At 47.0% G+C, this 144,179-nt stretch overlaps 5 protein-coding genes and 1 pseudogene across 6 annotated transcripts; 4 read left to right on the forward strand and 2 right to left on the reverse strand.

The window, feature by feature from the left end:
* The first annotated feature begins 13,213 nt into the window (after positions 1-13,213).
* On the forward strand, positions 13,214-37,417 carry LOC144170051 (cathepsin B-like). The gene is made up of 8 exons (XM_077699569.1): positions 13,214-13,362; positions 14,044-14,177; positions 16,356-16,565; positions 19,465-19,580; positions 32,861-33,090; positions 34,274-34,390; positions 35,741-35,869; positions 37,170-37,417. Exons 2-8 carry the CDS (start codon positions 14,046-14,048, stop codon positions 37,244-37,246), a joined length of 1,011 nt encoding a protein of 336 aa, XP_077555695.1. The 5' UTR covers positions 13,214-13,362; positions 14,044-14,045; the 3' UTR covers positions 37,247-37,417.
* Positions 37,418-41,134: 3,717 nt separating this feature from the next.
* Positions 41,135-56,156, forward strand: LOC144168538 (cathepsin B-like). The gene is made up of 6 exons (XM_077697500.1): positions 41,135-41,143; positions 42,505-42,662; positions 50,379-50,608; positions 51,100-51,216; positions 52,392-52,520; positions 54,004-56,156. The coding sequence occupies exons 1-6, from the start codon at positions 41,135-41,137 to the stop codon at positions 54,078-54,080; spliced, it is 720 nt and encodes a 239-aa protein (XP_077553626.1). The 3' UTR covers positions 54,081-56,156.
* Positions 56,157-61,210: 5,054 nt separating this feature from the next.
* On the forward strand, positions 61,211-74,636 carry LOC144170052 (cathepsin B-like). Of its 2 annotated transcripts, none has more exons than XM_077699570.1 (8): positions 61,211-61,292; positions 63,729-63,862; positions 66,134-66,343; positions 67,262-67,377; positions 70,502-70,731; positions 71,608-71,724; positions 73,255-73,383; positions 74,391-74,636. In XM_077699570.1, the coding sequence occupies exons 1-8, from the start codon at positions 61,226-61,228 to the stop codon at positions 74,465-74,467; spliced, it is 1,080 nt and encodes a 359-aa protein (XP_077555696.1). In that variant the 5' UTR covers positions 61,211-61,225; the 3' UTR covers positions 74,468-74,636. The 2 variants fall into 2 exon arrangements, with proteins under 2 accessions (XP_077555696.1, XP_077555697.1); XM_077699571.1 differs by lacking the exon at positions 61,211-61,292 and adding an exon at positions 62,904-63,044.
* Positions 74,637-85,915: 11,279 nt separating this feature from the next.
* On the forward strand, positions 85,916-90,312 carry LOC144168540 (cathepsin B-like cysteine proteinase 4; annotated as a pseudogene).
* Positions 90,313-91,631: 1,319 nt separating this feature from the next.
* On the reverse strand, positions 91,632-99,035 carry LOC144170055 (neo-calmodulin-like). The gene is made up of 2 exons (XM_077699574.1): positions 98,309-99,035; positions 91,632-93,297 (listed from the first exon to the last, which is right to left on the reverse strand). The coding sequence occupies exons 1-2, from the start codon at positions 98,861-98,863 to the stop codon at positions 93,103-93,105; spliced, it is 750 nt and encodes a 249-aa protein (XP_077555700.1). The 5' UTR covers positions 98,864-99,035; the 3' UTR covers positions 91,632-93,102.
* An 8,000-nt stretch (positions 99,036-107,035) lies between these two features.
* LOC144168541 (uncharacterized) lies at positions 107,036-142,135 on the reverse strand. The gene is made up of 5 exons (XM_077697501.1): positions 141,133-142,135; positions 139,112-140,636; positions 137,278-137,512; positions 107,165-107,295; positions 107,036-107,054 (listed from the first exon to the last, which is right to left on the reverse strand). Exons 1-5 carry the CDS (start codon positions 142,133-142,135, stop codon positions 107,036-107,038), a joined length of 2,913 nt encoding a protein of 970 aa, XP_077553627.1.
* Positions 142,136-144,179: the final 2,044 nt, after the last annotated feature.

Below are 144,179 nucleotides of genomic sequence, written 5' to 3' on the forward strand. Positions count from 1 at the left end.
TTACGTGTTTGTACACCATTCTAGTAACACGTTCCTGTCCACAGTTATGTCACTCTAAGGCCTAAACTAACATTGTCATGTGTTTGCTACAACGCAGGTTTTGCTGTTTCCTAAAATCACCTGTCAAGTGCGCTTACTATTTCTGTAATTGCTTCTTGTAATACATGTATTGCATTTTCGCAGCCTCGCCGAACGCACTGTTTTTCAATTATTGCACCAATGCTGTCTATTCACGTGGTGTGTCTGAGCGCTATCAAAAATGTTATATGCCCTTTCCATTGCTGTGTCGTTATTTGAACCTTCGATTCCCGCTTGTGTAAAGTACTTCTGAGTGCCTTTTTCTGAATTATTGTAATAATGCAGCATTTTTACGTGGCATGTCTTCGGCTATTTGAAATGTATGCGTTCTTATATCACTCGCTTTCTTGCTTGCTGATAAGTACTTCTTGTGAGTGCCCTTTTGTGCACACCCCCCCTACTGTAATGCCGCAAAGCGCTGTGGGTACTAAATAAATAATAAAATAATAACAAAAAATACTACCGTGTTCATTACTGGGAGGCACAAACCAGGGGTTAATTAATGCGTATTGATCGCAACTGGTCTTGTTTCTTAACTTTTCTCAATTTTATATATTACCGCGAAGACACCTGCCGGAAGGAATGATGGCATGGAGGAAAGACGATGGAGAGAATCCACCACAGAATCCACCCTGCCGTTATGATGCACTGTGGACAGACAGCTAAGGCCCCCGGGCGGCCTGTTTGCATACGACGCCGCTGCACGCTTCCTCATGCCGTCACCAGATGGCGAAGGCTTACCTATTGTTAGGAGCATTAGGAGTTTTCGACCAGCGTAAAATGCGGCCGCCTCAGTCACGCGGTCGCTTAATGCGGAAAGGCGATGGTGGCGCGTAATCCATCTTCTAGAATTAGTGGTAAAATCAAATTCGTGTCCCGATGTTGGGTCAGGATCACTAAAAGTATTTTGGTACCCTTAATTAGTGGCGTATGCAGAATTTCATTCAACTTGGGGGGAAAGGTGGCCTTCGCTTAAAATGGAAAGGGTGAACATGATGAGAGTAAAACAGAAAATAAGTAAAAAAATGAAGCAAGTATCAAAATGCCCGAACAGAAAATTACCTCGCTTCACATTAAGACAATTTCAAAACTAACCCCAGTTTGGCCTAGTGTGAAATCTGTCGAAACAGTAAAGCTGTGGTTCTATTGTGCGTGCTCAACAACAAACTGGCGCTCTCACAATAACGGCAGCGCCATCGTCGCGCAAGTTCTGCATTTGCAGTTTGAAGACGGGCGCTAAACGTCCGCGGCGAGACGTTTCCAGACCAACCGATAGAGGCTGCCGGCGTCAAATTATAAACTCCCGCAGGAACAAGTCCGTTGCTGCAAACCGGGTACCCCCCCCCCCCCCCCCCCCCCCAAACGCTACAGCGCCTGCCGTCCCCGCACGCGAAATACCGCCTCCTCGCTTTCCACCAAACCACTTTATAACTGTCATCCGACCGCATGACTGCCTCCGCGTCGGAGACTGGCCTGCTCGTGACCTGGTATATAGCCTCGTCGCGGCAGGCGAGATTCTCGGCCCCCTCTTCCATGTGACTCTCACATTGCAAGTACAGCCAGCCCAAAACCTCCTCGTAGCTGCCACCCCTGACCCAGATATCGCTGATCGACTCTCCCAACTCTCCGCATTAACCCTCCGAAGCACTACCTATGCAGTATCTGCCTATATGAAGCCCCCTAAGGGCACTGCTCGTGGAGAGATTCACGGCATTCCCGAGGGCATCACACAGGACCAACTCATTGAGCTCACCGCCGGTAACCGACCGTACTTGATCCACGCCCGCCTCATGGTTCGTACGAGATCAGCTCTACTTACCTTCAACGGACACCGCATCCCGTACTACATTAAACTAGACTGTGAAATGGTGCGCTGCCGTCCATACCGCCGCTCCGCCCAGACTTGCCAATGTTGTGGTGAGATAGCGCACCGTCAAGACGTGTGCCCGCACCCCGACAAACCACGCTTCCCGGCCTGTGGTATCGCCAACTCGTCACCCGACCACTCCTGTGCCCCTCGGTGTAAACTGTGTGATGGACCCCATGCCACTGCCAACAAAGAATGCCCCAAACGCTTTCTACCGGTTCCCCAAACACGGAGGTTCCGCCATCCGGCCCAGCCCCCATACCAACCAATAGACCAGACCCCGCTGGCCTACCACGACCAGAACTTTCCAGCTCTAGAAATCCAATCATCGACTGGCAACCCTGAACACCGGAACGCCATCCAACCGCAGGTGAGCTGGTCAGATGCGCTCCTAATCCCACTGCTTTAACTTCCCCCTCCCTCCACCCTCCACACCCCCCCCCCCCCCCAAACCCCAACCACCAATCCACCCTTACTACTTCGCTGCTATAGCTGAACTTAATAAACAGCAGCAGCAACGTTTCCAGGCACAACTCGCCTTTCTAACTGCCAAAATTGGCACCCTATTAGCCTCCCTCCTCCCAGCCCCGCCGCCCCCAGCAGCACTCCTTCCTGAACAGATCCATGCACTCATTGACACTAAAATAGTGGAAGCCATAAAAAACTGTTAGAATCCCAAACCGAGAATCTGGCCTCCATATGCAGTGGCATCCTGGCTATAACGGAACGGCAAAACAAATTAGAGCAGACCATCCAAGGCATACAGAACACACTGGCTTCGACTCACCAACCCAAGAAACTCAAACATCACCCTTATCATGACTAATCCCCCGGATACCGACCTCGTCGTACTCCAGTGGAACTGCCATTCCCTCAAAAACAAGCGACACCAGCTAGCCTTGTTTGCCAAACAAGATTCTCTGGATGTCATTGCCCTGCAAGAAACCACTACTCCTACCCCTGCCTACCGGATTATACCGCCTTCACGCAAGACCCCCAGCATCGCACCGCTACTTTCGTACATAACTCCCATCCGGTCGAACGACATCGTCTTAATCAAACCGTACCTCATACCTTCGTAGACCTCATTTCCACAAGGCCGACTGGCCCCAGCATTTTCATCCTGAATATCGACAGTCCCCCATCTGATAACCTCCACAACATTGAAGCACTGATTTACGAAGCGGCATCCCTGTCCAAGGACGCCCCTTTACTTCTCCTCATAGATTTCAACGCCCACATCTTTCATGGGGCTACCGCTTTGCCTCCAAAAAAGGCACGGCCCTCCTACGCGTCACGCAAAACCACCAGTAGATCCTCCGAAACGACCTCACCCTTCCAACCCGCACCGGCAACAGTGTCAGCAGAGACACCACATCTGATTTATCATTCACTAAAAACATACCCAGGATTCAATGGTCCCGTCTGGACGAAACACTGGGCAGTGACCATCCTATCTCTTCGCTTCCCAACCAAACAGAAAATGACCAGGACGGACACCGCACGCCTGACTAACTGGTCCGCCTTCCGTGAAGATCCAACCCCTTTTCCTGCAATAAGCGAAAATTTAAGTGACTGGACCCAGGCCCTCGAACACCGGGTTAAAAAGCACGCCCAAGAAATCGCGCTCACTGACAGCACTCCGGCAGTCGACCCCCACCTTATGCCCTTTTGGTCGCGCGTCGTAGTCTTACTAAACGCTGGAAACGGCAGAAGCATAATCGTAAACTTAAAAAGCGCATAGCCCTCCTTACCCAACAGGCGGAAGCATATGCCGCCGATCTCCAGCGAAAAAATTGGCACACCTTCTGCAATCAGCTCCAAAACACTCTCCACACAAAGAAAACGTGGCATCTTCTCCGTTCCCTTCTCGACAACACCAATACTAAGATATACACAAACCATAGAATACATCAACTAATCCGCAAGAGCGCTCTCCCCTCTGAAGAACTTCTCAAGTCGGTCCGTGACCATCTTTTCGGCGACCCTACTGCCTACCCACCCATCCCCAACACATGCTATACAGGCCTAGCTAAAAAAGCACTAGACGCCCCCTTCTCTTTCAGTGAACTTCAGGCTGTCCTGGCCCGCCTCACACGCAACACCACCCCTGGAAAGGACCATATTCCCTGCCGCACTCTCCACAATCTCGACGAGGACACACTCCAAGACCTCCTCGAACTTTACAATTATTATTAGAAGGGGGACTCTACCGGAGCAGTGGCGACACTCGGACATCATACTGATCCCAAAACCCAACAAGCCACTGACGCCGACTACTCTTCATGCCATCTCCCTGACCTCATGCATCGGTAAACTCTTCGAACACCTAGTACATCAGCGCCTCACTGCATACCTGGAAAACCCCAACCTCTACCCTCTGACAATTTTTGGTTTTCGGCAACACCTATCTACTCAAGACGTCTTCCTGCAGCTCACGTAACAGGTGATCGACCACCTGAGCCGCACCTCCCCCAAAACAATCTTAACACTCGACGTCAAGGGTGCATTCGACAACATCAACCACGAAGCCATACTGGAAAACCTCAGTGCCACGAACTGTGGCGTAAATACCTTTCGCTTTGTAAAAGCCTTCCTTGAGAAAATAATAGCTACACTCCCACTCGGCCCTCTACTCTTGCCTACTTTCCACACCCAGGCAAAGGGACGCCACAAGAATCGGTTATCTCGCTTCGTCTTTTTAATATAGCTCTGGTTCACCTCCCTGAGAAACTGCTAGCCATTCCCGGCCTCCGCCACGCATTCTACGCTGATGATCTGACTCTCTGGATCACCCAGGGCTCTAGCGGTGAACAACAGGACATCCTTCAACAAGCAGTTGACACTACTACTGCTTACCTTCAGCCGAGGGGACTGACCTGCGAACCATCTAAATTTGCCCTACTGGTTCTCCGCGCCCGCACAAGAGGCCGCCCGGATGCACCCACCCCTGACCCACAGGTCACCAGAAGTGGCTCTTTTATCCTTCAAGTTACCACGCTCAGGATATAGGCGTTCCCTTCCACTGGGATGGTTCAGGCTCTGCCCTACTCCCTAAACTGCACCGAACAGTCTCCCAGCTCATCTACCTCGTACGCCGAATCCAGGGATCTGCATACGATCTAAAGGGCCAGACACTTGCCATCTAGTCCAAGCCCTTATGCTCAGCCGTCTCTCCTACGGAACCCCATCCGTGAATCTTAAACCCCAAGAAACCAGCAAACTGGACACCCTAATCCGCAAAACTTACAAAGATGCCTTGGGCCTCCCTACATTTACCTCCAATGACCGTGTGATTCAATTTGGGATGCATAATACCCTCAGCGAAATTCTGGAAGCCCAACGAACCTCACAGCTACAACGGTTGGTCCTTACTCCTACTGGCAGGAACGTGCTTCGCACCATCGGCTGGACCACAGCGTCTGCAACTCCCGAACTTCAACGCATCCCTCTTCATATTCGCCAGCGGTTTAGGGTCGCCCTAATCCCAAAACACATACATCCAACGTTCAATAGGGGAAGGCGAGAAGCTCGTGTCAGAGCGCTCACAAGACGATATGGAACCGACGCCCAAACGCGCTACACGGATATCGCCCATACTCCCAACGGTTCACACAACACCCTCGTCACCCTGGACTCTACCGGCCATCTCGCCACTGCAGCCACCTACAAGTAGCCACCAGTTCCCACAGCAGAGGCACTCGCCGTCGCTCAAGCGACCACCACCCACCAAAAACATCCCTACCTGACCATCATCACCGATTATTAGCAAGCATGCCGGTGGTATCAAGCTGGCCTGGCACCCCCGCAAGCTTTTCCTATTTTTCACTGTCTCCCGAAGAAATAAACATAACAATAGTTTGGACCCCTGGCCACTCTGGTCTTGCTGGGAATGAAGCGGCCCATGCCGCAGCCCGCGCTCTCCACAACCGGGCACTCTTCTCTGCAAGGCTAGACACCACAGGACGTCCAGATTCCGCAAGCGCCACCTTAACACTGCTCGACTCTACCTATAGCTCCATCCTTTCCCAATACACAAACAATAGAAGAAGGTACCCTCCTCCCCACATATCGCTTGCCCCACATGAAGCCTATGTCTATCGCCGCCTTCACACAGAAACTTTCTATAATCACACGATTATCTCACACATCTCCCCATCCCTCTTCCCCCAAAACTGCCAAGCTTGTGACCGTCCTTTTACCACCTACCACCTAGTCTTCTTCTGCCCGCATCACCCAAGCCCCCTTCACTCCCCCACCCTTGAGCAGTGGGAGTCCGCTCTGACCAGCTCGGCACCGGAGCAGCAACTCGCCCTGGTGAAGCGAGCTCTGGAATCGGCGCGGGTTAGCGGCCTCCCGGACATGGGAGGCTGACCACTTCCCCTTCCTTTTCCCCTCTAGCTCAAATAAATGTTTTTACCACCACCACCACCGGCGTGCGTCGTCTGCGCCGTTTGACCCCTATTCTCAACGGTAGTGTCAGCAGACATGTTATTAATCGTTTAGCCGAGTTTAGCTTTGGGGTATTTGGTAGCGCTAATTCAACGAACAAAAACCCAAGAAAGCCGCAGGTAGAAGCACTAGTACTTGTGTCTGTCGCCTCCCTGTTTTTTGTTCGTTTTTCGCGCTACACCAAGTCATGGATTATTAATCCCACTCACGTTGGAGTCGAGGCATTAATTTGCGTTCGGTGGGGTAGAGTATAGAACTCCAACGCACATTATGGGCATAGCACGAACCGTCATCCTGAGGAGCCCCACGTAACCAGTGACGGCGAACTTACATGGTTGCCTGCATGGCTGCCTCGCCAGTGAATACGACCTATAGGGAGCCTATGTGTGCCACGCCAAACGACGAAGGCGTGGCACATGTAGGCTCCCTATGGGAACCTGCTCTTACCCTAGCCTGACGCATGATCTACAGTAGACGGACAAAAAGGTTCGACTTAAACCAGCTGCGCTGTTAAAGGGGTCCTGAAATACCTTCCGCCGATGCGTGGATGTACATGTAACCAAATAAAGCAATGTATTTGCAATCTCCTCCCGCAAGAATTTTGTTGAAGCGATGAGTATTAGCTGAGAAATCGTAAATCAAAAACCGCGCATTATCGTCGCGCCGCATTTCCTCCTCCTTTCAACTTACTCTCCGCTGTTGACGGCGAGCGAGCCTTCCCTCCCATGATGCTGCGCTACTCGGCGGTGACGTACTTCCGCTATTGCGCTGCTCACACAGCCGTCTGCTACGGGCAAGCTTTGTTGACACCATGAATCCCGCACACCGCTCAAGGCTGGAAAAGCGAACGAAAAATCTGGCCCCATGTGTGCGGCGGCCTGGCCTTGCCCCTTCGCGGTGTACGTTGCTGAAGTTCATATCGGCGGCGCGTGACTTTTTATCGGCGGCGAACTCGCAGCCGCACGGGGAGGATCCTGCGCTCGCTCCCTTGGATGCACAGCGCACTGTTTATCCAAAAAGCGCCGTATCAGATGTGGCCCCGCTGGTGCCGGGTCTTATTTTGTGGCGGTGGTAATTCCTGCCGGCGGCATGTGAAAAAGACATTTTAAACCAATACAGAACCCGAGCACAAAACGCCAGTTCAGCTTGGGGCGGCGCGTGGTGGAGAGCGGCAACGTTGGCAAAACATGCTCCGCCACGGCTCTGAGCTTCCTCGCGCTGGAGCGAGCACCATTTCTTTCACAATATCAAACATCGGCTGTCCTGGAAACAAGGCACAAACCGCTCTAGAAGTCAGTTACGGTTGCGTGATCCCGGTTCAGCTTGGGGCCCCACCTCGCGGCATATGGGCACTGCAGGCATACTACTCACTCCCATTTGGAAGTGCGAGATGCGTTTGGCATTACAGGAGGCGATGGTGTGTGTGTTGTGGACGCCTTTGTTTCGCGATGAAATGCGACGTTGTGCTTCTGCGGGTGGATAGTGCTTCCCATGGTCTGGATTATCTTTCTCAAGCGGCGTACGACTCAACCTCGCATGGGGTATGTGCAGTGTGCGTGGCTAAAAGCCATCTCGGCTTGTGCGCCAGAGTTAAGTGACTTGCTGTTCGTCCCCGCAAACCGCGCGCGAGGTGAGTGCCGAATTTACGAGGGGCAGGAGGAGGAAACCCATCGTCTGTCAATCGCGGTTCGGACTTGCAACGCATGTTGTGACGTTGTTCGTTCGAAACGCATCTCTGGATTGTTTGGAAGGTGAATAAAATGTATGCGTCAAACCCGGGCATTCGGCTCAGGGCGTTCTCTGCGATTGCAAGAAAGAAGTGCCACGGGGCTTCAACGCTTTCTTTATGGAACGTACTCAAGTAAGAGAATATTCATGTCGTGTTATGGCCCTTTTGCATTCAATACAACCGGTTAAGCGTTTGTTTACACTTGTTTCGTTTGTCGTAAAATGTCCAAGCACTCCGGCACTCCGCTGGCACATCAGCCGGCGAGCCGACGCTGAGCAGACGACTCATCTCTTTGCCGGAAGTGCGTGAAAAAGCCGCCCAATAGCAGGATGTCTAGCTCATGACGAACATCTGGGAATCGATGATGTAGACATGTGAAGATGGCGGCGTCCAAAAACACGAAGAAAAGGGTGAGAAAAAAGCGACAAACTTTGCAACAAAACTGTGAGCTTTCCGCTGCGCGTAAAAGAGTAATACTTGGCACAGATGATGTTGACGACCCAATCTAACGATTGCGCTAGTCAATTTAGTGTGCTCAAAATGCCTTTCAGGGCCCCTTTAAATTGGGCCCATGCGTTTTACAAATAGTTAACCAGATAAGCTGTACGTGCGGTCTGTGTTTTTCGCTTCCTCTGATGCACCGTTCCTACTTGCCAGTGTCGGTAGATGCGGGAGTGTAGCTGCGTTATCTATACACCCTCAAATATCTCTCCCGTTGTAATTCGTCCCCGACATGTTTTTTTTGTGCGCATGCGCATGATGTCTGCGGAGGAATTTGTATGCGCATGGGGTTGCTCCGTATGGGGTTTTCTGCGTCCTGCTTGCTGATCCATTCGCCTATCCATAAAGAGCTTTTTTTAGAATATAGTCCCGTGGCGTATCCTAAATGACCTTCTGAGTTCTCGCTGTGGGGTCAATTTAGTTTTCCTTCAGTCGCATTGAAAAATGGCGATTTCGTCGTGTGAGATCAATCATTGAAGCAGCGTAAACTTGGTGAATCCATGAGCCAAAAAAAAAATATCGATAGTAGTTATTCGATAATAAGCAGTGTTAGTGGCCCGGTTTACTTCTCCTTGACCCGCGAATTTTGGGAAAGGGGCCGAAGTGGCCCCTCCGACATTCCTCACGCCACGTATGCCAGTGTCCTGAACCTTGAAAAAATTGGGTTTGTTGCGCGTATATCAAAGTCACTGACGACTGCCCAAGTAATGCTTCCAGTTTTGTTGTTGTCAGGAACCAGTACCCTCTCGAACCAAAAACCAGTGACTGCTGTCCAGTATAGCTCCCCTCCCCACGCCCACCTTTTCCACGATGCTGCCGTTGACCGGCGAAACCTCCAGTTCAGCACAGCGGATATCTCTGCGTGATACCGTCTGAATGGGAGGGAGTAGGCCGTCGCAGTGACTTTTTCCGAGATATGAGGTCAGCTTTATTGATTACTCGACGACGCAATAAGCGTTACCCTTCTAGAGGTACGTGCGCCCCCAATCAACTTTTTTTTATCATAAAGGCGTTTTTTTTTCTAACCGCAAGAACGAGACATAATAGTATCTCTTCGATCACGAGGGAGCTTGATAAGAAACATCGTCCGTCAGGAAGACCACGTGCAAGAGACAATAAGCCCTCCTAAATAATTGTTTCGAGTGGTGTCTTCGCTGATGGCGTGGTTTAGAAGAATGCGTGCGATAAGGTGACAGCTTTCGCCAGCACCTTCTGTTTTTGAGAGACTAGTGAAATCGCACGAAAGAGAGCAGCATGCGTTTATTCAGATCACGGGTCTTTAGAGACCAAAAAGTGTGATTAGTGAAACTACCGTAAAGAAGCAATACCGAAATTCGCACTTGCGGCTCGGTTTCGGTGGAGGTAAAAGTTAAGCGTTTAGTGCATGAATTCGTTTTCGACACGAGGCGGAAAGACAAGGCTAGAGTACCCTCCCGACGCCTTCCGCGCGTGAAAGAGTGTAGTAGACAACATATGCGTTTATTTTAAATTGATGTTTCCGTGTGACGTTGCCCACATTTTGAAGCTTCCTGTGGCTGCGTCGGCGCGTCGTCTGCAACAGCAGATGGTCGTCGCTTTCCGTCTGTATGCCTGACTTCATCTTCTCGCGTTAAATTGGAAAGTCCCATCCATGGAGGTATCTCGCACGAATCAATTGTCGTTTTGCTTGTGCTTGCGTAAGTTTATTTGTGTTCATTACTGAGGAGGGTAGGAACGTACAGTGCAAAGAACGCCGTGGAGAACACTGCGGTTTAGCCTGGGTATTTTTACAAACGGTATCGTTCTGAATTAAAGCAGACATTACTACTGTAGAAAAATTCATCGTGACAGTAAATCTGTTCACGAACATTGCGGAAGCATTATGGCCTCCACCTGGCGATACGTAACAGCGTAGCCGTATTCACTTAAAGTCTTAAAACATGGCCGAACGTTAGGATTAGGGTAATCTCAAGGGGGTGTTTAACGTTACATGAACGAAAACTGAAAACCGGAAAATAACTATAATAAAGAAAAACAACAGAAACCCAGAGGCTATTCTATTTTGTAGCCCGGTTCATTATTCGTAAGCTTTAGGGTGGTAGCCAGCGCCACTCTGACTACACGGGCAGAAGGGGACCTTCTTCTCAACCCCTGGGGCGCGACTAGAACGTCTACATAGGCGGGCAACCACCCTAAAGCATAAGATAGAGTTATAGCAAATATAAATACCCCAGAAGGTGAACGATAACGCAGTACCCCACATACCCGAATTGGTAAAGCATTCGAGATCCAATCGAAATGCGTGCATTGGGTCGCCACTCTAGGCGCGTGTTTTTCTTTCTTTCTTTCCTTGCTACGCAAATTTAAAAAAATGGTGACTTTACAAACCGCAGTAAAAAAAAAGCCTAATCATTCCGTTATGCCTCCTTAGGTGTTGAAGACTGCCGAACTATCTTTCTGTATTTCCTGAACGAGCCCCTCATTTCCTAACCATATTATTCTGCGAAAGCCTAGCGAGGGGCCTCGCTTCTGGCAGCCTTGATGCCAAGGTAGAATAAGAGGGTTTCCGCCAGTTGCCCGCTCATGACAGGCTGTAGACGTTCGAGTCACGCCCCGGGGGTTGAAAAGAAGGTCCCCTTCTCCCCGTGTAGTAAGAGGGACGCGGGCTACCACCCTCAAGCGTAAGATACCGTTGTAGTAAATATAACTACCCCAGTAAGTGAAGGATAACACAGTCGCCCAGATAGCCGAATTGTTAAGGCATTCGAGATCAAATCGAAAGGCGCGGGTTTGGTCCCAACACTGGGCACGTGTTTTTTTTCTTTCTTTCCTTGTCCTGTAAATTTAAAAAATGGTAATTTCACTAACCGTAGTAAAAAAAAGCCGAATCATTCCCCTATGCCTCCTTTCGCGTTAAAGACTGCTGACCTATCCTTTTCTCTCTCTCTCTCTCTCTCTCTCTCTCTATATATATATATATATATATATATATATATATATATATATATATATATATATATATATATATATATATATATATATAGATATATATATCTGTGTTTGTGTGTGTGTGTGTGTGTGTGTGTGTGTGTGTGTGTGTGTGTGTGTGTGTGCGCGCGTTCCCACCACCAACCCCCACGAGGAGTGCGAGACACCCCCTGCATCACGGATAAGCTCATCCCCGTCAAGAGGGCATCCACCGTCAAGAGGGCACATGGATTCCCGTGGATAGGAAGCCATTTCCACATTAACTTCCAATGGGTGCTCCCAACAAAGTTGTCTTCTCTCTTCCAAAAATTACGTTTTGATCACGGGGACAGGAAAACAGTACGAGAACAAGAAAGGCGACGTATGCCGCACTCACTTCCAAATCAATGTTTTAATATCGCGGAAAACCTTATATACATAAAAACACTACACACAAACAACAAAAGATAAAACGCTCTTAACCATCATCCGTCGACGGCCGTAGTAGTATCATGGCAAAAAGATGAACATGGCAGAACAGCAACATCGCCAAATTTAAAGCAAATTGTACTTGTTTGGCCAGATAATAAGACAAAACTACACTGAGGCATGAAGTTTGGGATTTAAAAGACACTGTTGAGGCGTTTTTCAAGGAGACAACGACAAGGCTGCATAAGACTGAGTGAAAACGAGTGTTAGGTTCACTGAACGTTGCTACGATGCTCTAAATTATCGCAAGAAGACAGAGCTTCTGAGGAACACCAGCGTATTGCAGCTCTGGGAAGAAAGGCGCGATGGCTGCCAACACCTATATGCTTTGGCACAAGTAGCTCTTGGCATACCTGCCACACGCGTCAGCGTAGCGTTCTCAGCCCTAACATTTGTCTTATCAGACTGAATGTGTCAATATCGCCGAGACCTCTCGATGGTGTGCTTCTTCGAAGATAATCTTGCACCGAGGTGTCCTTTAGATATGATGCGCATATTATGCGTTATAATTCTAAATCTGCAGTAAGCAAAATACGCCGGTGTTTTCGTTCTGATTAGCAATTAAATCTAGGATATAATGAATTGATATCCCCAAGTGAGTTCTCGCAACTCAAACAGCATTACACTACTCGAGTTACAACAGAACTGGAAAACAAAGCATTTTTATAAAAGTGCCCTGCCTGTGCACTGTGCTTGTGGCTCTGTACGGAACGCATTGTTTTCATTTTCCGAGTTTATCCACATTGTGGTTTGTGGCAATATAGCTCACTCGTTTTGACCTCAATGTGATTCACCAGTAATATTTTTAGTTGGGATGTGTTCACTAAACGAAGGGTTTTTTTTCTTTTGTAAGTGATGTTCAGAGAGCAGAAACTGACCAGGACAAATACCGGGATGAGCGTTTAAAAATGCGTGTAGCACATAAATGATCGCCTTGTGTTTGCAAAAACCTTGAAGTTAAATGGAATTTTTAGTCAACCGAGCGTGAGGCTGAGGACGTCCTACTAGATTTTATACTTCTAGTGTGAGAACTCTTAAGCAGTTCAATTCTTACTGAAAGTATTTTGTGGTCCCTATTTTCACCACCTCAAAGTCACTGCGAGCGCAAAATACCACGTACACTCGTAGAGATTACGTACATGTGACTGGCGTGCACTGATAACCTACCTTCGTTTTCCGAAGTCGAGTCCGGGCACTCGGTCGAACGTCCCCGATAAGGTCGATAGCGTTGTGTCATCCACCCCATAAAAAGCTGCGCTCGGGCGAAGTCCTACGAGAAGTGTGTCTGGCTGAAGCGAAGGTAAGAGCTCTAGGCTTACATACCATACCTGAAAGTCCGAGTGTACATTTTTTAACAAGCTTAGATTTCAGAATTATTCTGCTCTTAGAATCCGCTAAGTTGAGTCGAAAGCTGTCAAAAATTACCAAATGATATCGCGATCACGATATGGTGCGATGATTCTCTGTCGTACTAGAGCCGCATGCAATGGCAGCTAGATTCTCGAGCAAAAAAGTAACCCGTGTGCACGTATCCTGTCAATATTTAGACCCAAAAAAAGGTTTTATCGACAGATTTCACTCGATGATGCATAAGTTTGGGAAGTATTAGGCTTGGGTTACAAAATATAAATCTAATAGCTAAGCAGGAATCGCGAACTTGTCGTTTCCATCATACAATTCTTCAGTGAGGGTGTGTCTTTCTTCTGTGGCAGCGTTTTCTATAGCCTTCTACAAATGTCGTTACATTTTTCCTTACAACCCCGTTATTGTTTTTGTACGTTCTTGCTTAAAAGAATATACCGAAATATTCGAAGTGATGTGTGTAGCCCGCATAGGCGATTTGTACTCCATATCTTCCAACCGGGATGGTTTTTCTTTGGCTAGTGATGGACTTGAAAACATTTTAGTACCGGGAAACAAAGAATTCGTTTATTCGTTTAACCGACTTTACCCACGTTGCGGGATTCTCGTCTCTTCGCAGCCATGTTGAAGCTACTCCTCGTGTGTGCGCTCTTTGGGGCGGTGGCCCAAAGCCGCAAGGTGCATCCGCCCTTTGTGCGGCCGCTTTCCGACCAAATGATCGACTTCATCAACCGGCTGAACACTACATGGAAAGTAAGCACGCTCCTCTTTCTCACTATAAAGAGTCGCTATAAAGAGGCACCGTGACTCCTGCGGTGGAATTCTCAGTTTTGTCCCTTTCCTGCCAGTTCTAAAGTGTGCGCTTCGAAAAAGCCCTGGTCGGTTGAAAGCAGACGACCGGGCTGTGACGCACCACAAGCAAGGCGTGGCGTCGGTTTCTGTGCGTGCCATTGGTCAGACACCTTGCACGGGCATCTACGTCACAATCGAAATGGACGGGAAATGGAGCTTTTTGAAACGGACCCAACTAAGGATTCCGAAGCTGATTTCTTGAGTTCAAATGCGTTTCTTTGACAACTTGCCAGCGTTATAAGCACTCTGGCCCTGAGACACACATGGCTGTCTAGAATAAGCCCTTCCAAATCAGGCACTCCTATTATCATCAAAAGCTATAAATGGTCAACTCCGAATCTATCAGTAAGGACTATTTTTGTGCGAAAAAGCATAGTGATTTCAAGAGGATTTTTTCACAGCTTAGGAGCCATTAATGACCCTAAATCTGAACGTTTCATTGTATAGATTCACACTTAACTGCAAGCATGGCAAACGTGAAGTGATGTGACTATTGCCCGTGTTACCTCTTTACCAGAAGCAGTGCTGGAATTAACAACCAGCCAAGTGCCAGAGCTAACAATCATGGTTTCTCCTTCAGTACTGAAAAGCTTCCACGGAGTCAAATTGTCATCATAAATTGGTATCGGCAATAGCAAGCATTATCTTAAGGATTTGATACGGTTAAGCAGCTCTTGATTGGGCAAGGCGTTTCGGTTTTTCAACCTTTTTAGCTGCACTAGAAATGGGGCATAACAGGAAGGCGTGTGAGGCATTAGTGGAGATATTTGCTTGACAGGTCACCAGTACAGACGGTACCTTAGATTACAAGTACAAAAGTAAGGTTGGAACAAGCATATCCCAACCGACGCGAGGAGGCGCTGTTGTATCCAATCCCGCCGGTGCAGATAAGGTTATGTCTTAAAAATCAGAAATAGGGCACAGAAATAGTTGTCTTTGCAGCTAAACTTAGCAAATATCGGAAGCAGTACTAGCACATTGCGAGAACACGAGGGCGTCGGGTCATATAAATTAATCAAACTATTGGACACGAAAAAACAGAAAATACAAAGGGGCGTGTGTAAGTTATTGATACTTTTTTTATTGTTGAAGTTATTCAGGAACAAAGCGTTCATGCTAAATATGAGTAATTATTTAAAGAAAATGTCTTCTCATGCTTTTTTAGCCATGATCAATCACACAGTAGTGTCGGCAAGCTACGGTTGAGCTAAACCGAATTCAGCCAATGAAGTCTCTATCTATAACACACGCGGTATACTTGGTTTTCGGTTGACCATTATTGAGATCATGGTTACGATGCCTTGACCATTACTCCCATCACAACGTTTATAAAAATCTATATAATTCAATGCAATATTTTATCCAGACCGCATATGCTCGGCAGTACTATGTTGAATACATCTCACAAAGTTCTAATTCATTCATTCGCGTGTCGCTGGCGACATCTCTAAAAATTACTTAATAAAAAATGGGGCAAATATTTGTCCTGGCTAGAACTACAACACTCTTAAGACTTCATTGATATGTGCGCCGTTTTTGGCTTATGATTTTGTACATATATTTGCCGTGTTTGATAGGCTTCATGTAATAAACGATATTGTCACAATGCAACGGGCTAGTTATAAAAACAGGGTGAGTAAGAAACAGGCTGAATTTAGAGGAACATATGCCTGACGCGTACGCGCAGTCACGCTAAAAGCGCGCACACCTGAAGATGATTTTTCGTTGCCTTCTTCAAGGCTTGATGACGATTATGAGTATAATGTACTCCCTCAAAAATGGCGCTTACCTACTCAGGAAAGTTGCTCCTTACCAGGCTTTTCGGAATCGGCGGGGTCTTTGTGCTCCAACACGAATTCCACATGGGACAATATGAACCATTTGCCAATCTCTATATCGCAACCTACATATATCACTATATTGACAACGGCTATTTTAAAGGGGCTGTTGTATTGTTTGTTTAATTATTCATAATACTATTGCAATTTTTCGAATTTTTGATATATTTGTCGTCGAAAGCAATATCAAGTGGTCATTCATGAACAGATTAACCTATCCTTTATCGATTTTCTCGCACAGGCCGGCAGGAACTTCGACAAGAACGTTCCCCTGCAATATGTCAAAGGTCTGCTAGGTGTGCATCGCGACAACAAGAACTACGGTCTTCCAACTTACTACCACAAGGTCATTCCGAAGGACCTACCAGAATCTTTCGACTCCCGCGAGCAGTGGCCCAACTGCAAGAGCATCGGCCTCATCCGTGACCAGTCCACGTGCGGGTCTTGCTGGGTGAGTGCGACTTTAACTATTATTAAGAGAAACAAATTTAGTTTTGCTAGCTTCAGCCTAAGAAAGCAATACTTTAAGAGGAAAACAGATGAAACCACGTGAGCGATCTAGGGAGGATTAATGTTAACAGGTTACACAAATAACGTTGTTAGATTACGGGAAAACTGAGCGACCACAAAGGGAAGGCAGCTCGGTAAGTCGGGGCAACGCAGGTTATGCATAGGGCTCGTACGAGAGTGTCGCTGCAGGAATGAAAAGCTGAGAGTCAAACTGAGCTGAGAGTCAGACCAGGACGAATTTTTCTTCAACTGCGAAGTTTCTGAGAAAGCTGTATAGCTTTCCTTTGTAGCCGTACGGCTGCATTTAGGTGGATGTCAAAATTTCCTTCGCACAAACCTCCTTTTTGTGCGAAGGGTTGGCGAGCCTGACCACGCCAGACGGAGTGACGCCGACACGCAAGAAACAAAAAATAACCGGTTTATTCTCGGACAAAGAAACCAAAAAGGACATGCACAGAAACAGCAGCTTGAAACAAAACGGTCATAGGAACAACGCCACAGCGGAGCCTTGCCTCAATTCACGCGCGTACCCCATACACGAAGGCGCTGGCATCGAGACGCCAACTGTAGGCGCTCGTTTGCGTCATGATGCCCTACTTCGCTCCAACTCTCCTAGACGGAAGCACCGCGTGAATGAGTCATAGGGAAGGACATAGGGCGCGTTCGTAGTGCTGCTCACGTCGCTGCTCATACCGCAGTCGGTAGAGCGCTACGTAGCGCTTCCGTTGCGGCGAGAGGGCATGGGCTCGAAATAGGGCGCCGCAGCGTCAATGGCCCTTTTTCTGGCGACGTCACTTCCGTAACGGATATCATGTGACTGAGATCTTGGTGTACCCGGGTATAAAAAACTTTCGTGTTAAAAAAACTCACTGGCCATTACACACTGTGAAGGTGGTCGTCCAGCGAAGCTGCGAGCGCGCCGGGGTGTTCAAATAGTGCTTCCTTGAGAGTGGATGTTGGACTTCCGTGTCTGCGGCGAGGTCTTTATGGGACCACAGTCTGTCACGCACGTTGCAGCTCAAGCCGAACTGGCTTTGGAACCTGGCGTCCGCGCCCTTGAACTTTTTCAGGTCGACGCCTTGAAGCCAGAACTGCTTTCCGGCGTACCATGACTGACCAAATGCATCGCCGGTTCTCGCTCATCGCCTACGTGCTTCTCGCCAGCACGCTCGTCGGACGCCGCATTAGTATCGGCACGCCGTCTACGATTACACTCGCGTCGCTGTTATCGGGCCCCGCGCGCATCGCATTTTGTAGTAGGTTTCATTGAGTAACAGACAATGTGGAACAGGCAGCTTACACAGATGAAAGTTACACCGATCTTCTCAAAGTGGGCTTCACTTTTAAGCCCCAATACATTTCTGGAATAAAATTTTTTGAAGGAAAATATAAGCCGCCTGTTTTCAAAGCCGATGAAAACTTTCGGATTTTTTTCTCGTAGTCTGTCATCTTTATTGCCGCCACGTAACAATATCAAGGCCTAGGACCTCATCGGCGTAAGCGCGGTCTTTGTAAGCTGACTTTCCACTTTCCCTTTTTCCACCCGGGTGTCCGAAAATCCTGCATCCTAGCCATAGACACATTCGCTATAAAAGGAAATTTATCGCAGAAACTCCACACGTAGTGCAGCGCGCTCCTGCTAACCATCGGGTTGGGTTCATAGAGTAGTTATTTCTGTGCGGCTGTTGTCTGCCATAAAGCGCACCAAGCACCCAAACCGCACCCATCGGCCGCTTCATCATTATCAGGGCCTGAGCCGTCACTTAAGAGCCATATTACAGCGTATATAACAGGGTGTCATAAAACAATCAACAAATAAGCGGAAATAGAATAAAAATAATAACTCTAGTATGCCCAGTCGTATTGTATACTGTTTGTTAGATATAAAAGGTGCATTGGAAGCGGGGGGAGGCAGGGGGAGGGAATAACTTTCCTTTCAGTATTCAACAAATCTCTCGGTTAAATACCTAGGGCGCATGGGGCATCTCGACCTAATGGCTCTTTCGTGCATTATTTATTCTTTCGCCTAATTAAGGAATTATTTTTTGCTAATGTCCGTCTCATTTATGTTTTAATGGGATAAAGCTACTCAAATAAGCGTATAGATTGAAGTTCTAACTGACTCGCTGACGCCCTCACTGACTCACTGACTTACTGACTCTCTCTCTGTCTCTCTCTCCATTTCTTTCTTTCCCTCCCTCTCTCTCTCTCTGTGTATCTCTCTCACTCACTGATACGTCTCCTTAAGAGCGACATACGTGTGCGTCCGTGAGTGTTCTACTCCCACTGTTAGGGAAAAAAAGTACATCGGAATCCATTCCCGTTTCTTGCACTTACCCATTTCCCCCTTTTGATATGTCAATTTCTGCATGTATCGTTCCTTCAATAAAGGAATGATCAGTTTCTTTTCACGCGGCATGCACGGTTCTTCTGGCCAGTTTCTCATTTCTGCCTAAAACTTGTTGTAAGTTGGCGAGCAAGGCCTCGATGGTCGGAGTTAGCGTAACTTTATCTTCTCTTTACCTGCTCCGTTGCAGCAAAAACTCCCATTTCTTGGCGGCCCATCATTTATTTTAATTTCGAAAAGATCTCACACAGGGCGCATGCCTGAGTCACACAGCCAATAATCCCGGGCCGAGCTTTTTCACGCTCATTTTAGCCAGCGTTAGAAGTCTTTTTAGTAAAATGATACCACAGTTATCAGCGGCGTCTACGGGCTTTATCTTACGTGTACTACATATAAATCAGATATAATGTGAGTAATACAACACATGAATATTATGTGGTACTATTTCAGGGGAACGGATATTCAACCGTGCTTTCGTACCCCTTTTTTGCAGGCATTTGGAGCGGTGGAGGCCATTTCCGACCGGATCTGCATTCACACCAAGGGAAAGGTCCAGGTTAACATCTCGGCTGAAGACCTATTGACTTGCTGCAATAGCTGCGGAGACGGGTGAGGCCTGTATACAAACAATCATGTTCTCCTTCGAAAACTCTGATAGAAATCATAACATTGTCGGGACAAATTGATGCCCCGTGCTCTAACGTGGGGCGGTCCAACTTCTAAGGTTAGGTTTAGAAAACTCGTACCTGGTTGGGGTCCGCAAAAATACTCGTACGCGCCTATAGATCTCGTAAAACTAATTAATTAAGGCAGGGGCGAGAATTGAACCAAAGGACACGCGCGCACAGGCATGCATATGACTTGACCTCTACTCCAAACCAGCACCACCGGGAACACAGCGCTTGAAGTACTTTAAAACACGACCGGGCGTTTGAAGTACTTTAATGGTGAACGAAACGCTGCCAAGACGAGAAACGAAAGACAAGAAAAGGGTGGCGGCTGAAGATTCAACCTTAGGGAAAGAAACATTGCACTGTGCACGTTGTAGAAAAAGAGGTAGAGGAATAAAGAGAAGAAGAAGAAACTGCTCTGAACGGTGGCCTCCTGCCTCTCTCTTCTCTTCGCCCGCCCCTTTCTTAACATTTGGTGCCGAAAACCCCGTGCGGCAACAATTGACTTCAACGCACGACCTCAAGGGCCCGTCTTTCATCTGCTCCGCCCCTTCGCGCTGCGAGTGGGGGAGGAATCGTTTAACGAAGTGGTCCTGGAACATCACGGCTGGGGGGGCGATTAGGTGCAGCCTACCGCGTAATGGAGCGACTGAAGAGCAAGATTTCTCCGCGAAGAGCCAAGAATACGAGGCTTATAAAGGAAGCTCGCTCGTTGCTCGACGCTGGATGTCAAGACATCGCCAAGCTCACGGGTTTGCAAGATCGACTCATGGCCAACCACGCCGAGCTCTTGAAGATCAGCGAGGAGCTCGAGGCCTTCCTTACGGCGGAGGAACAAGACATCGGGTATCAAGCGGCCGAGGAATACAATGATAGGACCCTCGACACGTTGGCGGAAATTCGATGCAAGATCGACTTTCTTGAACGAGCCGCTCAGAACGCCCCACATTCGCCGGCTGTTAACGAAATGGTCCCGTTCAGACAGGAAAGTGCGGCCACGACCTCGGAACCTCGGCTTCCGCCGCTGGACGTACCGGTCTTTCGAGGTGAGCTTCAGCTTTGGACGGGTTTCTGGGAGCAGTTCGAGCAAACCATCCACAACAACAACGCTCTGACGCCCACGTCGAAGTTTTATTATCTGCGCCGTTACGTGATGGGGGAGGCGGCTGCAGCAATCGCAGGCTTACCGACCACAGACGCCTGTTATGCGGATGCTATAGAAATCCTCAAGCAGCGATACGGGAACAAGCGAAGGATTCAGCAGCATCATCTTTCCGCACTGAGGAATCTGTCACCTGTAAAATCGTCTGCTGACATACGGGGGCTCAGGCAGCTCTACGATGCGGTGCAGCTGCATAGCCGCTGCTTGAACTCTCTGAAGGTGCCCACCTGCAGCTTCTCTGCCATGCTCGTAAATATATTGCAGCACGCGCTCCCACACGATATTGTGCTGAATTTTACTAAAGAGAAGCGGCATCGAGAGCTGACCTCCTCCCCAGGGTACGGCCCTCCTCCAGCCAATTCATCGGGAGAGCTGAACCCTTCCCCAGCAGACGAGGCACTCCCAGCCCGCTCATTGGCAGTGACAGCTGAAGCGGACGATGAATTGAAAGAGCTGCTCACCTTTGTGAGGATGGAGCTAGAGAGTCGCGAGCAGTGCTGCGAGTTGCCCCAGCGACAAGTTGCTGGCAACCGACCAGAGAAGCAGCGAAGGTGCCCCTTCACGGCGTCGGCATTACACGTCACTGCCCGCAAAGACCGAAAGGAGGAGTGCTTCTTTTGCCATTCCCAGAAGCACAGCACGCGTTCATGCACCGCCGACCTCTCACTGGCTACTAAAAAAGAGCATCTCGCAAGGGACAGAAGATGTTTTAGGTGCACGACCAAGGGTCACCAAGCGAGAAACTGCCGGGCCAGATTGAGTTGCGCGTCGTGCCACGGGAGGCATGCAACCACCATGTGCGACCCTTCGTTCAAAGGCAATAATGCAACCGAGGGTGCACCGGGAACAACGGTCTGCGTATCGGCCCCGGTTCAAGCGTCTGGAGAGAGCAGCAACGAACAGTCGAACGATCGTTCTAAAGACAATGGGGTGTACCTTCAGACGTTCCGAGCATGGTTGAGCCACGACGGGAGGAGCCGACTCGTTCGAGGTATACTCGACGGCGGAAGCCAGAGGTCGTTTATCACCGAAGACCTCGCAACCAAGCTGCGTTTGAAGGTTGTGAACGAGACGACGGTCGCATTCAACACGTTCGGCAATGCTTCTACTCCGTGTGCGCAGAAGCGAAAAGTCGTTCAAGTTCCCCTTCGGAGCCAACACGCTACAGATGTCCACTCCATCGAAGCGATAGTGGTACCTGTCATCTGCCAAGATGTATCAGCACCATCAGCTGATATCTCTTTCGTAGAAGATCTGCGAAGGCAGGGCAAGGTCTTTGCTGACCAGCAGATGTTCATAGGAGTAGATTCAGAGCCCGGCCTCGGTCTGCTCATTGGATCCGACTACCTTTGGCGTTTGCTAACGGGAGAAGTTATTCGGAGCCCGGATATCGAAGGCCTGGCGGCGATAAACACTATTTTTGGGTGGACGCTTCAAGGTCCGTTTCGGCAGAAGGCATTCCTAGATGGGGGAACTCACCTCATGGTCTGCGTTCTGAGGGTGAGCAGCGTCACGGAGGACGAATCCGCGTCAGAGCTCTTGCAGGCTTTCTGGCAACTGGAATCAATGGGCATAGCGGACTCGAGCGAACAATCTACTGATTGCCTGGTACAGTTTAAACAAACAATTCAGAAGAACAACGGAAGGTACACTGTTGCACTCCCCTGGAAAGAAGGCTGGAAGAATTCCTTGACGGACAATCGTGACATCGCACTGAACCGGCTGCAGAGATTAGTAAAGCGACTTTCTCGCCAAGAAGGGCTGCTACAGAGGTACGACACAGTGATCAGGCAGTACTTGTTGCTCAACCATGCTGAAGTCGTACCCAAAGTAGTTCCTGACGATCGGGTGGTTTACTACATGCCGCATCGCGAGGTCGTGCGCGAGGAGTCACTGACAACCAAGCTGCGAGTTGTTTTTGACGCGTCCTCGCATTCACAAGGTGTACCATCCCTCAATGACTGTCTCGACAAAGGAACGAACCTCAACCGAGTTCTTCGTCTAAGTGGTCGTCTTCAGGGAATGAAAGCTGCCTACGAGGAAAAGCATCCGGTCGTACTACCGAAGCGGCATGCCTTCACAAGGTTAATGGTTGTAGAAGCCCACTGTCGTGTATTTCATGGTGGCGTAGCGAGCACTATGGCCCAGTTACGTCAACGTTTTTGGGTTATTCATGCTCGGCAGGAGGCGAAGAAGGTGATTCGTGCTTGCTTCCTCTGTAAACGATTCAGCAGCAGACCTGCTAACGTACAACATGCTCCGCTGCCTGAGGACAGACTACTGGCTTCCAAACCATTTGAGGTAACTGGACTCGACTTCGCCGGTCCACTTTACGTGAAAAACACCCCGGGCGCAACTACTTCAAAGACTTATGTATTGCTGTTCACATGCTCTACCACAAGAGCTGTGCACCTGGAGTTAACAACCGGGCTCTCTTCGGACGCTTTCCTTCTCGCTTTTCGTCGGTTCCTGGCGCGCCGAGGGGTACCGTGCACTTTGTACTCCGACAACGCGCTCGCATTCAGAAGAGCTTCAAGAGATATCAAAGAGGCACGGAGGATAATGGGCACCTCTCCATTATCCTCATTTCTCGCCACCAACCGGATTAAGTGGAAATTCATAGTCCCAGCAGCGCCGTGGTGGGGAGGTTGGTGGGAGAGGCTGATTCGCTCCGTAAAGTCAGCCTTGCGGAAGGTGCTTGGAAAGACGAGCCTGAGCGCAGAGGAGCTGACCACGCTTCTTACAGAAGTAGAAGCTGTCATCAATTCAAGGCCTCTTACTTATACGTACACCAGTGCGGAGGAGCCCTCGCCTATATGCCCTGCGCACTTTCTCATTGGAACTTCCTTGCTGAGCATACCTGGCCCAGGCAATGAGGACGACTCCTACATCAACCAGGTGACACGTGAAACCACAATTAGCAAGCTTCGGTACCGGCAGAAGCTTTTGGACCACTTGTGGAATCGCTGGAGAAGAGAGTATATCCTTGAGCTGAGGTCCTTTCATCATCATCCAAGTGCGTCCAACCGAAGTTTACAAGTTGGGGACGTGGTCTTGGTGGAGGCAACTGGCACCCCCAGGAGCCTTTGGTTGCTGGGCCGTGTTACAGAAGTTTTTCCTGGACGAGACGGGCTCACTCGGGCCTGTAGCCTGAAGACGCAGGATGGGAAGATAATTAAGAGACCGGTGCAGACACTTCATTTCCTAGAAATGGGACCTCCATCTTCTGGTGGGGGGAGAATGTAGAAAAAGAGGTAGAGGAATAAAGAGAAGAAGAAGAAACTGCTCGGAACGGTGGCCTCCTGCCTTTCTGCTTCTCTTCGCCCGCCCCTTTCTTAACACACGTTTCTCTGCGCTGGCTCACGGGTGATTGCATAGCTGGCCAATGGAGCGTAGTTGGAACCTGAAATATAGCAACGCCTCGTACGCTATATCAGTGGTGCCACTCTAAGCTCTGTACAGTCTTCATCGTCCGAAGTTCAATGTCTCTCATATTTTCCAGTTTTCAACTCATCAGAATATGCTTAGGAGTCCTCCGCACCTGTTTTAAAATATACGTGCTTTTTCCCACATCACTGCGCCCCACATATTTGATATGATACCTTTTGTTGGGTTCAGCCAGAAGGGTGAGATGCTATCATAGCAGCTTGAGAGCTCCATTCTGCCTGTTAGTCCAACTTGCCATGGTTCATCCGAAACAGCTTATATTTTGCTGTCTCGATTGATATTACTTTTGTCTCTACTTTAAGTGTATTGTAATACATGATTATAACACGAACAGAAAAAATAAGGCAGTCAATGAATGATGAACATTTTTAAAGCGAAAATTAGGAACGAAAGCCGACCATCTCGCGTTGCTAGTTAGTGGTTTCCATTAGAAAAAAATTGATGAAGGAGCAACCGTACACTTAGTATTAAATTAAATTCCAGCATACGAACATATACATAACATACCTGATAAATGTTAAATATATAAGCTGTTACCGACACACAGGTAAGGAGCGCTCATGTCCAAGACATATTACAAAGGCTAAAGTGTATCTTTATACCTTTTTGGCGGCCAGTTGCAGCAGCGGGCCAGCCTTCCTGCTAAGATTGAAACAAGGTTTTGAGTAGCATAGGTGTACACATCAATATTGCGCTTTAATGGGAAAGTTATGAGCTTTACACCCAGAATAAAAATTGCCGCCATTCGGGCGCCAATATATTGGCGCGCACTCCTTCCCACCATGGGCAAAAGTGCGAAATCGACTGATGACATGCTGCCTTTGTAACCCCAATGGGATGACCGCAGTTACGAGTGTCCATACCATGTCGCATTTCAATCTACCTCGAGAAACTGACCAAGTTATCTCCCTTCTCACTCATGAGTGCAGTTCAAAGCGGTGTACTGCTACACTAGCAGGACGTTATTGCTTAGATCCATACACCGTATCTTGTACGGAAGAGTCGCTAAGCATGTGTGCTCAGTGCACATATGTGTTGTTTCGACAATCGTGAGGTTGTATGAGTGCCTGGGCCCCCTGCGGATTAAGCACACTCATTCTTGAGCGTCCTAAAAATAGGGCGGCAGGCTGACTCACGAGCAACGTTACTAGAATAAACTCAGTTTGAAAGCTCCGTCGGAGAGGCGGGCCGCGTGGCGGGCGCGAGAACTAGTGGCGCTGTAGTCGAGTCTTGCGCTACTCTCGGCGCGTCGTCTGCTACTGCGGCGGGCCGCCGCAGCCGCCATTCCTGGCGGGCCGCCGCCCCGACGTACCGCGGCGGCTTTCTAGTACTGCTATGCTAAACTTAAACATATATCATCTTCCCGGTCGACAAGCTTAAACATCTTCATCCTTCCAGTCGACGTTACCGCATCCTATTTGTGCACTGTTTGAGTAGATATGCATACGATCGTCTGTATGCGTATTGACTTGCATGCGTTGCTCATTGGCTGGCTAAGAATCGACGGTGGGCCTATATTTGAGCTGTGTAGATTGCGTTCAACTTCCATATACGGGAGTTTCTAAGCGAGTGAGCATTTTCAGCGTAGCTTCGATAAGTACTGAGCTGTCTTATCTCGACGAAAAATGACCCAACACGTTTGTAAAAGCCGCGCCTTTATGCCTGTGCAGCGACACGACAGTTTTTGTGAATCTGGTCAGTGCGAGGTTCCGTTAACCAGCTTCCGATGTAGAGTTCTTATTCTCAACTTTTATATGCGCCGGGCTCGTCTCACCTCCTCCGGCCTCAGCGCTGTTTGTGGTGCATAGGAGACATTAGATCACCGAAGATGAAAGTTCGCCGACAGTTCTGACGCTCAGTTCATCTTTCGCAGATGCACTCGACTTTTGCGAAATCACGTTAAAGCTTTAATCCACAATTTAAAGGTACGGATTCTACGCCTAAGTTCATAAGGATCTCTGACCGACTTTTTGGTATTTTTAACTGAAACTGAAAGAAATCCCTCCACCTGATCGTACAAGGCACCTCTGCAAAAGGCGAATGAGGATTCAATGGCTTTTTTAAAGGCTGAATTGTACATAACAGGACTCCAGGATGCACAAGGAAAATCAGCAATTGAGGGCCTCAAGAAAACCGTATTTTTAGGACTCCCCATACGCATGAAAAGTGTCATGGCAACTTTTGACAGGCTTGTGGAAACAGGGCAGCTGCAAAATTTGCTCACGCACAAGATGTCTCATGACCACTTGAAAGCATTCTTTGGTTGCGTAAAAAAAAAGGGGTGTCAAAAAATAACAACCCTACTACCTTCCAAAGGAGCTGCATAAGGCAGTTGTTTAAGCAATTTCATATTAGCCGTACGCGATTAAATATGATCCAATATGCATTCAGCCGTTCGCGGGTGTAATGCGTATTCGCTTGAAACATTCCAAAAGTCATGTACTTGGTGGAAGCAACAAAGGGTGTATGATTTTTATTCACCCGGAATTAATTCGAAAGGCCGTAGAAGGTGAGACCAGCCCGGCGCACATAAAAATTCAGCACAGGAACTCTACACCGGAAGCTGGTTAACGGGACCTCCCACTGATGAGGTTCACAAAAACTGTCGCACTGCCATGCGGGCCGGAACGACCACACTCACGTGTTTTGCCTGAATCCAGGCAAAACACGTGTTGTTTTGCCTGGCGAGCATCGGCGTCAATAGCGGGCGCCTCCTTCACTCCAGAAGGTTTTCATTAAGATCGTCGGTGCAAGTGCGCGTGCTTTGCAGCGACCAACATTACTAGTAACGTTGGCAGCGAGTGTGTACGCTTTGCTCGTCGGTCATTTTTGGAACTGTTTTCGGCCATGCGAAGAAGCTTGCACGAAGACACGTACGTCATGTACAAAACGTAGTGAGGAGCAAGAGATTCATCCACGGTTCAGAATGCCGACTTGCTTTGCGCCGGGGTGCAAGAGCGGCTACCGCAATGGCTACTCCACTTCACGCCACTTCTTCGGGCCACCAAAGGACCCTACGGAATTCAAAAGGTGGGAGCAAGCTTTACATTGCAAAGATAAAAGGCTAACTGCGAAATGCAAAGTCTGTGACATTCATTTTGAAGATGACGGCATTGTAAAGCACTACCATCATGTTGTTGCCGGACAAGAAATTTTGATAGCACGCGGAAAGTGGGAGCTCGCGCCCGGTGCCATTCCGCGTTTGTTCCCAGCACTTCCACCCCATATATCGAGCCGAAACTTTCCGGATCAAGGCGCAAATCAGCCCAAAAATGCACGGTGTCCCGCAAAAGTCCAGTGCCTACTTCTTCGGCGGAGGAGCCGCCGGAAGTAGTACAGCAAGACGAAAGGCAAGCGGTTATTAGCAACGCTGCCGTGACTCAGAGTTGCCCTGGCGTCACACTAACAATTGATAAATTGTCAACTGTCATGCTGCCTTCAAAGGAGTGGATTTTCGAGAGTTTTTACGACTAGGCAACGAACAGAAGTTGTGTGAAATAAATTATAAAATATAAAATATAATATAAAGTAAGATAAATATAAAGTCACTTACAAGTTATCTTACAAACGTGTTGGGTCGTTTTTGGTCGAGATAAGACAGCTCAGTAGTTATCGGAACTACGCTGAAAATGGTCACTCGCTAAGAAACTCCCGTATATGGAAGTTACACGCAATCTACACAGCTCAAATATGGGCCCGCCGTGGAATCAGCCAACCAATGAGCAACGCACGCAGGTCAATGCATACAGACGACCGTATGCATATCTACGTAAACAGTGCGCAAATGGGATGCGGGGCGTCAACTGGAAGGATGACTGATTGTGAAGTTTGTCGACTGCAAGGATGATAAATGTTTAAATTTGGCCATAGCACGACTAGAGAGCCGCCGCGAGCAATTCCGCGACGGCCCACCGCGGCACGCCGCCGCCGCCGCAGTAGCAGACGACGCCCCGAGAGTAGCGCAAGACTTGACTGCAGCGCCGCTAGTTCTCGCGACCGCCGTTTGGCCCACCCTCCTCCGCTGGCGGAGATGCGGAGCTCCGAAACTGAGTTTATTCTAGTAACGTTGCTCACGAGTGCACTTACACCCCCCCCCCTCTCCCGCTCCCCCCCCCCCCCCCCCCCCCGAGTGGTGAGCGAGCCTCGCCATCGTTTTGGACTGGCGCGTGTGGGCGTGAGTGAGTGCGAGCCCCAAGCGCATTGAGCCCCTATCACCACTCGCGGCCAGCCCCACTCACCACTCGCGAGTGCGAGTGCCACTCACTGTGAGCCCCGCTCGTCACTCTCGAGGGCCCTCGCACTATTCGCGCCATTTGCGCGGCTTGCCCCGGTGAGCGCCACTATTGCGCTTTCACTCGCTGTTGGCTATTCGTCGCACGAGCCGCTCGCTGTGATGGTTGATAATGGCGGGATTGCTTTGAGCTTTGCAAATATGTCGTCACTGCACTCCCGCTATGGGACACCTAGGAATTAATTATCTGGTGGCGTGTCGATTTATGAATATGTTTTGGATGGCCTTCTGATGCCTTAGCAGCAATACTGTTCGGTTTCATGACTCATTGAAGGTAGACGACGAGTGGTGACGGCGAGTTGTGAGCGTGGGCGAGTGGGGGTGCGAGTGGTGGAGGGTGCGTAGTGAGTGCGAGTGGTGAGGGCGTCTGGGCGTCTGGTGAGCGTGAGTGTGAGTAAGACCGTGAGAACCAATATAGTTTTCTCTGTGAGTGCGAGTGAGTGGTGCCCACTTTTGCCAAGGTATGGTCCTAAACCACACATAAGACACCCACTCAGGAGTGGGTGTGTCCTGAGGGTTAAATCTATAGGCCTCGCGATAGGTGGCTTCATGGAAGACATGCTCGAACCGTAGAACTTGAAATTCGTTTAGTTGCTGAAGATCCCGTGGCATTTAATTGGCGAATGATACAAAGAAGCACACTGAATGGTACATTTATTATATGCATGACATTTCGACAGATACGTGAAGGTACAACTGGACTATTTAGCTCTGTAGCGATAACCAACCACTGGCTCCCTCAGTGCAATCACGTAAAGTTATCGCTTCCACGCACGCAGTGCCTTGGCGGCCTTTGGAATCTTAAGGGAGATTTCTAGAACTTCTGGGATTAATTGCGCAAATTGAAGTCTGGAGTCTTTAGGCCATGTTTCGACCACTCTAGGCGCATTTATGCGACTTTATTTAGTAGAAAAATAAATTATAAAGTGCTGTCACCCTTCGTTGCGATTTCCTAGGACGTCTAACGTGGCGCTTAGTTGCTTTTTTTTAAGTTGCGCCTACTGCGCGGCGCGCCGACCCTCCGACAAAGGCAGTCGGAAGGCCGCCGGAGGGTCGTCTCAGTTCGTTAGCTCAGCTAAAACTAAGCCACGGCAAGGTTTGTTGCCGGAAGAATGTGGCTTTAGTATGTTAGTTTGTAGAGGTGCAAAATAGGTTCATATACCCACCGCCATATCTAAACGTCTAAGTCCGGCGGCAATGTTCATACTTGTCAACATTGTTGAACAAGAACAATACGTTACGCAAATATGCAGCAAAAAATCACTGCATAAGTGACATCTGCAGTGTTCTTTTATAATAAATTCATGGATGCTTAATTCTTGTGATCGCAAATTCTACATCTACTGCAGAAAAAAAATTTACTCCGTCGACTGCTGGCGCCTGCGCCACAATAGGTTCTGGCGGCATTTTAAGAAATCAAATGGCAACGGTTACGAAAGGTTCCACTAGATAGGCTGCACGTTCCGCTTGGAACGCCCGTGGAGAAGGGCAACGTGGTTCTATAAACGGTAACGTAGGGCGCCTCGCTTCATGCTGCTCTCCGCCGTACGGAAGCGCTGGCATCGAGGCACCCGGCCTGGTGCAGTGGAACGCGGCAAATTTAGGCAAACATTTAGCGTGTTTACCTTGGGAGGAACGCTACGGGAGAGGAACAGCTTGAGAGGTAGCGGGAAAGCGAAGGGAGGCATTTACTTGGAAAATGTCGATGACATATTATCGTCTTTCGTCGACATTTGCAACGAACGGAGCAGATACACGGCCATTTCTTTAAGTTGCTTTTTTTATTTTGATGATCCTTTCTTTACTGCATTCCCCATTTTGCGCTGTAACCTTCATTGCTCCACGAGCGAGTTGGCAGACAGCGCGCAGACAGACACAGACGCGCTGGCAAGTTCTCGCGGTGTGGTGTTAACATGAGCACCGACAGCACCGATGGTGTTAACATAAGCACCGGTGTGGTGTTAACATAAGATTGCCCTACCAACAATAACGTCGTATGGGAAGTATATTGCAACACTGAACTGGAACCGAAATTGGTTTTAACTCCACTTTGAACACCGTCCAATAACATCGCAAGACGAATACGCGTCATTGCTGTTGTTGCGGCCGCCACAAATGTCGCATGGTATTTTAACATTGGAGCTATTTATGGGTTTGCAATGTCCGGCGATGATGCCCGTCACGCCAGGCGAAGGTGATGCCCGTCGCGTCAGGCGAACGTACCCCGCCAAGCCGACTGCCGAAACGGTCATCCATGTGCGAGCTCGGTAAGCGGCGGAAGTTCAGATCCCTATATATGCACCAATAAAATGAATAAACTACTAAACGACCTCGGCCGAGCTTCGAGTAAGTCCATACCGCGGCGAGTGCCGTTGTGAGCGACCGCCGCCTCTCCGGGGGTGGCCGTCAGCGTGCCGAAGCCGCCAAATACCGCTACCGTAGTCAAACGAGAGTTTGCCGCAAAGGAACTGCACTCCTTCTGCCCTAGGCGCCCATCGCTGGCCCGCCACTTTCGGACCCTTACCGCAGGCCCAGAAGGGCTCCCAACGCGATGTGACGGCTGTACAGTGCGCTGACTCCGCTCGCGCGCCGCGTGCTCCCACCCCACATATATGCACAGATAAACTACCAGACCTCCGTGGGTCAGCTTCGAGTCAGCTTCGAGTCAACTCCCGCCTCTCCGGGAGGTGGCCGCCAGCATGCTAAATTCAGATCCGCTGCTTCAGCAGATCTCACAGGCGTCGAACAGACTAATTCTTCTTCTTGCAGGCTTTAGGAATTAAATACTGCTTTGTCGACCGCATAAACGCTGAAAAATGTGTTTATTTGAGGCAGATTATGCAAAGCAAACAATAACAGAAGCTTGACAAATTCAATTCAGTGTCGCTTTAAGCAGCTTGACGAGGAAATCGCTAGAATATTTGTAGTTAGTTCAGGCCTGAACCACCGTGGGGCTGCATACGAGGTAGGAGTGTGCACAGCCTACACGCGGAGGTTTGGGAACACGTTTATTTGTGCTTATACTCATTCACACATACAACCGCGCCTGCGTACATGTTGACAGGTGGACGCTATTATATAATTTTATATAATTATATACCGTGGCTGTCGCCCGTATTAGTAGGAACACGTCCCGTGAATATTTTTATTCACACGTATATGTCGCATTCAAGCTTTATAAGATACACGTACGGCTGTCATGCATGCGTATTTCATTGAATACGGGCCTCCATTCGAGATAAGATAAAATAAAATTTATTTAGTCACGGGCAAGCCTAAGCCCTCAGTAGGCTTGTGCGGTGACAAACTACAGCAGCGATAGTTCCACAGACTGGTGTTAGCATACAACGCGTAGTTATAAAATGTCAGAGAAAATACAAAACAAGGACACTGGAGGATGACTAGACCAAATACAAACAGAAAACACGGGAGAAACAACAAACGTAAAACAAAAGTGTAAGAAAATGAAACATTGCTGACTTCTAATCAGCCATCCTAAAAAGAAAGTGCGGTCGCTCTCAGCTTGTCTCACGAAGTCATCAAAAGCAGGTCATCTTGACAATCATTGAAATATTCTTGATATCACATAACGTCACACATGTCTCAGAGGTAAATATTTTGTGTTACAAACCTTGTAATCACTTTTCCACAATCACTTAAAAATCACTCATTGTTTAAATACGTTGTAAAAACTAAGCCATCCCGCCGAATCACACACTGATTGACTCATCTCGAGTAACATTATCAAGAACACTTTTTGCAAGGCTTGTCATGACTTGCTTCACTATGTTTTTTTTATGTTGAAGAAGAATTGAAAAAAAAGAACAGCACATGCCGTAACGGCGAACACTCTCACATAGGGCGTGAGCCAATAACCTTCTAATTGAGAAGCGCAGAAATACGATCGTATTGTATAGCAAACACGCAGTCTTTCGTAATTTCTTACATAAATAGCCCATGTATGTGTTCCAGGACAGGTCGATGTCGATGAACACACCGAGATATTTTAACTGCTCACTAAACTTAGGCCATCTTTTGCTGGTTGGGAGTGGGTCACGGTTATGACGATGCTTGTCATGATACTTATGACCATATGGGGATACCTTGAAGCACATCTGTACGAACGGTAAATGTTTTCTCTTCGATCTCGGTATGCATCGTATTCGGTAATAAAATATTCCCCTTCAACGTTACAACAATGCCTTTAAAATCTTCTATCCACCCGCAAAAAATTGCTGTTCCACACTGTCTTTACCGAATCTGTAGATCTAAGAAGAAGATAAATCCACTTTTCGGGATGCCACAATTCTTCATGCAGCTGCAACGGTGGCTACCCGTCGGCAGCGTGGGAGTACTACAAGGAACAGGGCCTCGTGACTGGAGGCCTGTACGGCACTGACGACGGTTGCCAGCCGTACCACTTTCCGCCGTGCGAACACCACACCAAGGGCAAGCTTCCGCCGTGCAAGGGAATCAAGCCAACGCCGAAATGCCTTCACACCTGCCGCAAGGGTTACGAGAAGACCTACAGCGAGGACAAGCACTTTGGTAGGCAGGCAGTATATGAAATTTTATTATAAGTTGAAAAGGGAAGAAGATTTAATGGACACTCTCCAAGAATCGCAGCTACTATATTTTTGCCTTCAGTTAACTTCGTAATTGCTGTTCTTGCAGACGTTTTTCTAGATCTGTAAACTCGTTACGGGGTTCTTATACCAGTGCCACACGACACCAAAAATGACATTAAGTACTTAATGCCTTTAGTTTTAATGCCATTAATTTGCTGCTACACGCAAAAATCCAATTCCATTCTCTCTAGTGTCATTTCTGGTTTAAGGAGTTCCGCAAAAATCATTCGCCTTCCCGAACGCCTGATATCTGCCTAGTCTCGAACGCGATCAGCACCGAACGAAACCAACCAAACTATCAGCACCAGAGTGTTGACGCGAAAACGAAGCTGAACTTCAGAATAAGATAATTTTTTGTGCACTCTTGGGGGCGAATTTTTGAAGAAGACGAAGTTCACTAAAATATCGGCAAAAGGCAAAACATCACGCTGCTGGTCGTTTTGAATTTTTAGGATTTGATTACCGCTGGCAGTCGACCGCAGCTGCTGAAACCACATTTATAAACGGCTTACACCATTTTTTAGAAAACACTATTTCTCATGACGTTTTCGTTCACGAAAAAAATATGTTTAACTCGTGTACGACGTTTTTCTTTACGTTTTTCTCTACGCCTTCTAAAATGTGAGTGTATTTCTCTTTTTGGTCATTATCACCATCATGCCTAAAACATTTAATGCCTTCGCTTTCTAACGTGTAGCGCGGCCCACCCAAATAATGTCCTTCAGTGTCTTACGGCCTTAAACCGCTAGTCATTTTTCGTGTACGTGTGCCCCGTGTATTACTCTTGTCAATGACTTGCCTACGAATAGCGTCTGAGCGCTTACGAGTCAAAGTGTACGAAGTTGTAAGCAGTAAAATAGAAGCACGAACTGTTTTGCTAACATTTTCAATAGGTATTAATACCATCAATAGAGCAGAGAAAAATTAAAGTACACTGAATTGAAGTTTATCCACTTTGTCGCTCTCGTAACTTCCTCCCAAATATATTGAAAATAGAGGCTTATATTTCTTCCAATGGGACGTAAAAACCAGGGGTGCTTAACGACGTTTACGTGTATGAAGGTTTATATGCCTAATAGATATTACCCCGGAAATTTTTTCAGGGAAGAAGGTCTACTCTATCTCTGGTGACGAGGACCAGATCAAGACCGAAATCTTCAAGAATGGACCTGTGGAGGCTGACTTCACTGTTTACGCAGACTTCCCCAACTACAAAAGCGGTGAGCATATTGGAACAATACGCACTTATGTTACAGCGAGAGACCTAGAGACATTCTAATAATCCTCATACTGATAACTGCCACTCATGACAGTTTTAGTAAACCGAAAGAGCAGCACAGTCCTCGTTTGAGGCATGTAATCGTGTGGAAACTATAGTACTAGACACTTTTGAGGTCTTTTCTGGTCCCTTTAGGATTTACCCGTCAGTTATGAAATAAATATTGAACATTTCGAAACTTGTTATGTGCTTTTTCTTCATCTCAAAGGTCTTTAGCTTAGCACGTCGTCAGCTTTACTGGCTTTACCCGCTGGGATGCAAAAACTATTTCTGTAGCTACGTGCCAGCTCGCACTAAAACGACCATATTTAGAATGCACTGAGTTTATTTGGCGCTGTTGTTTCCGCTGTTGTTTCCGTGCCAGAATGAGTGTTGAGCTACGTTGTGTGATCTTAACTTGAACGTGATTCCTTGCCCAGTTAAAAACGAAGGACAAAGAAAGCTGAGAATGAAAAACAAGGAATGAGGACCAGGAATATGTAACGGATAGCCTCGTCTTCCTTGTGGTTTAATAGTGATATTTATTACGCTCAAGTTCAATGCATGATTTCCTATTCGACGTCGCGAGGATTGCACGGGCGCATTCGACCGCATTGCCCATCTATCTCCTGTTCTTGTTTTCTGTTCAGTATATTAACATCAAGGGACATTTCAGTACATCACCAAAAGGTCAGTTCGGCTTACCATCGCCGTAAGGACATATACAATTTCCCGGCGATTCCAAAAGTGGTGATTAACTTCGTCATTATTTGAAAAAATGAGAATAAGAAGAGCCAGAGAGAAAGAGAGGTGCCGTAGAAATGTATTGGTTGGTTCGAAATAGTCCGTGCATTTAGCCTTGTGTATTAACATTTCCACCACCCTAGGTCAACCCTTGGGTAACGGAGTAGGGATCTAAGGTGTTTGCTTTTGTATCCGATGCTGATGTTCGGTCAGGAAGAAGCTTTTCGCTAAAAGTGGTTCTTATTCGATGGAGCTAGGGCTACCGAGATATCCGGATCGGGGATTTAGATCTCACGCAACTCGCGAGTGCCTGAGTGGCCTGGTTTCTAACGCCGCCCACCTGTCACGAGGCGCATTCTCTAGAATCCCGTCGAAGACCACGCATTCCGAACTTTTTCTTTCATTTGATGAGATAGCGTGTCACTCGGAGGATCTTCCCAATTGCGGTCTTCGCTGCCTTAATTGAAGATGGTCATAAGGCGGCCTGCGCTGGAGCGGTCGCAGGTTTCTCGTGTGCGAAATTATGCTGAGTGTATAGCATTTAGCTGCATTCTTCGTGTGCCAACAGGTGTTTACCAGCGGCACAGTGATGAAGCGCTGGGTGGACACGCAATCCGAATCCTGGGCTGGGGCACGGAGAATGGCACCCCCTACTGGCTTGTGGCGAACTCCTGGAACCCTGACTGGGGAGACAATGGTGGGTGTCGTCATGCTCTACGGATAGAAAGTTTCAACTTTTGGTGTCTAGCTGTGGAGTTCTCTTTCTTTAATTGAACAACAGGGTAACAAAGCATTTGTCAGCCAGCGTCAGAAGAACGGGTAGTGGTGTTCGCGGATTAGTTGTCGGTGGCGTTCAGTCTTCTACGAATGGGATAATAAGGTTGTAAAATGTTTATTCTCCCCTTGCCAGGTATCTGCTTTGACCTGCGTGGTCTACCTTTGCATAAGGCGCTCATGCGCTCTGATTGTCGAAGATTGTATACATGACACCCTAAACAACCTTGGCACGTACCTATGTTCGTATGTAATGAAATCGTTCCAGGACAACTCCCTTCCACCGGGCTCGGTATATGGACGTAGTGCCCGAGTCTCGGTGTTACAGTGGACGAAGTCTCGAGTTGAAAAACCGTAGTTTCTGAGAATATGTTTTGTCACATAAGCCAGATGGGAGATATTTCGGCGCGGCAAGAATTAGGCACGGATTGAAGAACTTGGGGAGGCCTAATTTAATTGAAACGAAAGATGGGTTAGCTGGGTTCTGCCAATATGCGCCGCGTTTAAAGGAGCGTGAAGATAACGACGCAGACTAAATGTATTCCGTGGCCCATCATTACAGAGTGCTTCATACCACGCGCGTAGCTAGAACTTTGCGTCCCAACATTAACCGTATTTCAGATCTTACCCCAAAGCACCACGACTGACATTACGTGGATGATTCTTATGGTCAACCCACAAGACCTGTAATTGTGAGGCTCTGTGGAAGTTAGAAGGAATTATAACAATTTTTATCTTATAGATGCAATGGATTCTCATAAATGATTCTAAACGCTTAAACGCCTAACAATTAGGCGGTGGAGTTTGGTTATGTTTAGATGAAGAACCAACCTTTCTCTTGTTTTAATAAGACGAGCGTTGTTTATGTGAGCTGAGATTAGCCCGCCGGCCCTTCGACTATTTTATTCGTACCGAACAGAAAAATACGGTGGGTCTGGGACGCCGTGTAAACGGTTCATAAACAAAAGGCTATTGATGCGGTGTTATTTATAAAGTTTTTTTATGTTTTCCCCATTATTTCGGAGGGGACTTCATGGCTAAGATGTCGTACAGCGTTTCGTGTACTATGAATATATGCGGACAGCAGTGCTGAGCTGGAGAGATACTGCAGCTGTGACAGCCATTAATGAAACAACCATTCACTTCCTCCGCCTGCGCATGCGCTACAAAGCAGGCTGCACGGAGCGCACACAATATGATATCTTTTTTTTTTCTTGCTTCAGGCTACTTCAAGATTCTGCGGGGAAAAGATGAATGTGGCATTGAAGACGACATTAACGCTGGGATCCCCCGCGAGTAGAACGCTGCGGATCTAGGCGTAGAAAAGACACAACCCATCGATCAATCATACGCAGCTCCACTGGCGGCCTCCAAAGTTCTCTAAATTGCCCTTGAGTCAGCTTGAGCCGACATAACAAGAATGACGAATAAATGCTTGTGTTCAATATGCAGAATATCTGCATAACCCAGAGTTGCCTCCACCACCATTTTCTCTTTTTGATTAATTGATTGATTTAATACGTCAAGTGTGGAAAAGTTTCGAACCACCTAGCGGCACCAGCCGGTGCCAAACAGGTACAGAGGCTCCCCGACCTGACGCTCGGCTCTTGTGTCGGACTACAACGCCTGGGAAGTTCACCTGCCTTGCATGGGACATCGCCCCTATGGAATTATGGAATGGGGCGGCTGGAAAGTTCAATTATTTTCTCCGCCATTCCATACACTTGTGAATGGTCACCGGAAACGTAGCACAATAAGTGAGAGCGCAGGAAAAAGAGCACCCGCCGCGGTGGCTCAGTAGCTAAGGCGTTGTGCTGCTGAGCACGAGGACGCGGGTTTGATTCCCGGCCGCGGTAACCGCTTTTCTGATGGCGGCGAAAAGCAAAAACGCCCGTGTGTACGAGATTTCGGCGCACGTTGAAGATCCCCAGCTGGTCAAAATTAATCCGCAGCCCTCCACTACGGCGCGCTTCATCGACTGCGTCGTGTCGGCGAGTTAAACCCTACAATCAACCCACCAATCAATAGAGGAAAAAGGGTTCTGTGATGTGCCGACCACTAAAGATGAATAATAAAAGCAAAAAACCAAAGAAAACATAAACAACTTTCAAGTTTCGACAGAATAACAAGGAACAAAAGAAAGTTACAGCCAATGTTAATAAGACTTTCATGGGAAGCCATAAGCGGATCGTACGAGCCCGAACCTGCGCTTTGTAGCTGTCTGAAGGGTTCTTGAAATACTACTCTAGTCTACTGAAGGTGGGAGTGCTATTCTTAGGCTTGTTCTTATGTAGCGTGTTCTTACCTGCTGTTATACACGCATTCTCCTAACGGCGAGTAATACTGTAATATTTCTACTAAATATCATAATTGGAATACCGTACCCATTTCATTTCACAAGGGTTATAGGTAGCCTTAACACATAGTACCTAATTGAAGAGTCAGAATTTTACGGGCCACTCTTTCTTATCTCGATGACAATATTAAATAATTTCATGTTCTTTATCAAGTACTCCCTCACCAGCTGGTTAAGAGAATTAGGGTTGCAACCTTCGCCCATAGAGTTTCATACAATAACAACTAGAGAGAAATGTGGCGCTGCGATAGTCCGCCGTAATGGGTGTGATGGGTAGTTCTGGATTCGCATTGGCAGTCGATAGCTTCCGGAAGTTATTATGAATTGAATTGTGCAGCCAGTTTCGTTTTCGTTTTGGACTTGCATGAATACATTTGCCTATTCTGGAAGAAGCGTTCAAAAATACGTTTCTCCTTGAACTGAATGCCACACGCGCACTGACGCCGCTCTGGGTGAAAATGTTTTATAATGAGAGTTGTGAATCGGGTGGGTTATCAATTAATTGCCGGCACAGCGATCCCGAAAACACAAATGACGGCGCTGTATGCGGCGAAGTTGCCTACGAATTAGGAGTAGCGGTGCTGGTCCTTCGGCAGAGCAATGATTTTCGTAGCTGACGACGGTTGCGAACTGCTTGACGAGGGTCGCGCAGTGCGAACTGCTTATAAAGCCGCACTCTTCGTGTGAACGCTGTCTTCTACGGCGCAGACCGGCAGTATACCGGCGGCTGATGGGAACGCATCTTGATGAATGTTGCCTGAATCTTGAAGGATTCAGGCTAGGATAACATTTCCAAAGATAATCGTTTTTTTAGGAGCACAAAACTTTCGTTAATATTAAAAACTACAAGCTCCGAAACTTTGAACAAATGTTTTTTTTAAAGAAGTCAGCGTCCCGCTGTAGCTGGTGGCAAATGCCAAACGTACTCCGCAAACCTCCTCGACCCCGCGTCTGCTTTTAGGGGCGAAGCTCCTTAAGGCGTGGGTCTGTCCATCCTCGACGTATGTATGTAGCCACCTCTAGTTTAGTTCTTGGATTGTTTACTAGATGGCGTGGCTACCTCTAGTTTAGTTCTTGGATTGTTTACTAGATGGCGGTACTTGTATATGATGAAAAGATGCGCTTGATTGTTTACTAGATGGCGTGGCTACCTCTAGTTTAGTTCTTGGATTGTTTACTAGATGGCGGGGAGCGTTGTAATAAAATCCGTTCGCTGTTGGCGCGCGCTCGGAGTCGCCCGATGGATAAGGCTGCAGATGTGCGAGCCCGCGAGGCAGAAGCGCTCCGTGAAGCTGCGCGACGCCGCCGCCAAGATCCTGCCGTACGAGAGCGGGAGGCCGAAGCGTGTCGTCTGGCTGCGCGACGACGCCGCCAAGATCCCAGCGTTCGAGAACGAGAGGCCCAAGCGTCACGGCAACGGCGCGAGGACCCTGCCGTACGCGAAGCGGCACGGCTGCGGCGCGAAGAGGATCTCCAAAACGTCAGAGAACGGGAAGCGGCGAGAAAGCGCGCGTATCGGCAGGCAGACCCCGATGCAGTGAGAGCTCGTGAGGCGTCTGCAAAACGCATCAGGCGAGCTCAGCCCCAAGGTGCCGACGCGCGGTTTAAGCGAGACTTTCTAGACGTTACGTTCGGACACAGATGTAGTGGGCGAACTTTCACTGAAAAGTCACGGTTTTACCGATGATTTCCCCTCAGGAGCTTCGCCCACTCATCATCATTCACCCCGTGGATATGGTGTGAATTTTTTTTATTTAAACGTGCCGTTTTATTTTATACAAAACCAGTTTTTGGTCACTAACTTTCTTGTTCGTCTTGAAATTTCTAAACAGCGAACCGGGTAATAACAGTTTAATTGTAAAAAAAGGGGTCAAAAAACACCATCTGCGCAGTCATAGGCCCGTTTCGACCCTACGAAATCTGGCTCCAGAACTACCCATCATTCCCATCGAAGCGTAAGCGCCGCCTCGGAGTTCGCGTTGACACTAGCGCCTGTTTCCCCTCCAGTTATTATTGTATGAACCTCTATGGCTTCGCCGACGACAGACCGGAACCTACTACAACCATAACGTCATGTCCCACATTTCCCCTTCTCACTTCCCACCCGACTGCCCACATTGTCACATCCCTCTCAACACCTGCCACCTCGTCTTCTCCTTCCCCCAACACCCACACCCGCACTCCTCCCATTCCTTTGAGCAGTGCGAGTCCGAGATGACCAGCTCCGCACCGGAGCGACAAGTCCCCCCAGTTTATGTCTTTGAAAAAAGGGAACTAGATTAGGCTTCGTTCACATAAGCCAATTCAATGCGACATATAACAGGTACAGTTTTCCTTTGACGAGTAATGAAAACATATAAGTACTCGAAACTACAAACCTGTGTGATGATCGACTTAACCGAATTAATTAATTAATTAATAATTCATTTACTTATTTGTTTTTACCCTCAGTGCATACAAGCATGTAGAGGGGAGGGGCTGACCTAAAAGAGCAAAAAAGGTTTCAAAAGCACGAGACAAGTATTCAACGATTGTACACAAAGAATTATACAATATTGTCTAAAAAATACGTGGTAAAACAAATGCATTAATCGCAGCCATAAACGCAATCACACTCGCGGCAGAAGAAAAGCCAACGGTAAATGAACTTCACTTGCCGTAAAAGAACAACGTTTACCTACACAGAAATTGCAGATCGACACAAGCATGCAATACCCCCAAAAAGAAACAATAAACACAACGAAAAAGAACTCGTTACTAGAAAGTCGAATACAAAAACAAAAACACAAAAATAACTTACAATAAATTTGAATTTGACAATGCTTCCCGGAAATGGTCAGGGTTAGTAATGAAAGCTACTGAAGCAGGCAGGTGGTTCCACTCACGGCACGTTTTCGGCAAAAAAGAATTAGGGTAGGTGACAGTGTATTGGTGCGGGACCTGAACTATGTGACGATGGTCAAGTCGTTCAGATATGAAACATGCGGGTTGTATCCAGCGTGATTTGAGTACATGGTTATTATGATACACTTTCTGAAATAAGCACAGATGGGATAATTTTTTACGTGTAGCGAGAAGAGTTAGGTCCAGACTTGGTTTCTTAGAAGTTACACTGGCCGTACGATGATAGTTAGAAAGCATGAATCTCACAGAACAGTTTTGTACAGCTTCTAGATGGTTAGTGAGAGTCGTATATCCAGGATCCCAAGTTGACAAAGCATAGTTTAGTATGGGGCGCACGTAAGTAACATAAGGAGGTCCGCCCACAAGCCTTGTATGGCCGCCACCTGCCTCTCCGCGGTTACAAAAGATAGTTCGTTATATTGCAGCTGTTTATACATATTATTAGCTTCGTGCTTTATTTTTTTTTGTTTCCCGAGATCAAGGAAATATCTTTACAAATGTCCAACTCATTTATACTTTTATCGGCTCAAGCTGGTGAAAGAAGTGTTCCAGGTGAAGCTTTCACTCACTCACTCCCTCACTCACTCACTCACTCACTCACTCACTCACTCACTCACTCACTCACTCACTCACTCACTCACTCACTCACTCACTCACTCACTCACTCACTCAATTACTTTTCAAGGGCGACAAACAACTGAGTACTTGACCGCTTCTCACGTAAGTGAGAAATTTATTTGTTTGCGTGTGTGCGTCTGTGAGTGTTTCATTCTCCCTGTTATAACAAAGTACATCAAAAACGTTTCCCATTACCAGCACCTAGCCATTTCGCCCTCTCTAATGTTTATTTCTGCCTGTTCCGGTCATTCAAGAAAATAATGGTCGGTTTTTTTTTTTTTTTTCACGCCGCATGCCCTGTTCTTCTGGTTAGCTTCACATTTCTGCCTATGCATTGTCGTAAGTCTCGATAGTCGTGGTATCGCAACTTTGGGTTCTCTTCGTTTGCCACGTGGCAGCAAAAACTACCGTTGCTCGGCGACCAGTCAATAATTCTGGTATCGAAGGGATCTCACGCACGGGTGTATGCCTGAATCTCACGGCAAACGATCGTGAGCCCAGTTTTTTTAAAACTGATTTTAGCCAGTGTGTAGAGGTTTTTTCGTAGGTCGACACCACAGTGAAGAGCGGGGCCTATTGGATTTATGTTAATAAGACCACGGATTAATGTGTACGTGCAGGTATGAATCTGATATGGTATGAATAATACAACACATGAATATTATGCAACACTATTTTAGGGCAACGAATATTCACGTATCCTTTGGCATATTTCGCTGCAGGCATTTGGAGCGGTGGAGGCCATCTCCGACCGGATCTGCATTTACACCAAAGGCAAGGTACAAGTCAACATCTCGGCTGAAGACCTGCTGACTTGCTGCAGTAGCTGCGGATACGGGTGAGTTCTGTACACATACACTCTCGTTCTCCTTCGGAAACCCTGATAGGGATTGTAACATCACCGGGACGAATCGGGGCTCCGTGCTCTAACGCGGAGCGTTGCCAGGTTTGGGTAGAAAAGCCCGCACCCAGTTCGTGTCTGTAAAGGTTCACATCAGCGGACTACATGATATACGCGAACTAAAACGATCATTGCAGAATCGGGACTCGAACCAAAGTACGCGCGGTGGCAGATAAGTGACTTATCCACTGTGTCACTCTAACGGTACTCGAAGTACAGCATTCGAATCGAAATCTTTTAAAATTTCAGGGTGTCGAACCGGAACCTAACAGTAAACTGTAACTGAACCGGTATATTTGCCGGAACTGAACCCGAACCCGAACCGTTATTTAGCACGCTGAACCCGAACCGGAACTGAACCGAAAAAAAAATACATAAAAGTTACCTAATCACAGCAAAACCGTTCGGCCATGCGTTGTCGATATTGTGCAGTCAATGCCATTGGGGCCTTTTTTTCTTTCACGTACCACCAACTTTGGAACATTTCATGCACTTTTCCCTCCAGACCAATCAAAACACTATCAACTCTTTCTTCGTCGTCGCAACACGGAAATAGAAAACGCACAAATTTAGCGGTGGTGTGTTGCTGCTCGTAGCGCGAGCAGTGTGCACGACTGACCAAACGAAATGTCATTATCGGCAGCTCGTACGCGATATAAAACGACTTTGCCCTTCCCTCGCTGCGAGCACTCAGACTGCAAGAGGGCCTCACTGCACAACAGCGAAGGTGCACACCCGAAGTGTGCACATTTTTTTCGTTTAATAATTTGGTTAGAAAGGGCGCTCCGGAAAGTGCAAATACTTGTCAAGTGTGACCCGCAGGAGTTGCTCAGTGGCTAAGCCATTTGCTGCTGACCAGGAGTATGCGAGTTCGATCACCATTCCACGCGACCGTTTTTTCTGATGTAGACATAAAACGAGAATGTTCGTGTGTGGAGATTTCGACGCACCCTCAATACCCCTAAGTGTTTGAAATTTATGTGCTGCCCTGTAGCGTAAGCTGTGCCTCGAAGAAGTGATCACCAATCTAGAGGCATCAAACGTGTCAATATTTTTAAAAGTGTGTTTACACGGAAAGACAAAAAAAAACTTCCATGGTTTTAAATTAGTACGCGCTAAACAAGCAAACTCGAATAAGCAAAACAACAAAGGGCGGATATTGCTGTATGCACATCCCTTCCTTTTTCCCACCTTTCACAACCAAACGTGTCATCAATGCAAAGGAAGCGAATGACGTGTTTCCTTGAATAACCGTCATTTTTTAAGGTTGGTAGAGCGGACAAGTTCGCTTTTTTAACAGGTACAAATAATAATAGATATAGTAGAGAAAACTGTTAGCTTAGAATCAGCACTTACTCCCTTTTCAAGAAACTGCATCCCTCGACCTTGCAAGCAGTAAGTATTTCGTCTTGAAAGAAAACAAAAACAGCGGTATAGCAGATAACACATGCATGAAAGGAAGGCCGGTCCCACACTGTCCCATCCGCCCACCCTAACTTATCAACTCGCTACTCTCCTGCTACTGCTACTCGTTCTGAAGGAGGAGTACTGCTGTCGATGAATTAAAGACCGTCTCCCCAAGAAAGTTCCATCTCGTACTTCACTCGCCAAATTGGCCTTTCAGTCTATAATGACACAATCTGTTATAAGATTCCGCTATGTAGCAGACAGAAGGATGGCCGGGGGTCAGGCGGAACGATGACATATCCACTGTGACGCACACATCCGTAATAGCTATCGCAAAGTGAATTCCAGCGATCAGCGCAATAATGAATTGGCTGAGCGTTAACTAAAGCTTACTATTTACAAAATTCCCTCGGGAAGGTGACAGCTAACAAACTATTCTAAGTGACCAAATTATCGAATTCATTGGAGAGAGAGAGAGAGAGAGAGAGTGAGAGAGAGAGAGAGAGAGAGAGAGAGAGAGAGAGAGAGAGAGAGAGAGAGAGAGAGAGAGAGAGAGAGAGAGAGAGAGAGAGAGAGAGAGAGAGAGAGAGAGAGAGAGAGAGAGAGAACTCTTTAATGTGGGCTGGAGAGGTCAGCTCTGCTAGCGGCAGTGCTTGCTACGCCAGATGGGGATGATTACAATGCAGTGAAGTGAATGTGAGAGATCGGGAAAGCAGCAATAGAGAGAGAACAAAAGTTAAATAAAACTGGCGCGCAATGAAGTGCAAGGAAAAAACTCGAAATAAAGTGAAGTATAAAAACATAGAGCGAATGGAGCCCAGGAAGCGCAGAGTACCTAACAAGAAATAGGAGTCAAAGCGTACATGACGACGCAAACGCGTACAGACGTAGCCATGCGCACAATGGAAAAATTACAAAGTTTTGTCTCGTCCAGAATCTCGCAAAAAAACGCAGAATAATTTTTGTCCCTAAATATGAGTTATTGTCATTATGACTTAAGTGAGGGCTGTAGGATATTTTGTTATGCCACAACTGATAAGAAATGTACACTGCTGGTATTAACCACTGGTATTTAAATGCACCAGTACGCACGCCAAACTCTTGGATTTGACGGTTGCCGTGATGGGTGATCTCATTGCGATGATTTCGATTTCAACAAAAAAATAAAAGGTAGAAAATATATCACACCATCATATCGCTTGGCCTTGGCTTTATGTACTACTCACTAGGACAACATAAGGTCTCGGCGGGCAAGTAGGTAACAAATCGTCACTACTTTAGCTGCCTTCCTAATATCTCACACAGATGTTTAAAATTTGCTTTGAAATTGCCCTCCTGTATAAGGCAAACAGCAGCGTTTTGAATGTTTGTATTTCCTTTTTATTGTTTCCAACTACTAAATCTTTTTTCTGACTTAGCTGATAATTCAACTCCTAGAACCGGTTCGGCACGTGATTTTGCCGCACGGGAACTCAACCGGAATGAAATTAATTCGCCTTAACCTGAACCGCAACCGAATCGGTATTTTTTTCCGGTGCGACACACTGCTTTAAATACAAACGGAAGGAGGTCAAGAGGAGAAACTAAGCACAAATAAAAGCACATGCCATGCAGTTTCAACCTTAACACTTTTGTGTCCGCATCTATTTTCATCGATCGTACGTTGCCGGTGAATACAAATTCAAATTTTGGCGCTCTCCGAGCGCTTCTGGAGAGCTTAAGCCATCCAAATAATAAAAACTGTGGTTGTTTCCTCTGTCATAGGAATCGATAAAACACGACAGCGAAATGTGCGGTGAAATCTGCAGCTGAGCATGATTTGCGGGTCGGCGGCTGTCTTGTGAGTGTGCTTGGCGAGCGACTGCATGCTCTCGGTTCGCTTTGGTAAAGGTGTACTGACATCATTGCCGTGACGGATATGACTTCAGTGAAATCTTGGTCTATGCTGGCATAAAACATTTTCGTGTTGAAATATAAAAACCGAACACTAACAACCCTAAGTATAACGTAATATTTTGCCCTAAAGGTTGCTTCCCCGCAAGAAGTCCCTGTGTGCAGGGTGCCCCCTTTATAGCCCGCTTGCTTCGTTGTACCGGCGCCACTTCCGTGACGGATATGACGTAAGTGAAATCTTCGTGAATCCCGGAATAAAACACTTTCGTGTTAAAATAGTATCGCTTTCAAGTTTCTTTTCTCCGACGCGGGGGGATTTTTAAAGCTCCTTCGCTGTCGGGCGCGCGAGGTTTCGGTTGCGGCGTCGATGCCGGTGCTCCACGGGAATGGCGAATTTTGATGAATTCCGATGAAACTGAGCTGTAATCTCGGTCTGATGGTTGCAGCAGGGACACGTAAGACGAGTTCGATTTGTCAGACTTCAGTACGGACGGCGAAAGTGCGTCAAGATGCCCGAAACGTCAGCAGGTATTCGCAGGCATGTTTCCCTTCCTCCTCGGGCCCTTCTATCGGTGCCGCGCATTGATGTAAACGTATCCGGTCTGTTCTAAAGGTCGCAGCTTTTTTTCTGCAGGGTGTCGACTTCATTCGGTCGGGACCACTTGGCACTGAATGCACAGTGGAGCCAGCCTTTGTTTCACCGCGTCAAGCAACTGCTTCGCGCGGTGGCATGATAGTCCCTGGTGCTTATATATCTTTATGTATGCAAAAAACTTGTACTTACAGATCTCATATTTGCAGTAAGGTTCTATAAGAGCCTTGTAATCAAAGCATATATTTCATTTTTTTATGGTTACCCTGTGCAAAGTAGCATTGATGTTTTCGTCGTTTTTTATTTTTGTTTCGTCTTTCGTTTTGATAAATTTTTAATAATGTTCGTAATGAATTTTTTCCTTAAAATTAATACTTTTGTAAAGACCTATCCTTCCTCTATCATTTCATACCTTACACTTTAGCATCAATAAGTTTCTGTGACAGGAAAAAAATATTTCTTGGACTACCCAAAAACAACTGATTATTTTTACGGTCACGCAAGTGTTAAGGGACGGAAACATGGCGCTGGAAACGTTCTTAATTGGGGGCTGCTTCACGGGTGATTCACTAGCTAGCCTAAGGCGCGTAGTTTGAACCTGAGGTAGAGAAACGAATTGTATGATAGGAGTAGCGCCACTCTCAGGGCTATGGAGTGTTCATCGTCCCAATTTCAATTTCTCGCACTCCTGAACAATCTCATCTCCTGATCATATGCTTAGGGATGCTCTGCCATATTTTGAATATTAGTACTAATTTCCAGTTCACGGTGTCCCGCAGATTTGGTATCAGCCAGAAATATCAGATTTTGTCGAAGCCGTTTGAGAGCTTCATTCTGCCGATTAGTTCACCTTGCCGCGGTTCATCTGAAACAGCTTGTTTTTTTTTTCAGTTTTTCTTGCTTTTGTCTCTGCTTTAGGTGTATTATAATCCATGATAATAAAATAAACATAGAATCAGGCACTGGACGAATTAGGGAGAGTTTGTTTGAGCAAAACGCAACGTCGAAAGCCGACCTTCGGTTTGGCTAGATAGTGGTACCCACCAGAAAAAAAATATATGTGGGCGAATAGACCCAACTAGCTTTAAGTTGGGTTTTAGTATATGAACGCATAAAGCTCACGTCTACGGCATAATACTAAGGCTAAGGTGCACGAGGCAGTATAACTTTTTAGTTTCCGGTTTCAGAAACACGCCAGCTTCTCTGCTAAGGATGAATCATGATCTCAAATGCGATGCGGAAACACATCAATAGCGTGGTTTAATCCGAGAGCCGCCTTTCTCGAAAGTATTGGCGAGCTCCGTTTTCTACCAGGCGCGGAAATGCAGCACCGACGGATTTGATTTTGCCCTCGCCACGCCAATACGATAGTCACAGCGGTCAGTGGTCATACCATCTCGCGAGTAACCTACCTAGAGGTAAGACAGAGTACCCACCATCCAGGTTCATGATACAACTAAAAAGGCGTACCACTTGACTAACATGGCACAGTCGCTGCTCAGACATATGCATTTTATCTTCTACGGAAGGACGGGCACGGATGTTTTACCAGGGCACACGCGGTTCCTTTTCGTAATCGTGAGGTTGCCTGATTATATGAACGTGTCTTCGCATGTCTATGAGACACCCATTCATATTGCCCCTCAGGATTATGTCTATTCTGAGGAATGCCTCTACAGTTTTTGCCAGCATGTCTTCAGCGAAGCCATGCTCGAGCGAGGCATCTTGTCGTCTGTCGAGTTTCTGAAAGAAACAGGTGGCGTTAAATTGGCGAAAGATACGGCGGGCTACATTTACAGAATGGTACATTTATTACGTACACGATATTCCGACGGGGGGTGAAGGTAGATCTGGAGGATCTAAAGGTATCTGTAGCGACAAACAGCCACTGATTATCACGTACAACTGTTGCTGCCCCGCACGTAGATTCTTACGGGACTCGAAAATGTACGAAGGAATGAGTTTGCGCAAAAGACGAGGTAGAGGAGAAGAGAGGACAAGACGAGAGCTCGTCCTGCCCTCTCTTTTCTTCGTCCTCGTATTTTGCACGAAGTTATTCGTTTGTACGTCATGAACAAACTAGCCAGCAATCAAGTCCAACTAACACGAAAATGTCTAGTTTTATGGGGCCTAAGCAGCTTGGCAGGAGAACTCGTTGAAGATTTACGGTTAATTCCGCTACTGAGCCACCGCGGAGTTACATGCGGTGTAATACTGCGCATGACGAATATACCAACTTTTCATCAATTGAGAACAGGTTAATTTGGACGTATGCTCTATCACACATACGTCCACGTGTTCGAACGTGGCCACCTCATTCATTTGTGCGTATGGTCGTTCACACATATATCCACGCGTTCGTACGCAAGCAAATGTGGACGCTAGTAGGCATTACATACCGTAGCCAACGTACGGACTAATGTGGATGTGTTCCGTGGATATCTATCCGCCCGCTTATTTACTGTGTATTGTTACGATCGGCGTACGGTATTGCGAAGACCGTCCGCAATATTATCGGGTTCAATCACCCAATCCTTCCGTCGTCCGGTTTTCGCTGGTTCCCCCCCCCCCCCTTATCGACGGGGAGCGACCCAGCTGGGAACGCAATGACGCGGCGGCGACTGACGCTGCTGTTGGACACACTCCGCTTTCGGCGGCTTCAAGGAGCCCGTCGACGAGGCCTACCATCATGCCCTAAAAGGTTGCGCGCAGTTGGTGACAAAGGCGTCGCGCGGCATCGCCCTTTCGGCGACAGGCCAAGTCCTGGCTTCTTTGGCGGCGAGACTCGCATTGGGCAACCCTTTGTGGTGTGTCCGAAACGCCGCTGTTCAACAAGCACCCGACGCCGGATTTCCGACAGGGCCCGGGCGTCCTCCTGTCGCTTAAACCTCGGGTGGTCCTAGGGGCTTCGACCAAAGGAATATTGCACCACTGAAGTCAACCTGACGCTGACCTGTGCGAGAGAAAAAGTGCCTTCTTTCTCAAGGGCGTCTATCTCAGTGCCACGGATGATCGTGATTGGTGCGTTCCTGAAAACAGCTGGAGAACGGGTTAAAGGGGGAGGACCCTACCTAGCTATTTAATCTCGCGCGCGCAGGAGCGCAGAACCCTGTTCACTCAGTCAAACACCTTGTAAATTTCTGTACATAGAGTTTCCTTGTTCGTCCAACTCGGCCGCAAAGTTTGCCCCAACTCCGGACCAACGGATTCTATCACCGGTTACGCTACCAGATCCGCAACAGTATATAGATATGGGAACGCCCGTTGAGCATGCGTAATTTCTTGCGTACGTGCATTCATTCGTATGACTTTACGCCTTCCCCCTTTGTTGCATGACGAGTCACTGCTCTAGTGAGAAGGATAGCGACCCGGATACCGGTACAGAGGGTGAAAGGGGAGGGGAGAGGCATTTCACATTGCTCACTAGTCATCTTAGATGCGAATGGTGCTCGCTCATCCTGCCTCTCCTCACTGATCTAAAGCCATCCTTTGCTAGCTAGAGCGGGTCATGACAGCGATGATGATCGTCATCATGATGATGACCACAATGGGGATGCTGTGCCGTGCATGCACACTAACGAACAATTTTTTCTCTTAGATCTAGCTATACGTCCTGCTAGGAAATAAAGCATTCCGCTGCTGTGTCAAGACACCGCGTTTAAAACCTGCTCGGCCCGTAGGAATCGGTATTGCTCACGGTATTTTATACAGATCTCTGATGAGAAGAAATTCGCTTTTCGGGTTGCCATTTCTTGATACAGTTGCAACGGTGGTCACCCGGAGCTGGCTTGGGAGTACTACAACGAACAAGGCATTGTGACTGGTGGCTTGTACGGCAGCGACGATGGTTGCCAGCCGTACTACTTCCCGCCTTGCGCACACAGCGCCAAAAGCAAGCTTCCGCCGTGCACTGGAGTCAAGCCAACACCGAAATGCCTGCGTACCTGCCGCAAGGGTTACGAAACGACCTACACCGAGGACAAGCACTTTGGTAGGCAGGGAGTATATGGACTTTTATATTTAAAGTAGAAAGGGGAGACGAGTGAATTGACATTCTGCAGGAATCACAGCTGCTATGTTATCGTTAAAATTTTACTTCGTACTTGCATGTTCTTGCAGAAGCTTTGCTTTATCTGCAAACTCGTGACGGTGTTCTTACCGTTCTGATTCGCTTGTCTACAAATAGCGCCTGAGCGCGGACAAGGGAAAGTGTAGTAAATTATAAGCAGTAAAATAGAAAGAGAAACTGATTCTTAAGTGTTTCAATACATATAAATTTCATCAAAAGAGCAGTGACAAATCAAAGAAAATTAAGTGAATCGAAGTTCATTCCCTTTGTAGCTTTTTTCATTTCTTCAAAGTAGGTTGTAAATTTAGCGCTATAAGTTTTACAGTGGGACGTCAAAGGAAGGTGTACCTAACGACGTCTAAGCATTAGAAGGTCTGTATGCCTAACATATTTTATATTGAAAATAATTTTAGCACAGACGGTCTACTCTACCTCTCCTGACGAGGAGCAAATCAAGACGGAAATCTTCAAAAATGGACCTGTGGAGGCTTCCTTCACTGTTTTCGCAGACTTTCCCAGCTACAAAAGCGGTAAGTATGCTCGAAAAATACGCTATTCCGTTTTATCGAAAGCCCTAGCGAGATTTTAATTATGTCCACACCAATAACAGGCACTCATTCGAAGTTTTAGTAAACCCAATGAACGGCACAGTGTTTGAGGCCTCTAAGATCCCGAATCTATACACTTCTTAGGTCCTCGCGGCCTCCTTCAGCATTTCCCCATAAATTAGAATATGAATATTCAACATTCCGAAAGTAGTTATGTAAGTTTTCTTAATCTCAAAGATCTTCCCCCAGACAACGAGATTAGTTTCATGGGTTTTACCGGCTGCGTTTCAAAAAATATTTTTGCAGCCGCTTGCAAGTTCATACGGGAGCTAAACTATTTATAATCAACTAAATATATTTTGGGCTTTGGCCTTTTAACTTCAGAAAAACAGTTTCTTTGTCAGGACAATCGTTTTAGCTAGTTTCTGAGGGCTAAACTTTGATATAATTTCTAGTAAATTATACAACAAACAACAAGGAAGACATAGGGTGAATCGCAATGAATGGGGACGGGCGACATTGTCTCGTCTTTCCTGAAGAAATGAAAACACTGAATTTCGGCGCACGTTAATGATCCGCTGGTGGTCAAATGAATCCGGTTTTAATTTTCCGTGCTGTCGAGAACTATTCCGTCAGCCACCGCTTGTAACAATCTCAAACAGCTCTCAGATAATCTTCAGACTGGCAGATTTTATATTTCGAATGATTGATGTATAGAACTATTTTACGATCCACTTGGAGTTCGGTATATCCGTGTTCGGCTGTATGCGTAATAAGGTAACTGATATGAACGGATCATTCACTGACAGTTTTTGCGAGATTAGGCAATACCGCACTCCAGCCTAATGCAACATATTTAAACGGAGATACAAGTGGAGTTTTACCGACTCATTTTGCAGGAAAAGGTTCTGCGGTAATTTTTTCCGGCACCACAGGTTCCAGAATGACGAGTTCCGGAACCTTATGTTCGGGGCCAATAATTCCGGACCATAAGTTCCGGCACGACTTGTTCCTAGTTTGAAGTTGGGACCATTTGTTCCGGGACCATTTGTTCCTACACCCTCGCTGCCTCGGACGTAGGTATCGCGTATGGGAGACTACGCTGAGTGTATGACACTTAGATGAATTCGACTTGTGCTATCGACATCATTCCACAGGTGTTTATCAGCGGCACAGTGATGAAGCACTGGGTGGACACTCAATCAAAATCCTGGGCTGGGGCACGGAGAATGGTACCCCCTACTGGCTTGTGGCGAACTCCTGGAACCCTGACTGGGGAGACAATGGTGAGTGTCGTCATGCTCTGCTGATAGGAAGTACGAACTTTTGGCCTCTATATGCGGGGTTCTATTGCCTTTATTGAATAGCAGAGTAACGTAGCATTTGTCAGCCAGCGTACACGGGAGAGGCTTGTGGTGTTCGGTGTGTATTGGTCGGTGGCGTTGAGTGTTCTGCAGATTGTATAATGTGGTTGTGAAATTTTCATTTTTCCTTGCCAGCTAATTTTTTGGTCCTCCGTGGTCAAACTGTACATAAGGCGCTCATGTAATTTTGCTTGTCACGGATTGTATACATTACGCCCTAAACAATCTTGGCACGTACGTAATGAAATCGTTCCAGGATAAACTCAGTTCACCCTACTCGGTATATGGGCGTAAGGCATAGCCATGCTGTTACCCTGTACGTTGTCTTGAGTTTAATTCTAGGCTGCTGAGCACATGATTTGTCATATTTGACGAATTGGAGATAATTCGGCGGGACGAGAATTTGGCACGGAATGACGCACTTTAAGAAAGGTAATGTAAGCCGAAGAGCAAGCTGGGAGGGCTGAATTCTGTCAATAACTTCCGAGAAAAAGACAGACAGCATCAAATGACTCAGATCAAATGTAATCCGTGGCTATCCATTACAGCGCACTGCATACCCTTGTTTAGGTTGGCGCCCATATTCGTGTTTTATGTCTGACGCCAAAGCACCAAAACTGATCTGATTGTAGGGTTTAACGCGCCGACGCAACGCAGGCGATGAGGCGCGCCGTAGTGGAGGGCTCCGGATTAATTTGGACCACCTGGGGATCTTTAACGTGCGCCGAAATCTCGTACACACGGGCGTTTTTGCTTTTCGCCTCCATCAGAAAAGCGGCCGCCGCGGCCGGGAATCGAACCCGCGACCTCGTGCTCAGCAGCGCAACGCCTTAGCCACTGCGCCACCGCGGCGGGTCAAGCACCAAAACTAACATTACAAAAGGAATTCTTACGGTCAACCCACTAAACTTTAATTTACGAGGCTTCGCGTTAATTAGAACAAATTATAATATTTTTATAACCTCATAGCCATAAATTGGTTTGAACAACGATTTTAAACGGCTAAAAATTAATCTGGTGAATTCGGTTAAATTTAGATAAACGAACAACGCTTTGATGGTTTTAAGCCAAGCTCTCTGTCTATAAACTCAGAAGAGTACTCCTTCGACTATTTTATTAATAGAAAACACAAAGATATTGTGAGTCCAACACGCACTACAGGGCGAATGAACAAATGACTAATGACGCGATGTCATTTATAAAAGTTTTTTGTGTTCTATCCTACCCTTACGGAGGTTTTTTGACCGCTAATACGACGTACTGTGTTTTGTGTCGCCATGACTATATGCGGAAAGAAGTGTTTAGCTGGAGAGGTACTCGAGCCGTGACAGCACGTCACCTGTGTGCGCTGGAAATAAGAGTACACGGGGCGTACAAAATAAGACATTAGTTTTCCTTCTTTCAGGATACTTCAAGATTCTGCGGGGCCAATATGAATGCGGCATCGAAGAAGAAGTTCTCGCTGGTATCCCGCGCGAGTAGGGCTCTGCAAATCTATGTGAATAAAAAACACCAACAGTCGGAAAATCAGAAACAGCCCGACAGACGACCTCCATAGTTCACGCCCTGAGCCAGCTTTAGCTGACATCACAAGAATGAGGAATTAATGTTTGTGTTGTATATGCGGAACGTGCGGAAAATGTTGTGTTCTATACGCGGACCATTTCCCTTCTTGATTAGTGATGGATTGATGGAATAATTATTGAAGCAATATTTAAATTAATATTTAATTATTCATTAATTAATTGATTGATTGATTGATTGATTGATTGTTTGATTGATTGTTTGATTGATTGATTGATTGATTGATTGATTGATTGATTGATTGATTGATTGATTGATTGATTGATTGATTGATTGATTGATTGATTGATTGAGCTAACTGTAAAAATGCTTCCAGCCAGGCTCCAACATTTGCATGCAGTTGCCAATGGTCCCCGAAAACAAAACAACAAAAAAGGGAGAGGCAAGAAAAAGGCCTGTATGATGTAGCGATTGCTAAAAATATAAAATGAAAATAAAAACCAACAAAGAGATAAACATTTTTGAAGTGGTGAGGAAATAACAACTAACGAAAGAAACTAACAGCCCATAACAACGAACGAAAGAAACTAACAGCCCATGTTAATACTACCTTCATGTGAACCTATACGCAGACCATACAAGCCAAATTCTTTGTTTTGTAGGTGTCTCAACGCATTTTCTGTAACAGTACTGCAGCATGTTGAAACTAGAAGGGCTATTCCTAAGCTAGTTTATATGTAGCGAGTTTGTACCTGGAGATATACACCCATTAACCCAACGTCGTGTTCTACTGTTGTATTTCTACTATCTGACTGACTCCTTCTTTATGGACACTAGGAAATATAACATTTATATGTTTCTCATCAAGTACTCCAGCAAGACGTGGAGTCAAGAACCTTCCCACCCTAGCAGTTATACTATTATGCTTATGAATGTTCTGAAATTGTATGGGCACAATATTTTGTCTCACTGGCCAAAATACCTGACAAAACAGTTTCGACGCAAAACATCAATGAAACTTCAAAGGTTGTCTGCGGTCAGCACAATAAATGGTCCCAGACGAGCGGAAATACGAACAGCGCTGACTTACCAACGTTTGCTTTTTAGTTGGTTGCATGGAAAGAAAGAATTACAGGCCATTATCAACATTGACCTCGTAGGCTTCCGTTATTTCTCTCGTGACCTGTTTCTTATTCTTACTAACCATAAAGCACCTGTAAAAATTCGGATGCCAGTCGTAGTCCCTAAGGGTATATTCTGAGGTGTCAGTACTTTTTTCCCCCCGCACAATAAAGGTGGAAAATAGGCCATGCTCCCTGAGCAGGCTATTAAGCAAGTACCTTGACGTTTGCTTAAGGTGTTCGTAAACTTACCTTACTTTGAGGCAAACGGTATAGGGCAAACGGGAGCTGCCTTTATGACATCTTGCCAAAATCATGCCCCCGCCCTCCCCCTCCTCCTTGAGTTCCAAAAAGGTGTGCAACTGTCACATCGTAATACATGCAAGAACGGGTGCTGCCATAATGATTTTCATATTTCACCTTTCATTAGTAAATATGCCAATCAACGGGGATGAGAAGTCACCGAAGTTTAGAGAAAACTTTTCGTTAATTCGAGAAAAGAAGGAATTCGCATTTGTATCGAGTAACCAAACATGCCTTGTACTACTTTTGCGTGCACCTTCGCAATATCTGTGCATCCGCGCATTTGTCGGTTTTATTATATTTTCCTCTTTTGTTGCAGCGGATGGATTCTTTCATGTAATAAACATCATTTCTAAGTGAGTGCGCTGCCTGTTTCTCTTGGCTTCGACCTTGGTTTGGCGCTGTACCACATTAATGCACCCCTCCGAGTAACCCTGGCCTTAATTAAGATTCATGGCGTTAACTACTAGTGGCCATGTCACAAACGCTTCTTTTGTTCCCAGTCCTTAGTCGCAAGATGTAGACAGAAAATAGCAACAAATTATTCGTGTGGGTGAGTCCATCGCCATCTTTGTCCACAGCCAACATCATGCAGTCCGAGCTCTTTGTTCGTGACAAATTCGTTTATCGAGCCATGGCGCATGGAAGGTCCACTGCGCTGATGTATCTTCGACCATGGCTGTTGAAGACCTGAGCAAGAAAAATTGGAAACGGAATTTTTTTTTCTGAAACGTTGCTTACAAAGTACACACAATGGACAAGACACGCAATATACACGAAAATGAGAGAGAGAGAGAGAGAGAGAGAGAGAGAGAGAGAGAGAGAGAGAGAGAGAGAGAGAGAGAGAGAGAGAGAGAGAGAGAGAGAGAGAAGTGACGACTGCATTTGCAGGTTGTGTCTGGAACCCCCCCCCCACCCCAACCTGGCCTTCAAACGCTCGTTTCCCCATTTCCGAAACGGACGCGCCGACATGACCACGGCGGACGCGAGGAGCACGGTCGCCGGGAGGTTCGAGTGGCCCGACTGGCCCCGCTCGGAAGTTTTAGGAGGAGCCTGCACTGCTAAAAAAAGCGTGACGTACCGCCGAGCGGAGCCAATGGCTGCGCCAATCTTGAGCCTTGCCCTGGTTCTCTAGGTGCTCTTGCACCTAGTCGGTGACGTCACCGCTTCTAGAGTACTTTGGAAGCGCGATGAGAGGGAAGACCTCCACGCCTTATTTATGGTCCTGTTTAATGAACGATACTCGGCTAATGCTCAACGCCTTTAAACCAGTTTTGCGGCAGGACGTTCCTTGGATAGGACTCCACCTCTTGCGCACGTAAAATCGCAACTATTAGAAACCGGTTTAGGGCACCTTTAAATGTCAAGGAAAGGCTATAGCTGCAATTCTGGCTTTTAATATTTTATTAACTTAACAGTTAGAATTTTAATTTAGCAGTTAATATTTTTACCTGTTACCAGGCAACTGGTTTAAAACGCAATAAACTTTATCCCATGCGTTCTCTGGAAATAAGATAAACAATTTCTATGACCACAAAGGGCACCGACACTGTCTAATAAGCCACTAGGGGTCATGCAGCCTTAACGGGCAAGGAATACCTCACCATCATCTCAGACTCTCATACTACGGGCTAACAGTCTAAATATGACGCGTTTCAACAACAGCTCCGACGTCCTCTCTACCAAACTACAACCACCGAAGATGCAAATCGAGTGGACACCGGCTCTTTGATACCTGCAAAGGCAGGCGGCTGATGCCGCAGCCCGCACTCGTCCACACCGGGCGTTCCCTTCCCGGATCACGCTCAGTAACTCCGTAAGCTTGCGACGAGAAATCATCCTCAGAGGATACTAACAGTGCAACACATCCTGCTAAGTCCCCGCTTCTTCTGAAGGACCTCTCCTTTTTAACATATCAAGATATGTAGTAAAGACAGGGTCATCTACCGGCAGCTCCAGACAAATACATTTCCACATTGCACGATACTACTCTTCGTAGACACGTCTCTATGCCCATGCAATTATAAGTTCTGCCTAGAGCCCTACACTGTCTACTACATGATGCAGAGCGGCAATACAACAAACCTTGCGCGAAATCTTAAGCATAACACTTTAGTTGAGTAGTGGAAAGGTATTCTTACCGACTCGAACCCAGATCACCAACACCTAAAGGACCGGACGAGACGGGCCCCACAAACTCAAGGCATTCCAGACTATGGAGGCCCGACGTATAGTGGTCAGTTACACAACCTCGACTGCTCCAACACGCGTTTATTCATCATCATGCCGAGGTTAGCGCTTAAAAAGATTTGCCACAATTTTTTTGGGTGAAATAATAAATCTAACTCTTTTTTTTTAATTTACACTCACATCATCAAACCGTAAGCAAACACCGGAATTATCTTTTCAGCGTTGCAAAATATGGCTAGGATACTGCTACCTAATAATGTATCTACTGTACGTAGCTGCTGGTAAAACATGAAATATTAAGTGCGCCCTATACATAGAAACGGCGTATAGGCCTCACGGTTTATTTGTCGAAAAATATGTGGTTTCCTTTCTAAACTACACTACCGGTGAATAAGAATTCCTACAGTCATGCGAATATCGTCTTTTCACCTATTCTAGCTCCTGATTTTCCGAACAACAGCGGTTGGACGCTCACGGGAGATGCCTTTGTCCTGCAGTGGACATGTACAGGTAGACAATGCACCTTATCAGCTTCGCTGAGTGCCTGAGTTTTTTTCCCAAATGTTTTGGAATTCCTCCGAGTTCCCGGTATTGCTTAAGCATTTCTAGCCTTTTCTAGCCTTCTAAAGGAAAGCATTTCTAGCCTTTTAAACTAAAGACTGAAATACATTTCAATATTTTATTTTAGTGCATTTGACTAACACAGAGAACGAATCTGCAGGGTTTGTTAGGATAAAATCACATCTTTTTTCGTGAGACAGAATAAGAACGTGTGGGTGGAGTTTGTCACAAGGAAACAATATTTGAAACAAGACTTTCAATAAAAGGGATCTGTCTTTCGATAATACGGTGTTCAATCTTACTTTATTTTAGGCTGAACTAACGCAACAACATTGAACTCCTGAGTGATTGAGAAATACTACTGGTTAACTTAATTGCAACACGAAGGCAGCACTTTGAAGCACGTGAAGTCATTACCCCGTTGCTGGCGCTGCTGAAAAACTAAGGGGGAGTACAAATGATATCCTCCAGGCAATTAAGCTAACTTAATGTCTTCAGTACGTTTAAAGTGCCCATCAACGAACACCCACATTGAAGAGCGTGTTAACGCCTTCTCGATTCTCCTTTTGCTTTACAGTCCTGCCATACTCAGCCACCACTTTCAAAATTAATTTATGCATGTATCTATTACTCATTACGAAGATAGGAAGGTCCACCAGCAGGCGTAAATGGTCTCGCCTGGGGGTGGACACCGGAACACCAGCTGGTTTAGAGGAGGCGGGATGGGCAGGTACGAGTACGTAGTAATAGGAATAGGGGGACAAGAGAGAAAGTTAAAATGGGACATATATAAAACACATATTAAAAGTAAAAAAATGAGGAGTTAAAGCATTGTGCTAAGTAGAGGTAAATATAGATAAACACTAAGCGTATAAACTAGCCGTGAAGACACAGAACACAATTGTGTAACAGGCACATAACAAGGATCTTAGCAGAAAAAAGGGGGAGTTAAACATTGCTGCTAAACAGGGATACGTATAGATAAACACTAAACATATGCGCTAAGCGTGAAGGCACAGAACACCATGGTGTAACAGACATTTAACAGGCAACTTAGAGAAAAGGCACACACACACACACACACACACACACACACACACACACACACACACACACACACACAAGCCGCATCATCAGCGGCACTCTACTACATTCTGGACGGTTATCTGGCGTTGTAGTGGAATGTACTGGGCAGCAGCGAAGTGCCCAAGTATGCCCCCAGGGCCTTGAGCACTTGTTCCCGCTCCCTGGCCCTGCCCGGGGGCCAAAGCAGTTCGTCGAATGGCCGCACTCCTCGAAGCACGGCCATCAGCGCCACCCGCACTGCCGCAATGTTGGGGCACTCGTACAGTACGTGCGGCAGGGACTGGACTTGTGCTCGGCAGAGAGTGCAGGCGGGGCTGGCCACCCGCCGCCGTCGGTGTTACATCTCGGCCATCCAAGCGTCCCCCCGCGCGGAGCAGCAGGATGGCGAAGCACAGTTGATGCGGCAGGCGTGAGGCCTGCACGGGCGGCGGTCCCTCCCCGTTACCCAGCCGCAGGTTGGGATGCTTGGTCCGCAGGTCTCGCTGGATGAGGAGGCGGGGGTCATCCGCAGCTCCCAGGTCACCCTGTCAGAGGGAGCTGGTCACCCAGTTCACTCTGTCCGAGCTGGCCCCGGAGGCCAGCTCGCCAGCTCGTCCACCCGCTCGTTGCCGTTTAGTCCGATGTGGGCGAGGACCCACTGTAGGCGACACCGAGTGCCGCGGTCCGCCAGCTGCATGCCTTCTTCAGGGTGCCCAGCACCAATAGGGAGTGCGAGTATCCCTCCTGGAGCCGCACCAGGCCCACCCGGGAGTTGCGCAGCAGAGCGCAGCGTTCAGAGAAGAGCTCCATCTCCAGCAGCAGGGCCAGGCAAAGGGCTATGCCCACCAGTTCAGCCGTGCCAGATGATGCAGCATAGGGCAGACGCGCCTGCCGGGTGGCCTTTCCCGGCACGGCGGCCGCTGCGGCTGACCCCTGCTGCTGCCGCACCAAGCCTTCCGTGTACACAATCGTGTGGCCGTCTAGGTCGCCCCAGACGACGTCCCGCGCCAGCTGCGGGTGTCCCCATCGATTCGTCCGCTGCTTGCTTAGCAGTTCTGGGATGTCCCGTTGCACGCCGGCCGCCACGGAAGGAGCCCGCGAGGCCTACAGAGCCTACTCCATCCACAGAGCCTACCACATCCTCAGAGAGCGCCAGCATGCGCGGCATGTGCGAGTGCTGGTAGCCCCGCCGCCACTGCAGCAGCGGGCCGCCTCCCTCGACTCGCTGCAGCCGGTCAATCTGACCAAGCGCCCGCTGTTCAGCCGTTATCTCGAGGGTACACGCCCCCGCGTCGTCCAGCGTCGTCTCGTGCCGCGAGCACTGGGGCAGGGCGAGGCATGTGCGGGCCCCCTTGCGGCGGTCTCGTTTCAGCTGCCGCCAGCTTGGAACGGATGTCTGCAGCTGCTGCACGAGGGCTCAGCCTTGTCCCTTGCTCCCCACTACCCACAGCGGTATGTCGTCGGTGTAGACTGAAATGTACACCCAGTGGTCCCCTCTATAGACAGGCAGTCTGGCAGAGCTGCCATCACCAGGTTGAAGAGGAGGGGTCCTGACGAAGGAGCCCTGCAGGGTGCCTACGTCCACTGTTCGAAGATCCGCCAGGGCGTTCCCCACCTAGCAACTGCACCGTGCGGCCCGTCAGGAACACCTCGACGAAGCCCCGCAGCTTGCCGCAATGCCAGCCTCCTCCATGGCTGCGGAGAGGGCGGGCTGCTGCAGGTTGCCGAATGCGCCCTGCACGCCCAGCAGCACCAGTGCCGCCACCTGCTTGGTGGCCCCGGCGTGTTCGAGGGCCTCCACGACGTCAGCGATATAGTCGGTGGCTGATCGGTGCCCTCAGAAGCCCGGCAGATTCTCGGACGATGGCTTCCATCCGCCGCAGCGCCACTCGTTCGAGCAGCTTGCACCCGCAGGACGTGACGGCCACGGGTCGGTACGCTGTGACTTCCAAATCGACGTTTATTTTTCTCGTGGTGTCGGTTTCGGCTACTATGTCTTCCAGTTCAGCCTCGTTTGTTTTGTAGCAGAGAGAACAAATTATAGCGCCTAGTACATGCGGGGTGATAAGACCGCTGCAGTACTCACCGAAGAGCACGAACGCCTGCCGTAACTCCACCAGTTCTTCGTCGTCTGAGTTTTCACGTGGAGCAACGGTGCGGAAGAATCGCCGCAAATTGACGACGAGGACTCTGCGGGTACTGATGTTTTATCGAGGGCTCGAAACTCATAAAATACAGTAGTTGCAGAAGTTCAGGAGAGTTCGGCGCAGTTGAATGCGTAACGTTGCCGTTTGAGTACTGAACGATTCCGAAAAACAGGCAAGCGTGAAAGAGAGTTTCTAACACAACCTGAACATTAAACTTGCTTGCTGCTGCTGTCTTGGTCGCGTTAGACAGGGTCTAAATGAGCGCATTAGAAAAACTGTAGGCCGTCAAACGTTTTCAAAATTACATTTGTTTGATTTGCTACGCAGTGCGCTTGTTGCGGTTACATACAGAACCATGCAATCACGCAACCTTTTGTACCCACTGTGCAGACTACAAAAAAATGGAGTCTAAGTTCTTGTGTAGGTGAGACGAAAGGTGTGCGCTCTGCGTAGGGAAACGCATCGGCCTCAAGGTTCGCGCGATGACAGAAGTATACGGCTTCAACACCCAGCCTATCCGGCAAATAACGCACCGCAAATTGCGCGAGATAATCTGCACCGAGGTATCCTTTGCGTATGATGCGCATATTATGCCCATAATTGAATTCGCCGCAAGTAAATACATCGATGTTTTCATTCCGATTAGTGCGTATATCCAGAATATATTCCACTGACATTCCCGAATATGCCCTTGTAATTCTAACTTTATAACCCCTACTACAGTTGCAAGAGAACTGGGAAACAAAGCTCATATAAAGGCGCTCGCGCGCTGACGTAAGCTTGAAGCTTGATTGAACGTTTTTTTTTCTGGGTTTATATCGTGAATATCAGTTGTTTCCTCAATGTAATACGCCAACGGTATGATCCACCACCCACGATCTGAGTTTGACTCACCAGCCATATTTTTAGCTAAGAGCCACTCCCAGAACAAAGGTGTTTTTCTATCCCTTTGTGAGCAATGATTAGAGTTATCGGGGACACGACCTGAACAACAACCCAGAGGACCAGCTAAAAATGCCTGTAGCACATGAGCAATTCCGTCGGGATTTCAAAACTTCCAATTTGACTGAAATTCTGAGTCAACCGAAATCGAGCATGGGTGTTCTCATTATCATCGTCACCAGCCTATCTACGCCCACTGCAGGGCAAATGCCTCTCCCATTAATCTCCAATTACCCCGGTCCTGTGCTAACTACAACCAATTTATCCCCGCAAACTTCTTGATCTCACCTGCATTTCAAAGGGATTTCGCGAAACTGCCTAAGAAGTCCGAATATAACGAAAGGTATTGGATAGTTTCCCTTTTTATCGGAAAACTTACCCTCTTACTCGCTACGAGTGAAAAACACCGTTTGCACTCGTAGAGATTAAGCACATGTGACTGGCGTCTGCTGATAACGTACCTTCATTGTCCAAAGTGCCGTTAGAACGCTACGTTGAACGTTGGTGATAAGATCGATAGCATTGTGCCAGCTATCCCATAAAAAGCTGCATGCTGGGGAAGCCATACAGAGGTGTGTCTGGCTGAAACGAAGGTAAGAGCTCCTGCGTAACATACCATACGTGAATGGCACAGTGTACATTTGTTAGCAAACATAGTTTCAGGTTTATACTGCTCTTCGATTCAAGTTGGTTGCAGCTGTAGGTAACAAAAATTACCAAACGATATCGCTGTCACCTTCTGGACGACAGCCTGGGCAAAGGCGGACAGAACCAAAAAAAAAGCGTCCACAATTGGCTCTTGCAGATAAATAGACGCGAAAAAGTTTTAAACTCGCATTTAGTCAGTGAAGTATGTTTGTAAAGTGTTAGGCTAAGGTTTAAAAATGGAATTGCCATGCTTTAAGCACACATCAAAAACGTGTTGTTTCCGTGAAACACTTTGTTGGTGGTGATAGGTTTTTGACCCGCGAGAGCGTGTGATGTCGCATATCGGAAATATATCCGCCTTTTTCATTTAGAACAGCCAATTATATTTCTAAGATCCTCTTTAAAAAAATAGGGAGCGATGTACGTAGCTCACATGCTGGACTTGTATTTCATATCTTTTAATGGGAACCGTTTCTATTGTAGTACTAGTAATGAACTTAAAATATTCGAGAATCTTGAAACCATAAAGGTGTGCCAAGATCGGCTTAACTTGTTTTATGCCAAAACTAAAAAGTCAGACAACCGTACGGAAAGATAAAAAGCATGTTGCGGGTTTCTCTTCTCTTCAGCCATGTTGAAGCTACTCCTCGTGTGTGCCCTCTTCGGGGTGGTGGCCCAAAGCCGCAAGGTGCACCCGGCCTCTTTGCGGCCGCTTTCCGAAGAAATGATTAACTTCATCAACCAGCTGAACACTACGTGGAAAGTAAGTATACTCCTTTTCGACCCTCTATTTTGCCCTAGGAACCAGCTTTAGATGCCCCTTTGTTTTACCATAGAAATCCTTTCACGAAAACTACGCGTATCATCGCTAAAGATGAATCAATCCGTGGCAACCAAAAAAATGAGATTTTTGTGAAAAATACCCTTGCAAGTACAAAAGAATTGTTTACATCTGGTGAGGATACTTGAATGACTCACCGTCGGAACGCCGCCTTTTTACTTTGATATTTAATAGCAGGAAGGGCCAAAGTGAGTTGCTTGTCGATTGCTAGTGTGCGTTTTTTACAAGATACTGAGCAGGTATACAAAACCAACAAAGTGCCAGAGCTAAATATACCATTGTCTACCTCAGCAGTGAAAGGCTAAGATAGAAGTTTCAACATTAGTGTCAAAAATTGAAAGATGTTGTATGGAAGCGTTTGATATTGCACAGAAGCTCCTGGTCGTCAAATGCGTTGTGTTTTTTTTTCAACGTATTTGATTGCAGTAGGGCTGGTATGTGATGCCTTACCAGATCAGATCAGATAAAACTCTATTGTTGCCACGGGTGGGACTGTTTTCAGGTCGACTTCAGTGTCTTCCCGTGACGGCAGGATTCATGTAGATCACTGCGACGTCTTCGTCCACCTCGGCTAGTAAGACCTGGGTCATAGGGTCTGTGCTGAGCAGTGCGGCCTCCCACTACTTCTCGTTCGTAATTTATAATAGAATGGGAAGGGGGGGGGGATTTTAAGAGTTTGATGGAGTTTTTCTTCACATGACCAAATTCCATGTGGTAGATCTGCATATTTATTGCAAAGAGGGTATCTAACGAGTGCAACTCGGGGTAGTAGAGTGACAGGAGGGCCGGTGTGGGAAATGTGGATGTTTGAAGTTGGCGCCATACAAAAGTGCAGCGGCGGCAGAGGGAGGCGTCGGGTGGTGGGAAGCGGGCTTTGGACAGTCGGTAGGGATCGAGTACCGATCGGTATGTAAAGAGGCGGTCCCTATGGGAGAGCGGTTGTGGAGATTCTGCACCGTCGCTGGGCTCTCAGACTGCCAGTTCTCGAGCAACCTCGTGTGCCGATTCATTCCCTGGGAGTTCGGAGTGGCCCGGTGCCCAAAAGACATATATTTTTCGTTTCGGTAATCGGCGTGCCTGCAGGAGTAGGCGTGCCCCTTAGCGGAGAATCCGTGATGCCTTACCGGAAAAATTTCACCCTGCACAGGAACACTTAAGGCGGTACCTTAACTTCCATTGCAAGGAAAAAAGTGAGATTCAAACAGGTACATCAGAATAAAGATGAGAAGACGCTCGTGCATCCATTTACGTTAATACACATACAGACATATGTTAGAGACGATAATTAGTATTCACTTAAACATTTTTTATCACTTAACGTGAGTACAGGTAGGATACAGTACTCTTGAAACAATAGAAATGTGGCAATACAAAGGTGTCTGGTGAGCAACAGATGCAAGCGGTGAGATAAGAGATCAGGAAAAAAATGGATTGAAAAAAAAAGCGGATGTGTAACCTATTGCTCCTTTCACAACACTTAAGTTATTAAATAACAAAGCGGGGAAACTAAATAAAACGTAAAGGAATCAGGTGTAGTTGCTCCGCGGGCACTTCTGCGCGCCACCAGTCGCCCTGCAGTGGGAACTACCGCTGAGTAGAACCCACCACAGCCAATGGAACCTCTGTTTAAAGGTTGGTAAGATTCCACATGTTACCAACCTTCAGTTATACCAATATTATCACTGTGGTTAAAATACCGTTGTAGTTACCGCAATTACAAGATTGATAAAAAACAGTACAGTCGTTAGATTTATCGCTGCACTTTTTTTGCCAAGACAGCATTTGCCAGGCAGTATTAAGTTGGAAACTTGTAACGAAATTCGAATTTCATCACGTGCTAGTAACGATTTCACGAAAAATAAAGGTTTTCCTACGACGGAATAACATAGAATATTTTTATACTGGTAAGATATGCAATATGCTTCGAATTTTACTAATATATGCGCCGTTTTTTATAGGCGACCCTGAACATATCATATGAACAAATAACATCAGCAGTTCGAAAGCCTGTATGACACGAGTTTCATATCTTACTTCTGAAATGTTAGATGTTATAGCACCTACTGTATGGTTGGTTTAATTACTGTTAACACTTTTTTATTCGTGTTTTCGACTTATTCGACGTGAAACGCAACATCAAGTAATCAATCATGAATAGATATTGATATCTCATTAAACGGTTTTCTTGCGCAGGCTGGCAGGAACTTCGACAAGAACGTTCCCCTGGAGTACGTGAAAGGCCTGATGGGTGTGCCTCTCGACAACAACAACTACGGCCTTCCTACTTACTACCACAAGGTGATTCCTAAGGACCTTCCAGAATCATTCGATGCCCGCAAGCAGTGGCCAAACTGCAGGAGCATCGGCCTCATCCGTGACCAGTCCACGTGTGGCTCATGCTGGGTGAGTGCAACTGGCACAATTATCAAGGAAAAAATGTGTTTTCTCTGGTTTCATCCTACGAAAGGATCATTTAATGACAAAAATACCTAAGCTTCTTTAAGTGGGTGGTGAAGATAATATGCCAGTATATAAAGAGCTGCGTACCAGTGAATTCCGGATGAATGGGCACAGGGTACATAAACGAGATTGCAGAGCACGAGAAAAGCCAGCGATGACAAATAGAAGACAGCCCGTCGCGCCTGGGCAACACAAGTCACGGATAGGGTTCATACACCTGTCTGACTCCAGAAATGAAAAAGTTCAAGTCAGTGACCCAACTCCCCTAGTAATTTCTTCTGCATCGACAGTAAGCCCTACGGCCCCCATAGCTATGCGATTGAAGCTTGTGGAGCTGCTTCATACAGCTGGCTGGAGTGGTCGCTTACGCTGTTGCTCACTGGTCGATTCCGGCATATTTTGGCATGAAATTTTATGTATGCCTAGAGACAAGCAAACATCCGCCCGTGCATACGTTCCTCCGCTCGTATGCCATGTTGTACCCTTACCGTCATCATCACTTTAGTCGTGCTCAGGAATATCACGAGAGAAACATGAGTGTGAGATACTAAAAAACAGATTGTGGAAGAGGGGCGTGTCACAACGGAGGTACATTTCGACCGTTAAGATTCTTAGTTGGCCAGACTGGAGCGAAAACACACGCCGTTTTCCTTCTTGAGCAGAGCGATTATGCTATTGTTCTGATTTTTTGTTTCGATAGAATGATAGTGGAATGATCAGCCGCGTCTACGTGATTTAGCAAGAATAAATTTGGCATACTGCAACCTTAAAATAATAGGAACGATATAATGTAATGTATAAAAATATTACTACGTTGGAGGGAATGAATATTCAGGCATGCAATCGTACCTTTCACCGCAGGCATTCGGAGCGGTGGAAGCCATTTCCGACCGGATTTGCATTCACACGAAGGGCAAGATCCAGGTCAACATTTCGGCTGAAGACTTGCTGACTTGCTGCCGTAGCTGCGGGAGCGGGTGAGTTCGGCACACAATTAGTAACGTCCGTTTTTTTTTCGGAAGTCTGAAAGCGCCGTAACAATTTCGGGACAAATTGGCGTTTCGTGTTTCAATATAAATACACATTTATACTCCACTGCGGCCCACAGGTGAGAAAGGAAGCGCATTTGGTTCCATCCAGAAATACCCCGTCCAGTCTATGTCACTCGGGAGCTTTCTTCTGCGCATCAGTGCAACTTGCCGCGGTTCATACAAAAGAGCTTTGTCTTTTTTCGGTTATTCTTCAATTTGTACGGTTTAACGAGCATTATAATAGATGATCACAACAACAAATGAGAGAAAGTCAGGCAACGAAAGAATGTATACTTTGTTTTAACTAAAGAAGGAACAAAAGCTGACGTTTGGCTTTGCTTATGACTGGTGAATTCTCTAAAAAATAAAAAAAATACATGTAGCCGAATACATATGCTCAATTTTAGGTTGAATTCTTATGTCAGAACGTGTACTTCTGGCATTCAAAATATATGTTTAATATGTAAGCTCATACCAAGTACTGGATATGGAAACTCATACTTAGTGCATGAGGCTGAGCCCAAAGTGAGGCCCACTGGCTTTTTCTGAGGCCGATTGCTTGGACGGGAAAGTTTGCCACGTCAACGTTAAACTACAGTTGCGAATACGATAACTATAGACTCTAATACTGTGTTTTACGGCTATAGCCATAAACCCCACTTCCAGCAGGAAATTAGACGACGTAATATTAACTTTTGCATGCTCCCTCCCTCGCCATGCGCTGCAGTGCAAGAACTACAAATTTGGTTGCGTCTTTGTAACCGCAAGGAGACCATCATGAGAGGTGTTCATCACATATAGCGTAAAACCTGCCCCAAGAAAGGGAGAAAATGCACTCCGTCTCGACTTGTAGCGTTGCAGCTCAAAGTGGAGCAGAGCTGCGCTAGCATGACCCAAGCTTTATTATAACAATAAAATCCTGTTCCTAAGGGTTAGTAAAGATCTGTGCACAGTGCACACGCCTTCCGTTTCGACACTCGTGGAGTGGTCTGAGGCACGCCTATAGGACACTCATTTATATAATGCCCTTAGGAAGTGCGTATATTCACAGTGATGCATCCACGGGTTTCCCGACTGGTTACTACAGCAAGGACACCTTCGAGCGATATAATGTGTGTGCTTCTCCGGATTGAAAAAAGAAGCGTGTGGCATTAGGTTGGTGAAAGATACCAAGGAGCCCCTACCACGGGGCTGGTACATTGATTACATGCATGGCGTTTTTATGACAGGGGAAGGTATATCTTGATACATCTTGAGCATTTGGAGGTGTTCTGCAGTGATAAAAAACCATTGATTGTGAAAGTGCAATCACGCACAGCAATTGCTGCCTTGCACATTGGGACGAAGGTGCCTCAAATATTTAAATCTCCACATTTTTTACAAGTACCCCCTCAAGCAGGACCGCGCAAAATAAAAAAATGGAGAAAAAAAGAAATTTTACAAAAATTACCCAGCAAAATCAAATATATCCATCGCATACTCCACCTCCGAAAGACAGACTAAACAACAAAAAACGTAAAAATATAGCCCTCACAAACCTGCACTACGCCTTGCTATTGCGGAAAGCTACAAAATTGATGAAGTAAAGGCACTCAATCGCTATAACACCACGAAGTTACCTCATTGCCGAAAAAGAGGAAAGAGAAACACAAAAACAATAAACTAACCCAGCGTATTTTGCTACCTATAACCAAATCTGGCTGTAAAGAATTCGCGATATAGACATATGGCGTAAGAATGCTAGTCATTACAAGACAAATCTCTGAATTTCTGCAGATTTTTTAGCTGCATGAAGCAAAATACCACAGCCGCTGGGCAAGAAAATAGTATAAAATTAGGATTTAAGTTTCTTCAATAAGGGGTCGGTAAGCGCGTAAGCTATATTGGGAGGGGGTGGGGAGATCAGGGGTGTCCGTGCACGTATATCTACTGATACATCTAAGCCATGTGCGGACAGATGGAAGCATGGATATATATTATACGCACCAGGACGACGCCTGAATTGGTACATCCGTTCGTTCACACAGTGTGTACGCCCGGCTATACGGTTACCTATGGTTATTCGTGTAAGTAGGTGTATCTGCCCCTGAATCCTACATAAAGGGTATACGTGCGTATATCCGACGTGCGAAAGATAAACCGGTACGTCCATTGAGGGCACGTTCATTTGAGCCTCACTCATATTTCCATTCTTCATTAACCAAATGAATAGGTTATCCTTTGTTGGTGAGTACCGGTCATCACCATGATGATTATGATTAAGACCACAATGAGGATGTCGTGACCCACGCACGTACGAACAGACATTCCTTTTAGATGCGACTGCATCTCATTCACTCGCCTTGTCCCTCCATACGGCGTTGTTGTCCGTCCACACCCCTCCCCCATTCTCCTCGCCGCGCGAGCTGCGCTCTCTGCCGCTCACCCCCTCTCCTCTCCGAAAGCGAACACTCTCTCGCGAGGGGCATTGGATTGGATTCGATTGGGTTGGCTTGGCTTGGCTTGGCTAGGCTTGGATTGGATTGGATTAAATTGGATTGGATTGGATTGGATTTGGATTGGATTGGATACAAGTGGATTGTGTTGGATTGTGTTGAGTCATAGCTGCGGTCGTTCCAGCACCGGCGTTCCGATTTCGGGCACGTGCATAGACTTGATCTTCGCTGCAAATTGCACGGTGGTCCCGTTACTTCACCATCCACTACCCGTACACTTCAGCGACCACAAGGCCGTCATCGTTAACGTTACGCCGCGTGTCAAATAAAGAATACATCATACGCGTTCCTCACACGTTTCACGCAATTAGAGAATCAACCCAACGGAAACACCAAGTGAACCCCCAAGATGCGTCGCATCTCCACCGGGTTCCCCTCGCGGGAAGGTGGGGTAATTTTTCTCTTGAATCCAGGCGCAGATCAGATGCGGTGATAAAATATTCCGTTAAAGTGTCACCACCGTAGCCCTGAAACATGTTCCGCACGTCCATATTTCCGTCGTTCACTCTCTTCAGTGAGTATGCACATCTGGGCGGATGAGAAATTCGTTTTCGCGATTACATTTCTTGACGCAGCTGCAATGGTGGCTACCCGTCGGCAGCGTGGGAGTACTACAAGAAACAGGGCCTTGTGACTGGAGGCCTGTACGGCACGGACGATGGTTGCCAGCCGTACTACTTCCCGCCGTGCGAACACCACACCAAGGGCAAGCTTCCGCCGTGCAAGGGAAGCAAGCCAACACCGCGATGCCTGCACACGTGCCGAAAAGGTTACGAGAAGACCTACAGCGACGACAAGCATTTTGGTACGCAGAGAGCAGATGTAGTTTTCTGTTTAATGTAGACGGTGAGTCGAGCGAATAGACATTCTGGGGAATCACAGGTAATATGTTTTCACTGAAATGTCACTTCCCAGACGTGTGTTGTTGCAGAAGTTTTGTTATATCCCTAACCTCGTTACAGGGTTTTTGCTCTTGTCAGTGGCTTGTATCATAACGAAGATGCGGTCTCTGACTAGGTCAGAAGAAAGAAAATTGACGTTTCGAATCCAATACGGGATCCTTGATCATTGATCAAAGATTGTGATCAAGAATCCCGTATGGGATCCCATACGGAATCCTTGATCCTTGATCACGGGATGCTTAATCACAGATTGAGATCCTTGACCCTTGATAACAAGATCCTTGATCACAGATTGGGATCAAGGATCCCGTGTGGTATCCGAAACACCAATTTGGTTATTTGACTTTTTGAGGAACCGACTCTTTGTTATGATCCCACAACATGACCAGACGTACCTCCGTCAAACCCTGGGTTACAATGGCCTCTGTACTAACAGCGTCTCAGCTCACACAAGTGAAAGTTTATGAAATGTAAGTAGTCAGCGGTGAGCAAAAACTGCTTGGTTAATTGTTTCTGCAGAAATGAGTTCAAAAATAGGGAACGGAAGCTCATCCAGTTTGCAACTGTCTTAACTCCCTTGCAAATATTTTGTAAGTTTCGAGTAAGATTTTATGGAGTGGGACGTGAAAAGCTAATGTACTTTCCGACGTCTAAGTGCTTGAAGGTTTATGTTGCTAATAGTCAATGGCACATAAACCAAGTCAATGGGAGAGGCCTTTGTGCTTCAGTGGACCTGAACAGGCTGATGAGGATGATGATTATGAGGATGATGGTTTCAGGAAAGAAAGTCTACTCCATATCGATGGACCAGGAGCAAATCAAGACAGAAATCTTCAAGAATGGACCCGTGGAGGCTGACTTCCTTGTTTACGCCGACTTTCCAAGCTACAAAAGTGGTAAGCACAGTTCAAAAATACGCCATTTTGTTACAGCGAGAACCCTAGAGACTTGCTGATAACTTTCATACTGCTAGCATGCACTCATCACAATTTAATAAACGCAATGAATAACACAGCCTTTGTTTGAGACATTTTAGTGCCCTAACCAATGTTACTATTCCCTACTGATGCCTTGCTGTCACCTTCAGTGTTTCGTCATCATAAGTCAATATGCACTGAACGCTTCGAAAGTAGTCATGTAAGTGTCATTAATCGCGAATGTGTTCTCCTTAGCCCGTAATCAGTTTTACAGCCTTCACCAGCAGGGGTCCAAAAATATCTCAGCAGCCACTTGCGAGTTTGCACGGAAATATTTAGCAGTAGCAATATTTCGAATGCAGTGAATCTATTTTGGGCTTTTGCTTTATAACTGCACAGAAGTGGCTTTCGTTCCGCATGACAGTTCAGCTCATGAAAGTTGAGCATTATATATAGAACGAAGGACAAGAAGGGCTAAGGATGAAGGACAATTAATGAGGTCCAGAAACATGGAGAGGATAGCGTTCCTTATGTCTCGTATTCCTTGATCCTTACACATGATAATCAATATGCGCGAGGTTTAATGCTGGGATTGCTTTCTAGATGTCGGGGGTATCAGACGGGCGCTTCGGGCATCTTCACCCGCTACCATTATTCTTGTCCTTCCGCCAATTTAAAATCATCAATGTGAATCTCAATACATCGCAATTAGTGATGTTCTACTTTCCATTTCCGTCAGGATATTTACTACTTCGGCCAGATTCTCACCGAGGAGATTAACTGGGTCATTGTTTGAAGTAGCGCAGTGTTGTCGATATTGGTGAGTTACGTACCGTGCCACAAAAATTTAATAATAAAAGAAAAAAAAGGAGTTTGAAATAATTAATAGTGTATGATCAGCAAAGAGTAAGGCCAGGACTGACTGACTGAACTGAACTGAGAAGAGGGCTACCCCAGAAGTGCATTCGTGTGTTACAGACCAGCCGTGCATTTAGACTTGTGTACTGACATTCGACCCGTCCTAGGTCAGTCCTTAGATGACGGAGCGGAATGCAAGTATGATGTCGGTTGTCGTAACCGAGGTCGATATTCTTGTCAGGCAGTACGTTCTGGCTACAGGTACTAATTAAACAACTGAGGTAGGGAAACCACGCTGTTTGGATCGGTGCTCTCTATCGCATGCAGTTGACCAGCTCTTGAGTGGCCTTCTTTGCAACGCCGCCTTTTCGACCCGGGAACCACTTCTTACAATCCAAACAAACAACATGCACTCTTAACTTGCACGTCGATGTCGTTGGCGTTTCACAAAACGGAGGACATGTTTCTTCATTTCACGACAATGCGTTCAAGCTCGGAGAGCCTTTCCATTGGCAGGCTTCCCAGTGTATAATAGAATCCCGTTAGAAGGATGCCTGTGCAGGCTGCGTTGTAGGATTTTCGTATGCCAGGTCAGGCTGTGTGTATGGCATTTACCCAAATTCGACTTGTGCTAACGCCACCATTCCACAGGTGTTTACCAGCACCAGAGTAAGCAAATATTGGGTGGGCACGCCATCCGAATCCTGGGCTGGGGCACGGAGAATGGCACCCCCTACTGGCTTGTGGCGAACTCCTGGAACCCTGACTGGGGAGACAACGGTGAGTGTTGTCATGCTTTGCCGATTCGGCGTTTTCTGGACAGACTCAGACGTTTCCTGGAACCAAACGTTTCCTGGACAGACTCAGTTTAGCCCCCAGTACTCGGTTCGTGGGCTTAGCCACGGTGTCGCCTTCTACAAAGTTTCTAGTTCAAACTTCGCCCACTGGACATACATTTGTCACAGAGGCGAAATGTGGGCGAATGTGTGAAGAACTTGACGAGGATTAATATAAGTAGAACAGCTAACTCGGCTAGCTGGATTCTGTCAATATCTTTCACACAAAAGTCAGCAAGAATCCAACGACACAGACCAAATGTAATCTGGGGCCAACGATTACAGCGCACTTCATATCCTGCGTGCAGAGTTCGAGGTTTGCGCACCTATATTTTATCGTGTTTCAGGTCTAACGCAAAGCACCACAACTAACATTACAAGGATGATTTTTACGGGACAACCCCAAAAAAGATTAGTTTATTAGGCTCTGTGGAAATTATAACGACTTGAAAAATTTTTAAACTAATACCCCTTAATTTATTCTGAGCAATGATTAATCATGATGATTGATGATGAATGATTTTTAACCCCTAACAATTAGGTGGGTGCATTAGGTATCATTTGGATAATCAAGCAACTTGTTTGGTTTTAAAACAAGCGATGTTTCATTAAGCTAAAAGGTGTCGCTCTCCGACAATTTTATTTTTACATAAGAGAGAGATATGGTGGGTGGGAGATGCGCAGTACATGGGTCATAAGCAAGCGGCTAATGATTCGGCGTTATTTATAGAAGTTTATTTTACAGTGACCTTTCAGAGGTGTCTTTATCACTAGTATGGAGCACTGCGTTTTGTGTTCCTATAAATTATGCGGACGGCAGTGTTCAGCTGGAGAAAAACCGCGTCTGTGATAGCATTTATTGAAGCAATATTTTATTTCCCCGCCCGGGTACGCTTAAAAGGAGAATGCACTGGGCGTACACATTAATACACAATTTCTTCCTTCTTTCAGGATACTTCAAGATACTTCGTGGAAAAAATGAATGCGGCATTGAAGGCGACATTAACGCCGGAATTCCCCGCGAGTAAGACGCTGTGTATCCAGGAGAACAAAAAACGCCACCAATCGATCAATCATAAACAGCCAGGAAGACCACGTCCAAAGTTCACTAATCTACCCCGGAGTCAGCATTATCTGGCATCATAAGAGTTGCGAATAAATGCTTGTGTTCGATATGCAGAGTATCTGCACAACCTAGAGGTTTTCTAGCACCATTTTCTCTTCTCCTAGATTGATTGATTGATTGATTGATTGATTGATTGATTGATTGATTGATTGATTGATTGATTGATTGATTGATTGATTGATTGATTGATTGATTGATTGATTGATTGATTTATAACACAACTGTGGAGACGCCTCCAGCCAAGCTCTCCGCACTGGCAACGAATTGTCAATGGCCACCGAAAGCGGAACAAAATAGGGCGAGAGCGCACGTGAAAGAGATATATAATGTACCGACCACTAAAGCTCAACCATAAATAAAGGCGAAATCCACTAAAAGCAAAACACCTTTGAAGTTAGGACAAAGTGATGATGGATAAAAGAAACTGACGGCCTATGGGAGTGCGACCTGCATGTGAATACGACCAGCTGCTCATGGGCAGATCGTATGAGCTCACAGCGGCGTTTTGTAGTTGTCTCAAGACTTTTTTTCGCAACAATACTACTGTCTTTTAAAGCTAGGAGTGCTATGCTTAGGCTTGTTAATATGTAGCGAGTACTTACTTTTATACACCCATTAATCCAGCGGCACGTTTTAAAGCCCGTTCTGCATGGCATGCCAATATGCAGCTGTGGCGCCGCTCGTGCAGCAAAACCACCTAATTTCGTACCTTCGGCACCAACCAAAACGAATCGTTTTGCCGCACGAGAGGCGCCGCAGCTGCAGATTGGCATGCAAATTGGCACCATGTATACACAGAACGCGATTTATGCCGTAGCACTTCCGCTATCAATGCGAATTCGCATATCGTATCCGTTGATAGAGCAGGTACCTTTCAGGGTTATTGACACAAAATTCTGAAGGCGAGATAACTTTGGAGATAGATTGTGGGGAACCCACATACAATATCTACAAAATTACAGGGGCAAATACAGCCTAGGACGTAATTAAAATCAATGTTAAATGTGCGTAACGCAACCGAGCAGCCAGAGGAGGTCCTCGCGAGTTAGACATCTACTTGGATGTGGAGTAACCGAGCAGCTAGCGGAGGTCCTCGCGAGATCGACATCTACTTGGATGTGGAGTAAATAAGCAACATCCTAACACGTTACGAGTTTCTGTTGGCCGCTTCCGCACTGCCGGCGTGTCTCGTCGGCTCCCAGCTCTGATCGGATGTCGGTGCTTTCGCTAGCTGTGGAGTGCAAATGACATGATCATTCATTTTGTTGGCTCATCGTGGCCGCTGGGCGTGACCCAAGTTCTACAGCAATTCTAGGCGCTCTATTTTTATTGGTTTTTATTACACTTGGCGCGAAAACGCGCCGGGCACACGACAGGCGTACTGAGGCAGCCGCGGGTACACCAGCGCGGTCGCGATACAGGCGGTGGCCGCGGCTGCGAAGTGGCGCAGCAGGCGCAGGTAGTTCGAGCGATTGCTTGTTCCCAAGTCCCAATAGACCTGCACATACGATAAAGGAGGTAATGATAAAAATGCAAATTGCATTAAAAATCGTCATCTGCACCGCTTAAGAGAGCCGCAATCGAATATCCGCCGCAGTGTTAAGCCTAACATCTGTAGGAGGGCGGCGAACTGGGCAAGTTGGGGAATGTTCATGGTGAGGTGATGGAGGCCTTCAGGGAAAACGGTTTTGGGCTTGAATTTACCGTAGAAGTTCCTGAAAATATTAAGCTGCGGTTTTTGGATCTGGAACTTACATTTTCCCGTGATCACATATGTTGGGTGTATAATACACGAACGTTGAAGCTTCTGTTAAATTATGAGTCAGGCCACTCCCAGATTATTAAGGATGGTATTGCGGGGTCGTGCATTAAGGCAGCCGTAACAAAATCTTGCCACCACACCGTGTCGTCCAGTTTATGTGAGCAGGTAGGCAGATTAGGTAGGTAGGTACACGTGCTGTCACGAGGCTGCGAAAAAGTGCTGCGGTGTATGAAGGAAGCTAACCATTGCTGCGATCGTGAAGTATCCAAACGGGACAGGCCTGTGGTTGTGCCCTATATCCACAAACGTTCGAATGGGATATGCAAAGTAGCATTTAGGTATGTGTCCTCCTGTGCTCCTGTACGGCTCAGGAGGATTTTCCCGGCAATGCAGAAGGTAGCTGAGACATCTACAAAGAAGATGCCAAAAAATGGCTGCGGTGTCAACCATAGTTCGAAGTTTGTACACTGCGCCCAAAATGTGGTATATAATTTGCCTTTGCCCTGTGATAAGACGTATGTTGGCCAGTCAGGGAGGTGTGTGAACGTTCAATTAAAAGAGCATGAACGATCCATAGGAAGCGACACGTCGGCGCACTTTGCCGCGCATACCCGCACGTGTCGCTGTGTCCCGTGTTTCGATGGCACAACAATTCTAACCAAGCACCGCGATAGACTCACGCCAGGGATTATTGAGGCGCATGCATAGAACGCAGCGCAGTCGCCGAGCACTGGGAAGTGGCCGACCACAAAATTTACTTCTCCGGAACGGCCATCCTCGAAAGGGAAACAAACTGGAGGAAGTGGCTTTTCCTCGACTCCTGGCATATTCAACGAACCCCACGGAGCCTTAATCGCCCCCTTAGAACGCTCCCTTCTGTGTACACACACGGATTGCGTGCCGCAGCGAAGGCCTTGGCGCAAGGCAGGAATGGTGAAAGACTATAAGACGCAGCTGCAGTGTGGCCACAGTCACCCCTGAAGAAGAAGCCGAGCCGGCTTGGAAACGTCGGGTTTTGTCTACGTACGATTGGTTGGAGCATAATTAAATTTCTGTTTAAGGGCCAATCAGCTCAAAAAATGCATTAGTTGTCCCTCTCTCGCCCCTTTTTCAGAAGTCAGTTTTAACTGGTTTTATCTCTTTTCTTTCTTGTTTGTGTTTTCGGTGATGTACACTATAAGTATGGCTGTTTTTCTTTATTAAAATTTTCAGTTGTGAGACAGCGCAGTGCTTATGTTTGCCCATCTCTGTCTTCGTCTTTTTTGCGCTGTTTTCACCACTAACATCTCTAGGCAGACCTGTAGGCAGGCCGGCTGGCTTCACGCAGCGCGCGTCTCCACAACCACTGCCTCTAGCGTAACGCGTCATTCTCTCTCTAGCGCGGCAGCAATTTGCACTCGCAGCGCCTGAAACACATCCACAGTCGCTTTTAAAGACGATAGTCTTTCTAGGGCTACTTAAACCCAGAAATTTTGGTCTGTCTGTATGTCTGTCTGTCTGTCTATCGGTCTTTCTGTCCGTCTGTATGTCGCTACTCGATTCAGCCACCCGGCCAAAGTAAAATGCTTACTACGCAATGGTCTTATATACTCACAGCCAAATGTAAACGTCTAAGCCCGGTTTATATGTTCACACTTGTCAACTTTGTTGAACAAGAAAAAAACATTACGCAAATATAAGACAGGAAATTAGTACTCTAGGGATATTTACAGTGTCCCTTTATTAAAAAATTCCTGGATGCTTCGTTTTTCAATAGCAAATGATATTCTGCATATACTGCAGAACAACGCGTACCGCCTGCTGTTGCCCGCGCCACCTCCGGACGGCATATGAGAAATCACGCGGCAACAGTAAAAAAAGGTTCCACTAGCTAGGTTTCACGTTATGCTTGGAACGCACGTGCAGCACGGCAACGCGGTTCGATAAACCTTGAAGTCGGCCGTCTCGATTCACGCGCGTCTCGGCCGTACTGCAGCGCTGGCATTGAGGAACCCCGCCTGTAGCAGTGGAACGCGGTAAATTCAAATCGCCATGAGGAAACCTTTAATGTTTACCTTGGGATGAGCGCGACGGAACAGGAACAGCATGAGAGGTGAGCGGGAAAGCGAAAGGGGGGGGGGGGGGGGCATTTCCTCGGCAAATGTCTACAAGGACTATCGTCTTTTGACGGCATTTGCAACGAAAGGAACAGATACGCGGCCAATTTTTTTAATTAAGCGGCTGACGAGATCAGTACTTCGGGGCATTTGCAGAAACTGCCGCCTACGCGGAATCAACAGTTCTACTGCAGCTCTGCTCTGTTATATCCGTCCGACAATCACGTGGGCAACTTTTGTTTATACAAAATCCAACCTTTCGCGGCACCCGCTGAAGCCGATGCTGCGACTGGCTTCATTAAAACGATTCTATTTAAAGCATCGTTTCGCGCTGAAGCAAATGAGGTTTCCACACAAGGTAAATAGGTCATTAGCTACTTATCGCAACAAAAAAAAAACACAAGATACAAATTTTTGTGTGAGTGCTCCTATAACAGAAACCCTAACACGTAGCACCTAGTTTAAGCACCAGAATTTCACGGGGCACATTTTTATTCATACCACGAGATTAAATGCTTTTATTCTTCATATCGAATACCCCCTAATGAGCTGATAATCAAAATTTCGACCATTTTTTTGTACTCTTCAAGCAAGCACCCGGGAAAAAGCTCAAGACATGAACTTTCCCCCCAAACAGTTATAACACGCTTATGCATTGTCTGAAATTCTGTGGGGACAATATTTTGGCTCATTCGCCAAAATATGTAAGAAATCAGTTTCCACGGAAAACATTAATCAAACTTCAAAAGTTGTCTGAGATGCAGCACAAAATGCAAAACAAAAAAACGTCCAGACGAGCGAAAATGCGAGCAGTGCTGACTTACAACGCTTATTGGTTTCTGGTTGGTTGCATGGAAAGGAAGTATAAGTTCATGCTATTATGAATATTCACCTCATTAGCTTCAGTTATTTCTTTGTAACCTTGTTAGTAGATTTACTAATTACGACGCAGCTGAGGAAATTCATGCCCCAGCCGCAGTCCCTATGCATATAACCTGAAATGTCCGTTGCTTTTTTTTATGTTCTAAAAATTCTGCGCCAAATTTTCCTTACTTAGGACACCCGTCATTTGCCCTGTATGTGCATCGATCTCCACACAAAAGAGGTATCCACTAGAACATTCTTTCTGAGGAGGTCATGAAGCATGTACCTTGACGTTACCTTGAACGTGTTCGCTACCTTTATCGAGTGGTAAACCTTATATAGAGCAGACAGGCGCTGTCGTTATGGCTGCTTGAGTGAGCACGCCTCACCCCTTGAATACAAAAAAAAAGTGCGCAAATGTCACCTCGTAATACATGTAAGAACTGCTGCCACATCTTTATTCGAAGCTCAACCATATTAAATAAATGTACAAACCAACGGGCATAAGAAATCATAGAATCATAAAAGATAAACTTTCGCTAAGTCATGCGCATCTGTTTTGCTTTCGTGCAGCGAGAAGAGGGAGAGCTTGCATTTGTATCTAGTACTAGGCCATGACTGGCTCTACTTTTGCATGTATCTGTGCATTCGTGTATTACATTAGGAATGGATTGCTTTATGGGATAAACATCAATTTTAAGTGAGTGCAGCGTCCTGTTTTCAGCGTCGGCACAAAAAGTATTTTTGTTCACATGTGCTTGGTGGCCACGTCCCCAGAAAAGAACAGCAACAAATTCTTCTCACGTGATCAGTCAACCACCACCTCGGAACGCAGCCAACATGATACAATCGAGCTCTTTGTCCCTGGTCGATACGTTTAGGAATGCCTTGACGCGTCCAAGGTCCACAGCGTTGATGTATACTCCACTATGGCTGTTGAAGATCTAATCAAAAAAGGAGAAATGAAATGCTTTTGTAAAGCGTTGTTGTCAGAACGCACACAATAGACAGCAAGACGAGGGAAGACACGAAAATTAATCTACTTAGCTTTAAAAGAGTTTTATGCTGAGCAGGCAAAGGAATACCAACATGCAATGCGCATGATAAATTAGGTACTGCATTGATTACTACTCTGTACAGTCTATTTTTATGCGGCATTAGTACTCTGAAATTTTTCTTTTATTATTGGGGGTAAACCTTTTATTCGGAAGTAACGCGAGTACAACTAGACATTAGGGGCATAATGATCTAGATGTGTGTCAACTAATTAAGTAATGTTCATTTAACACGGAAGATTACAGAAAGTACAGAATAATTAGGCCATCAAAAGACATGTGAGACGCTTTTGTGGATCTTAGACTGCAAAGCTTAATGCGGGTAAATTGGTTAGACATAGTTAAAAGAAGTTAAACAACACAAATAAAAAATAAACAAGCTCGACAGGAAGGACGTAAGGAAGGATTTGATTCATGTAAGGAAGAAAGGAAGGAAAGATGCATGCAAGGAAGGACGACAATTGGGAGGGCGATTAAAGAGAGTCCCAAGAGTAGTGGCGAAGGGCAGGATGGCTCACCTGCAGTTCGGTTGATGGCCACGCCGGGGTGACGCGTCAGGCTGCCGGTCGTCTGCGGCTGTGCGCACTTTCTCCTCCGTGAACAGACAGATCTCCGGAGACCTGGTGTTCACCGTTGTCGTCACACGGGCATCCCAGGACAGCCCTCAAAACCGGACGCTGCGTCCCAAGCGCTCGTCGGGCTACCACTGTTCCTCGCTTCTCCCCCCCCGCGAACCCCCGCTGCTTCACTGAGACGCAGTTTTTCGAGCCGCCCCGTCTTCCAAGGATCTGGCGGGTTCGGGCTTCCGTTGTCCGCGGCTCTCTCGTCCGCCCCTCGGCACACGCGGCCCATCTGCCAAATTGCGACGAGAAACATCCTGGGATTCTTCCACTCTCCCCCCTCCCGCCTCCCTCCAAAAAATGAGGAGCGGAGGAAAACAAAAAGCAATGTACGAAAGATTGAAAAAAATTAGCGCCTGGCAGTCCGCTTTATTTACAGTAGGTATAGACGTCGCGATTTCCTTTCGACGATGTTGCAGTTGGCAAATCTTGAACCTCTAGGGGACATGCGACGAGCTGCTCGACTTAACTTACTTCGTGTAATATATTTTTTTAAAACTAGAACTAAAGCCGGATAATTACCTAAGTGAAGCAGTTCTAGAACTACCCAGGAGCTGTCAAAACTGCTTTGGCCAGGAAAATAAAAGAGACCAAAAGTATTGCACACATTTTAGGCGCTCGTATACATCGGCGCTGCTGAGCCGTGCTCCCTTACTCGAATACCCTACGCGGCGGCTTTTGGGCAGCGCGCTTGTCAGCGAAAACAGTGGGAATGGTAAGCATTGAACAAGCCACTGGGGGGGGGGGGGGGAGGGGGGGCAGGCGGGGGTGAAAGGTGAGAGGGTGCGCAATCGACGTGCACATATTATGAGCCCGAAGCTATGCAAGGAACATTACATTGTTGGCGGATGAAACGGATGGGTGGAGACGGATGTGAAAGGGGAAAAAAGGGGAAAAAACACGTGTCTTTGGGGGGGAGGCAGTCCCCATGTGCCCCCCCCCCCCTCTATATCCGCCACGGGGTCAACGTAGAGGCGCGGCCACAAGTAACACCGAGCGCGTCACCAAGCAGCGCAGAGCGCCGTGACGGGCGCCAAGGAAATCTTGCGGCACATGCGCAATCAATGCCAGAGGTGGAGATGGCTGCGCGTCGTCTGCAACGGTTCCTCCCACTTCGCCGTGCACGGCGAAGGTATACAAATTGAATACAAATTGATTTATTTGATCGATAATGAGGTTTGACACAGGCGATGAGGCCCGCTGTAGTGGAGGGCTCCGGATTAATTTTGACCACATGGGGACCTTTGACATGTGCCGAAATTTCAACCACATGAATGTTTTCGCTTCTCGCCTCCATCAGAAAAGCGGCCGCATGGCCCGGAAACTAACCCGCGTCCTTGTGTCATCGGAACAACGCCTCATCAACTGAGCCACCGCGGCGGGTAAAAAAATAGAGTTTCATACTAATTTCATTAGTATGAAACTCTATGGGTAAAGGTACGCAAACAATTCTAATCAATGTATTTCAACTGAGTTATCAAAGCACGAAGAGATAATTTTAAATACGCCTTCCGCTTCTGGAGAGTTATTTTTGTTGCAGAGGTTCGCGTTCCGCCTTTTTATCCTTGAAAAAAAAAGCACGACACACAATGTTTGCTTAGCAAAGTCTTGTTTCGTATTTATTAGAAGATAAATTACACAACATTGCTTGAATTACACAACATGTAAGTTTTTAGGAGCATCTTGCATGCGTGCCTTGATAACTCAGTTCGAATATTGTAACAGTACGTCATGGCTGCAGCGCTTTCGTGCATGATTGCGCGCGGCGAAGTGGAAGGGACGTATCAGATGGCGCACAGCTAGCTCCAGCTCTTCCGACACATGGCGCTGATTCCGCAATATATGTGCTTAAAGATTGCCGCGGCGCCCATACTGTTACTCCGAGGAGCGCGGCCACGCATTCGGTCCTACTTCTAACAGTGGCCTTTATATATTTAGCAATGCTTTTCTTGTATCCTCATGCAGTGCGTGGGACATTGAAGTCCCCTAAAATTATGAGAGCGTGTGGTCTGCTTCTTTACGAGTTAGCGAGAACAGGCGGTTGAATTTGTACTCGCAGTGTATACGTTGAGAATAAAGATTCTGGTGTCGTTCCGTTTTCTCGCGTACACTATTGTTAGGTCGTGGTAAATATCAACACTATCAAACTGCTGCTGGGATAATGTGAGGTTCCGGTTGACCAGTACCGCCATTTGCGGGTCATTCTGGTTTTGAAATGTCATGTAGCCTGCTAACTCGTGTGCGTACTTGCCTCTTGCAACGCATTTATATAGGGCGGACTGGCTTGATATTGAGCCAGGAATCGCAAAGTGGTTCGTTTACGTTTATATCTCCGTCAAAACCACTGCCAGGCTTTACCTGCACGGCTTGTTGCTTCCGTGTTCGGCACATGGTGCTGGGGATTTTTGCGGGATGTCTGTTGCTTCCTGAAGATGCTCTGGTAATCAATGCTTTTCATGATGTTGTTTAGGAATTTTATGGTGTTGTAACGACGTAATTTGGTCAAATATATAACTGCCTCTACAGTAGCATGGTGATCGCAGTGAAGAAGTTGAAACGTCGAAGAAATGTTTATGGTTAACTTGTTTACTTTACTGGTAACGGTGATTACATGTAGCCCATACAAACCTGAAATAATACACTTATTACATCAGATGAGAAAAACATTCAAGAGAACAGGAGTACATAACGGGACGTGGCTGACTGGTTCGTGGTCTCCCGGCGGAAGGGCACGACGACGGGCGGCAGTTTCTGAAGTGAGTCCCGGTGCTGGCCGCCCGCTGCGCTCCGCCCTCTGCCCTCTTCCGTGAACCCGGCCGAGAGGGTTTATATTCGCTTCATGCGGACTCATGGGAAAAAAGCGCATTCTGGCCCCACTTTCTGCAGCCAATCGGGGATACGCTTGTAAACACCAATCAGCCATGTTTCCGCCAAAGGGAAAAGGGCCAATCAAACACAAACAACACAAGGTTTGAACACGAAAACGCACGCGTGGAGAATTACTTACGTAGAGAAAGTAATTCAGACAAAACACACTAACGTAAACAGCGTAAAAGAAAGAAACGTTGTGCGAACTACACCGGAGACCCGGAGACAGAAAGCGACAGAAAGACAGAAAGCCACGGGGAGTACGGAACGCCGTGGCCGCGCCGAAACCCAGGCTGGGGCGATGGTCCCCCTCAACAGCCGCGTTTCCCGTTTGGTTAGCGCGCACGCCGCATGCTTTTCGGAGAAAAAACAAGGCTTGGCGACCGAAGAAGGACGCTACAAAATAGGAAAAGCAAACTGAACGGGGGTTCGCGACAGTGTTGTGAATTTTCGTTTCGATGTGCTGAAATTTTGTTTCAACGGTTTGTTAACGTGTTGAGCCTGTTGTGGATGAAGTTGAGATTTTCATAATGGTTAATGAGTTTACTGGTTACCTCTTTGGCAACGCGGGTCTCTACAACGCGTTTTTTGTCAGGAGGACAGTTCGATTCTGCTACTGTTGTGGTTTTTGCCTGAGACAGGCTGTTGCGCGGTGCTTGATTCTCTGACTGCAACGCCATGTCACCTTTTTGTAGTCTCGGCATGCTAGTTCTTGTGCATTATGCTGGCGAGGGTGGAGTGTTTGTTGTTGATACTGGGGAGGATGGGAACCCGGGCCGCCCCAGCTGTCCTGCTTATTGTTGGGCTGGGTCGGCGGTAATGGGGGTGGTTGGGTTTCTTGTTAATTTTTACTTGCCGAGCGACGTTTTTTGTTCATCAATAAATTGGAGCGCCTTCTTTCACGTTCCGGAACAGAAGGCCAATCTTCTGGGCTATTGAGTAGAGGTGCGGGGGGGAAGCGGGGAAGAGGTGGTTGTTGCCAGGGTAACTGTTTATCAGGGGTGGTGGTCTCCTCCTTGGCTGGAATTTGGATTGGCATTCCGCAGAACCGGTGATGTGAGCGCCGTCGCACACTACACATTCGGGCTTGCACGGGTGTTCCGTGTATGGGTTGGGTAGTCCGCACTTTTGACAACGCACCTGAGAGGTTGGGCACACGTCCGGTCGATGTCACGCGCGCCAGCATCGGGTGCATGCTTCTGTTCTTCGTCGGAAAGGTTGGCATCGGTAGGTTGCTCTTTGGTATGCGAAGTGGTAGGATATAATAGTACTGTCGAACAGGATTTACACAGCGTTGGAGGTGCCCATCCTTCTGGCGTTTAGGATGCTGCATTAAGGGGTTGAATTTTGTGAGGAGTTCCCTAATGGCCTCAGGTAGGGTATGTTGAATATTGTTCCAGGCGCTGGCGAGATGGGGCGGTGACATTCATGGCGACATCGAAAGTCCGGCCTCTGTTATTGATATGTTTGATCGAGGCAATTATACGGCATCTCTCCTGCATAGATGTGTTGAACATGAAGTAGTTGGAAGTCACGTTCGTTCTTAGCTGCTCACCTTGCACATATGATAGTCCCGCTGTCTTTTACATGGCATCCAGGATGTCGGCTTGGCTTGTTGCGCAGACATTGTGTCCGCCTTGAGGTCGGAAGACGATTTTAAAGTCTCCTTCAGGGAGCTTCTCTGGGGGTGGAATGCATTGCTTCGGGCGAGGGCGATGCTGCTTGGTCGCATGGTCGGCCGAAGCAGTTGGGTTGGGGGCTTCAGCGATCTTCTTGGTGGCCGCGTTCTCACGATGTGCACGGAGGATGTGCTTCCAGCCGCCATTTTGTAGTTCATCAGGGGGGATGTATTCTCCTTTCACGATGACTTCCACGTTGTCGCTGGTCGACGGAGTGGAAGATAGGCCTAACGGGGTAGGCCTATAGTTCCGGCGTGGTTTCTTTTGGTGGCAATAACTCCAGAGATCTGGGCACGGAGCTCAAAAACCTCGCATGGGCCGAACACACACACTGTACGGGTCCTTTTGCCAGAACACGCACTGAAAAAAAAACAACGATGGTGTTCCGCTCAAACGCCGCAAAACGATGGAGGCGAAGTGAGGCCCGTCTGTGCGCTGCGAAAGAGAAATTAACTTTCTTCCGTAGCCATTTCTTGACGCAGCTGCTATGGTGGGTAGCCGTCGGCAGTTTGGGAGTACTACAAGGAACTAGGCATTGTGACTGGAGGCCTGTACTGAACCGACAATCGTTGCCAGCCGTGCTACTTTTCTCATTGTGAACACCAAGACAAGGGCAAGCTTTCGCCATGCCAGCGAACCCAGCCATTGCCGAGATGACTGCACACCTGCCGCAAGGGCTACGAGACGACCTACAGCGAGGACAAGCACTTTGATATGCAGGCAGTAATTTCATTTTGTGTTTATAGAAGAAAAAGGAAGATGAGCGAATGGACATTATGCAGGAATTAACAGCCACTATATTTCCGCTAAAGTTTAACTTCGCACATGCAGGTCCTTGCAGAATTTTTTCTGCATCTCTAACCTTATTACGGGGTCCTTTCTCTTGTCAATAACTTGTCGACAAATCGCGCCTAAACGCAGACAAGCGAAAGCATAGGAAATTACAAGCACTATAGTATGAAGAATGCGAACTGTTTCGTTAACAGCTTGAGTATATATTAATCTCATCACAAGAGCAGAGAAAAAATTAAAGATTAGTGAATCAAATCGATCCACTCTGTAGCTCTTTTAACTTTCTTCGAAATATGTTTTAAATATATTGTTCAATTTCTTTCAGGGAGGCGTCAAAATCAGGAATATTTTCCGACGCCTAGGCGCATGAGGGTTTATATGCCTAACAGATATTACCTCGAACAGGTTTTAAGGAAATAAGATGTATCTCTGCGACAGAAATCTCCAAGAATTGACCTGTGGAGGCTGATTTCTCTGTTTAAGCAGACTTTCCCACCCAGAAAAGTGGTAAGTATGTTAAAAAATACGGAATTACGCTTAAGCGAAAGCCCTTAAGACATGCTGATTATGTACAAACTGATAACTGTCACTTTTCACAGTTTTAATAAACCCAGTTTTAGGCATTCAAGTGCCCGAATCTATGTTACTATGCATTATTAGGTATTTGGTGCCTCGTTCTGTACTTCTGATTAATTAGGCAATACGTAATGAATATTTCAAAAGTAGTTATGGAAGGTTTCTTCCTCCCAAAGGTCTTAACCTTAGCACGTGATCAGGTTTACTGGCTTCACCCGCTGGGTTGTAAAAATGCTTCTTCAGCCACGTGTACGCTCGCACGGAGACCGCCACAGTTAGAATGCGCTGAATCTATTTTGGGCTCTTGCCTCCCATACGCAGAAAAATGGCGTCCGTGCCTGGATGAGCGTTGAGCTATTTTGTGTACGCCAAGCTTCCACACAATTTATAGCGCGTTATAGTACGAGAAACAAGGAAGACTAATGCAGAATGGCAAAGCTGAGGTCTAGGGAAATCAAACAGACAGTCAAGTCTTTATTTTGCCTTGAGTTGATAGCGATTAGGCTAAAGTATGATGCGGAAATTGGTAAGTAATGTGCGAGTATAGATCAGACGCTCGCATCCGGCACCTTCCTCCGCTACTCCTGTTCTTGTTCTTATGTCAAATTACCTTCATCAAGTTGAAGAATCCCAATACATTGCAATTAGTCCGCTTAGGCTCAGCATCGACGTCAGGACATTCGCTGTTGTGGCCAGATTTGCACCGATTAAGTTAACTGTGTCATTGCCTTAATAAATTCTGTATAGTCAATACTGGTGAATTACGTACTCCTGCCGTGCCTTAAAAAATAGTAACGAAAACGGAGTTTGTGTTTTAGCAGTGTGAAAGAAGAAAAGAGTAGCGATATGGATATGAGAATAGCGAAATAGGAAGAGGGAAGCCGTAGAATTCCATTCATCGGTCCGAGCCCGACGAAGCATTTATCATTTTACGTTCCCTGTCCTACGTGAGCCTTTGAGTAACGGAGCGGGAACTTAAAGTGGCTGCTGCTTCCGTAACCGACGCGGAATCATCTTGTCAGGGAGTGACATTTCGCAAAGGGGTATTGATTCAATGTAGATAAGTCCTCCTAGATGAACTGCCAGTTGGGCTTGCTGGTATACGTTCATGATTGAAAACGCGCTACTTAAACGCTAGTGCGCTTGCTAGTGCGCTTTGTCCAGTGTCTCTTCATTCGCCTTCGTGTGTCAGTAGCGCTTTTAAGTGCGAATGCACTTCTTAAGCGACCCTGAACCTGCGTCCACCGGCGATGTCCGCGCACGTGGAGATGGGCGCGCGCAGCCTGGCCGCTGACTTAGCACATACCCACGTGGGGGATGGGCCAGGAATCTCCTCGTCTTCCTTGGCAACGGGGGGAGATGGGCGCGCGCTGCCTGGCCGCTGACATGGCACATACCCACGTGGGCGATTGGCCAAGAATCGGGCGTCAGAAGGGCTAATGCACCTGCTTAAAGGAGTACTGACACGAAATTTTAAAGCTGAGATCCGCTCTAGCAATCAAGTACAACGACAACACAAATAGCTGTCTGTGAATAAATGCATCTTTCTTTCTTTGTAGTTGTGTGTGTGTGTGTGATCTCTCTTTCGCGAACATTACCGAACCGCGCAAATTCAACTCGTGCATTCGCACTTTCACATTCTTCCCCTCGGGGAAATGCGGGGAATTTTTTTCAATCATGATCGCCCTAGTTGTCCGGCTCAAAGACGTCTATATCATGCAACTCCCCAGCTCGTGGGTGGCCTCATTATTAACGCAGCCCGCGTGACCCAGGACCCAGTCCCTAGAATCCCAATGGTGAACGTGCATTTTGAATTTGCACGTTGATGCCTTTGGTGTTCCCCAATTGCGCGGATATGTTGTTTTAATATTACGATGAAGCATGTTAGCTCGGGGGATATTCCAAATGACGGGCTTAAGGCTGCCTGCGCTGGCTCGGCCGTAGGTTTCTCGTGAGGGAGATTACGCTGCTTGTAGGGCATTTATCTGGATTCGACTTGTGCTAACGTCATCATTCCACATGTGTTTAACAGCGGCACAGTGGTAAATGGCTTGGTGGACACGTAAGCAAAATCCTGTGCTGGGGCACGGAGAATGGCACCCCCTGCTGGCTTGTGGCGAACTCCTGGAATCCTGACTCGGAACACAATGGTGGGTGTCGTCATGTTCGGCTGATAGGAAGTTCAAAATTCTGGCCTCTATCTGAGAAAGTTTGATTTCTTTAATTGAATAGCAGATAAACATAGCCTCTAGCGTAAGAAGAACGGGCTATGAGGCACGATGATTAGTGTCGGTGGCATTCAATGTTCTACAGATGGGATATTAGGGTTATAAAATTTTCATCCTCCCCTTGCAGCTATTTTCCTTGACCTGCTCTGTCTATTTTTACGTAAGGCGCTCATGTGCTTTAAGTGTCAGAAATTGTATAAACGGTGCCCTAGACAATCTTGGCACACACAGATCGATGTCCCTACGCAAAGAAATATTTGAGGACAACTCATTTCAGCCTTTCTCGTGTATGGGCGTCGTTGCATAACCATGACGTTACCATGTAGGCAGTCTCGAGTTTAAATCTTGGCTACTGAGCATATGTTTTTGTCATGGAAGCCAAACGGGAGACAATTCGGCGCTGCGAGAATTTGGCACGCAGTGATGAACTTGTGTAGGCCTAATTTAAATAAAGCGGTAGCTGGGCTCGCCAGATTCTTTCAATAACTGCCGCGCATGAAGCAGCGGGAAGCTAACCACAGTGAACAAATGTAATCCGTGGCTACCCATTACAGCGTGCTTCAAACCACGCGTGCAGCTTTAGAGCTTTGCGCCCCTAACTTTAATTGGGTTTCAGGTCCTTCGCCGAAGCACCACAACTAACATCACGAGCAGGATTCTCACGGTCAAGCCACAAAGGATTGATGTGGCTTTGATGCAAATTAGAACAAATGTTAATATTTTTTTCCCCACGAGAGCCGTTAATTAACAGTGCGCAATGATTTTAAATCCCCTAACAATTAATCGGGCGGATTAGGTTAAATTTAGAAACACCAACAACGTGTTGCTGGTTTTAAGGCAAGCATTGTTTCTGTAAGCTGGGACGAGTCCCCCTTCGACTGTTTTATTCATATCAAACAGGAAGAGCTCGTGGGTTCTAGACGCATTGTACACGGTCGATAAACAAACGGCTAATGATGCAACATTATTTATGAAAGTTCCTTATTTTTCAGAGGTGCGTTTATCCCTAGTATGAAGTACTGCATTTCGTGATTACTATGAGTACATGCGGAAGGTAGTGTTGAAATGGAATAGTACAGCAGATGTGACAGCACCCCACCTTCGTGCGCTGGAGAAAAGTACACGGGATGTGCATGATAAGATATCTTTTTTCCTTCTTTCAGGATACTTCAAGATAGAAAAAACGAATCTGTCCTTGAAGATCTAATTCATGCTGAGATCCCCACGAATGGGACGCTGCGCATCCATGTGAATAAGAAAGCACCAATAGATCAACCAAAAACAGCCAGACAGAACATCTGCAAAGTTTGCTAATATACCCTGGAGTCAGCATTCACCTGACATCCCAAAGGTGAGGAATAAATGTTTGTGTTCGATGTGCAGAATATCTGCATAACCACGAGTGCCTGGCCTGCAGCACCATCTTCGCTTTTGATTGATTGACTGATTGATTGATTGATTGATTGATTGATTGATTGATTGATTGATTGATTGATTGATTGATTGATTGATTGATTGATTGATTGATTGATTGATTTGTTTATATATAGCGAGTTCGTACCTACTGTTATAAACGCATTAACCCAACGCCGTGTAGTACTTCTGCTATCTACGTGAATTTCGATCTCGTATTCGTTAATTTCGCAAGGATTTAGCTGTGGCCCTACCTAGAACGTAACGTATAAGCCAGAATTTTACTGGCGCCTTTTTCACATAGATTACTTGATTAAATATCCTGCAGGAGATGGTTAATAAAAATAGAGTCTCTATCTTCCCAATCGTCAACATACAATTTAAAATAGCTGGAGATTTTAATTTTCCAGGTCAAGCAGTTATTATTCTTATGCACGTTCTGAAATTGTATGGGGACAACGCTTTCTCTCATTGACCAAAATACTCAATTTTCAAAAAAAAAAGACAGTTTGCACACACAAATCAATGAAACCTAAAGGAGCACGGAAACGAAAATTTTGTTACATTTTTATTTCTTTTATCGATGCTTAATGGTCTGGTGAAACTGAAACAGCACTTCAAATACTTCAGCGCGCGATAGTCAATCACATTGAACGGCCTGAAAATCGTTTGTTTCAAATTCCCGCGCTTTCATCCAGAACGGCGCATATGACGGAATCCCGGCCTGACCTCACCGATTTGTGCGGACGTCACCGGCGCCAGCTTGAGAGGGTGTTGCGTCCGCTCGCCTCTTGTGGGGCCGCGGGCGTGAAGTAACGTCACGAGTTTTTGACGAGCGCTGTCGCGTCACTTCTTTTGGCTTCACGGGGGGATGTCACGCTGATGTCCATTTGCTGAGTGCCGCTCCGTGCGCTGCTCCGTCGGCGCGATAAATGAGATCCAAGTGAACTATGTTCTTCGCGTCGCAGGCCGCTCATATTTCAGCCAGGGTATTCTGTTGAGTGAAGGAAGCGAACTGTGCAATAATATTAACGCCGAAAGTTGGCTTCAGTGCTCCTTTAAGAAAGTTTTTAGTGGCACCGCAAAAAAAGGCTCGCAGACGAGCTAACCCAGGAAGGGTGCTGCCTCACGGGCAATGTTTATTGCGGTGAGAAAAATCGTATACACGTGAACCCACCCGCCACAACAAAGAAAAAAAAAGAGAACAATAAACAACAAATGCGCTGTAGCTACAATGGCACAAGTAACTTTCTGTTACCAGAGAGAAGTGCGATGTTCTTGTTATTTGCAGTCATTCTATTGATTGATTGATTGATTGATTGATTGATTGATTGATTGATTGATTGATTGATTGATTGATTGATTGATTGATTGATTGATTGATTGATTGATTGATTGAATAATCGATTAATCGATCGATAGATCGATTTTGGGGTTAAGCGCGCCGAAGCTACATCTACGCTGTGCCACATGCCGTAGTGGAGGGATCTAGATTAATTTTACCTCCTAGGGATCTTTAATTAACGCGCGCAAAAATCGCGGAACACAGGCGTTTGCGCTTATCGCCGCCATAAGAAAACCAGCCACCGTGGTCCGTATCCAACACGCGCCGTCGGGCTCAGCAGCGCAACGACCTAGCCACTGACACACCGCGGCGAATGCTGGAAGAGTTGGTATCTACCTAACATTACGTTTCTTGTGGTTACTTACGCGGGAAGAGTACATTGAATTATGAAAATTGACCTTGTAAAATTCAGTTATTCCTTTTACGGCCTGCGGAAATTCGCATGGCAGCCGCATTCCCCATGTGTACAATCTGAGGTGTCTGTTGCTGACTTTTTTGCGATTCCGTGGGTTCTGCCAAAAACTTTTAATTATTAAGGCATGCGCCGCTCACTTTGTGTAACGATCACCGCACGATAAAGGTGGCAAGTAGACCACGCTTCCGGACCAGGCCATGAAAGATGTACCGTCAGGTTTGCTCTGAGGTATATTCAGGAGGCATGATGTATTCGCTGCCTTTATCGTGTGGTACACGTTAGATAGTGAAAATAGGCGCTGCCATTAGGACAGGCAGATTGAGTCCCCCCACCCCTTAAGCACCGAAAAAAATGCCCAACCATCACCTCGTAATACATGCAACAACTGTGGGTGCCATACCAATTTTCGTAGTTCACGTATAATTAGTAAATATGACAATTAACTGGCATGAGAAATCAATGAAGCCTGAAAGGAAAACATTCCTTCAGCTGCGCGTCCGCTTTCCTTTCGTGCAGCCAGGAAAGGAATTCGCAGTCCTGTATAGTAAGTCGACCGTAACTTGTACTACTTTTTCATGCTCATCTGCAATGTCTGTGCATCTGTGCATTTTGTTTTTTATTTCGGTCAGCTTATTTTGTTTTTTGTCCGAGTGATTTCATTTATGCGATAACCAGAAATTCTAGCGAGTGCTTTGACCTGCTCCTCTCGTCCGCGACCTTGGTTTTTCGGGGTACCACAAATTGCACCCGACAGGCTAACTCTAGCCTTACATATGCTTCATGACTTCTACTACTAGCGGCCACGACACAAAGGCTTTTCTTGTTCAGATGTCATTAGTGGCACCATCCTCAGAGAACAGTGCAACAAATTCTTCGTGGGTGATGAGTCCATCGCCATCTTTGTTTGCAGCCAACATCATGCAGTCGAGCTCTTTGTCCGTGACAGATGCGTTTATGGATGCCATAACTCGTCGAAGGTCTACAGCGTTGATGTATCCTCGATCATGGCTGTCGAAGATCTAAGCGAGAAATGAATTTCAGAAAATGAATGCATGTATAAAATGTTGCTCTCACAATGCACACAATACCCCAAGAGGACGCAGGAAGGCACAAACACGAAGCTACTTCTCCCTAACAAACATTTAAGGTGGATAGGCAAAGGAATGAGAGCGTACAAATCCGTACGAAAAATAGGGTACGGCATTGATTGGTACTATATTATCGATCTCTGAGGTAGGGATGTAGTATAATTACGTTTTTAATTATCTGAGATTAATCGTCTTTCCTACATTCTAGAGACGTTGGAAATAAGGTGTCTAATGATTAATGTGTGCATACTAGATATGTCAAATATAATAATGAATGCAACGTACAGGACTTGGAGAAATAGTTAGCCCATCAAAAACATCTGCGACTCTGTTATGGATCTTATAATGCAAAGCCTAATTTGGGACAGTGGGTGCGACATTTGGGAAAAAGATAACCGCGCAAAAAAGACAAAAAAAAACAAGTGCCATAGACAAGGCGGCAATTCAAGCTGAACTTCCTTTTTAAATACAAAAACCTCGCATCTATAAACTAAGAGAACATGATGGCGGTGCTCACCTTCTTTCGAGAAAGTCAGCCTCTATTTCAAATAGGGCAACGTCAAGCGCATTACTGACGAGTCTGCAGCGAATTAGCGCTGAAGTAAAGGTTCACTCAATGCATGAGCATGTATGAGTGTCTTAAAAGCTTGATAAAAAGGTTTTTCATTAAAAAATGTGTAATAACTCGTCAATGTGAGCGAAAAAAGCACATGTTCATGTGCCCACCGTGGTTTGGTTTTTTCTGCTTTGGTACGAGAGACAGATGGGTAAGGAGAATTGGAATCAAGCTGCAGAAGCTGTTCGCAGTGTAAGAGGAAGATGATTCCTAGATGTAAGGAAAAACTATAGAGCTCTGATGGTGGTTGCAAATGTGAATAGAAAAGTTCATACTTTAACTCGTTTGTCTTCAGTCAGTTATTTTTCAGGCGTTTTCAGGAAAAAAGGTGAAGGACTTCCATAGCCGCAAAGGACACCGCTACTGCCCAAGGTGCAGCCTTCAAGGGCAAGGAACACGCTACCGTCAACTTAGACTCTCATACTGTTCAATCGAGCGCATTTCAACAACGGCTCCGATATATTCTGTACGCAAACCCAGCCACGGTAGATACACATCGACTGGACATGCGTTTAATGATCCCTAGAAGGCAAGGAGGTGGCTCTTGCGGCAGCCCGCGCTTATACACACCAGGCGTTTTCATCCGGGAGTACACTTATACCCCCGTGAGCTCACGATAAAAAATCATGCTCACAGAATTCTCAGACATTCGGGGTCATCACCGCTTAGCAGTAAAAACATTTCCTCTTTTACATATCAAGATGCGTAGTATAGACAGGGTCATCTACCGACAGCTGCAGACAAGCACATTTCCTTATTTCACAATACTACACTCCATGCACTCGAATCCATGTCCGTGCAATTGCAACTTCTGCCTAGAGCCACCTACTGACTACTACAATGTGCGGTAGTGGCAATACAGTAACCTTTGCCCCATATCTTAAACCCTCAAATAATTAGTGAAAGGAAGGCCTAACAGACTTGAACCCGGATCACCAAGATCTGGTTGACTGGACCATACGGGCTCCATAGAACCACTGAATTCTGGACTATGGATGCCTCCACATTGAGGTCAATAAAACATATTTGTACTAAGGTGTGAAGACGGGCTAGGTGGTTTACAATTAGGGCGAAAATCAGCCCACCGGCGCTGACTAGCCACAGAATAACTTTTATTGCGCGCAGGCAATATAAGAAAAGCCGGAAAGCACACAAAAGAAAGAAAGTTCAAGATTGCAGATATAGTATCTCCTTTGCTAACGAGTTTACTGTAGACGCATGCGCCCGCTCACTCGTGCATTGAAAATTTTTCATAAATCTCGCGTGCTGTGTGGTCGCCGAAGCGCTTAAAGGGGCCATGCAGACAAACCACAAGTTTCGCTCATACCAAAGATTGCCTCGTTACAATCATACTGACCACACTTTCAACATAAACTTCTCTCAAATAAGCTACATAACTAGGAAGAAAGGGAATGCCCATGCGACCCCCTAGCTTATTTCCTGCCACAGAACCAGTGATGTCATATGCGACAGCTATGCGATTGGCTGGAGCCGGCAAAAGCAAACGAAAATTGTCAGGGCTTATAAGCTTGCCAAACGAGCTATATATTTTGCTTACATTTGGTACACATTCTTTTTCCAGCAGTAAGAATGTTGGGGTAAGCAGTGGAAGTTACGAATGTACACTTAATACTTAAAATTACCGATGCATACTGCTGTTGGTACTACTCCCACTATGCTTGTTTAAGCTGCACAGCACTGCAGCGCTTTGGGGTTCTCTCAGGCGACACTGACCGATTGGCGTAATAGACGGTGTCTTACGTCACCATATTAGTCGAGTGAACACCATGTTTAATGAAATGATTATTTTCTACCTCAACAAAAAACAAGCCAGGTACAAATACGACCAAAAACAAAGGCAGAAAACGGCCCACCGCGGTATGGTGGCGCTATCTAGTCTGACTAACGGTAAGCAAGGCTCCCCAGCACATATGACATTATTGTAGACGTTCCAAAAACACACGTTTTGGCGCGAGAAACAAAATGTTAATTTATATTGATTAATTTTTGCAGTGAATAAGCATCGTTTGCTTCCGGTAAAGCGCTGGGGGCACCATAAAACACGCTATCTTTTCAATAAAGCAAACATAATTTTGTCTTCATGGCTCTGTAAGGACTTCACTGTGCTCAAACAAACGCTCTCAGAAGGGCTCGTTCAAGCACGAAGCAAGAAGTGGGGCAAGGTTGATACCTATAGCGAATTTGATGGAATTCGCGTGCTCACGAAGCTGAGCATTCCAACATCGCCCCGTTTGTCCAGTTTGCATGAGTTTATTGGGAGCCTTTGCCACTGTTCCTGGGCACTTTGTCCTCCCCAGGGAGCAGCCAATTGATGGCCAGCTGAGGTTTTTTGACCTGAGGCTGCGGATCAGTGATGAGCCTTTTTTTTGTGATACCCGCCAAGAGCCAAGTAGGCACTGCTGCCACAGTCTTCGACCCACCCCGAGCTCGTAAAATGCGAAGTGGCTACTGCGGTTTTGAAGAACGCCTTGTTCAGGTCGTGGCACCACCAAATAGAGGCCATGTTGCGGTACCCAGTTCAGCGCCTACTAATGTCTCCATAGCCTTTGCAACAAGTTGCTGAGAGACGTGCGGGTAGGGGCCCGTCCCAAGGCGCCCAAGGAATACAGAACTACGACGTTCATCCCCTGCGTTCTCGACGCCTCGCACAAACTAAAAAGAATTGTTGAGCGGTCAGGGGTGCCTGTTGTGCTTTTTGCCCCCAGAAACTTGGGCAGCCTTTGCAACAGGGTGAACGCGGAGGAGTCAACCCGCAATATTCGGAACAAGGGACACATTACGCGTTTTATGGAGTGCACGGCCTGAGCAGCATGCGACATCTGCCTGTCTTGCGGCAGGTCGCACATAGGACAAACCGGACGATGCTGGAATGATCAGATTCGCGAGCACGCAAATGCGATTAAATATCGTACTGGCAGCACCACTGCCACACGTGTCTCTTCGTTCGCGTACGAGTCCTCAGGAGAGCCTTTGTTTGAGCACAGTCATGTCCTTAAGCGCAACGGCGACCACAGAACACGCGAGATTTACGAAGGATTTTCAATGCACGAGCGAGCGGGTGCATGCGTAATCAAGTCGTCACTCGACCTGTTACCCAATGAGTTAGTGTACATGCAAACTTAAGTTTTCTTTCTTTTGGGCTCTTTGCACCTTTTCTTATATTGCTTGCGCGCTATAAAGTTTGTGCAGTTGCTATACAGCGCCCATGTTTGGCTCTTTCTTGTCTTCCGTTGCGTTTCACTGCGCTGTTTCGCCATGAAACATCTTTGACTCCTCCAATACACGTTTATTCATCATGTTACCAAGGTCAGCGCGTAAAAAGATATTCTACAATTTTCTTGAGGTAAACACTAAGTAAAGCTCTCGTCTTTTTCTTTCCGCCAACATAATAGGTGTGTCAAGAAATACTGAAATTGTTTTTTTCGGGTTGAAAAGTACGGTTAGGTTACTCTTACCTAACGTTGTAGCTACTCGACGTTGTTGCAGATTTAAGTACACAGAGTCAAGATTTCTTCCGACCTAGAAACGCCCTCAAGATTTATTTGCCGAATGATATCTACTTTCCTGTCTAGAGGGGAATGGGAATTGCTACATTTATGTGAATATCCCTTTTTAATTCGACTATTCTAGCTCCATTATTTTCAAGACCGGAGTGGTTGGAAGTCCAAGGAAGTGGCCTTCATCCTGCAATTGAGATATACAAGTTGACATTGCTTACTATAAGCTTTACTTGAGTGCTTCATTCTCTTTCCTAGCCTTTCGTAACTCCTTCGGGCGCCTTGTACCGGTCAACTATCTCTAGCTGCTTTGACGATAGTGCAAACCAATTCAGTCTTACAGCGTGATTTGAACGTCATACCTGCCAATATTTAATTTTAATGCAATGCGCTCTTAACATTACTCACGTACAGCATTTGTCACAAGTTTTTTAGACAGTTAAAAGGAAGAACCTGCCCCCGGAGGTTGTCGTGAGAATTGTTACTTCAAACAATATATTGCTATGATGTTGTAGGGGGGGGGGAGGGGTTGACTTGTAAAATGCTGTCAGCGTTTACCTTTCGGTAATGTTGTGTTTGATCTTACTTTATTTCATGTAGCACTAGCGCAAAACTATGAAGTACTGAGAGGTTGGCAGATACTGCGTGTTAGCTTACTATATGTAGGCAGCTCTTCGAAGTGCATGAAATCATTTTTCTCTGTCTGAGCAGCTCAGAAACTTACAGTGAGTGCAAAAAACATCATCCATGCAATTAAACTAACCCCATGCCTTTACGGCGTTTTAAAAGCGCGGCAACCAACACCCACCTTGTAGACCGCCTCAACGCCTTCTCGACTGTCTCCTTCCTTCACAGCCGTGCCATGCTCAGCCACTACTGCCAAGAAGTCGGCAAAACCAACGTTTCCTTTTTTGGTAGTGTCTGCTTCGGCGATTATGTCTTCAAGTTCCGCATCGGTTACTTTGTAGCCGAGAGAACGCATTACCGCCCCTAGCTCTTGCGGAGTGATAAGGCCGTCGCAGTCCTCATCGAAGAGCTCGAACGCCTGTCGTAGCTCCAGCAGTTCATCCTCGTCTGAGTTTTCGCTTATGCTGGGGTGCAACGATCCAGACGAATCACTGCAAATCGATGAAGAGCACTCGGAGGGGGCTGATTTTGCGTCCATGGCGCGAGACTCATAAAACACAGCGGTTGCAGTAGTTGCAGACACTTCGGCGCAGTTGAATGCGTAACGTCCTCGTCTGCGTAGTGACAGACGCCGAAACACACGCTGGCCTGAAAGAGCGTTTCCAACGGAACCAGCACATTCAGCTTGCTTGCCGCACCTGTCTTGTTCATGCGAGCAAGGCCTAAAAGATTCCATTGAGAAGACTGTGGGCCGGCGAACTTCGTCGAATTTTTCAGTGTCTGGCTGGATGCGCAGTGAGCTTATTGTTATCACATACAACACCCTGCTGTCCCGCACCCGTTGTACGCTCAGTGCAGCGTACGGTGAACGGAGTTAAATGTGAGTATATGACATTGAGCTCGCTACGCAGCAGGTGTGCGTTCTGCGTAGAGGGAGCGCATCGGCCGCAAGGTTCGTGGGATGACAGATGTATGCTGTTTCCACAACCTGACTACCCAGAAAAGAGGGTTAATGCGAGCCTTAAAAGTTTAAATGAAAGCAAAGGAAATTCGCAATGACGCACGGGGAGATTGCGGGACAGCCGCATGTTTGTAGCTACCTACGGAGGAAAGAATGCACCAAAAAGTATGTTGCATTCATCCAACAAGCGCACAAAAACACAACAACCCGGCTTGTTGATAGATGGCTCGTTGCAACAGGAGGTGTTCATATGGCTACGGAAATCCATCAACGTCCAACGCTGTGCTTATTGCGCTTTAATTCAGTTGTTGATGTTATCGGAAGTTCAGATATTGTTATTCGGTACATAATGCCTGAATTCACACCATACTGTGACCGATGTCCGGAAAAGACGCAACATTAAAACCTCGAGTTTGGTGAGAACACTCTAAGAAAATGGCTGAGATATCAGTGAAGCCAAGACGGAATATGCGACCTGCAGCCGCAGCGGTGGCCTTGTGGAGAGCTTGCGAGACATTTCGCAGGTCCCGGGTGCGATTACCCGCCACGCATGGGCGTCGGAAGGGGTTGCAAAAGGGGCCCCTTGACCTCCCCACACCACACCAGCACAATTTCCCCTTCTCCTGCCCTCACCCTCTCCACCCACAATGCAGCTGGTTTGCCCCCCTCAAGACGAAATCCTGCCGACACCCATACCACCACGGGTTCTGCATTTTGATCCTTGTAAACAACATCGATACCGATGAAGAGGTCATATTATCACACATCAGAATCCACAAACGGTTGTAAACTATTTCAAATCCCTCCATTACCGCTCGTACTCAGACAGGTATATCACCCAAGTTTAAAGGCCAGTTTGACCATTTTCAAGAAAAACGAGAAGTACAGGATGGGTTGATTAATGTTAACCGCGCTGTGAACGCAGTTTTTCATTGGCGGCAGTAAGCCCTAGGGATAATTTAAAAAGTTCTAAAAATACAAGAGAAAGAGCAAGAGAGAGAGAGAGAGCGATCTTTAATGAAGTCTGGCGATGTTAGCCGGGCTAATATGGCTAACTTGCTACTCCAGTTCACGTAATTCGATTCGAGCATTCGTAACTGATTCGAGCACATTCACAAAGCAGGTGCTGAAGGGTTTCTCGCACATCGCAGTGTGGGCACAGTGGCGACATAGCTTGTTTCATCTTAAAGAGGAAGTTGCGCGTGTATGCGACATTCAACCGCATGCGATGTAGAATTGCTTCTACCCGCTTGGAGAGTCCTGGTGGCATTTTGAATATGCAGTTGGGATCGATGGAAGATAGCGGCGCGTAATGACGTGATACGTCATCCCAGGCTGCAAGCTGCATGTTCCATGCCACGCTAGATGCAAGGACAGATGCATCTTTCCTGGAGAATGGTATAGCAATTGCCGATGCACGATACTTATGCGCAACGGATGCAGCAATGTCCGCCTGCACATTGCCAGTTATCCCACAGTAGGCTGGAATCCACTGAACTGCAATGTGATGGTGGGCTTATAGAGCTTGGAGATGTAAAGCGTGTATGTCAGACACAAGCTGGTCTTATGGAAAAGACGCTATACATTGAAGGGCAGCCCTTGAGTCTGTGAAGATGGCCCACTCTCGTGCGGATTGCTTGACGATATGAGCGAAAGCCACCCTCAGAGCTGCAAGTTCGGCAGCCATAGTTGACGTTTTGTGACTGAGCATGGCACTAATGGTGGTACGTGGTGCCGGTATCCACACCCCGATAGCGGATGATGTTGATGACACCGACCCATCAGTGTACACATGAGTGTGGTCCCTGTATATCCGCGAAATATAGTCCAGAGCGAAGAACTTTAGTGCGGGAGCCAGAATATCCTCCTTCCTCGTGATACCGGGCACAGTAGTCGTGACTGGTATGGGCAGGAACATCTAGGGCGGGTGCTCAGGAGGAGCAGGCTCTTGATACACCTTCGGCAGAAATTCACGCACTTCTTTAGCCCAGCTTGTCGCTAGAGGATGGCGCCGCTGTCTTGCGACAATCATCAGACGCGCACGATGCAATCCTGCGTGCTTAGAGTGATGTCATTCCCAAGAACGTGTGGGTCGGGACGTATGGAATTGTAGTCCCTCCAACAGTGAGGCTGTAGCGCGTAAGGTGACGCTCTGAAAAGGCTATCGCAGCACATTTGTTCCCCGAGATCACTAATCCTGTAGTTGCTAGAAATGCCGCAATGGAGTCAATTGCTCTCTGCAGTCTTGACCGTAACACTCGCCCATTGCGGCCAGAACTCCATATGCAGATTTCGTCGGAGTACAGAAATTTCTACCGACTGTGGCACGCATTCTCCAGGCCAACTATGGCAGTGTTAAAGAGTGTAGGGCTTAGCACCCCACCCTGGGGGAACACGTTGGGTCACCCGGTGTAGCGATGAGTTGCCGCTGTCGGTAGACATGTACACATACCTATAGCTAGAGGTAGTCCGATAGCCATGCGTACATGCAGCCCCTGATGCTTAAAGACTTCAGCGCCGAGCGGACGGCTTCATGCAAGGCGCAGTCATACGCTGACTTGATGTCGAGGAATACGGCAACATCAATGCTCCACCAACACTTTGCTTATCTCATGCTATTTGCAAGGGCGATGACGTTGTCGAGGCTGCTACGACCCTTGAGGAAACCACACATCTGTGCCGGGTATATATATATATATCGGATGGTCAAATCCCAGTCCAAGCGGAACAGCACCATCTTTTCCATCAGTCTCCCGACACAACTCAGGAGCACTATGGGTCAGTAAGACTCACTGGCGTTGGGAACTTTACCTGGCTTCAGGACTGGTACAAGGCGAGCTTATTTCCACCTTGGCTCTAGACGACCAGTTTCCCATGAAAGATTGAAGGCATGCAGGAGCCAACTTTTTCCCTTTTCACCTAGATACGACAGCTTTATGTAGGTGATGTCATCTGGGCCTGGGCAGCTGGATTTCTTGACAGAAGCCAGTGCACGAAGCAACTCTGCCATGGAGAAGGGCTCGTCCATTGGGGACACCGTGCCTGAGCGTGCCTCGCTGGGGGGAAAGTGTGGCAGAAGAAGAGCTGCTGGCACTGCAGTAATTCTCCTGCAGAAGGCGTCAGCGACTTGGAGGTCACTGGTGTTCGTGCTCAGTGAGATGGATTTGAACGGGTGCCGTTGAATCTGCGGAGTCCGCAAACTTCGGAGCAAGAGCCATATTCCGAAGAGTGGCTTCCGGGGGTCTACCTTGGTGCAGAAGGATTCACACTCACGCTTGGCGAGGTTATTCATACGCCTACAAATCGCCTTCTGGGCTTGTCTTGGCGCTCGGACTTCTTCAGGCGCTTGTGTCCGGTGCGCTCATCTTTCTGCTCTTCCACTCACTCCGCGAAGTATCTATGCGGAAGCCTCAGTACTTTGCTGCTTGACTTTCGAGCTCTTGACATCGTGTCCACGAAGGCTTCATATGAGCTCACCGAGTCCACAGCTTCCTCCACACCAGTTCTAAATGCCTCACAGTCAGAGGAGCGAATCACACGCTATGAACGAGAGCCCGAGAGACCATCCTCTGCAATGTAAGCTGCGCATGATAGCTGCCTTGCAGTTCAATGTGCACTGCCCAGCTCGTTCTAGGGAGGAGTTTTGACGAAACAAACGTGACGTCGAGGGCGCTTGACATCTTTCCCCGGTAGAAGGTGGGTTCTCCTGAATTGAGAACGCACATACCCTGCCGGTGGGCAATGTCCGGTGCCTCCCTTTAGCCGTCGTTTTCCTGCTGCCCCAGATTGGATGGTGGGCATTGAATTTACCGGTCAAGATATGCGGGGCTGGTGTAGTACCGATGATGCCTTCTAAGCGATTTATGTCCAGTCCTACACTAGGTGGAATATGGGCGGTGATTATCGTGAAGGACAACCGAGCACCACGAACTGTGGCTTGCACGTATCCATTCCGCGCATCCGGTGAAAGACCATGCTCTATTATGGTGAGGTCATTTCTCATGGCCATTAAAACTCCTGACATTTCTACGTCAGTCAGCGACCGCAGAACTGTGTAGCAAGAAAGGCGTATGTCTTCCATCAACCGTGATTCAGAAATAGCGATCACCGGAAAACGATGTTTCGTGGGAATTGGCGTATTGGCGTAGGTAAGAAAGGATGCTGCTTGAGTCCGCAGGCGTCCCACTGTAAGATTGTAGCTTTATCTCGGATTTCTTGTACTCTGGGAACTGTGATTGAATCAGCAGTTTCAGCGAACGCCATTGCATAAGGATGGTGAAACATAGCCGAAGAGTGTCAGGATAGCCACGGCTATCGGTGTTGAAAGGGGGGCGAGGAAGAGGCGCACAGCCTCTACTACAGCTGATATCACAGAACGCAAGCTCCCAGAACTCTGGTGATGCTTTGGCTCTCGCTGCTCTCGCAGAGATGTTCGACGAGCAGGCTTCGAAGTTTGTACAGCTGGAGTCGGAGTCTCGTCTGATGGAAGAGCAGGCGTGGCAGCACCTTTTGAGGGGGAGTCAACCGTTGCTGCGCTAGCTCGTACTGGCAGAGCTGATGTAAGGGTATGCTGGTGCTGCGATTCATGATGGAGGACTGGCGGAGCTGGTAAATCCTCCTCATTGGGGATGAACCCGAGACCCGCAGATGTGTTCTCTTACTTTCTCCCGTGTTCCTTAGGCCCAGCCTTACGGCGTTCCAGTAGAGCGTATTTGGCTGACTTGTAGTCAGTGTTGTTTCTAGCCTTTATTTAGAAAATAGCCTTTTCATCACGGCAGCTAGAACAATGAACAAACGTCGATTCATGGTTTTTGCTGCAGTTTAGGTATTTAGGATTTTCGACGGCAGGATTTTTTGGGCAGGGCAGGAGTTTTTGCCTTTATCGGTGTCTCTACGTAATCATACACGCGATAGCGCGTGTAACCGAGGACTACATGCTCTGGTACACTGTCTGTGGCGAACACAATCTGCCCACTCTCTGGTGATTTTCCTAGTCTCCGGGCGGATTTGACAAGCGCTCTGACTCGTAATGCACTAAAGATTTCAGGGGTCAGAGAGCTCCTTAGCTACTCCCCTGATCACGCCCACTCCGCAATTGCTCGGTCGTGGTTCATAGGCCTGGACTTTCACGCCAGAAATGGAGGAGATTTTCAGGAGATGCTCTGTGGCATCAGCGTTGCGAGTGTCAATGGCGAGCAGGTTGAGGCGATAATTTGGACCTACTTGTAGAACGCCATCGGAAGCCAGAGTCTCTAATCGTTCCTTTACAGCAATGGGGTTGTAGCGAGTGATATTTTTCCAGGAGTCGATAGGTTGATTACCACAATGACGCCATGTCTCAGGGGACTTGCGATTGTGCTGACATCAAGTGGCCTGTTGACACTCTTAGAGCCACGGCAGCGCTCTGCAGGAATCACAGGCTCAAACGGCTTTGACTTCTCGGGTGAAAGAACGGTTTCATTTCCGTAGATGACCGTTGCAGATGATGAGTCGGAAAGATCAGACATGTCCTCTCCGTCATCTGGCAGTGGTTGTTCAGACGGTGTCACCATCGGACTCACTTGACCCGGTGGAAGCAACGACCCGGAGGACCCAAGATCAGAACAGGGGTAGCTTGCGGTGTGCCTGACGAGGCTCGCCGAGTTCGATATATCAGATGTGAACTTCGTTATAAGAAATATGTTTCACGTCTGTTTTCGTAAACGATCTTTCTTTTTTCGATATATAGCATAATTCGCTCTGTCCGGGTTCGTTATAATCGGGTTTGACTGTTATGCGATCTGGCACATCCCCAGTCGACGATGGCCCCAAGCACTGGCCACGGACAGAATGGCGGTATTTTCGGCTGAAAGCGCAAGACCAGCTTATTCACTTCATTTATCTGTGTCAGTTAAAGCTTGTTGCAGGCATGCGGTTGACCGATACAGGCCTGAGTGTACAGTCCATACCGTAATATCGTCCGCGTGCAGGAGAAAGCGAAGGTCTAATAAGCAGCCAATCTGCAGGGCAAGCGGGCGCACTTAATGGACGGGCGTAAAACTGCCATAACTAGCCCCTCCAATCCGCACTCAAAATTATATTTTAGTCAAAAATGTCAGGATGAAACACCGCACTTTTTCAGAGACAAGTCGACTTTGGAGAACTTACAGGATGGTTCTGTGGCTGACTTTGTCATCTGCATTGTGAATGTCCATTGCAAGCAACGTCCGCACTTTGGGGGATTGGCCGCCAAGTAACCCCATTGGCCATACGGTATCAAGTCCATCCTCTTTCCCCACATGACGTCTGAACCCAACTGTGCCAGGTCGTATTACCGAAAAGTGTACATGCACAACTGAAGTCGCGTCGCCAGCATTCGCTCCAACTGTTTACACAAGGTTCACGTTAATGCGATTGGGCACAGATTGGGAATATGGTCAGGTGGTTTGCCTGGATTCGGTATAGGGACGATATCTGCCCGGAGAGAAACCGAAAGAGAGAGTAAACTTGTTTATTGCGGAAAGCAATGGGGAGGAGTCCTCACTCCAAGCTGTGTAGAGGTTTCCCAGGCTCAAGAGCCCTCAACACTAGCAGGCGCATCATGGAGGAGGATGAGGAATAAACGTCCCTATGAAGAAGTTCGCCTTGGGGAAGAGTCCTTATTCCAGGATCCCTTGAGACCGTCCAGCTTTTTGGGCTCTCTTCACCAGTCACAGCTGGTCATCAGGGTCCGAGCTGGACAGTGCTCTCTCCCAGTGCTCAGGGGAGGGGAAGGGCAAAGAGGGTAGGTTAGTCTTTTTATCACAGCCCCACACAATGTGGTAAAGCGTGCCCGGAGCCTCACAGAACCGGCATTGCGAGGAGTACAGGGTGGGAACCAGAATGTGGGCTATAGTTGGGTGGGGAAAGGTATTGGTTTGGATAGCTCGAAGGGGCGTTCTTGTTTTTTTGTGAGGTTTTTGTGTGGAGGAGGGTACATGGTGGAAGTCGGAGCTGGTCTGAGCTCTCTGCTAAAGCTTGTAAGGTGATTATTGCTACGCACCGCGACACTTGCATCTTTACGCCAACCACTTCCGGCTAAGCCGTGCCCCATGCTTCTAGGGGAATCAGTGTTTGTGGATAAGACGTGTGCACATAAATTGCGGCTTCGCCTGGGGGAGTCGTCGTGGAGCCACAACGCTGATAAGGTATGAAAGGCGTAGCGTAGGGTTTAAAATTGCGAAGGCGAGGTACACTGCTTTTCTCTTCGAATAGGAAAGCCCAAGGTCGACGTTTGCCCAGGCGATGACGTTCATGAAGCTTACCAACCTTCGTTGTGAGCCCGCGCGCGATAGTTCCACTGTCAGGCATACAAAAATGAGATCTAGCGAAGTTGGGCGGCTAACACAGACACCAAGCTCTGTCGCTTTTGGAACACAAACTGTAGGAGCTCTTGGCGGGTGAGGATGGAAGGGACTGAACTTTGCTAGTCCAGGCTGATTGGCGAGAGGCGGGACTGAATGGCATTCAATGGTCCGGTTATTCTGGTGGCTGACGCTGCTATCGACAGATTGGATGTGCACTGCGCTAGGTGAGCTTGGTGACCTCATCTTGCAGCACAGAAAGCTGTTCGTCCAGCTCCAGTAGCTCGTCCGTAACGAGAGGTGCCTTTTCAGTTTGTTTGCGCTTATTATGAAGGTTATGGGAGTGACGGAGCACGTCACAGTGCGAAGGCTGGGTGTACTCTGCAGGCTCTGGAACGCCTTCTTCCATAGCGTCTCCGTTATCCTCGGCCAAAAACTCGCACCGCTTAAATATATAACTTCTGTTGGGCTCAGACAGGAGTCGCCACGCGCGTCATTTATGCGAGCATCGTTGAATTTCGTCGGACATTTTCAGTCCATGATTCTATTGTCGTCCGTACGACACAGACAGCATAGAAACTTGATCTGTAAAGGTGCGGACGACGGGGTTGTTGGTGGTTCCGATTCAGAGGAAGACGGTGGACCTGATGCAGAGAAGGGGCACGAAGGGCTCATGTGCCCCTGACGAAAGCATCGGTAACAGTGTACCACTCAGGCCTTGCTTGGGCGCGGGCAAATTACGCAACCATCGTACTCAAGTAGTCCCGGTGGCTCCAGCGGACCACGCAGAGTAACAAGTTCCGTGCAGCCAGAGCCCATGTAGCGGGGCAAGAAGCACCTGGCGAGTGGCACACCGCAGGCTGGCATGGAGGACTTCGGTATCCTCTACGAGTCCACACCAGAAACGACATATAGCCGGACGTCACTTCGCGACAGTATGTACACATGTACAGGAAGCTACCGTTCAGCCGCGAGATGAATCCGATGTAGGGAGCATAGCCTCTGGGCAGCCTCTAGAGACGACACCCCTACCGACATTATGACATCACATCCGAAGGCATCAGCACTCTATTAAAGAAATTAAAAATATACAACTCCCACGGACCTCACAAAGTTCCTGCCAAAGTACTTAAGGCTACCAATTGCTTATCAAGTCAATTTTTGCAGATCAATTTGGGCCAGTCGATTTCCGAACGTTCAATTTCTGAGGATTGGAAACTTGAAAACATTCTGTCGGTTTTTAAGTCAGGCAATCGATCTGACCCATCTAACTTTCGCCCCATTTCACTAACCTGCACCGCTTGCAAACTGCTGGGACATATAATATATTCACATGTTGATCACCACCTCGATTATCACTCCTGTATTCATAACCTTCATGGTTTTTGTTCAGGGCTGTCATGTGGAACACAAATGTTTGAATTTACAAATAATCTTTATCTGAACCTTTATTGGTCATTTCACACTGATGTTATTTTCATCGACTTTTAAAAGGCCTTCGATCGATTTCGTTTCTCACCAACGACTTATCATCAAGCTTTCTTACCTCTACCTCGATCCGCTGACCTTATCATGGATTAAGTGCTTCCTACTCACCGGTCTTAATTCACCGTTATCGGTGGTGCCCATTCCGATACTACTATAGTAATCTCTGGCGTCCCTCAGGGCTCCGTTCTCGGTCCGCTTCTGTTTTTAATCTACGTGAATTACCTTCTTTCCGGAATTTCATCATCGCTTCATCTTTTTGCGGACGATCGCGTCATCTGCCGTCGTATATCAACTACCGAAAGTCATTTAATACTACGGCAAGACTAACCCCCAACTGATAGCTGATGTGCTCAGTGGAGGATGAGACCATATATTTCCAAGTGCAAGTTCATGCCTGCCTCTCAAAAACATACTAACGTCATCTATCCGTACCGTTAAACTCAGCAAGGTTATCGCATGTCCATTCATCCCGATACCTTGGCGCAGACTAACCTGGACCGACCATATCATAAAACTAGCTGTCGATGCCTCAAAAACTCTTGGCTATCTCAGAAGGTCATTGTCGTTATCACCTACAATGCTTCGGAAAATGGCATTTGAAACTTTTGTTCGTTCTAAAATAAAATACGCATATGCAATCTGGATCAATCATCAGATATACCAAATTAACGTTTGTGCATTCATCCAAAATCTAGCCGCAAGATTCATCTCCTTGAATTACAATAAACGTGCTAGTATCAATCAAATAAAATCATCCCTCGGTCTCCCTGTTTTCTCAGCTCGACCAGAAATTGTAGGTCTCTGTCTTTTTTGCAAACTATTCCACAAATTTCCTCGCCTACATAGCTCACTTTTACTTCCATCTTTCCGCACATCCCGATGCCTATTTAATTCCATGAGTATTCAGCTTTTGTTTGGCTCTACTAACGCTTCTAACAAATCCTTTCTGCCCATGGCCATTGAAGAGTGGAACAGATTGACGGATGATATTGTCAGTGAACAACTTAACTTTAAATTTAGAGATTTATTACTAGCCACCCGCCCACGGAGATCCCGCCACGGAGGTCCCGCCCACGGTTTCTTACTTTGGGACCTTCTCTTTTATACTTACATTATGTAATCGCACATTATTGCATTTTTTTAAATAAACTTTGAAACTTTGAAACTTGAAACCCTTCACTCGTAATCGCTGTTCTTTTTTCTTTGTTTGTTGGCTGCCGCCTGCATATTTTGGATTTCGAATTGACTTTAACCATCTCATTTCAATGGTACGCAGATTGGAGATTGAGGGGTATAACGGCCATCGCAATGCCGAGGGCCGGTTCGTTCATTGCAAGCATGTCGGTGAGCGTCTTGCTGAGTTGCTTAGGACGGCCACTTTGAATGTTAAAGCGTTCTCTCCCAGGTACCTCCACAGCCAGGACCGTGCAACGCTCTGCATATTCACGATAATGTGCAACTGCTGGAAGCAGCACCTTTAATTTTCATAGTAGCTTAATTGGAAACAACTGATCCCGCGGAATTTCGAAAAACCAAAAATTGCACGCAATATAAAAACAAACTCCGCAATGTACATCTTATATTATCCTCCAAAAACCGAGGACTAAACTAAAAAGCCCGGGAAAGAACGTTCTAAATGCGATAAAAATAAAAAAATAACGAAAATGAGTCAATCGTGTAACGCCTTGCCTTTCCACAAAATGCACAATTGGGGGAAGTAGCCCATTTAATCGTTGTATTAGGGTAAACGGGGAGAGAGAGAGAGAGAGAGAGAGAGAGAGAGAGAGAGAGAGAGAGAGAGAGAGAGAGAGAGAGAAAGAACTTTCTTTGAACAGAAGTAGAGAGCAGAAGCGCCAACTACGGGGGGGCAGTGGGGCTCGTGCCCCCCCCGGACGGCTTTACGGGGGGGCAAAGCCCCCTCCGGCCCCGACTGAGAATTTTTTTAATGGCTCGGCTCGGCTCTGCACCCGTCGACACCGGACTGTTAGCCGTCCTGTCTGCCATCTATTGTTTACAATAGGGGTTGGGATCTTGAAAAACAGTTCCGTCCTCCCGATGGGCAGGGGGAAACGCAGGGCCGTGTCGCTTTTCTTCACGGTGAGTTAGACGTGCTCAGTGTGCGGATTGTTGACAACAATGTAGAGCTGCGCTTGCCAATAGTGGCTAGAAGGGTGGCCCTTCTAGCCACCATAGCTTGGCTTCAGCAGCACGCCAGCAAAGCGACATTTTGTCGGGAGCATAGGTCGGCGCACTCACTCGTGAGTACACTCATTTGTACTCATTTGTACTCAAACTCACGAGTGAGTACGATGATGAGTGAGTAGACCCACATTAATAAAGTGAGTATGATGACGATTGAGTACTACTCGTGAGTACAGAACTCATGAGTACAATACTCATGAGTATGAGTACTGGTGAGTATGGTACTCATGAGTACACAGTACAATACTCATGAATACTGTATTTTCGAGTGCTTTCACTCGTGAGTATACATGTACTCATGAGTACAGCAGTGCAAACAAGTTCTATCACAAACTCAAGTCTGGACGCACGTGTACGAGTTTCAGACATTTAGCTGTGGCGCTGTGCTGCTCAACTCTCAAGGATGGTAAAATCAGGCAACGAAAACTGCACCCTGTCCTTGTTTGGCGCTGTTAGCGTTTTTCGGCGGTCGCTCGCTAAGGGGTCGCGGTGAAAAGGGAAAAACGAGGGGGTTAGGTCCCGGTGGGAAGCGCGGCCATAGTTGCTCTGTTTCTACGGCACCTGTTGATTGGACATCCCCAGGATTGAGGGACACGCGCCGCGGAAACCTGACTGCGCCCCTCTCCCGGCGCTTCGCCCGTCCGGGGCGTAACTGAATGGGGCAGAAAAAAGAAACGGCCGCCGTTTAATAACGAAGACAGCTAGAAAAATCGACTCCGGGATATCCGTAGCATGGCTCTAGCGGCATGCCGTGGCAAAATATTGGGCTTGTACGACTAACTCACGAGGTTCCCGGGCAGTCTAAAATTTTTCTGCTGCGGCCTATGAGAACAGGCTGGATTTCAGGTCGTTCCGCACTAGTTAACACAAAATTGTGGCGCTCAGAAAACAGATAGAAAAAACGACTCCCGGGTTTGAGTACTTCAGGTTGTGGGCTACAAACCTGTTATTGTAGATTTTTTGCAACGTTGTTTGTGTAGGTTCCCTGCAACACTTTTCATGCCCGGGGTGAGGCGTATCGCCACAAACTTCGAAAAACTGACGCTACGTGGCGCCCCCGTCCCCCTCCTTTTTCCTGGAAGGAGTGGAGAGGAGGACCGTCTCCACCCAACACAACACTCGCCTCTCCTCAGCGGAACCAGGGAGGGTTCCCATCTGTTGTCGCTGAGAGTAACAAAGAGGCAGTCGGTAGTGTGCACGAGGACGAACAAGGCCTGCTCCTCTGGTTTATCCCAAGGAGGTGGGGGAGATAATTGCTGCCACTGAAAAGGTTTGGCTGACTTGACTGTCCCCCCTCCTCATTTTTAGATTGCGCAGAGCAAACAAAGCGTGCTCCCCTGGTTTTTTCGCTCGGGGTGAGGGGGGGGGGGGGGGGGGGAAGACTTTCCAGCACAAGAACTGTGCCTGAAGGACCTACGACGTGTCCACACGCGCTACTGTGTACAGTTTTTACTTCTTCGTTTTCTTTCTTTTTTCTGAGGTGGCAAATAACGCTATGTTAGTACGGTGTCAAATGTGAAAATAAGTTATCCGCACGGTTTCCTGCAGTGATGCGTTAAATGGTGTAAAACGTATATGTTTGCGCGCAGGTATGCCATTTTGTCTTTTTTTACATACGGATTAGTATGAATGTATTTGTAATCTGTTTAGCGTTTTCTCTTCTTTTGCTGTATTGTGTTTTTCTTATGTATACAGGTAATCATGCCGTCCTTGTTACTGTATATATCTATTCCCACACATGCCTAAGGCCTGGCGCTCAGGCTGGAAGTATGAAATAAATAGTAAATAAATAAAAATAAAGCACTATCTTCAAGTTTCTGAGACTGAAATTATGGCGCAAGGGGGGTTGCCAAGAGCTGAACGAGCGCCGCTTTTTTAACGCTATTATATCGAAGCGGCGTCCGTTTTATCAAAAATCGTTTTCTCGAATGCCGGTTTATAGATTCACCAATGTTCGTTGGTTTTTTTCATTTAAATTGTTATTTTATTCAATTTATGTACCATTCATCCCAATGCTATTTAAGCGCTTTTTACCAGAGGGAATATATTAATTAGAGGTGTGTTCAAGTTTAATTAATTGTTTTTCATCATTTTGAAAAATTCCCAGTATATTGCCGTAGTTTCGCAGTTTTTTTCCCGCAGCTTTTTGTTCAATATTTGTTGCCTTTAAGCTTTGCGAATTTTCTCATTCTTGTGTGCGCTCTAGAGAATGTGTTTGATATTTTGTTAATTGTAAATATTAAAATTGTGGCCGCGCTCCACTTCTTCCAAGGCGCTTCCATCAGAACAGCACCAGCTAAAAACTGATATGCGTTAAAAACGGTTATAAAAAGTATAAACGACGCCGTAAGAAGCATGCATATACGTGAAAAAGTCAATGGCGCTTAACCGAAATGGAAGCAATTATACATTTACAGCACACTGTTACAGTTAAAGTGTCGTGAATTATACGAACGCAATGGTAGTGCTGCACCTGAAATTAACCCCAATGTTGAGCATTGATGTTTGGGATTCCAAGTTACTACTATTTAGACGCCTATGAACGGCCCTAGGACATTTCGATGTACTGGAACATTTCAATGCGGGATGTTACGGTGCAAGCATTCCGGTGCACCGACATTTTCGTACGCCAACTTTTCTGCGAACGGATTTGTGTGCTTATTTGTGTGAAACTTTCGGCAACTTATTATTTGCGTAGGTATTAGGTTATGGATGACTGTCTACGCACTGATTGCATCGTTTGTGTTTATGCTTTGAAAGTTTTCGGTCAGAATTTGAGATTTTTTAGAGCTTTATTTAATAACTCCTTTAGGCAATACCAATTATTATGTATCTTATTTTTTTCTAGGGGCGCGGGCGAGGGTTAAGAAAGTCACAAAAAGAGCAGCTTCTTGCCGCCTTGTGTGGCGCCTTGCATCTGCGCAAAAAGAGATATTTAACAATGTTACGGCACATATAATGTTACACTGACGTCGAAAGGGACAAATTATGCAGCTCTTAAAGCTTTATGCTGTCGTTCATGAAACTTTGTGTAAATGAGCTGAAGAAACGGTTTTCATTAAGACTTGTAACAAATAAAACTTGCTCAAACGTAGGCACTTCCAAAAAAAGACGTCTATTGCTAAGCTTGCGCACCAAGCTTCTGAACTGTGCCTTTTCTGTGCACCCTTCGGTGTCACACACAATAATTGCAGCTCTTTTTCCTAGGTGTAAATTCCGAGGACACCTAAGCACTTTTTTATGATACAGTGATTGAGAAAGCATTAGTGTCCAGTTGCCGAACGTGCACTCTCAATCGTCCTTTTTTCTTTCCTGTCTGTCTATCTGTCCGTCTGTCACTCGATTCAGCCGCTGGGCCAAACATGAAACAATGCTGGAACAAGGAGTATATATAGGCAAAACCGTCCCAAGCTACTGAACCTGGCGGAGTGCATATATTTCTACGTGTCAATATTGTTCAGAAGAAAAACTTGGCCGCGTATCTGCTCGCTTCGCTGCAAATGTCGTCGAAAGGCGATAGTCTTCTGCAGCCCCTGCCGTCTCATACATTCTCCTCCCCCCTCTCTCACTCCTCGCGCGTCTGACGCGATGGAGGGTAGCTAAATTAAATCCACTTTTCCCGCGCTGCAGAGCTCGCACGCCATCTGTTGGAACCTTTGCTACTGTTCGGCTTAGGGTTGCGCTCGAGCTCGAGGCTCGGGCGCCAGCTTCTTTTCGTATTTTTTGGTCAAACCATTGTTTTAACGCCTCTTTTTTAAATTGCTATCGTGAAAACCAAGGCCATGTCTATGCTTATTTAAAAGAACGCGCGTAATCCCGGTTATGTGCTTACATTTTGCCTCAAATGTACCTGGGGTTTCCTTCGCGCCATATTATTGGGACATGTATGACAAATCTTGGCAGTTTTAGAAGTTTGGAACGGTTTTGCGTATATAAGCGTCTTGTTTAATAATATTTATAACTTTTGAACCGGTGGCTGAATCGGTGCCGTCCACCGGGCGGGCGCCCTAACATCTGCGCTTCATGCTCGCCAAATAAAGATATATCAATCAATCAATCGCGTTTAAGTAGCCCAAGAAAGACTATCGTCTTTAAAAAAGCATTACGCATAATTGAGGCAAAACATTAGTGCATAACTGGCCGCAGCAGCGTTCTTTTATTCAAAAATAGACGTGCGATTGGTTTTAATAAAAATGCGGTAAAAGACGGTGTCAAAAACAGGCCAGATAAAAGTAAATATAATAAAAGAAAGATGTCTCCTCAAGAGTGAGAGAGAGAAACCTTTATTTGGGGCAAGGCTGGCCCTAGGCCTGTTGGGGGAATAGGATCAAAGGAATGGGTAAGGAAGGGGAGCAGACCGGCCGTTCTATACAGCTCGTGCTAGACCGCTTGTGACTGCGAATACAGCAATCTTGTGAAGGATGGGAGTGCCCACGGAGTGAGGGTCTATGGCTATCGCGGGATCGTTGGTGGGGGCAGAGAAATTTCTATAGCGAGTTAATTTGGGGCAAAACCAAATGAGGTGGTGCAGATCAGCTTTGGTTAGGGAGTGGCACTTGTTCACGAATACCTCAGCAGCTCTTGGAAGCGTAGGTAGAGAAGCCAGGAACCCAGGCGGGGTGAGGTTTTTTTTTGAGGCGCTGTTCCAAGAACAATTGAAAGAAAAGGTCCCAACAGGTGGCGCGCGAACCAAGAAAACGAGGGAAAAATGAATCTAATTCATCAAACTTCAATTGCATTAATTATGGGGCAGGCAGGGGGAGAAGAACAGCGTGAGGGGGAGAGGGGAGGATGTTACGAGGCGGGGGCGGCCGAAGGCTATGGTATACATTTGCAGCAAAGCAACCAGATACGCAGCCAATTTCTTATCTTCTCCTCGTGACTATGACTCGGCACATACCCGGGGAACGTACTGTAAATAAAAATACTACTTACAGTACGGTAGCATACCCCATTTCAGGTAGTATGACGGACAGGGCGTTTCACGTAAGAGCGCTAGTCCAAGAATATTGTTCACTGATCATGTCGCACACTAGCCGGTGGTTGGGGCGGGGAGTATTAAAATATTTTAGTGTACGTCTAAAAGAAAAGAAGAACCTACCCGCAATCAGTAGCACCTTTCTCTTCTTGAGCAAAGCTGCCTCAGGGGCTAGCGCGTGCAAGTCGATCCAGCACGTGCTCTTTTCAGAAGCGTTCTCGTCGGGCCGGCGTGCGTCTTTTTTAGCTTTGGAGGCACCGGAAAGCCCGTTGAGCGGACGCGTCCCACGCAATAGAAAACATTCATAACGTGTTTTTCTTTTACTTGCCGAAGACTTGCATATGCTCATCTGCTTGTTTTGGCACTGTCGCGTTAATTGCGTATTTCTTTGTTTTCCGTTACTCATAATGTTAGTATACTTGCACCTCAACCTTAACGCAAAGTAGGTAAGGGTTGAGGCATTTGATTTTTGGTTTTTTATGAACCCCGAAATAATAGATTATGATCTTGCTCTACCGCTTGTGCTTTGCAACAATAACGCAAAATGTTTTTGTGCTGCAAATTATTTGTCAATGCAGATATTAGCATAGGAAAAATAATTTTCCTGAATTCGGGTGTGAATGTTCGCGCGTAGAAATTAAAAGCGAGCAGAAAAAGAAAAGCTCGTTTCGTTTAATTGCATGCGTCTTCAAAAGACGCCCACATATCAGACACCTGATTAATTCTAATGTACGAATCAATGTACCAACGCAATTTGTGCAAGTTGTTCAACAGCAAAAAAAAAAAAAAAGTTGGGGTTGTGCCAAGTGCGAACAAGTATCATGCAAGCGGAAGGAAATAAAAATGCCCTGTGACAAATTGAACAGATGACCCCTTAATGTCGAAAAGGCGACCCATGGGACCTGAAAGGCTTTCGGAACCGACGTCCCCCAACAACACGTTTCATTCCGTGAAATAGCCAGGACACCGGGCTGGTCGAGCGGCGCGGTGAGCAGACGATGCGTCCGTAGCAGACGACAAGACGACACTGGCAAAAGTTAACTCATTAGCGACGCTGCAGTTGACCCGAGCCTGCTCGATACGTACTAACGCACATTGTTTCACAAGTCGAAAGAAAATTGTACCCGGGTCTTTCCTTCGAGTGAGAAATGCGGCACGAGCGCCACGAAAAAAGCAGGCGCCCGAGCGGGGCGAGCCCTCCCCGTCCACACGGGTAGGGTGCCTCGATGCGCGCCCGCAGAGCGGGGGCGCATCGAGGCACCAACCGCAGCCCATGCGGGGTCGTTTTGTGAGGGCTCCCCTCTTGTTTTTTTTTTTTTCCTTCCTGGTTCGGCGAATTACAAAGGCGAAAAGCTGGCCTGTTTGGGAAACCGTCGCGAGCGGCTAGACCCTGTGTGAAGGCCCTGCTTCTCGCACCGCGGGGGAGAGAACAAGAGAGAAGGAATTGTGTCTTCAGGTCGCGACGCCACGTGGTGTCAGTTTTTCGAAACTCGACGCCGTGTCCCGAAATCCTGGCCATGGCAGTTATTTTTGTTTACAAATGCGGGGCCTGGGAACGCCTAGCTGCTTTATTCCGATTGCTTCATTCAAATTGTTTTAGGGTAGGCGGTGGGGGCGGCTCACAATGCATGCACTACGCGCGCCCAAGTCGCTCTTTCCATTGATGCATGTCATGCTCTGGAGTCGTTCCTTGAGCGGAACCGCTCATTTAAACAGTCGCAGTTAGTTTACGTGATTCGCGTCAATTTGACTGCACGGTTTGTGTCAACCACACGGTTTTATTAGGCTCCCGTTTTGAAACTTTTTGCTCAGGTTTGGTACGAATATGTCGTCGTGCTGTCCATTTACAAGTGAGCATATAACCCCACCGTGCAGGTTGTGGGTTGTTAATCGGACATCACAATGCCCAGTCGAACGCGTGTGACGCCTTGTTTCGCCTCGCATATTTTGTCGAACAGCGCTGGCATCTTGCTGCTGGAGGAACGTTCTGCTTTCGAATGGCAACCCGATGCGCTGCTTCTCGTTTATGCCACCGTGTAATGATGAAGCTGACGACGACGGTGAATTTCGGTGGTTGTCCTTCCCCTACCTTCATCTGCTGTTTACTGGCGGGACGACCACTCCTCGCTAGCAACTTGTGCCGAGTTTAAGCTCGCACTGTGGAACGCCTCGTGAAAGGGCCGTTTTATATGATGGACGCCAACGCCAGACGTTGGGTTTTTACCTTTGGCTCGCGTCTTGGAACGTCTCGTAAAACATGTTGCTTGCCCATAACGACGCCACCGCACTTTTTTATTGATAGCTCTCAGCTTCATCAGCGCTTCTCGAACCAAGAGCTGCAGATTGTGGGGTCATAGATGGGTAAAAGTAGATTGGTTTACTTTTCCCTGCAATAGCAAAACCGGCGACGAGAGAGACTAACCAGTCTTTGTCTTCTCGTTTCGCCCCGCTAGCAAGCTATCTCCCACCCTGCGGCTGCGCGCTGTGCCGCGCCAGCCGCGGCGGGCCGTGGCTCACCGGAACAAAGGAAGCGACAAGTGTTTTCGCTCATTGACATTTATTACTGAATAACAAACATCCAAAGAGCATGCAGGCTAGCTAGTTGACGGCGAGGATCTAGTTCCTCGCCCGGGCAATTTAAGGGAATCGAGAGGTTCGACTCACCGCGACAACAGTCATCGCCGGGGCGCCGCCTCAGCGCGCTCGCGTTTGCCTCGCTGGGACACCGATGGCAGCCATTGTCGCCCTCCTTTTTGCCCGATCCTCGCAGGAAGAAGGTCGCCAGGCGCGTCCTCACGCCTCGCTTCCCGAGCTCCGACTCCCCCCGCGCAGCTTGCCTCCCGCGCGTGCTCGCCGGCTCCCAAGACATTCGTTCGGCGAGGAGGTAGATCCCCCTCGCCGACGTATCGCCGAGCAAGTTCCCGCGAGGAGCAAGCGGTGTGGCGAAGCCGAACCAAAGGGAACGCGCTAAGGTCGCGTTCCCACAAGATTTCCACTGTGCAACCAACGCACTAACACGGGAATACAGTGACGTCAGTGCAAGCTATCACGCCTCCGAAAAGCCTGTCTGCAAACTTTGTTTTCGAGGTCACAAAGCACGCCAGAGTAGTTGGACAGTGCTGTAACGGCTGCCAAGCACCGGCAGCAGCTGAGTGCACTGCGGCCGTCGACTGCGAGCGATACCCGCTCCAAGCCTCCAAAACACCTACACATACACTGTTGGGACTGGGCCATCCCAGCTCAGTCACTACTGTTGCGACGTTGCCCTGCCCAGTCCGCCATCGACGCGGCGCAGACAATAACGACGAAGTAGCTGAGCTGACGGTTATTTGAAGCAGCATTTATATACAATATATACAAAGGTAACAAGAGCGTTACATGGCTAAGACAAGCGCGATAGCACTTCTCAACTCAGGGTCTTCGATGAGATGCCGCCGCACCACCGCTTCTTCCGGGCTGGTTTTATACCCCCAGGGTTTCGTTGCAGCCGCGTGTACTTCCAATTCCTCCAGTCGGAGCTATAACTGGCCGCATTATGAATCTGGCGAATGGAGGCGAAGCGATTGCGTCAGCCGAGCCGCCACGACCGGGAAAGGGAAGGCGACTCTGCGGCGGCGTCTCCAGGCGCTACTTGCTGCGTGTCTGCGGGGATTCGTTCGTCCCAGGCATGATTTGGTCCAGCCGTCGCGACGGGAAAGGGAGAGCAGACTCGGCGGCGCCTTTCCCGCCAACTCGCGGCACGTCTGACGCGGGCGGTTTGACCTAGGCGCGAATCAACCCCGCCATCGGCACGTCGCCAAGTGCAGCGAATTTGTGTCGGGCGCTCTGGCACAACACACACACGGATACAAAAATGAGTGGTCAAAGTCAGACCCGTTTCGGGGGCTCTTAACGGAAATGAACATAGCCGCGCGTAGTGCCCCTGTCCTGTCCCTTTCTCGTGCCCCTTTCTTTTTACCCCCGAACCGCCCATTAAAAAAAAAAAACAAATCGACTCGTTTTTTTTTGTGCTGATGGTTCAGTCATGCAATATTTTTGAATAAATCGGACCAGTAAAACACGTATTCAAAGAAATTTTTACTGGATTCGTCAAGCCGCTGAAGTTCACGGTTCATAGATTTGCGGGATGTCTTATTTGGGGACACCTCGTAGTTAGCCGACACAATGTAAAAGGCCATCACTGCTGCAGGTGCCCCTTATGATGATGATGATGATGATGATGACTAGTGGTAGCCTCTTTGTAGCGGGGTGATGACGTGTCATCTCATAGGGACCCCCCCCCACCACTTCCTCCCCCTCCCTTCGCCGCTTCGAGGCGCACTCCAGGTCTGCCCCCCCCCCCCCCGGGAAAATAAGAAGTCTACGCCACTGGTAGAGAGCTTGGGCTCTCTTTGCCGCGTTAGTCAGCCAGGAGATCTTGGTCCCTGGCGGCTTCTTCGGCCATCTGGACAAGGCGTAACTGCGTTAGAGATAATTCTTCCTACAAAATTTTGATGAAACAAAAAATGGGAAAATATAAACATCAGAAATTTTCATTAATGAACTGACGAAATCAAAAATTAGCATCTCATACATCTTTAAAAAACGAATATTTAAACAAGTACCGCGAAAATAGAAAAGAAAGTACGTATAAAAAATCGCGAATACGGGCCAACCCTCCACCACGCCTTGATTCTGCAAAAAAAACACATGACTTGAGAAATAAAGGCCCTTCGAAGTCAAAGTCAAAGTCAAATTCATTTGTCTCAAACGATACAAATTAGTATACTGACGAGGGTCCCAGAGTGAGTAGGCTTTAACGGGGTGCTCGTTGAGTAATGCTAAACGTGACTCTGTAAGGCAGCAAATAAAACAAATAACCATGACGATGCACATCTAATCAAGAGATAAATCCAAACACTGAATTAATCTAAAGCCCTAAATATACACTTAATCGCTAGAATCGTGCAAATTTACATCATCGGCGGAAAGAAAGAAAAGAAGACTAGAAACAATAAATAAACAAAATGTATTTTGCTATTGATAGCCAAACCTGGCGGTAAAAAAACTCCCAATTTGTGCAATGGGCATAAGAAAGCTACATATTAGTATACAGTTATGTGATTTTCTGGACATTTTTGTGAGGATCTTATGCAGTCATTTATTCAAATACTAAGAAGGTCATCGACCATATCTGCGGCACAAGTAGTGGCAAAAGTGCGAAATTATTAGCAGAAAACATTCAGCAACCAAGCCAACAAGTTAGACGCCCTGTAAACTACGATACCCGGGGGGCCATAGGCGCTGTACACAGCGGCATTCCATGGTGTCCTCAAACACGCCTTCTGTCGATAAAAAATAAGAGGGACGCCAGAAAGAGAGTCAATTTACATTCTTTATTCTTTAACAAAAAACATTCAGAACGTCCTTGTTTGTTTTTTGTACAAAACAAAACTAAAGGAATAGCCGAATAACTACAAAGGCGAAACCTTTAATTTAAAAATAATGTACTCAGCTTTTAGTGGTACCCTAGCAGGTTTTTGCGTCTTGAGTGATCCCCTTCATCATCTGATGGTAACGCCAGTTGCTTAGGTCCGACAAAGCAGAGGTTTGGACACCACAAACTTGACGTCATCACGTGCCCTGTTTACATCTTCCATCATCATTTCAAGAGTGCTTACAGACAACGCCCTGTCATTTTCTTGGTAGAGACCATGTTGTGGTAGGGCCAACATTTGGCATTCCGAGAAATTGACAAAGCTGGCAACCATCCCGGTGAAAACGGATCTTGAGGGAAACCAGTGACGCACATGTGTCCCCTCTCATTCTCCTACTTAAAGAAGCGTGAGAATAATATCATGGTAAATAAAGTAGTCAAGACCATTGTTTTGTAACAAATTGGAAGGCATGTACTTGCGTTGTTGCAGTCAAACAGCTGGAACGGGTCATAAGACAACCAAACAGCGCAAAATAAAGAACAATGAACGTGCAGCTGCCCTCAATGTTTCCGCTCAGAGTAGTTTTGAATAAATTAGCAGAGCATTTTCCAACTACTGCCTCTTCGCTCGGTATTCCACGCCAAGATATTGCTATGTCACTGGGTAAAGTCGGTGCAAACTTTTCGAGCTTATTAAAAGAAACAACAAACGTCTGTATTCTTTTTGTACCTCAAATCGTCCACTAGAACCTGCAAAATATTTTGTACTTTTACTGAAATATTTCGTGAATGAATACAGAGACAAAGCATCCGTCTTTAGCGTACAGGATGCTTGTTTATGGAACGGACTGGATTCAGAAGTGTCCGTGAATATGAAATCTCGCCCGTTCAATCAACATCCCACTCGCTTCCGTCCTCTTTGTCCCAACTGCCATGCGTAGGCGGTTCAGATTTACAGTACCGATTTCTGCCCTGCTCAAGCGCCGGCTTCTTTTCCGTGCCATGGCTGCCCCAGTGTCGGCGCACGCGGGCATAAACGTACCGTACTCTCACTGAGTGGCTGTTGGCGAGCGTTTTTTATTCCTACTTGCGAAATCGTAAAATGTCCTCTTGATTCCCAGTACTTACCTGCGCGCTTTATTATTAACATCTGTTCTGAGAGTGCCCAGAAGCGCGCATGCACGCATGCGCAAGAATGTTGACATGGCTACCTACTCCTTCTTAATATTTACGCGTAATAGAAGATTTGCAAGACTATTTTAACAATCTGGTGGATACACAGGTGCCTTACAAAAATTTTCGAGATGCTTAGAACTTTCAACAAATGTGAAGACGAAAGCCTAGTTGCAGACTTCTGTTGATCTGCTGTTGAACCTCCTGTTGAGCTTTCCGGCCGCGCTTGCCACCACCTGTGCAGCGCCCTGGGCAGCGCCTTCCCAAGCTCTTTCCGCTCGTTAGCCACCGCCATTTCCCGACACGTGCTGCGTAATCCTTTCTCCAAGCCCTCCACCTACCCTCCTCCCGCAAAGCTGTTTCCTTTTCCTGGCGGGCAATCCTCAGCTCATGCTCCCCATTTTTGGACAACATATTTTCTGAAACCTCACAAGCGCGTGCTTGAAAAGTAGAATTTAAGGCTTTCGCCTTAATAAAACATTGCGCTCTAAAAGTCCAATCAATTAAGTCCAGCTCGGGTAGTCCTAGGTTGGCAGGTACAAATGACTGCATATGTACTCGCTTTTACTGGGACTGCCGCACATCGCAACATTTTACGGAAATAGCAACGACCAAAACATTCCCATCGAAACAAAGTGTATCGTGCTTTTACGTAGCCAATGCAATAGAACTATATTTCCCTGCCTCTTCTCTTGGCAGAGACAAAGTTCTGTGCCGACCATGCGTTACCAACACATGCGCTAGGCGTTCGAAAACGCACGTGTTCTAAGTATTTCACCCTCAGCAGGTGCGCAGTTGCCGTATGGAAATAAATGAATGCGTGGCAGTCGGCTGCTTCGTACTTTTGTTGTTTGAGTCCCACTGCCACTCCTCTGGGTGCACTGGGCCGGAAACTGCCTTTGACGTCATCAGTTTATTTTGAGAGGATGTGCATATTTTTTTCTTTTGTCATCGCTAGCAGTGTAGAAGAAAATACGCGATATTTTTCTCTTCGTGATAACCACTGCATTGGTTATGAGAGGGCAGGATTGAACTGGTAATAACTGGATCTGGAGTAACTGCAGAGTCGGGTTACCTGTTCATTTTATTTGTGGTCTGTACACAGCAGAGGCCACACACTACTTTGAGTGATCTAACCCCGAGGCAGAACCCCCTGCGATTAATACCACAAATTTGCATTTGGACACACTGTATTTTGTGGTTTGCCACGGTTTATGCATAGTTGAACTATTTTAGTATGCATAGTCGACATCCTTAGATGGCGCTTCTACAGCTGCGTTTTAAACAAGATGAAGAACCTTATGCAGTGGAACATTTGCGACAGCTTCTGTGCACACACTGCCAAGTGCGGCACGAACAAGAATGAATGCGCCAACTAGCCTTTGTTCACCGACCCAAAAAGTTTTTTTAGCCTTCGGTGTATACAAACCATAAAAGAAATGAAGAGGCATTCCAACCCCACCCACATTTGTGGATAGTGAAGGTGCAGTCACATACTACTTGTGGTATTTTGATGTTTTTTTATCATTATCACTAGTCTATTTCTCTACCGTATAGAACAAACCCTTCCGAATCATTGGGAGCGTTCGGCCAAAATCTACTCCTGAGAGGCCAAATCCAATGCTCCAATTACAATGCTCCAATGCTCCAATTACATCTGACGGCACCTGTATGGTCGCTCACAAATAAATCGGACCAAGGGAGCGGTGCGCGATAACTCTCGGCGCGACGCCTTCCGGCCGAGAGCCTGCTGTCGAGATAGCTGAGGGTGCATGCGTGTTCCAGTCCCGTCAATGTATGCCAGTTTCCTCTATCTCGGCCGCAGCGCTTCGTTTGACTTGAATGTGGCACCCGGTGGAGCGGTGCGCGGCCGATAGCGTGTGGCATGAGCTTGCGTGAGCAACGGCGCCGTTCATCTTTGCGATATGTTGTCGGACGCCCCTTTTATTTCCATCTTATTGGCTGTACAGAAAACTGACGTTTAAGCATGTCCGCGATAAAAATTCGACGCTCCCAAGTACTGCGGCGTGACACTACGACTCTTCTGCCCTACGTCGTGGATGAAGCCCTGTCCACCCAGCACGAGCAGTGAGCGCTCTACTGGAGGACCACGCATGGCTTCAGCTGCGGTGGCCTCCGTGGGGGAAGACCTTAATCTCGTCGAGAATGTATGGGGAATAATGAAAATGCACCTCACCAAAAGAAATGACTACGGCAGCACGGCTGACGAGCTCTGGAATGCAATTGCAAAGGATCAGGAGCGCCTTCGCTCCCGTCCAGAAATTGCAAAGCCTCTTTACGAATCGCTTCCCCCACGCATTTGCGAGGTAATAGAGAATGGCGGCCAGTTTGGACTCACCTAATCGGCTTGTAGCAAACCGCTCGCTGTATCGCGTACTTATGAAGCGAATAAACCATCGCAGTTGTTTTCAGTGCTTGATTGGAACTGCATGTTCGTCACATAATAACAACAATGGTTGTTCACCACAGACTTGTTTGAACGCCAGTGTGCTATAGTCAGTGAGATCACAATAAAAGAAGCGCCCGACAGCATACCGCAAAAAAGAACGGCGCCGTTCCTCACGTAAGCACACCCCACACGCTAGCAGCGGCCGCCAAGAATCGCGCCGCTCGCTCAGAGCACCGCTCACGGCGCCGCCGGGTGCCACATTCAAATGACACGAAGCGCTGCGGCCGAGATTGAGGAAACTGACGTGCATTGACTGGACTGGAACCCGCATGCGCCCTCAGCTATTGGCGGTGTGATGTTTGAGTGGCGCCCCCTGCTTCTGACGTCAGCTTAGGGACTCGCGCCGCGGTCGTCTGCTACACTCCGCTTGTGAGGGGCAGCAGTGTCTGTGCTAGAAACCTCCCGCTTTGTTGCTGTAGTGCATTAAAAATTGCATTTCTAGTGCTTCAGTTATTTTGCCAGCTTCTGACGCATCTGAATAATTTGAAGCTGTATCCCCCAAAAGTTTGCAACACATGAGGAGATAGAGAACGACTTTCTTGCTAGCATCGGTCAGAAGATCGCGCGTAACTCATCCTTTCTAGCTTATTCGCGAGGATCAACGCTCAGAGCCCCTCGATAAGAATTCAAAATGCGAAGGCTTCCCTGCAGAATTTTTGAGGTGCTCATATGAAGACCCAACACTCTAATGCTGCCTACCAAGCCTACCAAAGAACACACGCATCGCACGTACAGCAGGAAATAAAACGGCTGTCTTCTATTTGTTTTGTTGTTGTTTTCTTGTGTCAGATGTATGTATCTTGTTCTTTTTTTGTGCCCGACGCATTAGTTTTTCTGCACCATCCCAAACGTGTTATCAGGAGGTTTAGGGGTGTTTGGGAGTCTCACAAAGATACTGTGTATATTTTGCTTAGGTTGTATGGCATACATTCCCTTTTTCACAAATTTGCTTTCACTACGGCTGCGTACAAGAATGCGCATATCCGCAGCGTGCTTTGTTTATTCACATGGAAATACAATGAGGAGGTTTGTGCTGCGCCACCGTGATCTCACCCCAAACAACGTTGTCCACATTACTCGAAGGCGGCTTTTGTGCCCAGAATTTGTTATCATACCATTGTTATCATAACGAACTGACTCTCAACCCGAACAATGATGACATGATTACGGTGTTGAAGGCATTATATACTCGCTAACTAACGCAATAAATAGTATACCTGCAAATAACACAAGAATCGAAACCGATGAATATTTCTAGACAGGTCTTTATTGTTTTCCAACCATTCCAGGCGCAAAGAACAAATCCTATTCTACTCGGGATGGCGTTCTAAGAATTAAAGAAAATTGCTTTTACTCTCCTGTCCTTGACTGAGGACCCGGCCCACTAACCAGCTCGATTTCATTGTTAGATAAAGTTTTCTCCTCCTCGCCTTCCTCCTCCTCCTCTTGAGTGCAGTTTTCCTGTAACGCATATCCGAATATCGGGAGGATATGGCTGTGGAAAATGTACCGAAATATCCCTCCAGGTCTGAACAAACAGAGTGTTATTGTATCTTTAACGTAGACGGGACTCATTTTGCTCAATGAACCTCCTACTGGTTAGAAGCCTCGTACAAAACCAGCGCTGTTTGGGTTATTTGGAACTCAACCTATAGTTTTTGCAGCCTATAGTGCATGTCGGCAAACTTTCATGTCATGACAAAGTAAAGTGATGTGATACAATGTGACGTGATACTTTCGAGCGTTCGGCAAGGTCGCAAAAACTGTTTTTCCATACATATGATTACCGGAAATCATAATGCCTTCTGCCAAAGCCGATAGCCCTGAAGGCCAGAATTTGTTTTGGTCTTTCATTTTCGCTGCTGTCGGTTATTATTGCAGCTGACTGTTCCCTTTTCGAAAAATTGCTTAATACAGAAGCTGACGCCTAGCTCCGACTCATCGCGCTACGCACACGACCGGCTTCGCAAGGAAGGAGGCGACGCCGGCAATGTTTCTTCCGTAGCGGTATCTAAAACTATACTTTAACTCACACTTTAAGCCTATTATTATGATAAAATGTTACCCACACGCCAATTCTGGTGCGGTCAAGCATCGGACGTTGACCGAGCGCAAAGAAACAGCAGGTAGAGTGAGCCTGATTGAAGCAGACGACAAATGCGAAAATCCCTAAGCTGACGTCACGGAGGCGTGCTCCGCAGCGCCGCCAGTGTTCGCGCTCACCGCCAATCTCGACCGCAGGCGCACGGCCCGAAGGCGTCGCGCCGATAGTTATCGCGCACCGCTCCCTTCGTACGGTTTATCTTGTGACCGACAGAACATCCATGTACGCTTGGTGAGCACGGCGAATAGCGGACGCCGAATGGGCACGGGAAAATCGGAAAAGGCATTATAACGCTTTCGCGTTAAAAAAGGATGCGAAAATAAGGTTGGCATTTCATTTGTAACTTTCAGGATCGCCAGAAATCTTCAATAAATGTACATGTAATCCCTGAAGTTTGTGAATGTTCTGTTGCAATCGCTCTGAAGTACAACTGAATGCCAGTTTTGGGTAAAAATGGCTTCAGTTACAAGAAGTTCTTATGTTTCCTTTATTCAATTTTGGCAAACCACCTTGCGCTTGCCTAACCTCCCCCCTTTAATCTCCGCCCTATGCTTTTCTTTTAATAACTGTGAATGGTGTGCCCCCAACTGAAGAACTTTCTGCAGACATTCATAAACCTGGTATACTAGCTACATATGACCGCACCGTCAATATAAAATTTTTACAGAGGCAACGAGAATCAATCGGAATGCATCACCGCACGAGTAGGCGGAGGCCATGGACGTTTAGGTACTCTAAAACGTAAACAAACGTCGGCCTGTATTTGTACTCTGCAAAGCCGTGAATACAAATGCCCCACTCGCAGCATCAGCAGTTGTTTGCTGATGTCGAAAGAACCAAAGAAATAAAAGAGGGTATTGCAGTTCCTGACAAATTTCCACTTCCGCAGCACAATATGAGGTCATTATTTCTTGCAAAATAGCCCAAAAAATTCACACAGGAATACGAAGAATAGGCAGGACGAGTGCTCGTCCCGTCTATTCTTCGTCCTTGTGAGTCTTTTTTTTTTGCGCTCTTTTACAAGGAAACATAAACCAAGTAGCCCAACCACAAGTTTTATTTTGGGACGTCATTAATCGCGAAGGGTGAAACAGGATATGGCGGCGCGTGACTTTTTCTGAAAAAAAAAAAGAATAAGGCGGGGGCAACTAAACTATGAATAAATATGGCTAGCGACTCCTGCTTTGCATGTGTTTCTAAAGAGACACTGGCCTGAGTTTGTGAACATTTTAAATGGCTTCCTCACCACCGATGGTACGCTTTGTTTTCTTGTTTATTAGTTTGGTACGTTGATACACAAACATGAGCTAGTAACCATTTACAAATAGACTGCGTGGCAAGCATTGCTTGTTTGTTTGCTAGTTTGGAACGCTTATTAATTCCGCACTGTTCTCAGTGTATGAGGAATCTGTTTCAGTTTCTATTTCACGGATTGTTTCGCCTCGGGATAAAAGCATAGCCAACAGGTGCAAGAGGGTGAACGCAAAGGCGTATTGAGACTGTTTGCTACAAACACAACAGTCAACTAAAAAGGTCGGATATTAGCGAAATCGGCTACGCTGCAGGTGCCGCCGTAAACAAAAATTCACGGCATACTTCAGAGCTATAGTTATCACGAGCACAGATCGGCACTGCCTGATTTGCTCGTCACAGGAGAATTATCAGCCTTCAGTTTCTGTTCCTTTGTGGATTGATCCTTAAGTGGCTGTCGAATGTGGTGTGTGTGTGTGTGTGGGGGGGGGGGGGGGTGTTTGCTACAACTGAAAGGAACCCGCCAATAGCAGCTACATTGCTTTAATGACGTAATTCGAGCGCTCAAAGAACGCCAAGGCTCGGGAAAGAGAAAAATCCTTTGATCAGGTTTTCAAATTATCTGGTGGGCGTAGAGAAGTAATTTTTGGCTGGAGTACTTTGTGACCCCCTATTCTAAGCACTTCATGCGTATGTTGAGTACGTTGTGAAAGCGTTTACGTTCAAGAAAAAAGTTGAAGAAAGTGTTGCAGGGTCTCTATGAAGCGCCACAAAACAACGAGTCGAACACATGCAAACGTGTGATGGCCTCCCGTTGCGCTTTAGTTGGGGATACTGTTTACGACAAACTTTAAGGCATACATATGGCCGCGGTCAAGGTGGCGTAATGAGAAGTTTATTTAACAGACACAGAAAATCAGGCTCGCGCCGTTTAAAATTCAACTTTCATGAAGGCGGAGAAGGGGGATATTCTATAGATCCTCTAATATTAGGGGATTGGCCGTTACAGTAATCCATGGCTTTTTATTGCTCCTAACAGGTAAGGATAATCAAATGCGACATTTTCTATTTTGCAAGCTTACTGAGAAGAAGTAATTGCCCCTATAATTTCAAAAACAGTGAGAGGGCAGCTTATGCTGATGCCAGTGCACAGGACAACATTTACACTGGACAACTTTTACATTTCTGGTGCCACAAAAGCTGCTTTCAAGTAAATAGCCGCCAATAAACACTAAAGCACAGTGCTTAATCAAGCGTTTTTGCACTCCTTGCACACCGGGACTCGTAAGACAGCTTTCTGCTCTATCCATTCCACGCACATCCAGACTATGTGGCTAATGAAAAAAAAAACACCTGCACTAGAGGAGCAACCTTTAAGCAACTTAAATATTGAAATTGAAATTGAAATTTATTCCGCAACAATAAAATATTGCGAGAAGGATAGATTAAAGGTCTGGAAACAGCTTGAGAGGCCCTGACCCCGTGGAACACGGGGCGGTATATAAAGCATGCGGCTAAGCGATGAAAGCGTTCTTAGGGAAACACATTGAAATTTTGAATTTTGACTTGAACACTTATAAATGAAGACACACGCACAAGTCTCCACAGCACATTTATTATACAAACATTAGGCGGAGTTCTTTTACTTCTATGTAGGAGACGTCCATGTTTGTGGCGTTTACTATACGGTTTAAAACTGTAGGTAATTGAAAATTTAACATTTGTTTTCCATACTTTTTTCGGCATTTAGCCACATGCCACACTTCAGGACGGCGCACATTATAAGAGGGTATGTTTTTCTTTAGATATGCTAGGCTGGTTACGGCACCATTATTTTTCAATAAACCTAGTTTATGCGAATGACATAATTTATTTTCATACATTGATGGAACCTGAATTATGTGATACTTCCTAAATACGTCAGTGGTGCGGCTGTGATAAGGCACTTTACAAGCTAGACGCAAAGCTCTTTTCTGCCACATGGTGAGCGTACTAGTGTCTACAGGCGTTGTTGTTTACCATACGAGGAACGCAATATATATAACAGAGAAGAAAATAGGGCGTTATGTATGAGTATATTAACCGAAGTAGGCAAATACTGGCCGTGGCGACGCATGATACCAACTGTCCTAGATAGTTTAATAACAATATAGTTCACGTGATCATTCCATGTCATATTTTCTGAGAAATACCCAAAAGCGATTTAAAGCTTTCCACTATTTCAATTTCAGTGTTCCTTAACTAAATTTTCGGTAACTCAACGGGTGTGTGCGTGGGGGGGAGGGGGGGGGTGAAATAAAACAGCCTTCGTTTCATTAATGTTTAGTTTTAGCCAGTGTATTAGGGCCAACGAATTAATTTCAGTCAGCATACGATTCGATCTACTGCCTAAATCAAGGCAGGACTTGCCTGAAAAGAATAAACTAGTATCATCAGCATTATACTATAAATGGACTGTTTCATCGATTCGGACAACCTCATTGACATGAAGTGTAAATAAAAACTGTCCTATAAGATGCTTTCCAGCGGGGCACCGGTTTTGATGGGTTGGAATGGCGAACGTTTCGCTTCGATGACAACAAATTGAGTGCGGTATTGCAAGTACGTACTAATCAACTTGTGCGCAATTCCCCTTATGCCATAATAACCCAGTTCTTGAAGCATAAGTTTCGAATAATGAGGTCAAAGGCTTTTGAGAAATCTAGGCACAGCCCAAGTACCATATTTTCTAGTTCAAAATTGTCTAGAAGTAATTCCTTCTGGGTGAGTAGCGCAAGTTCTGTAGACTTGTTCCAACGGAAGCCATACGGTGCAGGTTGAAGCGGATAGTAAAAGAGGTTAGGCGTGTCAAAATTATATTTTCTAAGCCTTTTGAAAACACTGGCAAGACTGATACGGGACGGTAGCTAGACATTTCATTTCTATTCCATTTTTTTATACACAGAAGTTACTGCGGCTTTCTGCACTGGGAAAAAAACCTGTTGCCAAACACATTAAACATAAAGGTAAGGCACGCGTATATTATATCAATGACGAATTTCACAGGTTTCATTTCAATATTGTCAGCGTCCAAGGGTCGAGTATTGCTGAGGGTTAGGAATGCAGCTACAAAGTCATTCTCAGACACTGGCTCAAAAAAAAAAGTTGGGGTTCTTCGGTCCGTCATATATCATTATCGCAGCGGGTGGTGGTACTGTCACCAACTCAAACAAGTAAGTGGTTAAATGCATTGGCTGTAAGACATGTTCCTGAAGTTCGACACCATTATTAACGATTTCGGTTACAGTATCTGACGCATTGCTAAATACTGTTGTAAGTACCTTCCAAACCTTTTCTGTGTGCCCTTGTGTTGAGGTAAATTTGTTTGCCAAATGTTGCCTTTTTACATCACGGAGGTGTTTATTGACAAAATCCCTATACTCTTTAAATTCTTTGAGGGCTTCGGGGGATTTACTCACTATAAATGCTTTATACAACTGGTCCCGTTTTCTAATAAGCTTGTGTAATTCTTTATTAATCCAGGGTTTCCGACTTTGTTTGCATGTTTGAAACCTCTTGACAGGGAAACACTTGAAGTATAGTTCAGTTATCTTTTTCATAGATAAGTCATATGCTGAGTTTGAATCACCCGCTGCGAATACATCGTTCTAATTTGCTTCACTCCAAGTCTCTAAAAGCTTGTAGTGTTTGAGAAGTAATGAATCTGTAAGAAAATTCCGAACACAGTCGTTAGGTGTGATGATGAATTGACTCATAATCATAAATATAGGCAGGTGGTCATTAATGTCATGAATTAGAGTGCCAGCTTCAAGAAGAGAGTGATTTAAATTGGTTATAAATTGGTTTAAAAGTGTTGCTGATGGCAGAGTGAGTCGCCGTTTTGACAGGCATGACTGTTTAACAACGATTCGAGGTCCAATTTGGTACTGCTGTTGGCTGACATATCGATATCGAAATCACTTCCAAGTATAACTGTGTATTTTATTTCATTAACATACGCAAGTCCGAGAAGGATAAAACACGTTGCTTACATGAAGGAGCTTGGCAACACACACCAAAAAATGAATTGCCACATCTAACAACAAGTGATTCATAGAGAGTAGTGATACTGCAAAATTCAGGTATCACTTCAGAATCCATTGAGTTTGAAATTAGCATTTCTACGCCACCACCTCTCTTGTCTGCAAGATTCACATAGCATGAATTGTACCTCGGAGATGAAAACACGTCCTCTTGCTAAGCAAACCACGTTGATGAAAACATTATAACATGAAACCATACTTGCGTGTCACTAAAAAAATCATCGAGTTTATCTTGCTTATTTCTACCTGATCTGAGGTTCAACTGAACACAACTGAAGCTTTTTTCGGCACTAGTAACATATCTGTTTTTAAGGGTTGTAACATCTACCTGGCGCACTTGCAGGAAGCATGACGAAGTAAAAGCGAAAAGAAATAGCAGGTACACTGCCACGTCAAGTCATAGTCAGCCTGTCGAGGTCAGCCGCCGAACGAATGACCACTGCTTTGTCGCGCTCACTCTTCCATACAAGAATCTTGCCGGTGCAATGCCAGGAAAAACGGAAGTCGTACTAAACGGTAATATTGGGCTAAAATGCGAAAAAAGAATCAACTGGAACTCCTTCACTTTTTCGTTTTTTATTGCCCCTGAATTTTGTTCTGCTAATTCTGCAATAATGTGCTCTTTCCTCGATGGGATTACTTTTCAGATACTTTCCCGAAGCGGTACCTATAGCAAAACATCTCACTAGATGGTAGACCGCGTGCGCGCCAACCGTAGCAACCCGGGGTAGCAACCACGATTCCAATCACAGGACGTCAAGTGCCTGAAGTCCCTCTGGACTGCATTGCCGCCTTTCACCGGAGTGAGCAACTGCAGTCTGAATAGGTAGGCGTTCTATCCTTGAGATGGCGCTACGCACCTCGGCATCGGAACCAAGGTGATTCCGCGACAGAAAGAACATGCGTGTACACGCGTATTTTTGGGGGTTTTTTTTCATATATTTAAGAGTTATGCGCAAGCCAGAGAAAAGCTTAAAACTGCAATTCATTTTCCTCTAGCCTGCGTACTTTGCGAGAAAGAAACTTGATAAGGTGGCGAGGTTGACGCGCAATATCCAGCGGCTGCTAGGCTGCAGTTTTTTCCAACTTTCGGCTTTGTGCACGGCAAGGTTTCATCGCTCTGTCTAAAATGTGCTTTAAAACAAAACCTACACCAAAATGACAAACATCTCACAAGAAATTTTGCGTTCTGACGTGAACAAAATAATCAGAAAAAATTGTGAAATCGCTCCAGGTGCAGGATTATGGATACCTTTCATGCCCCCTATCTACTTATCTGTAATTGCGACCAACTTGTCAGTGATAGATAATGCGACTAGATATTTGTAAAGATATATCTAAAATATCACTTGTCTAGAAAAATTATAATACGCAAAAAAGATTGACAAAAAAAGTTTGTGCTTTATCTAAGAAGGCGCAAATTTAAAAATAAAAATAAAAAATACCGTTCTCGATTTCTTTCAGAATTGGGGAAGAGACTCCTTAAAGGGGCCATGCAGACAAAATACAAGTTTGTTTTATTCGAAAGACAGTGTTTACAGGGACCTCAGCGCATGTTCGGCAGAAAACGATGCTGTATTCATTTAGACGTTAAATATTTTAGGTCAAAATTTCAATGCTTCCACTAACTCGTGTGTTTTCGTGACGTCGACAACGACGGATTAAGAGCAGGGCCTTCAAACTAAATATAGCCTGCAGACCAGGGCTTCTCCCATCCCATAGGCGCCCGTTTGATTATTTGTTTACCGCCCACTTTCATAGAAGGCGCTGCAATACTGCCGTAGTTAACCGCCCACTTCCACTTTACCGCCCTCTGAAGCATAGAGCCCTCTGGGGATACAGCAAATATGAGGTGGTAAGGGGGCATGGCACCAGGATTAACTTTCGCCAACTCGGTTCTGTGCATGAAACCAGAGACCTATGCGGGCTTGGAGGTAAATTAGAGGGCGGTAGGCAGAATGGCCCTAGGGACCCACAGCAAAACTACAAATGAAGCGGTACAGTGGGATATGGGCTGGTCGTCTTTCGAGGCGAGGGAGGCGCAGAGCAAGATAAAATCTGAGGAGCGTTTTGGTGACATGGAGGACGAAAAATGGGCCGCGAGGGTGTTTAAGTACCTGTATATGAGGAGCGTGGACACGCGGTGGAGACGGAGGACCAGACAGCTGACCAAGCGGTACGAAAAATCGGTAGGGGAAAGTGGGGTTTACACAACAGTTAAAAACCAGGTAAAGGCAGCAGAGACGACAAAGTGCCCTCAGAGAATGGAAGCGAAAAAAACCCTGGAGACTTATAGGACAGAGAAACAGGAAATTACGAAGGAAGGATTCTCTGGCAATACGAGAGGCTGTGCATTGCTCTTCGCGGCACGGGCGGGGTGCCTGAGAACCCGGGCATACACGGGTAGCTACAGGCAGCCGGATGAAACATGTGCATGCTGCGGCAGTGATCGAGAAACTATAGACTATATTGTCAGGAGCTGCAAAGAGATACGTCCACCGCGGGGTGAGGGGGAAATTACGCTGGCGGAAGCTTTGGGATTTGGGGAGAGGGGGAACCTCAACTTCAAGGCCATAGAGGTGACGAAGAGGCGACTGGAGTGGTGGTGGAGGAACAGTAGGGAAGGGATGGGTGAGAATCATACGGGTGAGAATTTAGAACAGCGAGGGGAGAAAAAAGGGGGGTGGGAGCGATGAGTTTAAAACAGGGAAGACGGTGAGATGGGAGTGAGGAAGCAAATCTATTAGGTTGGCTGGGAGTAGGGCAAGTAAGCGTAATAAAACAGGCAAGTCGGTTGCTCACAACCGACGCCACGATTCAAAGGGAGAGCCACTAATCATCATCATCATCAGTGCCAGTGTTCGCACTTTGCATCTGGCCGGAATTTTCCACTTGCCGTATCTTTATTACGGTTCATGCTAATCGTTTCCTATAACTTAGCTATGACTCGACAAACATGGTGACGTCAGCGACTGTGCCGCTTGTGTCAGTTGGTCAGTGTTGTTTCATACAATTACAGGGAGCCCGACAGCTGCGTTAGCGGTAAGCCTGCAAAGTGCCGCACTAACTGCTTCGGTGTTTACGTGTTCGTTCGTAACCCATTGTTCACCCCACCATTATTATATTATAATTATATTATAAAACAGTCTATTATAAAAAGACTGTGCCATATACATTTAGGCGCAAATAGCTCGTTCGGCAAGCTTATAAGCCCTGCCTCATTTTCGTTTCCTTTTGCCGGCCTCAGCCAATCGCACAGCAGGGCTTATGACATCATAGTTTCTCTTGCGGAAAATCACGTATTAGGTCGCATGGCCATTCCTTTTTTTTTTCTAATTATGTAGCTTATTTGCGCGAGGTATATACGCTAGAAGTGGTGTCAGCATGATTCTAACAAGGCAATATTTCGAATGAACAGTACTTGCGCTTTGTCTGCATGGCCCCTTTTAGAGGGCCAACAATACTGCTGAAAAACATGTTGCATTATTTTATTTGTGCCGAAGTTATAGGCGCCTGAAATCACGCTTTCGAGACGCGTCGCCAAGCCGTGTGATCCGCTGCTCCCGCTGCATTTCTGGCTTCGCGCTTTGATAAAAAAAGTGTCTGTTCGCCCTCTGTGGCCTCGGCATTGAAGTACTTCTCAAGAGAAATCTACGTTTTTAATCTTTTATAATTGCCTTTGCTTCATCGAATAGGCGCTAGCACTGCTACGCCGGTGGCGGGGACTAACCAAAAAGAGCGCCTTTGCGGGCGTAACTTCTTTTTTAGCAAAAACCAAAGATCAGGGTAACAAAACAAAGCGTTTTCTTGGCGTTACGACTGCCGTAACTGAACCAGTGCCGGGCGGGTGCAACAAACGGGGTGCATTGATCTCCCAATGGTAGCTATAGTGAAAAACTCACTGCCTCCCCTCGACAGGTGCAGGCGATGCAAGTTGGGCGCGCTCCAACAAAGCAATAGCATCTGTCCTCACGGAGGGTACAGATAAACCGAATATTGAAACAACCAATAAGATAGCGAGCGAGCTTGTGCGCATGACAACCACGTTACGCGCCGGCCCTCGGAGAAGCCGCTAGAGTGCGAACTTATCGTGAGGGTAGGTAAAAAGTCAGTTATAATAAAGTACCTGATATGAAAAGCTGTCTAAAATTTGTTTTGTAGTCTTTATGATACAGCCCTGTCTATTTCCCGGTTACATAGTGCTGCAGCAAGGGGGACCTTTCGTATGCCCCTTACTCGAAATTTGCTGAGCTGTGTTTGAACGTGCGAAAGTTCAACTTGTAACAAAAATGTTACAAGCATTGCACTATAATTGTGTGGTTATCATAATTTCTTCTGAGAGCCGTAAATAGAAAAGGGGTGGTTTTTGAATCTCAGCCCAGTCATCAACCAAATTAATAGGCGTCCGCGCTATTTCACTTTAATCGTGCCAAAAAGCTCTCGCCGACGACTATGTTTGTCAGTTCGCTCGTGCCTTGACAGGAACTCTGTTATAACTAAATTGCACAGCAGGATTTGCCACGCTGAAGGTGTGTCCTGGTAAATATCCCTATTTTACTAGCATCAAAATCAAGTGCATTTTTTTCATGATTTAAACAAGTGCTCTATTATTAAGCAAGTGCCCCCTTTTTAACAGGTGGTCGGCACTGGGTCAGTTACTACAGTTGAAGCACTAAGAGAACTCTATGTTTGATTACCCTTATTTCTGGTTTTGCTAAAATAGACATAACACTCGCGAAAGCGCTCTTCTTGGCGCGTCTTCGCCACAGGCGTAGCTGTGTTAGCGCCTCTTCAGTGAAACGTCGCAATTATAAAAGATTGAAAACGTGCATTTATGTTTATAAGGACGTCAACGGTTGAGACATCCGTGGTGAGGCCGCTGAATGCGAATAGACAACTTTTTTATCAAAGCGCGAAGCCAGAAAAGCCGCGGCAGTAGTGAATCTCACGGCGCAGAGACGCGTGTTATCTGTTTCTCAAAAAACTGAATTACATAAAAACAATGAGGTCGACACGAGAGTAGGGGGTTAAATATAATGGAAAAACTGTATTACTTTCACTCGTACAGAAACAACACGTCTTCTTTCGGCGAAGTCACAATGCAGAGTCCCCGCAAAACTTCTCTTCACGGGTGAGGGGGAAGCTCTCTCTCTCGGGCTGGGTCGGGCCCCGCCGGCGCTCCGTGGTGCGTCTCGGGTTTCGGCATTCCCGGGGAGCCTCGCTGTCTGTTCTTCTTTTCCGTTGCTGTTGGCCGGGTGATTTCTTACATCCTCCCCCCCAAATGAGCATCGCTCATTTTACTTGCGTTTCTAAAGGGTATAGAAGCTGCACGGGACGTCTCAGAGTGGTCCCAGTTGACAACTTTACAGCACAAGACCGCACTGCTCCGTCACGTCCCTTGAAAACTTGAACAATTCTTCCTGTTTTCCACATGTGTGGCTTTGCGTGGTCATCGTGCACAATCACAATGTCATCCACCGAAAGGAAGTTATCTTGCCGTGAGGGTATCAGGTGCGCCGACCGCAACTGTAGCAGGTATTCCTTCTGCCATCGGTTCCAAAAGGAGTTGACAAGCGACCTTCGGTATTTCCAGCTCCGGTTGATGTCCGCTGCTGTAGATGAAGGAACCGAGGTTTGCCTGGAGTCAGGCAATGCTATCAGTCTTTTTCCCGTCAACAGATGAGATGGTGTAAGCACTGATACCTCCCCTGGCTCCTCTAGGGCGTAGGTAAGTGGGCGCGAGTTGATGGTTGCTTCCACATCGGCAAGAACCGTGGTTAGCTCCTCAAAGGACAGGCTTTGACGTCCGAGAATTTTCCGCAGGGACACTTTTACGGACCTGACCATTCGCTCCCACCAGCCACCCCACCAGGCAGCCTTCTCTATGATGAACTTCCACGTTATGCGCTGAGTGCTGCAGTAGTCTTGAGCGTCACGGCTGCGAAGAATTTTCCAGAGACTTTGCACGTCCTTCGATGCCCTTTTGAACGTCAAGGCGTTATCGCTGTAAATAGTTTCCGGCAGACCCCTGCGTGCTACAAAGCGTCGAAGGGCCAGCAGAAAACATTCAGTCGTAAGGCTGGAAACCAACTCCAAGTGAACCGCTCTCGTCGTTGCGCACGTGAATAGGGCGATGTAGCTCTTTTCGCTGGAAGTTTTAGTCTTGATGAGGAGAGGGCCCGCGAAGTCGATGCCTACAACTTGAAAGGCCTCGCTGCGATTCACTCTCTCACTGGGAAGGGGTGCCGTTGGAGCAGCAGCCGGTTTGAGTCTGTGCTTGGCACACACAGAGCATCGTGCGATAACTTTCTTTACCAGCTGCCGACAGCACGGGATCCAGAAAATTTCGCGCAGTTCTGTCATCGTGTTCAGGACACCTCCGTGAAGGGTTCGCAGATGAGCAGCGCTCACTATAAGTCTGGTTATCACGTGATCTTTCGGAAGAAGGATCGGGTGCTTTACATCTTCCGACACCTTTGAAAACTGAAGACGACCTTTCACACGCAGCAATCCTTGCTCATCAAGAAAAGGCTGAAACTGTGCAATAGGCGAGTCTACCGGCAGGCTTTGTCCCCGAGAAATTGCTCCAATCTCATGCTCGTAGTCATTGCATTGAGCATGTCGAATCCAGGTGTTACTGGCCTCTTGAATTTCGTCGACTGTGAGATACATTGGAGCACCCTCGCGTCGTTGGCGGCAGTTTCTCACAAACCGCAAGACCCACGCAGTCACTCTTATCAAACGTGTGTAACTGCTAAACTTTTCTGCTTGTAGCAAAGGGGTCGTATAGGTAGCCCCTGTAAGAAGCTGGGTTGTGTGCTTCCGCTTTTCGTCGTCTACTTCGTTGCTGTGACGCGTACTGTCGCCTTCTTTTGCTGGCCAGAATTGAGAATTCTGTTGCAGCCAACTTGGTCCTTTCCACCAAAGTGCGTGCACTCTGAGGGATTCAGCCGTCATCCCGCGCGTCAGGCAATCAGCGGGGTTATCGGTGCCCGGGCAATGCCTCCAACTTTCTGGGCTGCTTAAGCTCTGTACCTCTGTCACCCTATTTGCAACAAATGGCTTCCATTGCTTGGCCGTGCTTTTGACCCAACAGAGGGTGATCGTGGAGTCGGACCAGAAATGCACTGCCATCGTTTGATTCAGGGCAGTATGCAGGTATTTAGCTATTCGTGCTCCGATCAGGGCAGCCATCAGCTCTAACCGAGGCAGCGACATCGCTTTCAACGGCGCTACTCGGGACTTCGCGAAGATAAGGTTGGCGTCAGCCACTTCATTGTCAACTTGCGTCCGTAGGTACGCACAGGCGCCGTAAGCTTTCGGGCTTGCATCACAAAATATGTGCAGCTGCCAAGTTGCTTCGCCGTTAGGCAGTGTGCAACGTGGGAAAGAGAGCTGTTTGAGGTTGGTGAGATCTGAGCACCAGCTTTGCCATTCCACTTCGAGATCGTCTGGCAGTTGCTCATCCCAGCCAACTCCTCTCTCCCATAGGCGCTGAAAAAGCACTTTGGCTCGTATCACAAAGGGCGCCGCCAACCCCAAAGGGTCAAAGATCCTCGCTGAAGCCTGTAGCACCGCGCGTTTAGTGCTGACTCCAGTGCATACGCTGATTAGAACGGCAGCCGTTGAAATGGACATCTCGTCGGTGGAGGGCGTCCACAAAAGGCTCAGCATTTTTTGCGGCTCTTCCGGAACGCTACTTCTTTGATCGCTGAGTGCCATCCTGACTTTCTCTGAATTGGATGACCATTTTCTCAGGTGCATTCCTGCATCAGTCATTATCTTTTGCGCTTCTGCAGCTATCTTTAATGCCTCGTCCGCAGTGCTAGCTCCCGTGACCAAGTCGTCGACGTAAAAGGAGTCCCTGAGCACAGCCGCAGTTTCCTGAAGTCCGACGCCCTGGTTTTCCAAATGGCGAAGGAGGACCGCGTTTAGCAAGTACGGACTCGCCGTAGTTCCAAATGGTACTCTTTGCATTCTCCATTCTTCGACATCCGGAAGGGCGTCCGGGTTAAGGGGTGCTTCGCTGTACCACAGAAACCTTAGGGCATCCCTGTCCTGTGGTCGCACGATGATCTGCAGGAAGGCTTTCTCTATATCCGCGACGAGAGCGACGGGGTGCAAGCGAAAGCGCAGAAGAATGCGTACCATGTCGCTGATAAGCTTTGGTCCTTTTTCCAGGTGCTCATTTAATGACGACTTTTCCGGTGCATGGGAAGAAGCGTCGAACACTACGCGAAGTTTCGTTGTTTTTGACTGCGTTCGAATGACCGGTTGGTGAGGCATGTAGTATACATGCCCAGAAGCTGTTTCGTTTTCCACTCTTTCCGCATGCCCTTCGTTCATGTAGGATCTGATGGCGGTGTCGTATTCTTCCGCAAGTTCTTTGCTGCTACACAACCTCTTTGTGAGACTCTTTAGCCGTTTCACAGCCATGTCTTTGTTGTCTCCCAGTTCGGTAGCAGGTTCCTTCCACGGCAGGGACACTTCATAGCGGTCTCCCTTTCTTTCGATGCTTGCAAGGGTGAACGAGCTCTCTTCTTGTTTCATGCCCTCTTCATTGGTGACTCCAATAGCGTCCAGCTCCCAAAATTTTTCCAAAATTGCTTGTTGTTTGATGTCGCTTTCCAAACCAATCTTTAAAATGCAGACGTTTGTCGCCATTGTCAGAGAGCTGTCTATGCTGAGGGGACCCTGGAATGTCCATCCAAACTTTGTCTCTATAGCTGCCAAGCCGTTGTTCTCTGTGGAGCGCAGGACTTGACCTGATAGAAATTTCCATAGATGATCGGCTCCAATCAGAAGTGCGATTCCTTGTACAGCTGGCATTCCTGGGTAGATTAGCTTGTCGGCGATAGGTCCTCCCTTTACCTCAATTTCCTGCACGAACGCATGGTCAACAGGAACCGGTACAACGTCTTTGCAAATGAAGGGTACCTCCACGGCCTCTATTATCGTTTCGGTGTCGCTGTACTGGCTCCTTAAGCGAAGTTCTACAATGCGGAAACTTTCAGTCTTTGCAGCTGTCATCCCAAAGGTGTTTAGGTGGTAGTCCTTCCGTCCTAAAACCCGCAGGTTGAGTTTTAGAAACGTCTTCCCGAATGAAGGTCTTTTGGCTTCCGCCGTCCAGTACACCACGGATGTAGCCGCATTTCTTTTCTCCGACGGCCCAGCTGCGGAACGTCTGCAGAGCCATTTCATCGTTAGTTTCTCTATTAGCGGCTGCATGTACGTTGGTTGTGGCGACTTCTTTCGGAGCAGTTTCCTCCTGAAGGTCCCTACCCGCTTTCCCCCAGTCGGGGTTGCACACCGAAGAGGCATGGCGTCTGCTGCAGTGAAGGCACCTAACTTTACTTTTACATCTTTTCGACTGGTGCCCCCACGATGTACAACGAAAGCAGCGCCCTGCTTTGGCCAGTTTCTTCGTCTTTTCTTCCGGCGGGAGGGGAGACGGGCAGGACTGGGTCTCGTGTTTCGTCGAGGCGCAGAAGAAACACCTCCTCGCCTGCTCGGCCTGCGTGTTAAGTACCGCGGCGCTCGGCGCGCGTTGCTGTTTACTTTTCGCACCGCCGTGTGGAACTTTGGGGGGCTTTGTGGCACGGGCGCCTTCGGTGCATCTTTCCCTGCTTTCTATCTCGACGAGAAGAAAGTCAAGTATTTCCGACAGCCTGCTGTCTGCGCCCGACGCCGAAGAGGCGGCCGACTCTGGTGGCGACTGAAGGGTGGGAGGTTCGGCTATGTTGGTTCGGCTCAATTCCCTATGGAAGTCTACGACCATTTCTTTTGGGAGCTCTGAAAGTAGGACGCCGCTAAGCATTGCCGAGTATGAAGACATGCTCATGCCAAGTCCTTTTAGTCCACGAATGTGGGCTTGCACGTGATCATACAGTCGGCGCAGCCCGCGTACGTCCTCGGACGAAGCTACGCTGGGAAGAGTTCTCAATTGGGCCAAATGTTCTTGTTCGATTTTTTCTTTGTTGCCAAATCTTCGCTTCAGTATCTCTACAGCATCTTCATAGCATGCCTCTGTCGCCTGAAGCCCTCTTACTGCTGTCATGGATGTTCCCGTCAGCAGCGATCTTAAGTATTGAAACTTCTCTGCCTTTGAGAGCTCTTTGTTGTCGTGCACTGTCTTTTGGAAACATTCCCAAAAGGCTCCCCATGCTGACAGCTCACCGTTGAAAGGTTCCAAGCGCAGCTTGGGCAGCTTCAGTCCTTGTTGTCGAGGCTGGGCAGGCGGCTGAGGCTGTGATGTTGTGACGCTGTTTGCGGTGTTACTCGCCTGCAGTGCCGCGATCTTCGCTTTGAGGAGGCCGATGGCTTGATTTGCGCGATCGTCGTACTCGATTGTCTCCACGTACTCTTCCTCGAAGGTGTCCTCTGGCAGGCCATCCTCGATAGCTTCGTTGATTTTCCGAAGTTCGCCGTTGTTTACCTCCAATCGTTGCAAAATGGCACTTAATTGTTCCACACCTGCGTCTTGCAGCGCCGTTGTCGCCTCGTTGATGATGACGGTGTTCTGTCGTCGTCGAGTGCGTCGCTTCACTTTCAGCTTCTCCATCGCCTTTGTCTTTATCCCTACTCTCGACCTTTGTTTACCTCAACTTTAGCCCTTACTCCCGGGTTTCGGCACCATTATGTTATCTGTTTCTCAAAAAACTGAATTACATAAAAACAATGAGGTCGACACGAGAGTAGGGGGTTAAATATAATGGAAAAACTGTATTACTTTCACTCGTACAGAAACAGCACGTCTTCTTTCGGCGAAGTCACAATGCAGAGTCCCCGCAAAACTTCTCTTCACGGGTGAGGGGGAAGCTCTCTCTCTCGGGCTGGGTCGGGCCCCGCCGGCGCTCCGTGGTGCGTCTCGGGTTTCGGCATTCCCGGGGAGCCTCGCTGTCTGTTCTTCTTTTAGATGCAGAGCATCTGATTCACTCGCCTTGTCCCTCCGGCGTCGTCGTCGTTGTTGTCGGCGTTGTCCACCCCTCTGCCATTCTCCTCGCCGCGCGAGCTGCGCTCTCCGCCGCTCACCCCCTCTCCTCTCCGATAACGAACACTCTCTCACGAGGGGCATTGGATCGGATTGGATTTGATTTGATTGGATTGGATTGGATTGGCTTGGCTTGGATTCGGTTGGATTGGATTTGGATTGGATTGGATTAAAGTGGATTGTGTTGGATTGTGTTGCGTCATAGCCGCGGCACGTTGCGTCATAGCCGCGGCAGACGCGCTGGGGCCGGCGCATGTGCAGTACTCTCTCTTCCGCGGTTTCCTCTCCTTCGGGCGCGCTGCGCATATAACCGGTGTGCCGTTCTCCGGCGAAGCAACATCCACGCTTGGCTCAAACACCTAGAGTCCATGCCGCTTTACAAGTACGCCAACGTCGTCATCGACTGGGACCGGCTTACGCACTCCCCTCAACGTTATGCGCGCTATAAAACGCGGTCCCTTCGCCGCTCCGCCTATGCGTCGCATCTACACAGGGGTTCCCGCGAGGGGAGGTGGGAGTTTTTTCCGTTGCTGTTGGCCGGGTGATTTCTTACAACGCGTCCCGAATGCGTGATTTCAGCCGCTTAGAACTTCGTAGAAAAAAATTGACGCAACATTTTTTTCAGTAGTATTATTGAACCTCTTGAGGAGTCTCTTTTCGCCGATTTTTAAAGGTACCGAGACCGGAAATTTGTTATTTTGATTTTTGAAGTTACGCATTTTTTGAAAAAGCACAGCAGATCTATATTTATATTTTTTTAAACAAGCGATATTTTAGAGGTATGTTTGCACATATCTTTTCGACATTACGTCTCACTGACAAGTTGTTCACAATTACAGATACGGAGATAGATGGGTCACAGTTAGCGAAAATACGGCGTCTGGCACGATTTCACAATTTCTTTCTGATTTTTTGGGGCTTGTGTGCAATTTCAGTGTAGTTATTTTAAAGAAAATTTTAGTCAGAACGATAAATCTCTGCCATGCGTAAAGCCTCAAATTTGAAAAAAAAACTGCAGCCGCCGAAAATTGCGTATCATCCGCGCCACCTTTGCAAATTTTTTTCTCGCAAAGTACGCATGCTAGGGAAAACGAATTGTAGTTTGAAAGGAGCCATGAGGACAAAGTACACGTTTGTTTTATTCGAAAGATTTGGTGTTTTATATTGCCCACAGCGCTTTTCCGGCTGCAAACGATAGTTTGTTCACTAAGAAATTAATCAATTTATGTTCAAATTTTTAATCTCCCGCCAAATCCTGCGTTTCGTGAGGTCGTCTACGATGACGTCAAAAAAGCAGGCCTTGGAGTGAACGCGAACGCGGAACAAGGCATCCAGCGAACTACAGTGCCTTGTTTACCGTCAGTCCTCTCAGATGGCGCTACCATACCGCACCTGACGTTTGCGCCTGGCTTGTTTTCGTTACGGTAGAAAATACTCGTGTTGTGAAACATGGGGTACACTCGGCAAACAGGGTCGCGTAAGACAATGTCACGCTAATTTTCCTTTGTCGTGTCAGAGAACTCAAAAGCGCCATACTGCTGTGCAGCTATGACAAGCCAAGTGGGCGCAGTACCAACAACAGCATGCTCTGGTACTTCAATGTTTACGTGTACTT

This window comes from Haemaphysalis longicornis, unplaced genomic scaffold, assembly GCF_048455015.1.
Source record: "Haemaphysalis longicornis isolate Haplotype H1 unplaced genomic scaffold, Haemaphysalis longicornis Haplotype H1 scaffold_2, whole genome shotgun sequence".
NCBI classification, from domain to species: Eukaryota; Metazoa; Arthropoda; class Arachnida; order Ixodida; family Ixodidae; genus Haemaphysalis; species Haemaphysalis longicornis.

Bases quoted from the DNA above. Each gene is read 5' to 3' on its own strand.
- LOC144170051 (XM_077699569.1), top strand. From the start codon at position 14,046: ATGTTGAAGCTACTCCTCGTGTGTGCGCTCTTTGGGGCGGTGGCCCAA. The intron at 19,581-32,860 runs GTGAGGCCTGTA...TTCTTCATGCAG, and splicing joins TGCAATAGCTGCGGAGACGG to CTGCAACGGTGGCTACCCGT. The intron at 34,391-35,740 runs GTGAGCATATTG...GTGTGCCAACAG, and splicing joins CTTCCCCAACTACAAAAGCG to GTGTTTACCAGCGGCACAGT.
- LOC144168538 (XM_077697500.1), top strand. The intron at 42,663-50,378 runs GTGAGTTCTGTA...TTCTTGATACAG, and splicing joins TGCAGTAGCTGCGGATACGG to TTGCAACGGTGGTCACCCGG. The intron at 51,217-52,391 runs GTAAGTATGCTC...ATCATTCCACAG, and splicing joins CTTTCCCAGCTACAAAAGCG to GTGTTTATCAGCGGCACAGT.
- LOC144170052 (XM_077699570.1), top strand. From the start codon at position 61,226: ATGGCTTCCATCCGCCGCAGCGCCACTCGTTCGAGCAGCTTGCACCCG. The intron at 70,732-71,607 runs GTACGCAGAGAG...TGATGGTTTCAG, and splicing joins CAGCGACGACAAGCATTTTG to GAAAGAAAGTCTACTCCATA. The intron at 73,384-74,390 runs GTGAGTGTTGTC...TCCTTCTTTCAG, and splicing joins CCCTGACTGGGGAGACAACG to GATACTTCAAGATACTTCGT.
- LOC144170055 (XM_077699574.1), bottom strand. From the start codon at position 98,863: ATGGAATCTTTTAGGCCTTGCTCGCATGAACAAGACAGGTGCGGCAAG. The intron at 93,298-98,308 runs GTGGGTGTTGGT...TTTCTCGCTTAG, and splicing joins GCGTTGAGGCGGTCTACAAG to ATCTTCGACAGCCATGATCG.
- LOC144168541 (XM_077697501.1), bottom strand. From the start codon at position 142,135: ATGGAGAAGCTGAAAGTGAAGCGACGCACTCGACGACGACAGAACACC. The intron at 140,637-141,132 runs GTAAACAGCAAC...TGCGGGTTTTAG, and splicing joins TCCACACGGCGGTGCGAAAA to GACGGAAGGACTACCACCTA. The intron at 137,513-139,111 runs GTTGGCGGCGCC...AATTCTTCGCAG, and splicing joins AGGATCTTTGACCCTTTGGG to CCGTGACGCTCAAGACTACT.